We start from the raw sequence: 115,301 nt of genomic DNA, 5'->3' as shown, positions 1-115,301 counted from the left end.
CATCACCATGGTAAAAGATCATGTGACGTACCATGTGATGACCGGAGTGACATCATCAAAGGTCCTGTAACTGTATTTAATGCTCACCATAGGTCCTATTCAACAAAGGAGACACAAGGAGATGCCGGGCTACGCGATCAAGTGGACTAAGGCGAGTTAAATTATTTTTTCTTTTTTTTTAACCCCTCCAGCGCTATTTTACTTTGCATTCTGTATTTAAAATGCTATTATTTTCCCTTATAACCATGTTATAAGGGAAAATAATAATGATCGGGTCTCCATCCCGATAGTCTCCTAGCAACCGTGCGTGAAAAATCGCACCGCATCCACTTGCGATTTTCACGCAACCCCATTCACTTCTATGGGGCCTGCGTTGCGTGAAAAACGCAGACTATAGAGCATGCTGCGATTTTCACGCAACGCATAAGTAATGCGTGAAAATCACCGCTCATCTGAACAGCCCCATAGAAATGAATGGGTCGGTATTCAGTGCGGGTGCAATGCGTTCACCTTACGAATCGCATCCGCGCGGAATACTCGCCCGTGTGAAAGGGGCCTAAGGGTTTCTCCATGGACCAACGGTCTGCCGAAAAATAGGATTCATGTGCTGTACCTTGGAGAAGACGGACGTGAATAGGCTCTTAGTGACCTTTCTAGGCACACGAACTGCCTGGGTGCTGGGTTTCATCTTTCCCTGATGCACATGAAAGTGGTTTTGGTCTGCATCTGCATTTTTTGCGAGTCGGATGCGCAACCGGAGTAATCCAACCCCCCTAAAAAATTTGAGGCCTTCCGTTATGCAGAATGCACGCGGCCAGTATCCGTGTTTTGCGGACAGCAAGACATTCAACAGCCGTGTGCATGAGCCATAACAGTAAAAACATCAGCACCACTACAAAACGGACATCAGATCGAGATCAGTGGTGCATCACATCTACGGAAAGCGCTGAGGAACATAGCGCTGTATTAATTACTTAGTATACCAATAGCCTGAGTAATATCTGCTTTTCATCTCCTAAAATAACTTTGCCTCTATCATTCAGTTGCTCATCAGCCACCACATACCTTGGAGATGTGTGATCCCATCGGGTAGGTAGAGCCTGAGTCACTGCACACGGGGGGACAGACACACTAACATGGCACCTATTGGGATGCAGAAGGAGGGTTGAACTAGTGCAGGGTGTGTGGCCATCTGCATCCTTGAATTAGTGGATGCCAAGAGCGGCCAGAACCAGTACAATATTACGCTCCACCCACGTTCCTTTCCAGCTGGATGCCAGGCACAGTAGGCAGCCCTAACACTAAGCTCGGCTTCTGCCTGCTCTCAATTGGAAGCTCCTGAGCCCACCATTCATTCAATCACGTTCAGTCCAAGAAACGCTGTCGGGTTGGCCTCATAATCCCAAACCAACAGTGGCTCACCTGACTATATCATAGTTATTTATGATGCAATCATTTCCTATATGATTGCGGCTCTGTTGCACTGTACTGATATCAGAGTACAGTACAATAAACCCGTTATCAGATAGGAACTGACTGCATCATAAAACACTGACAGTCAGTTTGGGTCAAGGGAGCCATGGTCGGTCCAGGAGATGCGGCAACATACAGACCAGTCATTTGAATCAGCCTTTAGTCAGGGCATCACCCTAGATGAACTTGTTTAAAGGGTCTCTTTCATGATAGGTGCCCTTTATATGGTCACACATGTTTAAACACAGCAGATTTCCATGCAGCAAATCCGCACCATTTTACAGTTCCAGCAAAGGAAGTCTCATTAACATTAACATAAAAATAAATGAATCCCGTGTAAAACTGACAGATGTAGTTAAAAAAAAAAAAAAAAAACACTCAGTTGTGCACATTTGGCATCCATTTGTGCAATTTCAATCAGAGAGGCAGGACTTTTTTTCTGTCAGAAATAATGGATCTGTCTCAGAAATGGCTCAAACACATACCGGATGTGCATAACGGATGCACAGGATCCATTTTTTTCTTCTTCATTTGTCTGACTGCTAAAAAGTGATCTCTACAGAACAGGAAGTCACAACATATTAGGTTTAGGACTAATGCAAAAACGGCAGGATTTTATTTATTTTTTTAATATAGATATTGAGATGGAAAGAGAAAGGTCACAAAAAAAAAAACCTGAAATTTAAATTAAAAAAGGTAATTTTCTGAAGACACATTCCCTTTGAATGACATAATCCTGGCCACCTTCAGCCACCACTTGGGGGAGCTCACAGCATACAAATTTATACAGCTTCCATCGAAATAAAATATACATCCAAGTACAGTGAGGCTTTGCAGCCCTCTATCAGAAATGTTCTGACCTTATAATTTTATGTTATGAGGTCATCATGGAACCTGAAAGGGTGTTCCAAGACTTCAGATACTGGTGATCTGTCCTCTGGATAGGTCATCAGTATCTGATCGGTGGAGGTCCAACACCCGGGATTTCCGTTCCGCAAAAAAATAGAACATGTCCTATTATTGTTATAAGTATAGAACAGTTCTATTAGGGGCCAGCTGTTCCGTAAAATATGGAATGCGCACAGACATCATCCGTATTTTTTGCAGGCCGTATTTTTTGCAGACCGCATGAGGCCTAAACCTAAATGCCGTTTAGATTTGGAAGGTGGCAAAATGCATTGTGTACTGCTTAAGTGTGCACTAAACAGAAGCGAGGAAATCAGAGAAACTCCATGTTGAACATATATACTTTTACTTCAAACCATTGATATTTCATATCAATTTCCTTTTTAACACAATTTACTGCATGGTTAGATTCCAGAAAAAACTGAGACATCAGGAATGGCCACGGTAATCACAGGCCACGCCCACTGACACCTGTAAGGATGCTGAGAGTTGTAGTTCCAATAGCTGGGGTCACAAATAAGCCACTGGCTTTCTAGAGATAGTATGATAATGGCTTGAAATCAGACCTGTGTATATCCGTGACAGGTTCAGAACTCCGTGCCTGCACCAATGAAGCCGCTGTACACCAGCACCAATGTCCTATTACTCATTTTCTAGGGACAGTCACACGAAAAATTAAAAAGTGGACGTGTCAAAATTCCTTTTTTTTTTATAAAAAAGTACAAGGGATTTTTTTTTTCCCAATGGCACTTCTCTTTAGCAAATCTTTCAGTATCCTCGATCCAAAGAAGTCTACGTATACACTTAGTGACATGTATAAAATATGAATTTGTGACTCTCTCCCCCCCCCCCCCCCCCCTTTTGAATGGGAACTAAACCCATTTGCTGCCAAGTACCCTGCAATATGCTGAATCAACACACTGTGATCCATACGCTTTATTCTGAGAACCCTTTCATGAAGACGGCTTACACAAGACATCAAAATTCCTTGAGAGAACAAATGATTTTTTTTTAAAAACAAATAAAAAAGGAAAAAAAATTCCTCCCCAACTGAAAATAAATTATAGTGGAATGACTGGAAAATGTTGGCATTATTAAAAATTCAAAAGCATAGAGAGAAAAAAAATTACAAATCATTGGCTCTCTAGAAAGAGGCAGCAACTGGGGAGAAAAACTTAGACTTAAACCTAGTTGTAAACTGCGCAAAAAAAAAAATTGTTCATTTTTTTATAACTATTGAATGGAAACTGCGCTCTGGATCTAGTATACGTTTTATGTAAAAAAAAAAAAAAAATCTTTTTACATCAGAATAAAAAAACAAGGAAGGCAAGATGCATAAAACATAAATCAGCTGGTATCCGAGAGTCGTCAATGAAACCGCTTTGCTGTTGGAGGGGCTGGCGTCGTGATCTGTCCCGGGGGCCTCTCCGGCAGCAAATAGGGCAGTTCTGCATATAAAAAAGTAGTGTGTCTGACTCTGCTTCAGGCATCTTACACCTTCGCTCATAGTAAGGATTGTTCTGTCCAGACGGGTGGAGGACAGCAGCCGGTCCTGATCTTATGCTGGCAAACTCAACTTCTTTCCTTTTAGTACTGTACAGGGGAGGAAAGGACAAGAAGAATATGTAAGCAACACATCAACAAGGCAGGAAGCAATATAGAAAGAGGATTACAGGGGTATTCCCATCTGAGACAATGGGGGCATAACGCTAGGATATGCTCTCATTGTCTGATAGATGTGGGTCTAAGAGGTGGGACCGGCACCTATCTCGTAAACACAGCCAGCAAAGTCCCGGAGGGCGCACCGCCGAAAATAGCCAAGTGAATGGGAGCGGTGGCTGCACATGCCGATTAAAGAGATACCTTTCTTTTGTCTGCACGTTATACACGTTTCTTTATTTGACCAAGAATAGTCGTATGTGTACACTTATAATTATAGGGGGACCCGCGGATAATTATTCCTTTTCCTGGGTTTATCACCCCCCTTTTTCCTCACTTTAGATATTATTTTCATTATGGCCAACCTTTTCTAACATAGGTGCGCATTAAATTTATGTTCCTCTCTCCCCCATCTATATCATAGATTTCATTGTCGTTGGTGCAGGCATGTGGAACGCATGAGGCACCATACCAGTATCTGGCCTGTAAGCTTGCGTTCCACCTATGCGTCCGGATGGCGCGTTTCATTTGCCGAAAGTCGTCCGATTAACGCTCAGTCCGGAACTATAGCTCACCTATACTTCCACCCCAATCTGGTAGGTTGTTGTTCAGTCATAATGTTAACGCAATATATTAACTTAAAATCAAATACATCCAACGCATTTCCTTGAGTGGCAACATTTTATATCCTTGGAACGCGTTCCATTATACTGGAAATAAGGGGGAGCCATATCCCTTTCTAGCAAATTACACCCCTGAGAGCGGAAGCACCATTTTCAAACACCTATTATTCCAGGTATAAATAGGGGTGTTTTTGGACTTACTACTGCCCCACATCATCTTGGTTGCCAGTATCTCTACCTCATCTGATATTGCCTCTTGTCCCCTGATGAACCAAATGACCATCTTCAATGGGGAAACGCATTGGGACCTATTATGACCAGCTTTTTTTTAGGGCTTTCCAGGGCATTTTTCAGGGTTTAGCCACCGTTAAGTGAGTTCGCCCCATTCGGGGCGGGTGCTACGCTCTTAGGCAGGAACACCCAGGGACAGTTCATCTCCCGACAATATTGCTTATAGCGACAAACCCTGGCGGGCGTATTTCCAAAAATCACAGGAACCGTGAGTAAATCCACCAACGCAGCCCACATTGTTTTCACATGGTATTGTCTATGTATATTTGCTCAGGATATGCTCTAGTATATTTAGCCACACTATTTATTATTTCTATTATATTATTTATGTGGGGGTTTATATTATTAGCACCTTGGAGCACTGCTATGATTGACAGGGGACTGTGCAGAGCACAGGGGTGTTACAAAGGCAGTGCTCCAAGGATTCAGCCCCGCCCCCCTGGTGCTCATTTGCATATGAATAAAACAGATATTTCTGCAGTTGTTTAAACATACAGACCTAAGAAAGGTATCGTTTTAATCAGCATGATCAACCCTACCAGGCAGTATGCCTGGTTTAATAGGGTTGATCATGCTGACAGAGGCTCTTTAAAACAAGCCTTTATCGCAAGACACTGGCTATTAGCAAGAGCCTGCATAGTGTTAAAGCGGTCCTCTGAAATTTTGATAATGATGGTCTATCCTCAGGATAAGTCATCAATATCTGATCAGTAGGGGCCTGACTTTCGGCACCCCAGCCAATCAGCGGTTTGAAGAGACAGTGGCACTCCAGCCTCCTCACCGCTAACCAGGCAGTGCAGTCCACTGCATAACGGCTGTGCTTGGTATTGCAATCCAGGCCCATTCACTTGAATGGAAATGAGCTGTGCCTACAGCACTCACCGCAACCTCTTCAAACAGCAGATCGGTGGGGGTGCTGGGCGCCGGACCCCCACCTATGCTATCCGCAGTACCTTAGATGAAGGCCCTTTGTTGCCCGTGGCTACAGTGTGTAGACTCTGGATGGCAGATGCACTGTCCGTAGCGTTCAAGATAGCCAGAGTCATCTGATATAACCGCACAACCGCTTGTCCTTCTGGCCAAGCATTAAAACGTGCTCTGTGTGGAAAAGGACTCTGTGCAGGTGCTGAAAGCATAACGTGAGCTGTGGAGGTGGCCACCACCCTCTTGAGCGCTACAGATGAAGTGCTTCCACCGTCCAGTGCTTACACACCAGATTTACTGGAGGTAGTGGACCTTGAATTGAGGTTCTGCTGTGAGAAATGGGGGGGGGGAATTACAGTTTTCTCTGCAAACACACCAGTTTGCAGCATTCTATAAATCTCACCAAAGAGGTCGCTTTCAACCTACCCGCAATGGTGGCACCCAATGAATATAAGCAAAAAAAATAATAATATAAAAACACTCTAAAAACGGAAGCAGACAGGTTTTCAAGAGAACTGTTCTCACCTTTTGTAACATACAAGTAGAAGAAGTCGCAGTACAGGATGGTTTGCACCACACCGGCCACTATGGCAATCAGGTCAAAGAAGCCTTCAAAGGAGTAGCGCCAGATCCAGTTGAAGAGGTACAAGGCACGGTACAAGCCCAAGAAGAACAGGTAATGAGTGGTGATTGTCTCCGCTTCACCCGTCTTGCTGATCATGAAGAGCTGAGGCAAAATGGCCACGGACTCCAGATATATGGAGAAGGTCCACAGGATCTGCAAGACAACACAGCGCAGTTTTAGGATAGACTTAATATGCTGATCATCAATTTTTGCATGGTACTAAAAAAAAATTTTTTTTTAAAAATGTAAAAATAACATTTTTTTGGTGCAAAAGCAAGTCTATAACGATTCTTTGGTACTTGGATATTCATGGCCTGTTCTGAGGATAAGCCATTAATATAAGACAGCCACTGGTCGGACAATCTGCATCGAACCGATGTCGTGCAGTAGCTCTAGAACGACAGACGGTTCCGGTTTAGACAGTCAGTGGCGATGCAACTGGGTCCATGCCGCCAAAATGCCTGCTTGTTAGAAACAGGAACCATGGAGCACTGTATATTATACTGCCCCACCCTGTCCTGTTTATATTTTAAAAACAGATTTTTGGCCCAGGAAGGCGGCCATTATAATTAACAGTGAGTATCCCCCACCCCAAGATAAAAGGAACACTCACTGCCAATTAAAGGCATTTAAGGACTTACTTATGCTGCCATAGGTGTTTGTTTATTTTTTCTGTTTACAGAAAACCCCTTTAAAATCAGTACTGCGGCCATTTCATTCTAAGAATTGACAGGGGTACCTGTATTTGGCCCTCCAAATGCACCAATATGCCAACCATTGCTTCAGTGGGAAAAGGCCCTTTAAATACAGCAATAATTCACTTAGGTTTAGGGTTGTTGCAGGTATCGAAATATCGATACTTTTGTCCCGGTATTGGTTCGGCACCGGGATTTGCCTTTTATCAGAGTGCGCCATGTTCCCTCAGCAGCACAGGGGAGAAGGAGTCACTCTCTCCCTCCCCCGTGCCGCCGCTGCCAATGAGAGAGAGGCGGGCACACTGCGCCACCCATGAAAATTAACGTCTAATATAGATATAGGAGGCAGGTGCGGTGGCAGAATCAAATAGCCTGCACCCGACCTCTGTGACAGGGAGCTGGGTGCTGCACCTGAGGGGTTAACTGTCGCAGAGCCCTGTCAGAGGTTGGGTGTCAGCTATGTGATTCTGCCGCCGCACCGGCCTCCTGTATTACACGTTAATTAAACATTGGTTAACAATGGCGCAGTGCACCCTCTTGGTGTAATGGTAACGCCCCCGTTGCTCCTAGAGGCTCATTTGCATATAATATAACATCATTTTTCTCAGCCATGCAGGCACATATGAAGATGGGACCAACACAGATGCCTTCAGCTGCCAAGTGCACATGTAACAGGTCAGCCAGTGTCATGGGGACAGAAATTAACAATGGTAACAAAGATGTACCAACAGCAAGGAGTTAGTAATTCAGTTATAGTAATATGTCGGGGGGTATAGTATAAAAAAAATATCCTGCAAGTGCTACTGTCCATTTACCAAAGTGCTGCTCTTCCAGTATCTTGGAGTTTCTTTTCAGCATTTTTCATATCTCGGCTCTATATTTTACATGTCACTCCCTGCTGGTTCAGTGTCTGGACAGAGCATGCACTGAAGCACTTGCATTTCAAGCAAAAAAGCAGGATTTTGAAGAAACTACAAAAGTTATTATTAGAACAAGTAACTGCAAAAGAACAGATCGTTGTGATATAATGCATTTAAAAAGTGAACTCAATCTTTTCAAAAAGATACAAGAATCCTTTAGGAGGTTAAAACAACCGTAAACCTGTAGTGATGGCACAAACCATACAATACACTTCACTCACTGGACCATTCTACTATACACTGGTTGATGATCGGGCCGTTGCTAGTTCGGCGCTCGTGGATTTTTCACCCCGTTTAAATTAAGATCTGACTGCAAAAGTAAAAACGGACAGTACCTCCAGTGGCGAGAAATCGTGATTCACAAGGACCGACAATCCACCAACGGGAACAACAAGGAACTCCACTCGGAAGGTGTCGTGGTTCCCGTCATATGTAGCCTTGAATTTCATGTATACCAGATAGACTGTTGCATACGAGCAGGCAATATAGATGAGCTGAAAGAGAGCCAAATACGACATAAGACAATATACAATGCAGAGTTACATCAGACATCTATATAATACCTCTGCTGCCTGTAGAATACACTGGGAAGACCGAGATCTGCAACTCTCCTGAGCCGAAAATAGATGACCGGAGGATTTGATGGCGTAGTTATACTACATTTACCAAGGGACAGCCAATAATCAGGAGGCAGCCATTAACTTATGTTAAAGGGGTTTTCCAGGAGTTCAATATGGATGGCCTGGGGGGCATTTCGCTAGGATATGCCCCCATTGTCTGTGATGACCCCCTTTAAGTGAATCGACCTCGGTGCAATACCAAGCACACCCACTATCAAACATATGGCGCTGTGTTTTAGGTGCTGCACTGAAGCTCCACGGCCTCTTCAACAGCTGATCATTGGGGGTACCAGTAATCAGACCCCAGCAATCTGATATTGATGACCGATCCAGAGAACAGGCCATCGAAACCGAAGTCATGGACAGTCCATTTAATAGCATACAGCAGGAAAAATGAGTTACTTTTGTAATTTACTTGCTGTTAAAAAGATGCTCCAGTTGCAAGATATTCTCTTTACTTCATTATAATGGCGCCTCCCGGTGTTTAAAGAGGACCTGTCCCCTCTCCTGACATGTCTGGTTTAGTAACTACTTACATCCCCCATGTAATAACAATTCTGGAGCATCTATTCTTATGACTATGTAGTGCCAGTCCTTTATTATTCCTGCTAGAAGTCATGAATGAATTTTCAGCAACTTGCAGTAAAAGGTACAGATGGGTGTTACCAGACCGGGGGGAGGGGGGGTCCCTGCACAATGCGACATTAGCAGCACTGATCGGGCAGCTACTGGTAACACCCAGCAGTACCTTATCTACAGACTGCTGGCAATTTGTAAACTTCTAGCAGGAATAATACAGGAACGGCACAACATAGAGCCATAAGAATAGATGCTCCAGAATTGTTATTGCATTCCCCATGTAAGTAGTTACTAAAATAGAGACGTGAGGGACAGGTACGCTTTAATCTGTATAGTAATGGGCACGTTCCGTTCACCTACTGAGGTGGCCGTAGATGCTCAGTTCCATAATCCAACAGTTACCAGCCATACCTAATTTTAGAAGCTGTGACCATTACTGGGAGAGAGCGAGAGAAAAAAAAAAAAAAAAGAAAGAAAGAAAAAGCTACGAGAAAGGACACACCCCATGAGCTGTGCTAAAGAGAGAGAGCTCTACCAGAAAGGACATGCCCCCCGAGCGTCCAACCTGAAGAGCATCTATTCTAGAGCAATGAATGAGGGAAGCTCTGTACCCATATGAGATATAGGGCTGGTTCTAGCTTTTTTTTTTTTTTTTTTCTTCCTAGGGTACATTCCCACAACCATAATTTCAGTCTGTGTCCAATCCACATTTTTTGCAGATCACACGTGGACCCATTCATTTGCATGAGGCCGCTAAAAGCCATGCGGCCGGGCAGCAAATTATTGAACAAGAATAGGCATTTTTTTCAATGGGGTTTGCAAAAAGGGCGGACCGCAAAACGGAAACAGTCACCTGAATGCCCCTATAATCCGCCACATGGTTATAGCCTTTAAATCCACTGCCATCAATCACTAACAGCTTGAACGTCCCAGTGTCTGCACACCTCTTGCTTTGGCCATTTGTATTACGAGAGGCCCAAAAATCTGATAGGGAGGTAACAAAGTCTCCAAGAATGTAGGGCAGCACAAAGAACCGCTCTGTAGGAGCTCTACCTAGCTGTTAAAAGGTTCCCAGTGGCAACCAGAACTATGAATGCAGCTCTGGACTATAATTCAGGCTGTAATGGAGGATCACTGCGTAAATCAAAGTATTTGCAAAACTGCAAGATTTTTTTGAGCTGTAAAATAGTACACAAAAAAAAGGTGAACATCCATGAAAAGGACCGGAGAACAACAACTGGTATTTCTAAAACAGGGTTAAATGACCGGGATCAGAGCCCACTGGATCGAACCAGTGGTCACCCAGATGAAATAGAGCTCGATTTACTATGGGACTGATGGAGATAGACGAGCACAGTACTTGGCCGTCATCGTCCGCTCCATACAGATTGAATGGAGTGGCAATAAATGCACATGGGTGACCGGGACAAGGGTTGTGTCACTTCAGAAAGTGGCATTTATCATGTAGAGAAAGTTAATACAAGGCGCTTACTAATTATTGTTATTGTCCATATTGTCTCCTTTGCTGGCTGGATTCATTTTTTGAAGTACCCAAAATTTTGAACAATTCACAATTTTCAAAATTTGAATTTCTCTACTTTTAAGACAGGAAGTAATGCCTCAGAAAATAGTTATCAGTCATCATTTCCCATAAGTCTTCTTTATTTTGCAAATGTCATTTAGTTTTTTTAGGACGTCAGAAGACTTAGAAGAAATTTTTTAAAATTTTAAACAAAATTTCCAAAACCATTTTTCTAAGCACTAATTCAGTTATGAAGTAATTTTGAGGGGCTTACGTAATGAAAACCACTAACAAATGACCCCATTTTAGAGACTACACCCCTCAAATTATTCAAAACTTATGTTACAAACTTTGTTAATTCTTTAGGTGTTCCACAAGAATTAAAAGGAAAAAGGAGGCAACATTTTTTATGCAGATGTTAAAATAATTTTTTTCTTGCAACACAGCAAGGGTCAACAGCAAACTTAACCTCAATATACATTACTCTGATTCTGCAGTTTACAGAAATACCCCATATGTGGTGGTAAACTGCTCTATGGGCACGTGGCAGTGGTTAGAAAGAAAGGAGCGCCAAATGGATTTTGGACGCAGATTTTGCTAGAATGGTTTTTGGGCACCATTTTGTATTTGAAGAGACCCTAACGTGCCCCTACAGTGGAAACCCTCAAAAAGTTTTGGAAATTACACCTTTCAAAGAATATGTTAAGTGAGGTACTGAGCACTTCAATCCCCTAAGCGTTTTACGAAATTTCAAAACACTTGGCTATGAAAATGAAAAGTTTCATTTCTTCCAATAAAATGTTGCTTTAGCCCCAGTTTTTTTTTCATTTTCTAAAGGGGTAACAGGAGAAAAACACCCCATAATTTGTTACCAGTTTTCTCCTGAATACAGCAACAGCCCATATGTGGTGGTAAACTGCTGGGGGGGCTCATGGCAGGACTCAGAACGGAAGGAGCGCCATATGGCTTTTGCAGCACAGATTTTGATAGAGTTAATGGGCACCATTGGTTTTTATTTTTTGAGTTATTATATTATGCGGGGGCTCATTTTTTGAAGAATGAGGTGAACTTTTCATTGGTACCATTTTAGGGTACATAAGACTTTTTGATCGCTTGGTATTACACTTTTTTTTGAAGGTAAAAAAAAAAAAAAGGCTGTTTTGGAGTAGTTTTAATTATTTATTTTTTTACACAGTATTCACCTGAGGGGGCATATAATGTGATATTGTTATAGAGCAGGCTGTTACGGACGTGACAATACCTAATATGTCTATCATTTTTGCTAAGTTTTACACAGTAACTGAATTTTTGAACAGAATAAAATCTTATTTTTGTGTTGCCATTTTCTGAGCGCCCATTTATTTTTTGGGCGATTGTCTTAGGCTACTTCCACACTTGCGGCAGGACGGATCCGACAGGCTGTTCACCATGTTGGATCCGTCCTTCCGCTATTTCGCCGTGCCGCCGCTCAGTCCCCATTGACTATAATGGGGACGGGGGCAGAGCTCCGGCGCAGCACGGCGAAAGCCGCCGGACTAAAAAGTCCTGCATGTCCGACTTTTTAGTCTGGCGGCTTTCGCCGTGCACCGCCGTGCTGCGCTGGAGCTCCGCCCCCGTCCCTATTATAGTCAATGGGGACGGAGCGGCGGTCCGGCAGCACGGCAAAATAGCGGAAGGACGGATCCGACATGGTAAACAGCCTGTCGGATCCGTCCTGCCGCAAGTGTGAAAGTAGCCTTAGGTAGGGTCTCATTTTTTGCGGGATGAGATGATGGTTTGATTGGTACCATTTGGGCTAAATATGCTTTTTGATCGCTTGGTATTACACTTTTTGCGAGGGAAGGTTTTAGCACTGTTTTTTTTTTTTTTTTACTGCATTTACCTGACAGGGTGGATCATGTGATATTTTTATAGAGCCGGTCGATACATACGTGGCAATACCCAATATACATACTTTTCTATTTTTTTCCTATTTTTTATTAATTTGAAATTATTATTATTTTTTTATTATGCAAAACTTTATTTTAACTGTTTTCCCACAACTTTTGGGAGCCTGATCTGCTGTACAATGCATTACAATACTTATTATACTGTATTTTAATGCATTGGCTTTCCTGTCACAGGCTTACATGGGAGCAGCTCAGATGCCTGTGGGAGGCATCCCGCTGCCTTCCCTGCCATCGGGTCCCCGTCACAGCAGCGCGGGGACCCGATGCCATACACCACGCACATGCGCTGACCGCGGCATAGTGAGGGTTAATGCTCTGGCATCAATGTTTTCACCGGCGCATACAGCATGGGTTCGGCTAATGGGAACAGCTGGCCCCCTGCAGCTGATCAGGCAGGCGCAGCTCTTGCACCCGCCTGATCAGCGCGCCCTTACACTACGGCGCTGGTCGGGAAGTCACTTCCCGCAGCGCCGTACTATTAAGTTGCTGGTCAGGAAGGGGTTAAGGAACAAACCTGAAATGAATGTGCGCTCCCTTATTGTCATTCAGCCGGCTTTATATCATAAGCGCTTATTGAATAGCTATTGAGAGCAGGGAATGAGTAATGGCTGCAACATTTGTCAGAAGTGGCAAGTCTAGGCGAGACTGAAGTCTGATGCCGGGATCACATCTACACCATTACAAGTCTGGGAGGTGCGGTGCAGTAGGGAAAATTTTAAAGAACATCAACAACAAAAAAGCAAACGATGATCATACCCAACCCGATATGGAAGTGACACAACCCGATATGGACGTGACAACCCGATATGGACGTGACAACCCGATATGGACGTGACACAACCTTAGAGATCCGTGTACGATATACAAATTTATATCTAAAGCTGGAAAACCCCACAGCAAACAGCCAAAGTGCCGCCCTAACTTTTACTACTACCATCCATGCAAGTCGTCCCCTGGCGTGAAACAACACTTCTACAGTAAAGGCGCCATACACATTAGTGTAGCATTGGCCGAACCAGTTAGTCTGATGTGTGCCCGACTGATGATGTCGGTGGAGATGAGGAGCGGGTGGAGTGGATATTATCGCCTAATCCTTTTGTTCTGGCAGTGCTGTCAGACAGTGACTTTCTCTGTTCTCCCCATTGAATACGTACACTTGTGTATGGGGGAGTTGTACGAAATAGATGATGTCGCCTGAACGAACGTGTATGGTTGCCCTTAGGCCAGGGCTACACGGTGACTTTGACCAAGACAAGTCACGCATCCAAAGCTCAGTGTAGCAAAGCAGCATTACATCTCGAAAAAGTACAAGGGGTTGCGTTACGACCGGGCAATCATAAGTCCAAATCTTCTGGACTTCGTGCAACTGTCAGCTCATGGCGACGTGCGGGTTGAAATACGCCCCTATTCACTATGCTGGGATGTAGAGTACAGTAGCCCAAGGCTACAACCATATGCATGGTCTAGCAGCAGGTGGCTAAGTGGTTAGCACTGGTGTCTTGCAGCGCCGGAGTCCAAGATCCAAATCTGACCAAGGACACCATGCATGGAGTTTGCATGTTCTCCCCCACCATGTCCACAGATTTCCTCCTACGCTCCAAAGACATACTGATAGGGATCTTAGGCCTCATGCACACGACCATTGCCGCAAAAGATGCAGACAGTACTCCGTGTGCTGTCCGCATCCGTTGCTCCGTTATGTAGCCCCGCAAAAAAAATATAACATGTCCTATTCTTGTCCGTTTTGCGGACAAGAATAGGCATTTCTACAATGGGCGGCTTCCGGCAAATTGCGGAAGGCACATGGGCGGCTTCCGTTTTTTTGCGGATCCGCGGTTTGCGGACCGCAAAAAAACTGAACGGTCGTGTGCATGAGGCCTTAGATTGTGAGCTCCATTGGGGGCGGTAAATGATGATGAGGTTTGTAAAGTGCTGCACAATGTCAGTACTAGTTAAATAAAAATATATATAATGCCAGTTGCCACCACTTCTACTGTGCCAGGTGTTGCTGCCCTACAACTGCGGTCATTAAGGGGCACACTGAAAGCTTGCAAAATGCCACAAGAGTAGAAGTGCCAAGTGCACCGGGCATGGACAAGTTTGAGGGTAAACCAGTGCTCTCTGGTCACAGACTACAACTCTCTGTATATCTAGACTACCTGCAACTGAAGTCAAGCCGGGAGTTGTAGTTTTGCAACAGCCAAAGATCACCAGGTTGGAGGCCACCGAGGTAAACAAACGACCGGCTGCAGCACCTTGTAGCAGAGACATCTTTGAGGGCATCATCTTACCTTCATAGAAGTGTTGTACAATGAAATGAATGATGTAAAAAGATCCAGGTATCGCGTAGTGAACAACAAAGCAAAGAGGAGCTGACTCTTCCCAGAAATACCTGCAAATGACAAGACACCTTCATTAAAAAATATCCATAAAAAAAAAAAAACTGTCCCAAAGTAATAAAAGTTTGGCATCAATACTGCCATAAGACTGATGTGAGCATCAGGCAGCCCCCCCCCCAGAGCATCCTCAGGTTCTGACTCTATTAGGATCCTGCCACAAGAACCTTAGGGTCCACCAAAAGTCGAAACGCATAACCCATCAGTCCTGTGTTGTCCATGTTACAGCAGAGACACAAAAGGGTTATTCCCCCATCTGGACATTTATAGCATATCAATCGAATATGCCATAGTTGTCCAATAGCCGCAGGTCCCACCCATAGGACTCGCTCCTATCTTAAGAAGGGTGCTCTACTGTGAATGAAGAGCATGACATGCGTGCACAGCTTGCTCTCCATTCACATGCTTGCTTGGCTATTTTTAGTGAAGGGAAGTAGGGGCCACTGCATACAGTACTGGCAGAAGGGAGACACCCACTGCTTCTGAGAGAAATGCATCTAGCTGTGCAGCTGAAACAGGGAATAATATATCTTAAAGGGGTTCTGCAGTTCTTTTAAACTGATGATCTATCCTCTGGACCCCCGCCGATCAGCTGTTTGAAAAGGCAGCGGCGCTGGCAGTAGCCTTATCGCCGCTTACCGCAGGCCCAGTGACGTCACGACTAGTATCACTGGGCGGGGCCAAGCTCCATTCAAGTGAACAGAGCTTAGCTCCGCCCAGGCCAGGAAAAAAATAAATAAATCTGCATTTCCTGTGTGTCAAGAGAGAGCAGGAGGCCGGCCTTACTACAATCCCGACTGCTGCGGTCCCACAAACTAGGGACTGGGATACGATTGTGCTCGAGATGGTGTGCGGACAATAACCGCAAGTCACCCACTTCTTCCACAGCAGGTTCTCCCCCCCCCCCCCCCCCCCCGATATATAAAAGCCTAATGAAGGACTATTTTGGCAGTACACGAGTACAATTATCTCGCACATTCTCTGTAAATATGTAGCGTCGCTGCTGCCAACAAAAAACAGCAGTGTGGCAAGCTGCCCTGCCAGACAGTCTCTGAGCAAGAAACGAAAGGTATACAGTGCAGAGCAAATACAAAACGTGCACAAGGGAATCTGGCACTCAGCACTTCCCATATGGCTTATTCATCTTAATAGTGGGCAAGTACGTACGGACATCTTTCAATAGACACATCACCACTGACTGGCTGCAGCAGTCACATGGGGTGTACAGGTGCTTCAATGCTGTGGCAGAGTAAACAAATCCAGCAGGACAAACAGGAGTTATTTTTGTTTTTACACTGTACCATATTCCCTGCTGAGCCTAATTTTTTACATCCAGGGACAACCCCTTTAACACGTGTGAACGGAACAAAGCTGCGACACCCTGCACAGCCACTACTATGTAGACCAGTGTTTACCAACCAGTGTGCCTCCAGCTGTTGCAAAACTACAACTCCCAGCATGCCCGGACAAACCTTTGGCTGTGCGGGCATGCTGGGAGTTGTAGTTTTGCAACAGCTGGAGGCACACTGGTTGGGAAACACTGATGTAGACCATGGGCAGTGTAAGGAGTCCACAGCACTTGCTGGGTCCCCATCAAATAGCTCCTTGGCAAGGGTGCCGGGAGTTGGACTGCTGCTGGTGACCTATCCTAAGAATTGGCCGTCAATACTATGAACCTGGACAACCCCTTTAAAGAGGACCTGTCACCTCTGCCGACATCAGTTTAAGGCCTCATGCACACGACCGTTGTGTGCACCCGTGGCCGTTGTGCCGTTTTCCGTTTTTTCTCGCGGACCCATTGACTTTCAATGGGTCCGTGGAAAAATCGGAAAATGCACCGTTTGGCAGCCGCATCCGTGAGCCGTGTTTCCTGGCCGTGAAAAAAATATGACCTGTCCTATTTTTTTCACGGCCAACGGTTCACGGACCCATTCAAGTCAATGGGTCCGTGAAAGAACACGGATGCACACAAGATTGGCATCCGTGTCCGTGATCCGTGGCCGTAGGTTAGTTTTTATACAGACGGATCCGAAGATCCGTCTGCATAAAAGCTTTTTTCAAAGCTGAGTTTTCACTTCGTGAAAACTCAGAACCGACAGTATATTCTAATTTCTAACACAGAAGCGTCCCCATGGTGATGGGGACGCTTCTAGTTAGAATACACTACAAACTGTGTACAAGACTGCCCCCTGCTGCCTAGCAGCACCCGATTTCTTACAGGGGGCCGTGATCAGCACAATTAACCCCTTCAGGTGCGGCACCTGAAAGGGTTAATTGTACTATCATATCCCCCTGTAAGAGATCAGGGCTGCCAGGCAGCAGGGGGCAGACCCTCCCCCCCCCCCTCCCCAGTTTGAATATCATTGATGGCCAGTGCCCCCCTCCCTCCCTCTATTGTAATAATTCGTTGGTGGCACAGTGTGCGCCCCCCATCGGCCCCCCCTCCCTCTATAGCATTAACAACATTGGTGGCCAGTGTGCGGCCTCCCATCTCCCCCCCCCCCCCCCATCATTGGTGGCAGCGGAGTTCCGATCGGAGTCCCAGTTTAATCGCTGGGGCTCCGATCGGTAACCATGGCAACCGGGACGCTACTACAGTCCTGGTTGCCATGGTTACTTAGCAATAGTACAATAGTAGAAGATTCATACTTACCTGCTGCTGCGATGTTCGTGTCCGGCCGGGAGCTCCACCTACTGGTAAGTGACAGCCTCAGGTCTGTGCGGCGCATTGCTAAATGAACTGTCACTTACCAGTAGGAGGAGCTCCCGGCCGGACACGAACATCGCAGCTCACAGGTAAGTATGAATCTTCTACTATTGTACTATTGCTAGTAACCCGCTGCCACCAATGATCGGGGGGGGGGGGGGGGGGGGGTTATGGGAGGCCGCACACTGGCCACTAATGTTGTTAATGCTATAGAGGGAGGGGGGGCCGATGGGGGGCGCACACTGTGCCACCAACGATTCATTACAATAGAGGGAGGAAGGGGGGGGGGAGGCGCACACTGTGCCACCAACGAAATGGCACCATATTGTGTCAACGTCAAACGGATCCGTCCCCATTGACTTGCATTGTAATTCAGGACGGATCCGTTTGGCTCCGCACGGCCAGGCGGACACCAAAACGACTTTTTTTTCATGTCCGTGGATCCTCCAAAAATCAAGGAAGACCCACGGACGAAAAAACGGTCACGGATCACGGGAAAACGGAACCCCGTTTTGCGGACCGCAAAAAAATACGGTCGTGTGCATGAGGCCTTAGTAACTTGAATTCCTGTTGTAAAAAAATTATTCAGAACCATCACACTATCATGTGCCATTTCTTTATTATTCCTGCTAGAAGTTATGAATGAATTACTAGCAGGTTGCAGTGAAGGTCCAGATGGATGTCACTAGTTGAGGGGGGTCCCTACACAGTCTGACACTATCTAATCAATGCCGCCATTGTCGAACTGTGCAGGGACACACCCCCAACTGGTAACACCCAGCTAGACTTATAGCAATTCATTCCTAACTTCCAGTTTCTCGGTGCTAAATGGTAAATCTTCCCAATTACCCAGGTACAGGGGGGGGGGCGAGGAACAATTTGTCACACAATAAGGACTTGTTCTCCATGGACAAACATGTGTGAGCACGAGTCAGTAGAAATACAGGGACATGCACTACCGTGGTCTGACACTAAAAATGCCCATAGAAGTCAATGGGTCAGTGAAAACCAAAGACGGAACACAGGCGCCTTTTCTGAAAGCAGATGACGAGAGGGGGGCAAAGACATCAAACGGACATGGAGGTATGAATGGGACCTAAGGTTGAGAGAACCAGCTTGAAGTTATAACATCAGCAATACTGGTCTCCAACCCAGCTTTCCCAGGAACAGATATAATAAAAAAAAACATTTTATCAGAAGAGGAGAAGTCACGACTCATTTTCACTGGTAACTTATTTCACATTTTTACTAAAAAGTGAAATTCCCTATAAAGGGGGTTGTCCAATACAGGCGAGTTTGGGTTTTTCTTAAATACTACTACCGCCCTGCCAGTCCTGTGAAGGAAAGCATACTTACCTGCTCACTGGTCCCCTGCTATCTTCACTGTGTTCTGGTCCATTCATGTGAACTCCTGGCATGGACAAGGTCACATGCGCTGCTGCAGCCAATCACTGGCCCCAGCAGTGACGTGTCCCCAAGAAGCACATGAGATAACGCCTGGTTATACTTCACCGCTGAGGCCAGTCATTGGCGGCAGCGCACAGGACCCCCCATTCATGCCAAAACTTTTCACAAAGTGACCTGGGCGCAATGAAGACAGAGGTGGACCCACAAAGCCGAAACGGAGCAGGTAAGTGTGTGTCCCCTTCAGAGGTCTGACGGGGTAAGGGGAGGATTTATAAAGAACAGGTGCTGGAAAACCCCTTTAAGGATTCTTGCAAGGCAGAAGAAGAAATCCTGAACCTGCAAAAAGTATAAAAAATAAATAAATAAAAAAAACACGTGCAAAGCCACTTCCAGGAGGGGGAACAATTTACGGCATGTTCAGTCACCTCTATGCGGTACTTAATTTCCCCAAATCTCCACTTACTATTGAATTTACATACATTTTTATCTTCTATTTACTGGCTAACACTGTACAAATATACGGTATATTTTTTGGTGCAGTAAATCGCGGCAGTCCGTATCCCATGGCCACACAACAAAGCAGTGGTTGCACTGGATAACTGTAACCGGCGCTGTCTGACACTGCAGCAGGTAGGCAATCCGGGAGCCAATAACCGAGGCGATGATGTGGCCGCATCCTCATCCGTCTGCCCTACGGCTCAAAACTAACATTGTCGCTCTGATCTGGAAAGATTCCAAGTCCTGGGCAGTAATGGGACTCCCTCTACTATTAAAATGGGCTGCGGGGGGGGGGGGGGAAGGGGTTAAGAGCTGACATGTAATAACGGGACCTCTCGGCTTCTGCTCTCACCACGCCTCACAAGCCGGCTGCCACGTCAGATCCATCCACACACTCCGAGCGGCAGCCCATAATTTACAGCAGGCACCGATTCATTGCCTTCCAGCACATGCACCGAGGAACAGAAAGACAACCACTCATCCTGCTCAGGGTTCCCCCCCCCCCACCAATTTATTTGCAACTTTGTCGCCAGGGGCAGAATGGCATCTCCTGTGCCTACAGGACGGGGAATAGCCCCGGGCTAGGATTCCCAAGATGAAGAATCTGACGTTCTCATCTGATCTGTGCACGTGAAGGGGTCCGGAAGCGAAGACATCTTCACGATGAGGGGGTTCAACCGAAGTGAAGGGTTACCCCGTAAAGGAATGGGCGTGAGGGCTACACAGCACCCTACAGCCACAGGACCCACTGCAGTCGCCAAAAGCCACGGCAAGTGGTGCCAAGCTAATAGAAGCCGACAGTAGTAAAGCTTGTGAAGCTATCACATTTATTTTAACCTAAAAATAATTAAATTGGGATAAAAAGTGCATCGAGTGGTGCAACCCGCTGGCACTGAGCGTAATAGAGCAAAACCTGTTGGCACCGGGCATCACAGCGCACAAGTCACCCTGTAACCTTGGCCTATAATAAAAGCTGCACACAGACTCTGATCTGCTATGCCCAGGTCACTGACTATCCTTTCATTAGCTTTTCCTGCAGAGGCTGGCACTGGGCATCATAGAGCACAACCTGCTTGCATCGGGCATAATTCACCAGGTCCTATTATAAAAGCTGCACCCAGACTCAGTGATCGGCTACGCCCAGGTTGCAGATTAATGACTATCCCTTCATAAACTTTCCATGTAGAGGAGGGCACAGCTGGCACCACAGAGCACAACCCACTGGCACTGGGCATAACAGCACAAGTCACCCTGGCTTATAATAAAAGCTATCGGCTGATCCTCCTTTCTTGCCATTTCCACGGGACGCCGGCCCTAGGATACACGCACCGCCATTCCAAACTTACCGTTGTGCCAATCGATATATGGTACAGATAATAAAAGCTGCAACCAGACTCAGTGGGCGATTGGCTATGCCCAGATTGCAGATTACAGACTGTCCCTTCATAAACTTTCCCTGTAGAGGAGGGCACCCCTGGCACTGACATCATAGAGCACACCAGAAGATGTCACTCCATAAAAGCAGCACCCAGACTCAGTGACTGTCTATGCCAAGGTTGCACACTATCCCTTCATAAACTGTCCCTGTAGAGGAGGGCACAGCTGGCACCATAGAACACACCCTGATGGCACGGGCATCTCAGAGCACAAGCCACCCTGTACCCTTGGCCTATACACAGACTCAGTGATTGGCTATGCCCAGGTTGCAGAATACAGACTGTCCCTTAATAAACTTTCCCTGTAGAGGAGGGCACAGCTGGCACTGCCCTGGGCACACAGATACTAAGACTGCAGCCTGACTTCTGGAAAGCAAATAAGGAGGTTAAAAAGGAACGAGTTGCAACAAAAAAAGCATAAAAGCAAAAAGGTGCTGCCCAAACCCTGCAGCCCTGGCACAGTCCTAGTCTGCACCTCCTGCCTGGCACCAGCACCAACTCCTGGCATCACTTACCGGCACAGGACCGGGTCTTCCAAATCTTCAGCAGCAGGATGATGATGGCTGCCAAATGGGACAAGTCCCCGGTTAACCTGAAGATGTTCATTGTGCTACAGAAGAAGCGGGACAAGGGAGCTCCTGTGACCGGGACGGGGGGAGAAGAGAGGGCAAGAGGTGACCCGGGGACCGCGGAGACGAGCTGTGCCGCTGCAGCCGCTGACTTCAATCCGTTAAAATGGCGAGAGCCGAGCTACGTGGCCCGGGGACGTGGCCTAACTGCAGCGAGCGCAAAGCACGCTGGGAAACAGCGCTCAGGCAAGGGTGACGTGGTAGACTCCGCCCATGAACACACCCCTCCTATGGTGTTCCACGACAAAGCCACGCCCCTTAAAGGCAGACTGTCCTAGAATGTTCTCAATTTTATTTATTTATTTATTATTTTTTTTTCTTTTTTTTTCTTTTTTTTTGTATAAGCCCCTCACAGACCATTGCTCCCTTCAGGGTTTCTAGAAGCGTCCTTGGAATGTCTCACGCCTACCTGCTTGTCGTCCAAATCAGTTTCAATATATATATTTATGTACTTATGTGGAAAGTATACGCCTATAGAGCAGATATACAACTATGGGGGTAAATAGACTGGAAAAAATACCTTCCAAAACCAGTGAACAGCCAGAACAACTCACTCCAAAATTTTTACAATTTTTAAAAAAGTATTAAAATAATACAGAGCGAGAGTATGAAGCTTCAGCATGGGGAACACAATTGTCAGTCTCTGAGGACACCTCCATTTAGGCCCCATTCACGCAACCGTATTATTGCATTTTTTTTTTGCAGATCGGATGCGGACCCATTCATTTCAATGGGGCTGCATAAAATGCAGACAGCTGTCCGCATCCGCATGTCCGTTCCTCAGGCCCACAAAAAAGATAGAACACGTCCTATTCTTGTCTGTTTTGCAGCCAATAGGTATTGTTACAATGGGTTCTGAAAAAAAAAAAAACGGATGCAACACAGACGTCATACGCGTCTCCTACCAATGGTCCGTGAAAAACTACTGACAGAACACGGATGCTGGATTTAAAAAAAGTATGAAATACATTACATTTTTTAAAAAGTCCCCCAAAAAAGTGTCTGTGAAGGAAGCCTACGGGTATATACACAAAATGTGTATTAGGGTCCATTCACACGTGCGCAAGTGATGTCCGCATCTTTTGCGGCCCTATTGAAATGAATGGGTCCGCACCCGTTCCGCAAAATTGCAGAACGGATGCGGACCCATTCATGCGGACATGTGAATGGACCCTTATGTACGTTTTTTATGCACTTTTTTTTTTGTACAGAAAGTCTGCAGTGTAATAAAGTGCCAGCAACATTTTTGGAATCTTGGGGACATGGCTTAATATGGTGCATTATTGTCACCAGTGATTTGATCATATTTTAAGTTTGGTGATTTTTTTATTTTTTTTTTTTAAATGCAACTGATGTTTTCCAGTCATTTTTAAAATAAAATGTGGCCATAAATCCTGCCTTGGCCTCATGTGTGAACAGCGTAATGAATGAGCTCCTATAGAAAAGCAAAGAACCACAAAGCAAGATACAATCCATCCCCTCCACCTATTCCACTGCTGCCCCTGAAGCGTGCGGCCCTTTGCAGAAGCCCAGTTTGTCCTGGTTTCTCATACTGGTCTGTTTTGTGAAACGAATTAAAGGCGAAGTTTACGGTACAGTCGGTGAGTGAAAATGTCTATTCTGACGAAAACTTTGTCCTTCTCTAAGTAATCTACTAGCTATTCCTCTTTAGTTATAGTCGCCATTACTGCTGTATCTAACGGGTAGCGCTCCGCAGGGTTTACGCAAAGATCCAGTATGGACAGTTGGACTGGGGTAACATGGACATGGAGACTATACTGATGTCTGTTTGTTAAAGGGCTTCTGTCACCCCCCAACCCCCAATTTTCAGTTTTTTTACTTATTATTGTTAATGTAAGCAGATTCCATATATGCCCCTCTTACCTCGGGCTGTGCAGTAATTACAGTAAAAAACGTACTTTTATTATATGTAAATTTCTTCACTACCAGCAAGTTGGGCGGACTTGCTGGTAGCCGCCGCAACCTCTGTTTGAAAAAGGGCTGACGTCATCGGCGCAGGTGCACTGAGGAAGGAGCGGCCAAGCGAGCGTCCTTCTCTCAGAGCGCCTGCGCCGAATGACGACCGGTACGGCCAGGCACGGGATTTGAGGCTGCAGGCCGGGCCAGCGAGAGGAGGAGAGCGCTCGCTGGCCCTGTCAATCAAGTGGAGAAGGGAGCATTTTTTCAAACAGAGGATGCGGCGGCTACCAGCAAGTCCGCCCAACTTGCTGGTAGTGAAGAAATTTACATATAATAAAAGTACGTTTTTTACTGTAATTACTGCACAGCCCGAGGTAAGAGGGGCATATATGGAATCTGCTTACATTAACAAATATAATAAGTCAAAAACTGAAAATTGGGGGTTGGGGGGTGACAGAAGCCCTTTAAGTCTAATCTGCTGGTAAATGTCTGGATCTTGTAGCTGGAACCAAGGATTAGGAGACACCTGGGGAAGGTTTTTGAGCCTGAACAGTTCCTACACTGCAGTAAGCAGAGAGTCTGGTGTGCGTACAGGACAGAGAAGTAACAGAAACGGATGTGCCTGCAGACCTAGGTGGGGAAAGCTAGCCACCAAGTGTGTCCTGCTCAAACCAGAGAGCAAGAACAAGCAGAAAACTGCAAGCTGAGGTTACATTACAGAGCCAGGCAACAAGCCGTGTACCAGTCCCAAAACAGACAAGTGGACTGAAAAAAGGAAGCAGCGTGATATGAGTACAAGCACTCAGTTCAAACTCAAAATGAGTCCAAGTATTTAAGAGGGCACCTGGTGTAAGGACCTTAGAGCTGTATCCTATAAAAATAATATTGACTCTTTGCATTGCTGTGCTTGTCCAGACAACTGAATATCGTTTCTGGAGACTGTTCACACATAGCAGTTTAGGAGGCATTTAAGTTGTTTGCTGGTTGCATCTGTCACGTTATTAGTTGGATCATACAGTTATTCAGTAAAGAACTGCAGATTACATCACCTGCCTTAGTGATGTTGTTGCCATCCATCTGCAAAGTTACAAGACCATCAGAGGGCATGTATACTGTGAATGAGGGGGGGAGGATTACATGCACAAAAGTTCATATTAGTTTTCGCCCACATCTGTATTGGAGGATTCAGTCAAAAATATGGGGCGGAATAGCTCAACATGCTTCTTCTTGGTAAAATGTTAGGTTTTCGAATGAAAGTGCGGTCCATCAGGAGGTTATGGCAAATTTGTAATTTGTTTTGTGCCATTACAAATTTTTTGCAATTACTAAAACTATAAAATTATACTTGTACTTTTATAAAAAAAAAAAAAAGAAAACATACACCCATATATTACACTGATATATATATATATATATATATATATATATATATATATATGTATCTGTAAATACCAGTACATTGTGCATGGGAATACATTATATACAGGAAGATTACTATTGAGATTTTTAGTCAGAGAAAATCCTCCTATTAATAGCATTGGGCTCTGTGGCTCACTGCTTAGCGTGTTAATTCCTGACGCGGCAGTAACAATTCAAAAGTAGGAACAGAATCAAATCTAAATATTAAAAGAGTATCCCCGAGCATACTGACACTGCTTGGGGATACTCCCCCCTCCTCATCATAGCACTGACTCCATATGTGGATGCAGAGCAGGGACTACTAAGCAGCACAAGAAAAATACTTGCCCTTTAATGGGCCTAAATAAAATAAAAAATGACACCGGCCTAGTCCTGACACTAATACTGGCTAGACAGGTGGTTTACCGGTGGCAACCCTACCTGTAGTGTGAGTTCAGCACTGGTTTCCATAATATGTGAGTGTAATAGCCATAAGGAGAGTGCAAACTGCCGGCAGACAAATATCTCCAACTAATCAGCTGTTTGATTTATGGCACTTGGTCTATTCACACCCATACATGTGATTCAATCATCTTGTTACCATACAACCCTAATTTTCTATGGACGTTTATGGATTTTTTATGGATTCTTAATACACTATTTCGCTACTTTTTATTTTGATTCTTATTGCGAGGGCCTCACAAATTCATATCTTTTATTATGTTTTGATGTCTTTTACCAACTCTACTAGTCATATTATATAGTAACTCATTTGGGGAGATTTATCAAACTGGTGTAAAGTAGAACTGGCTTAGTTGCTCATTGCAACCAATCAGATTTCACCTTTCATGTTCCACAGCTCCTTTGCAAAATAAAAGGTGGAATCTGATTGGTTGCTATGGACAACTAAGCCAGTTCTACTTTACACCAGTTTGATAAATCTCCCCCATTGAGTTTTTTATATGTATCAGTGATTTTATTATTGGTTTTCAATTTCCTACTATTTGATTAATAAACACTACTACTAATATACACAATATACTTTTTTGTTTTTCTGACCAGATTAGTGTGTGTGCCAGTCATCTTGGCGTTTGAGAATCCTTCGAATCCACTTGGATCAGTACTTACCTGACAGATTCAGTGCCACAGTTCTCCCGGGATAGGCTCTTTCCCCTATCGTCCTCCGGCAGCACAGCATGGGTTAATAGTGTGACATCTTTTTTCTAGGACCGCCCACCTAGTAAAACAAGTAATCAATTAATTAAATTAATAGCCTCCCCTATAAGGGTCACCTCCCAGAATGCCTCGGCGTGTTTTTTTTTTGTCCTCTTCTACATAGGATGTAGCCCACCTATAGGAAGACTTCTGTGGCCGCAATACCTTGACACGGTTATGGCCGTGGGAGTGGGAATAGCCATGGTGTCCCCTGGCTCCACTCCCGACCGCTCTAGCGCCATCCCCGAAGCCCCTGGTTCTTCGGCAGCAGGTCCCGGTTCTCCGGATTGCAGCGCGACCGGAAGTCAAGATCCGAACTTCCGGTTTTTGCGGTGGAACGCATCGTGACACGCAGGCGCTTCCGGATGACGTCACAGGCGCGCCCGGCCCTGTTTGAGCGCCAAATTCAAATCTTGTAAGGTATTTAAAGCGGTTTTTAGCTGGAGCTCGGTGCCCTTGTACCAGGCAGCAGAGCTCCAGCATTTCAGAGGTATATGTGGATCTTTTCACTCTGTCAGGAGAAAGATTAATTTCTCTTTTACCTCTATAATTTATTTGTCCTCCCTTGAATTGCAGATGTCCACCGCATCAAGCAGGGGGGTAAAGAGAGCCAGAAAGAGCAGACACAGGATGTGTCAGGCCTGTGAACAGCCGCTCCCTGATCATTTCCCGCAGGATCTATGTGTCAGGTGTCACCGCGATACGCAAGATTCCTCGCCATCCAAAAAGAAACAGAGGTTGCAGTCGTCTCTCTGTATTTCGTGTCTTCACCAGTTACCCGCGGATCATTCCTCCAATATTTGTGAGAGTTGTACTCAGCCAGATAATCCGTCAGATGCCGAAACAGAAAAAATTATGTCTCTGTTCAAAGAGTTCCTTATACAATCTAAAAAGAAGAGATCAAAGAAGCCATGTTTATCCCCATCATCTTCTGAGGAGTCTCTTCGTTCGGAAGGCGAGATTTCTACCGACTCAGATTCGCACTTCATTGAAGATAATTTTTTGTTTAATAAAAAGGATGCGAACCGTTTAATAAAAGAAGTTAAAAATATCATGGAAGCCAGTAAGGAGAAATCCGGTGCTCGTGAGGAGGATGATCTCTTCTATTTCCCTAAAAATCAGGCTCCCGTGTTTCCCAGCCACCCGGTCCTAGATGCAATAATGCATAAAGAATGGGAGCAACCAGTAGGCAGAATTAATCTAGGATCTAGATTCAAGAATATCTATAAGACTGATCCTGCGTAATCCACAAGCTGGGAGTCTCCTGCCAGAGTAGATTCAGCAGTAACCAGATTAACAAGAAAATCTTTCTTCCCTTCAGATGATTCAGCATTGTTAAAAGACCCTATGGAGAAAAAGGCGGATGCTCTGCTTAAGAGATTACATACATATCTCGCTTCTATGAATAAAGCAGCTATGGCCACGGTACCTGTAGCCCGTGCTCTGAGGGTTTGGCTCAGCCAGTTAGGCAGAGACATTGAAGATGGCGTCTCCAGGGAAGATCTACTCCGGCAACTACCGTCTTTGAAACTGGCGGCAGAATTTCTTTGCGACTTTCCAGTTGACTCCTTAAGGCTTATTGCTAAAAACATGGCACTTGCTAATTCTGTTAGAAGAGCCATATGGCTAAAACTCTGGTCTGGAGACCCCTCTTCAAAGAGTAACCTGTGTTCCCTTCCCTTCGAACCTGGCAAATTATTCGGCTCTCATCTCGATAAACTTCTTGAGGCCAATATGGAAGATAAAGCATTAAGTTTTCCTCAGCCTAAACGCAGAGAGAAAAGATTTTTTCGTCCCTACAGGGGTTAAGATTCCAGAAGATCTACCTTTAGAGGCCGGTCCAGTCGTGGAAGATCTGACCGTAGAACCTGGGTTCCTACGGAGAAGTCTAGAAAGAAAACCGACGATAACAGATCTACCAAACCTGAATTCTGACGCCAGAGGTCAGAAAGTGGGAGGACGCCTGGCATTCTTCTACCCCAAATGGCAGCAGATTACCCCAGATTGTTGGGCGCTGAATGTGGTTCACAATGGCTATGCCCTAGAGTTCAACCATCTACCAAGAGACAGGTTTCTTCTCAACGATGGAAGAGACCTAAAGATCATCCAGCTTTTAAAAGAATTCGTGGAAAAAGGAGCCTTAGAACCTGTTCCAGTTCATCAAGAATATACAGGCGTCTACTCCAGAGTCTTTCGTGTTCCCAAACCCGACGGAAAAAGCCGCTTAATTATAGATCTCCGCTATGTGAACCATTGCATGAAAAAGATCCATTTCAAAATGGAAACAATAAGGTCCATTACTGCGGTCCTCAGGAAGAATCAGTTTATGTCCTCTCTGGACTTAAAGGACGCATACCTCCACATTCCGATCCAGTTGCAGTCAAGAAAATACTTGAGAGTCATCATCAGGATGGGGAAGAGAACGCTGCATTTCCAATTCAAGGCCCTCCCGTTCGGCTTGTGTTCTGCCCCAAGGATCTTCACAAAGATTGCTGTCATTGTTGTTGTGGAGCTTCGTCTTCAGGGTTTCAGATCTTCCCTTATTTGGACGACTGGCTTGTCGTTGCAGAGTCAGAGAGTCGTCTGCAGCATCATCTAGAAGAGACCATAAAACTTCTCCAGTCTGTAGGTTTCCTGTTAAACTGGAGAAAATCCGATCTGATTCCTTCCACTTCCAAGATTTTTCTCGGCTTCCTGATAGACACAGTCTCCATGAAATTATACCTTCCTCTACCAAAGATGGAATTATTAAAAAAGGAAGTAAAGACACTAATATCTCTGCCGTCACCGTCCGTCCACAGAGTTATGAAAACACTGGGACATCTGACAGCTGTTGCGGATGCAGTGCCTTGGGCGAATATCCACACCCGAGATCTTCAGCAGAATTTACTCCAGGCTTGGCGGCTCAGTCGTTACCAGTTGGGGGCGAAGGTGAAGTTATCTTCCTCCACAGTACAGAGCCTGAAATGGTGGCTTCACTCAAGCAATCTGATCAAAGGGAAGAAATTCCAGTTTCTCTCTTCAGTAACCATCACGACGGATGCATCTGGCCAGGGCTGGGGAGCGCACCTCCAGAACAAATGGGTGTCTTCAAATTACAAAGAATTGAAAGCTGTAATATTAGCACTGTACAAGTTCAAGACCGAGGTGTCAGGGAAGTCAGTGCTGATCCGTTCAGACAATCTTGTCACGGTATTCTATTTGAACAAGCAAGGGGGCACGAGAAGCAGGCCCCTGCTGCAGTTATGCAAGAAGATTTTCAGCTGGGCAGAATCACATCTTGCAGAGTTGAAAGCGCTGCATATCAGGGGCTCCTCGAATACTCAAGCGGATCTTCTGAGCAGGAAAATAGTCAACCAAGCGGATTGGGAACTAAATCCTATTGTCTTCCAAAGCATTGTAGCCAAGTGGGGTTGTCCGTCCTGGGATCTGATGGCATCTGCAACGAACAAGAAGTTAAGCAGGTTCTGTTCTCTGAAGATCTCCGACAATCCTGCAGTGGTAGATGCTTTCTCAATGAATTGGAAGAACCTTTCCGCCTACGTTTTTCCCCCACTTCCTCTCATTCCGAAGACATTACGGAAAATAGTAGAAGAGAAGCCTCTATTTGTAATAATGATAACCCCCTTCTGGCCAAGGAGGTCATGGTTCCCGCTCCTTCTTCATCTGTCCAGGGGAGAATTCTGGAAGCTCCCTCCACGTCCGGATCTGCTTCTCCAGAACGGCCTATATCATCAGAGTCTAGACCGTCTACATCTTACCGCCTGGAAGTTGAAAGATCTAAGTTAGAAGCAGAAGGTCTCTCACAGTCTGTCATTAATACTCTGCTTGCCTCTCGCAAAGACTCGACTAACAGGAAATATTCTAAAATATGGAGGAAATTTGTTTCCTGGAGTTCTGATTCTGGCCACAATGACCTTGACGTCTCTTCAGTGCTGCAATTTCTACAAGATGGTTTTCAGAAAGGTCTCAAACCAAATACTTTGAGAGCCCATATGACTGCCATTAACTCTATGACAGAAAATAGATTCCTTCATCACCCTCTAATCCTCAGGTTCTTCAAGGCAGTTAGAAGACTGCAACCGGTACATAGGGACCCTACACCTATCTGGGACCTTTCCTTAGTCCTAAAGAGACTTACCTCAGCACCTTTTGAGCCTTTACAAGATGTAGATCTCAAATGGCTTTCTTATAAGGCTTTATTTCTGACGGCCGTCACTTCCGCTAAGAGGCTCGGAGAACTACAAGCCTTGTCGTCCAGATCTCCCTATGTACGCTTTTTACCAGATGGAGTCCTACTGCGTACAATTCCGACTTTCCTGCCGAAAGTGCCTTCTTCAGCTAACAAGAATAGGGAATCATTTCTCCCGGTATTCTTTCCTGATCCGATTAACGAACAACAGATACTTCTGAATACTCTAGATGTTAAGAGAACATTACAGATCTACCTCCAAAGAACTAAAGACTTCAGGAAAACCGAAAATCTTTTTGTTCTCTTCGCTGGTCCAAGAAAGGGACAACTGCCTTCTAAGGACTCTCTTGCGAGGTGGATAAAATCCACAATTATGGAAGCCTATTCTCTTGAAGCCCTTCCTCCACCCTTTCCAATCAGGGCCCATTCCACCAGAGCTGCAGCGACCTCCTGGGCAGAAATGGCGCAAGTTCCCATTGAAGATATTTGCAATGCCGCATCATGGTCCTCGTCTTTGACGTTTGCTAAGCACTATCGTCTGGACATCAATGCTAGGAGCTCAGCCTTTGGTACTGGGGTTTTGTCAGCAGCCGTGGATGAAAATCCCTCCCTATGAGATCTATAAAAATCCCATGCTGTGCTGCCGGAGGACGATAGGGGAAAGGAAAAATTCGTACCTGGGATTTTACTTTCCTTGAGTCCGGAGGCAGCACAAGTATACCCTCCCTAATAAATTGTTTTTTGTGCATATGTTTGTCTGAGTCTATTTTTTTTTAACACGCCGAGGCATTCTGGGAGGTGACCCTTATAGGGGAGGCTATTAATTTAATTAATTTATTACTTGTTTTACTAGGTGGGCGGTCCTAGAAAGAAGATGTCACACTATTAACCCATGCTGTGCTGCCTCCGGACTCAAGGAAAGTAAAATCCCAGGTACGAATTTTTCCTATTTCCCCAGCTGCAGTGATGACGTCACATCAACAACATGTAACCACTACAGCCAATCACTGCCCTCAGTAATGCCCCGGCCAAGGCCAGTGATTGGCTGCAGCAATCATGTGCTGTCGATGTGACGTCACCGCTGCAGCCGTGAAAATAGAGCCTAGCCTGGGAGAACTGTGGCCCTGAATCTGTCAGGTAAGGCTACTTTCACACTAGCGGCAGCGCTCAGCGAGAGGCTGCCGGAATAAATGTCGGACATGTCATAGTTTTATTCCGGCAGCCTCTCGCCATGCGCTGCTGTGCCTCCGCCGGAACTCCGCCCCCGCCCCCATTATTAGTCAATGGGGATGGAGCGGCAGAGAGGAGTTTGCCTGCCACAGTTAATGCCAAAGCCTGCTGGAACCAAGACAAAGCCTGAGTCTGTTTGGAGAAACGTTTATTCAAGTGCTGTTATCAACTTCATCGCAAGGTCTGGGCTCGATTTATTTCTTCATCCCCTTCATCACCTACCCCCTTGCTCTGCTTCGGACTTTGGACAGCGTATCCAGGTAGGAGCACTGTGACACGTGCACCAACATTAGGTAAAATTATAGGCCATCCTATACCACTCTGGCATTCCTACACCTGGGTACCATCTACAGTATTACTAAAAAGGGTGCCAAAACCCCCCACCAAAAACTGTAGTGCTATTTAACCAATTCAAGACCAGACATTTACCCCCATATTTACCAGGAACATTTTTCATTTTTTCAGTGCATTCAGTAAATGTAGAAGTGAATAATGTCCACGTCACCGTAAGACCTAGTCTATTAACAGAGGCGTAGCTAAAGGCTCATGGGCCCTGGTGCAAGAGTTCAGCTTGGCCCTCCTACCCTTAGTGCTTTTTGCTCAAATTGCTATTAAAGACATACTTGGAAAACATTATATACAGCGCTACAAAACATACAGGGTAATACAGCACCACATACCTTTTACATCCATCGTCATCTCTTCTGATGCAGACATTCTCTTTCCTCATGTTCTCTATTCGGACCAGACCGCCATGATGATTTATTTCAGCCATCTCTTGTCTCTGCAGAGTTTGACAGACAGACATCTTAGTTTCCTATTTTTCCATCCTCCTCCCCACATTCTGATCACCCCATCCTGCCACTCCCAATAATGTGCCAGCTGTGCTCCCCAATACTTTACTACAGAAACAGGCCACTTGAAAATACTAATACCACGGAGATAGTGCCCCCTTTAATAGTTATTGGCACACAGTGCCCTAAAAAATAACTGCGCCCCCGAGATAGTGTCCCTGACACTAATAGTGTAAACATAATGCCCCCCAGAAATAATTGTTCTAAGCTGATACTGTGCCAGGGTGCCCCCACAATAATAGTGTTCCCGAAAGTCTCACCAATAGAAACAATTATCTCTTAGGGTGCATTTGGTGTTAACAGTGCCCCAATAGCAATAACGCCCGTATTTTGTCCCAGAAGTACTAATGCCCCCACAGTGCCCATACTAGTAATCATGTTCCGCATAGTCCTTATAATAATCCTCCTTATAATGTGTGCCAGTAGAAAAATTTTCCTTACTGTGTGCCAGTCAAAAAATACCCCTTATAATGTGTGTCAGTACAAAAATACCCTCTTATAATGTGTGTCAGTGCAAAGATACCCCTTATAATGTGCGTCAGTGCAAAAAATACCCCCTTATAATGTGTGCCAGTGCAAAAATACCCCCTTTACAATGTGCTATAGTACAAAAAATACTTGTTCCCGATAATCTGCCGTTGTATAGGTTATAGACCTGGGTCAGCCAGGGCACCATAGTAGTTGCACAGTTTGCCTCCAATAATGGTATGCCACTGCTACACACTGATCTAAGCAGCTCCCTGGTGGATTCACTATGAAGGGGAAACAATAGTTTGCAGATGCGCTGAAAGTGAAAGCTGTTGAAAACATTTGATAAAAAAATGCTTGTCATTCCTGCCTCACTCCAGTGATTACTTCAAAGGAGACCCCTGACCTTTGGACTGTTTACTGGATTGCCTGTTCACTGCTGCCCTGACCTCGGCTTGTTTCCTGACTACAATTGTGGGTGGCCCCACTCTATGAAGTTTATAGGGCGTATTGATAGATGTTGTCCTGATCATAGCACTGTCCAGAAAGCAGACCTCTTATAATTGTGACGATTTACATCTTGACTATAAATTTTCTATGCTGCGCTGTTATTCATACATCGCTGCGCAGTGCGCACGCTACTAGTAACCTCTGTAGAAATGATACGTTTGTGCATAGCATATTATTTGTCTGCCTTTTTGTGCTTTTGAGTAGTTTTTCTTAACACCCTCTCCCACAAACATCTGAACTGACATTTTATGTGCTAGTAATTGTATATGCAAAGCAAATAAAAATGAAAATCTTCATTTAATTGGCAGAACGGCAACGACATTCACTCATAACACGATAAAAGGAGTTGTCATGGTAACTGCCAATTACACTATAATCAGAAGGAGAGAAAAATAGCAAAATAATGTACAGTGAAGGAAATAAGAGTTACGAATGAGCGGGGTGTAGTTTATGTTGTGTTACATTGATGATCTATGGATGACTGACCACATGTCAAATGTAACGATGTCTTGTTTAATGTACATCCAGTATGTTCAGAAAGACTTGTAGACACAGGGGTTTTGCTATGATACGAACTTTCCTGTATTACAATTTTGTTAGTTACAATTAGTATTGAGCGAACTTGTTTTTTAAGTTCGGCGTCTAAAGTTCGGGTTCGGGTTATCGAAGAATCCCGTTATGGATTCTAAATTCGGTTATGGTCCGTGGTAGCGGAATCCATAACGGGATTATTTGAAAACCCGAACCCGAACTTTAGACTCAGAACTTAAAACACAAGTTCGCTCAACACTAATTACAATGTATTGATGGGATGTTGCCTAGTCTATCATCTAGTCATTATATTATGTATGTCTTAAAGGGCAGCAGATTCGTTCCTATGAAACTGGCTGACCTGTTAGGCTACTTTCACACTGGCGTATTGGCGTTCCGTTTGTGAGATCCGTTCAGGAGAGGGCTTTCTCTTTAATTATTACAGTCGGGGATTGCATAATCGAGATTTCTCAAGCCTGATGCTTTCAGCAGAAATGTCCCTTTCACTGTCAGGAGTGATCCGATATAACACTGCAGGGGTTGATGTAATTCAGGTTCCACATTATTGCGTTGCATTCGCGACATTCGGTGTCTTACAGCCAGTGTTTGTCAATGCCCTCCTGATAGCGGATGGTTTGCTGCCTGCCGGAGACTGCTGACACTGCCTGCAGGGAAGCGGAGGGGAATTTGATCTCTTGGCAGCCTTGTGGGTATATTGTTGGAATGACTGCCATTTGTAAAGGAAGCTATTGAAATGATTGCATTACATTAGGGAAATGCTTATAATGCAATTCCATAAAATATTATGCCTTCAGGCATAAAACTACACTGTGGGTGTAAATGATCCTTCCTACACACTTTTTTTTTTAGGCATTAGCCATGTGTTTCGTTTTGTTTTTTTTGTACTATTAAAGGGGTTCTGCAGTTTGTTTAAACTGATGATCTATCCTCTGGATAGATCATCAGTATCTGATCGGCGGGAGTCTGACAGCCGGGACCCCCGCCGATCAGCTGTTTGAGAAGGCAGTGGCGCTCCAGCAGCGCCGCGGCCTTCTCACTGTTTACCGCTGGCCCAGTGACGTCACGACTAGTATCACTGGCCTGGGCGGGGCTAAGCTCTGTTCACTTGAATGGAGCTTAGCCTCGCCCAGGCCAGTTGATGACAAGTCGTGACGTCACTGAGCCTGCGGTAAACAAGGAGAAGGCTGCGGCGCTGCTGCCAGTGCCGCTGCCTTTTCAAACAGCTGATCGGCGGGGGTCCCGGCTGTCGGACCCCCGCCGATCAGATGCTGATGATCTATCCAGAGGATAGATCATCAGTTTAAACAAACTGCAGAACCCCTTTAATATTTATTATAAGCAAAAGCAAAAAGGATCTGTCTTATGATTCCTTAAGGACAGATCTTTTTTGGCAAGTTTTTCTAGTAATTTAATGACGTCCTATGGAGAGACTTATGGAAAAAAATGCCATTAGGGTGGGGGTCACACGTACCGTATTTTTCTACCTATAAGACGCACCTCTGTTTTCTAAAATAACAGGAAAGAGATACTTTGTAACAATTACCTCAATTAACCAAATAATCACTGCTCAAAGGTCTTGTAATAGCATTGGTTAGGCTATATTAAGATAATTATCCATCCTTATCTGTTTAAACACCCCCTCCCCCTTCTCTTATTAACCCTTTCAACATTCAACCAATTTTACCTGCATACAGAATAATGTTTCTCATTTTCCTATCACCAATACCTTATTCTGCCTATACTCTTTCCTATAACGTAAGATGTTTCTTCCATGCCGTTGCTCTTCCCCATAATCTCTCATTGTTTCCCGGCAGCAAGATCTGCCACTCGGAAACAATGATCTTTTGAGATACAATTACCAGTGCACCGGTGCCCATGTATCGCGGATCCGCTGTATGCGGTCACGCAATACGGCAACGGACGTGTGCATGAGCCCTAAGACAAATATACAATCTATCAAAAGTCAGTTTCATTTTATCAGATTCCAAATGATCAGACACTCCATATTCACGCTTCACAAGTAAGCAGGCTGGATTAGGAATACCCCTTTAAGGTAAGCAAGAAGCCATAGCCTAGGAGGCCCCCTCGGCCTGTAGAGCGGTGTATCCCTATCTGTTAGTCCATGGTTGAGAAGCTGAACTTGTAGACATTACATGGTCTTCCTATATTCCTATCGTGAAGACCAGCATCTGCGCAGACTAGGTGTGATGACTCAGGTAAGTCTGTAATGAATGGGTAGTCACTTGCTTAGACGCCACCCATTCCACATGGCTGGTCATCTACTCCTATGTAAGCGTTATTAAGATGATGTGTCCTTAAGAACTTCACAGTCACAATGTTGATTTAGCTGACATGGAATAGTCCCTGGGTGAGGCCGTACTGCAAACACCTGATTACACACACTGGAGCCAGTCCGGAACGCCCCATCCGTGCTGCCCAAATCTCAGTGCTTAGATTGAGGCCTCTTGCACACGAAAACGTTGTGCATCCGTTCCGTGCATTGGGGGGACCCCAATTTGCGGTCCCCAATGCATGGGCAACGTCCGTGCGGCGGCCGGGACCGATCGAGACCCATTCAACTTGAATGTGTCTGTGATCCGTCCGCACCGCAAAAAAATAGAACAAGTTCAATTTTTTTTGCGGTGCGGAGGCACGGACAGAAACACCACGGAAGCACGCCATAGTGCTTCCGTCGGGTTCCGATCTGTGCTTCCGTCCCGCATCTCCGTGATTGAGGACCAATTCATATGCGGGCCGCAATACGGCCACGGGCACACAACGTTCGTGTGCAAGAGGCCTGATTAGTATGTGTGGGCTAATTCAAGATAACCACTAGTAGGAACCACCAAAATCTCATGGACTAGCAACTAGTCCTTGAATTTCTTTATTTGCCCCAATGTTTCAAAAAAATTTTTGATTATTTTATTTATTTATTTATTTTACTGATGTAATGTTTTTGACAGGAAAAAAAACACAAAATGACCGCAATATAAACCCTAATGGGGGTAATTTATTAAGACCGGCGTTTTAAACCACGCGTGGGTGGTGTGCCGAAAATCCACATGAAATCTGCGCCAAAAGAGCCCTAAAAACATCTGCACTATTTATTGTGGTTTTGTTACATTTTTTTGTGCAGTTTTTGGTGCAGATTTGATGTGGATTTTCTGCCTATCTCATCCTTCCATTGGAAGTGGGGATTACTTGCTGTAAGTAACAGACTTTCACTATGTTTGCTTTTAGGAAGGCGACACAACCGTCTTCCAAGATCCCCGGAGTGATTAGTAATTGTAGGTTCCACACTTCAAGAACTGACTTGAAATTCCAGTTTTTGTGACTTGCTCTTTAAATCACCTGTTCGCCTCAAATCCCTCGTCTGCCGGATACATATCCTGCGAGATCTTCATGCACCTAGCAACAACCCAGCCTCACTGGTTCTCAGATTTCTACCCTAAACGAGTTTTTCGTTCCGTCTGAGTCCCCAAGATGAGAGATCTCATTTACTGCTCGGCTTCTACAACTGCACCTGCAGACGAACTCACACAATCCACTTGACGTATTTAGGGTACGTTCACACGAGGGAAGACGAGTGTCAGGTCCTGGTTTTTGGGGGTGGAAAATTTACAGTGGTGCCGACAAAGTGGACGAGATTTTGACACACTGCTGGAAAAATCTATGCAGAGTCCACATAATAAACTGCTTTGGGCAATGCACAGCTTCCTTGGCCATTGGACATCTCTGGCTGACGCTGCATCCCCTTCTGTTGCTTGCAGATTTTGCAGGGGGGTGCACCGAAACACTGTTTTCACATTGCATGGTTGTTTTGGACCGCCCTATCTGATGCCACATCTACCGCCACCAATTGCAAATTATGGCGGAGTTAGGCCCACTAGACAGTGCTACCACAGTGCCTGCAGAAAGTGCTCCTGACGTCTTCTGTAGGACCTTGGACCTGGTTGTAAGTGCCACCTCTGCCCTAGGCCACTGGCTAGAATACTAGAAGACAGCCATTGGACCTATTGCCTTTAGCACAGTTGCCAACAGTACCACATTTTCAAGGACTGTCCCTAATTTTCACAGACAGTCCCGGCAAATTTGTGTTGTCCCGGGCTGAAAATGGATGGGACTGATCCCCATAAGCAGGAGGTCCTGGTGGGTTAGGGGTAGAGCTTACCTGCCCTGATTTACCAAATACAATGTTGGTAAGTATGCTATAGCCATAATACATTGTAGTCTATAGGCTGGGGACTATACAATGCCACCTCTTCTGATAGATGGAGAACAGAGCAGCCATAGCGCAGTCAGCTATCTTGCTCATGTTTTGGATATAAATCTCTATTCATTGTGCAACGAGCCCTTGAGGACCCGGAGTGGAGAATGGGAGTGGTAGTGGCTCTGACTATAGGATGTGTCACATTGGTTCTCTAGGGCATTTGCTTCCTAGGGAAAGTGCAGTGAATGTAAAGCGCACCCTTTCTTCCCTTGGGTCACTCCCTGTAGTTGGGGCTCCTGCCTGATGGTAGTTTGGGGTCCTCGTGATGTTGGTGGTTGTATGGGTGCCTGACTAGAGGTGTAGTAGTGCAGTGGCCAGCGTATGATGTAGTAGGAGTCAGAAAACCAGGCCAGTGGTAGAAGAATAAATACCTCTTTTTACTTGAGTGTAAAATAGGAGTTGTAGTACATACAACAATAATCTGTACACAGTGCAAATCTCTCCCAGATAGGGAGGTATGGAGGCTGGCAAAGTGGTAAATAATGGCCCTCTTGGTACGCTAATTTTCTAAAATATCTCTCTCTCTAGAATCTCTGGCTAGCAACGGTAATCTGGCAATCATGGCTGTAGTGTCCACTGCGGGTCACAGGTTGTTTTAGAGGCACGTCTGGCCAGGACGTGGTAAAGTGTAATGGGTGTCTTAACTGTAATCCCTCACAAGCAGCAATGTCTGGTAGTCACAGGTTACCTTGCTGACCCCTATGCTTGGCCATGCAGATTCTATGTTCCTCTCTTTCTTGCTGTAGGAGAAGCAGTAACTTTCACAGAGATCTGTTAGTCTTTGTATCCTGAGGCCCAAAGAGAAGGAGCACAAGGACTTTCTTCCTCCCTCTTCACTCACTACACTAGAACTCCTCCTCTAACCAGGAAGTTGGACCAGCCCACTCCTGCCAAGAGGGGGAAGAATATTAACCCTGTCCCTTCCAACCATACCAGGTCATGCTGGGCGTAAAGATAACAGTACATAACTTTACATTGCAAACCATTTGCAGATATCCCCTGGACTGGGGTACTGCACATGTCATAGTGAAAGATATAAACGATATAAACATGGTAATTATGAGGCATCAACGTGAGAACACCTTGTTATGAAGAAAGCAGCGCCCCCAAAGGTATTATCCATCTGATACAACTGCGTCCCTTGGGCACAGCTACCTTCTACGAAAAAACACAGATGCAAGATCATCCTGTAATCATCTGTTCAGTGCTGTAGTTCGTATTGTATTCACTTACGCATGGGAAATAATAATGATGAGCGTATCCTTCATGACCACAAAAGTCTTTTCATCTCCCAGAATCATTTACAGAATGCGGGCAGCAAGAAAGTCTTGTAGAACACATTGACCTCGTGTGTGAAAACGACAAGAAGACAAGAAGGTGAGAATTTAAGCACAATTTTAATCAGATTTAAAGGGGTTGTCTCATCAAGGACAATGGGGGCATATCGCTAGGATATGCCCCCATTGTCTTATAGGATATGCCTCCATTGTTCAACGGAGCCCCGCAAGTGAAGGAGGGCGCACTGTGCATGCGCAGCTGCCCTCCATTCATTTTCTATGGGGCCGGCGATAATAGCCGAGCACTGGCTCGGCTATTTCCGTTGGCCCCATAGAAATGAATGGGAGCGGGGGCCGTGCATGCGCGGTCTGCTGCCATTCACATTTTATGGGGAGCCGGCTTGGTGGTGGCCGGACCGAAGTCCTCCAGCCACCACCTTGCGAGGCTCCGTTCTCGATATAGGTGCGGGTCCCAGCGGTGGGATCCACACCTATAAGACAATGGGGGCATATCCTAGTGATATGCCCCCATTGTCTATGATGAGACAACCCCTTTAAAGGGATTCTGTCATGAGATTTTACCCCTATAACCTATACATATGCCCATGTCCGTACTAATAACATGAATCCTAAGCTGGCCTTATTAAACCTGCTTGTGGCTCTATTAGCCCAAAAAACAGGTTTTTATAACCAGTCAATCACCTACCTAAGGTGCCCAAGGGGACGTCCATTAATACAGGGTGCCCTGCCGCTCCCATCGCCGTCTGGTGCCCAGCGCTGCCTTCCCATGTCTTAATCGCCGCCCTCCCTGTCTACAGTGCCGCCTTCCTCACCTCAGCGCCGCCTCCGCAATCCTCCCGTCCCTCTGCCAGATCCCACGCGTGCGGCTTCGTTGAGCGATTTAATAAGCATTTCTTGGCTATACGCCTGAAGCGTCTCCTTAATCTTAAATGTGGGTGTTCGTCACGGACTCATCCTGCTAATAATTGTACAAATTCCTCAAAGGAACAAAGTTGGAGGGGCTAGGAGCGACCTTAAAGTCACAGTAATCTTACACAGAGAAATTCACAGTTTATATCATAGATTCTACACACAAAGGTTTAAGGCTTATAACACAAGATGGTTGTACAAGGCACAACATGGAGTCTCAACCCTCACAATTCCCCCATTTTGAGATATTCACTCATCGCGGGTGACAGATACACATACTTCAGCTGGACATTCCCATTAATGCTGGTTTCCCCATATTCTGCATATCTGTATCTGCGTGAGAAATCATCTCAACATGTCTCATAGTCTCTTCTACTTATGTTCTTGTTACACACTCTGTTTAAGCACATCAATGTGGCTTAAAGGGGTATTATCAACACGCCGTTTCATACTTACCTGCTCCCGGCGCGCTGTCCACTTCCTGATTTCGGCACTCGGCAGGGGACGGGCTCTATCTTGATTGAAGTCTTCTCCCGGCCGGGCTGCGCGCTGGACTGAACGCGCACGCCGAGGCCGCGCATGCGCCCTGGTGACTTCTTCCTGGCAATTATACTATACTGGCCAGGAAGAAATTACCATAGTGCATGCGCGGCCTCGGCGTGCGCTTTCGGGACTGTGCGCGCGGCCGGCCGGGAGAAGAGAAGAAGTTGTCTGCACAAGCGCGGCCACCGCGATTCCTGAGAAGAGCGGTGGCCGTAACCAGGGGAGACGGAAGACAACAGTCAGGTAAGTATAGGTTTATTTTCTTCTAAGGGGTGGGAATTAGTTAATTAAATATATTTAGAAAAATGATCACTGTTAAATCATTTACAGATTTAACAGTGATCATTAAGATGAGAATACCCCTTTAACTACAATGTAGATGAGCGCAATAATCAACAAAATCTGTATTATTCCCTGCATTATGCCCATGAGCCACCCACCGACATTTTTAAACCAGCTCGCTGGGTTCAAGAAAGAAAAAGTATCTGACCACCAAGAATCTTTATCCGCGCTATGCTCATTCAGCCACTTATCTCTCATCTCTTTCATTTTTCCAATACCTGTCCTTATTTGTAGGTTACCCTGTGGATCTTTGTAATGACAGCAGGTTGATCCTATCACTTGACACAGTCCTCCCTCCCGGGCAGTGAGATAATCCAGAACTAGAGTAACTATGATTAACTGAGGTTGTACATCATTAGTTTGGTTTACAAGGCCTAACACATCCCATATTGGTCCTCTAGGTAGTCAGTGGCTGCCACTAACTTATTCCACATCTGCATTAACATTGGGTAAATAAACAGAGCACTAAAAATCTTGTTTGAAATACTCATCTCTACTACATGAGGTTTTCCGTGAGGTCTGGGATTGTTGTCTGCAGCCCTTCTATATAATGTATGTTTAGGCGCAGCATTTATGTTAAGCTTATCGTGTGACAGTATAAATGTGGCTGGAGTCAGCCGGACAAGAGTACAGGTTCCAGAAGCTCCAGGTGGAATCCACTTATATGCTGCCACTCCGCAGGCAAAATAAAGATTACCAGGAAGAGTATGGTTATAAGTTAAATGATAGAGGAGAATATAGTCGGCCGCGGTGACCGCTACTCTTTCATTGTACAAACACCATATTTGACCTTCGTTATTGCTGCTACCTATCTTTCCTCCCAAACCACAAGAGTAACTATCATTGGTCTCGGGGGTGATTACAGCCCCAGTGTTGTTCCTACAATCTTCACTATCCTTTATTGCATGTTTAAACTTATTATTATGCTCCTATGATGTATTATGAAGGGTCCTCTGTACTCCTGTTATCATGGGGACATTGTTCATATCCTTTAGCTAGGGCAAACACTGGAAAGTCAACGTTTCCCAAATAAAACCTCAACACTCTCTTTTTGTCCCACTTTTGCCCATCAAAGTCCCATACTCGAACAGTCTTATTTTCCTGGGCAGTGATATTGGCTTGCCACCAGGGGGCCTCAACCCACCCTGCAATAACATAGTAACATAGTACATAAGGCCAAAAAAAGACATTTGTCCATCCAGTTCGGCCTGTTGAGGTAGAAGCCAATTTTACCCACTTTAGGGGAATAAAAAATTCCTTCCCAACTCCAATCAGGCAATCAGAATAACTCCCTGGATCAACGACCCCTCTCTAGTAGCTATAGCCTGTAATATTATTACGCTCCAGAAATACATCCAGGCCCCTCTTGAATTCCTTTATTGTACTCACCATCACCACCTCCTCAGGCAGAGAGTTCCATAGTCTCACTGCTCTTACCGTAAAGAATCCTTTTCTTTTTTTTTTGGAAAATTTATTTTATTCGTTCCACCATAAGATAAAAGTATAGACATTGGGTACAAGTTCAGTCAATAGGTGTTACAACTTTTCATTTTCCATACAAACAGTGAAAAAAGAATACATCCCCCCCAATGCCCCCTCCCCCCCTCCCTCCCAATAACGTCACCACACCAATAGTCACCATTATTATTTAGTACACAAGATAAAATGAACAGTTTGATTTAGCGCCAGCATATATTGCATTATCCTTCAATTTCCCTGACCATCCCGATTTTCGAGAGACAATCTCCCCAACGTCCCTTTAAGAGCTTCTAAGCTATACCACTCCGTATATCTGAACGTTTGCATGAACCTCGCTATCTCCTCCTGGACAAAGCTATTTGCAATAAAAGTCTTCCATCTCCCAAAAAAACATTTAGTTTTCTTGTCTTTGTTCAGTTCTGCCTCTGACTTATCCAAATACATGAAATGTGTCATCTGTGTTTTCACCTCTTGCAACTGAGGTACCTCTGATTTCAACCACTCCCGCATCAAGCATCGCAAGGATACCACCAATGCTGCATCCACTAAGGTGTGAGGATGAGAGCTCGCATCTCCATGGTCATGAAACAGAAGAACCTCAGGGGCCATTCGTAGGGTATAACCCAGTTTGTCTTTAATCCAACACCTGACCTGTTCCCAAAATCTTTGCACATGAGGACATAACCAGACGCAGTGTACAAGGTCAGCTTTGTCTAACCCACATTTCGGACAAGCTACTAAAAAAGCTGAGTCTTCAGACCTCCTAGTAAATGTAAAGGCATAAATGGCCGAGTGCATCAATCTAAAGTGCGTTTCCCTCCATATTTCACACGGCACCGCCTTGCATACTCTAGCCCATCCCTGTAAGACTTGCTCAGCCGTTACCGTGATATTGAGATTTTTTTCCCATTTTCTGAAAAGGGCTTGCGCGGAGGCTTTGTTACTTGATTCTCGCAATTCCTGGTATATACGAGAAATGGAAAGTCTGGAGTTTCCACTTCCCAATGTAAACACCAGAGAATCACCTATACATTCACCGGATACATCTCTCAGTCTATCTCTACAAAAGAGGAACATTTGTTGGAAGGGGAGAGCATGTGAACTGCCTAGGTCATACTTCTGACAGAGTTCCTCAAAAGTAAGATATATTTTCTCAGGGATGTGAACAATGTCTAGTAAGGTCTTGATGCCTTTTGCTTTACACACCCCAAACATCTTGTTCATGTCCCCTTGTGGGAATTCCGGATGTCTCCACAGGTGCATAACCCTGGAAGCCAGGAACGTTTTTTTTCGCTAACTTACGCACCTCCTTCCATGCTACCACTGTATCGCGGATGATAGTGGAATGTTTGAGGTTCCTTGCCATAAATTGCCTCCTCGTATGGAGTATATTGACTAACGGCCATGGGCTGGCTAAATGGGTCTCCAGATCAAAGTTAGAGAAGTGGTTAGTCCCATGTATCCAGTCCAAACAATGTCTGAAGAGACACGCCAGGTTGTACATTCTGATATTCGGCACATTCAACCCACCTTTATCCCTTGGTAGCATAAACTTCGTCAGTGCAATACGAGGCTTCTTCCCCGACCACAGAAACCTGGTGAAGACTGAGTCAAGACCCTGGACATCAGAATGACGTAAAAGTACAGGAACCGTCTGAAGAGGGTACAGCAGCCTAGGGAAGCACATCATTTTCAATACATGGCTCCTGCCCGTCAAGGAGAGTGGGAGACCTCTCCACCTGTTAAGGTCATCAGCAATACTTTTAATAACGGAGGATAATTCAGACTATAGAGGGACGAAGGGGATTTCCCAATTTTGATGCCCAGGTAAGTGATGTGGGTATTGCTCACCGATATGTTCCTGCAAGAATCTGGAAGCATTTCCTTCAATCTTATAGATGTTAGCGGTAATATCACCGATTTGTCTAGATTAATTTTGAAACCCGAAACTGGCTCAAAAGAATCCAGGAGCTGCAGAACCTTCTCTAGATCATCAACGCCATGAATAATAATATATCATCTGCAAAAGAATCCTTTTCTATGTTTGTGTACAAACCTTCTTTCCTCCAGACGCAGAGGATGTCCCCTCGTCACAGTCACAGTCCTGGGGATAAATAGATGATGGGATAGATCTCTGTACTGACCTTTGATATATTTATACATATTAATTAGATCTCCCCTCAGTCGTCTTTTTTCTAAAGTGAATAACCCTAATTTTGATAATCTTTCAGGGTACTGTAGTTGCCCCATTCCAGTTATTACTTTAGTTGCCCTCCTCTGGACCCTCTCCAGCTCTGCTATGTCTGCCTTGTTTACAAGAGCCCAGAACTGTACACAGTACTCCATGTGTGGTCTGACTAGCGATTTGTAAAGTGGTAGGACTATGTTCTTATCACTGGCATCTATGCCCCTTTTGATGCAACCCATTATCTTATTGGCCTTGGCAGCAGCTGCCTGACATTGGTTTTTGCAGCTTAGTTTGCTGTTTATTAAAATTCCTAGATCCTTTTCCATGTCAGTGTTACCGAGTGTTTTACCATTTAGTATGTACGGGTGACTTGCATTATTCCTTCCCATGTGCATAACCTTACATTTGTCAGTGTTAAACTGCCACTTATCTGCCCAAGCCTCCAATCTATCCAGATCCCTCTGTAGCAGTATATTATACTCTGTAGTATATATATATATATATATATACAGTATACTGTCCTCTTCAGTGTTAATTACTTTACACAGTTTAGTGTCATCTGCGAAAATTGATACTTTACTATGCAAGCCTTCTACAAGATCATTAATAATATATTGAAGAGGATAGGGCCCAATACTGACCCCTGACGTACCCCACTAGTGACAGTGACCCAATCTGAGTGTGTACCGTTAATAACCACCCTCTGTTTTCTATCACTGAGCCAGTTACTTACCCACATACAGACGTTTTCTCCCAGTCCAAGCATTCTCATTTTATATACTAACCTTTTATGTGGTACAGTGTCAAATGCTTTGGAGAAGTCCAGATATACGACATCCATTGATTCGCCACTGTCAAGTCTAGAACTTACCTCCTCATAGAAACTGATTAAATTAGTTTGGCATGACCGATCCCTCATGAAGTCATGCTGATATGGCGTTATTTGCTTATTTCCGTTGAGATGCTCTAAGATAGCATTTTTCAGAAAACCTTCAAACAGTTTACCCACAACAGATGTTAAACTTACCGGCCTATAGTTTCCAGGCTCTGTTTTTGGACCCTTTTTGAATATTGGCACCACATTTGCCATGCGCCAATCCTGTGGAACACTCCCTGTCAGTATAGAGTCCGCAAATATCAGAAATAAGGGTCTGGCTATGACATTACTTAATTCCCTTAGGATACAGTGGTGTATGCCATCTGGTCCTGGCGATTTGTCTATTTTAATCTTTTTAAGTTGCTGCTGTAGGGGGACTGCTGTAGAATTGAAGTTAAGGCTATCATCTCCTGGCCTCCTGATCGATAGGAAGTCTTTGCAGTTCATATTAGTCAATTTTGACCATGGTACTGGAATGGCCAGATAAGGCATAGTCTTTGAACTCACAGGACAGTGAGTGCAGATCCAACAGTTCTTGTAATTGTCCGCATTTGTCATATTCCTTAGCATGACCTGATGATGCCTAATAAAGAAATTGTCCCAGTCACTTTTCAGGTTCACATACAGAGCGTGAATGTTCAGGGCCAGGGTTAGCAGTACAAGAATCCTCATCCTTAGGCTCCATAGGCATTTTGCGGAACGGAATTGCGGACCCATTCACTTCTATGGTCTACATTTCCGTTCCCCCCAAAAATAGAACATGCCCTATTCTTGTCTGCAATTGCGGACAAGAATAGGCATATTCTATTAGTGCTGGCGATTAGTGCCGGTGTCCGTGTTTTGTGGATCCACGGATCCGCAAAACACACACGGACGTGTGAATGGACCCTTAGGTAGTCGAGGACTATCTCAGATGCTTTTTCCACCATGAGCTGGGCAGCCGCCACAGCTCTTACACATGAAAGAGCTCCTCGGGACACAGGATCTAGTCTGGCAGAGAAGTATGCTACTGGTCTCTGCCTATCTCCATGTTTCTGGGTTAATACTGCTGTGCTGTGTCCCTGGAGTTCTGAACAAAACAGATTAAACGGTTAATCATAGTCTCGGATTCCTAATGCTGGTGCAGACAATATTGCCAGTTTCAGAGTAAAAAAAGACTCAATTGCATGTTCCGTCAGACAAAAAGGTTCTGATGACAGGCAATCATACAAAGGCTGCATACGCCTTATCCAGTGTCTGCAGTACGAGACCAGACCCAAAAACATCCTGAGGGGTTTTGGCCTCTGAGGGAGTTTTATGTCTTTCACCGCTTGTTTTCTCTCCTCAGTAAGGTGCCTTGCACCCTCTGAGATACAATGTTCCAGAAATGTGACCCTTGACTGGCAGTATTGCAGTTTGTCTCGGGAGGCTTTGCAACCACTTTCTGCAAGAAATATCAACAATGACAGCGTGGCTTCCCTACAGATTTTCCGGTTTTCTGCACATAGGAGTAGATTATCAACATATTGAAGTAATACAACATCATCGGGGATTAACCAACCAGTGACTGAAGGGCTTACGTATACATAGTAGGCAAATTCTGTGCTCCCTGGGGTAAAACTGTCCAGGCATATTGATTACCTTTAAATGTAAATGCAAACAAATGTTGACAATCAACATGTAGGGGAACACTGAAAAATGCATTTGTTAGGTCTATCACAGTGAAATGTGTGGCAGTTGGTGGCACCTGGGACAACAAAGTGTGCGGGTTTGGCACAATGGGATTCTGCAGCATCGTGACCTTATTGACCTCCCTAAGATCATGAACCATCCTATATGTTACTGGTTGTCCTTTTACTGGCTTCTTCTTAACTGGGAACAGGGGTCTGTTCGCTGGTGAACTGGTCCTTACTAAGACCCCTATTCTCTCATATTGCTTCACCTGTAAGGGTACTGACTGCTCCTGGGCATGGCTCAAGGGTTACTGCTTAACAAGGGGTGGTTGGCAACCTGGTTTGAGATGAACCATGAAAGGGGTAACATTAAGCTTCCCAATGTCCAACTTTGCAGATGCCCACAACTTGCTCGGCACCACCTGTAACTCCTCACAATCCTTGTAATGTAGCTGGCATCCTGTCTCGGGCTCTAGGTACAAAGCCATAACTTGACACAGAACCACATCCGAGGCTCCTATATCTACCCGTGTGGTACCGTCCTCATTGAAAGGTATATGTGCCCCTAGGGCTTGCAACACATCAGTGCCCAACAAATTATAGGGGATATTTTCTTTAACTAACAATTGTGTTACAACTGTGCTATCTTTAATTCTCAATTTTAATGGCACGGTACATAATCTCCACTCATCTGATTTAACATGTTTTGAATTTATCACTGTTTTGGCTGCCCCCCGTGTCCACCAAGAAAGGAACTTGTTTATTGCCCACTTGTACTGGTATTTGAATTTGACACCCTTGTTTAGTTATACTCATGGCAGATAAGGACACGAGGTTGCCGGCCCCCTATTGTGAATCAGCAGAGACAGGGGTGGTATTTGGGGTCCCCTGATTCTGTTGATCTTCCTGTTTCTGGGGAGAGGCACGGCAGTTTCTCCTAATGTGTCCTAGCTTTTCACAGTTGTAACATTTAAAGTCATTCCTCCCCTGCCTTCCTTGTCCCTGAGGGCCTGACCATGGTCTCTGTTGGCCTTGGACCATGTTTACTTTGGCAGGTTTGGAGCTAGACATGTCCAATTCCAGACCCTTGGTAGCAGCAACAAGTTGAGGTAGTGGTGTCACCCTCCATTCAGGTTTTACAGGCTTTGAGTTTAGCCTGTAAAGCTGGTTTCAATCCTTCCATGAAGGCAGACATGAGAATTTTTTCTTCCATCTGCCCTGCGGTATCCCACCCCATGTCAGTCCAGACAGTTCTTAGTCTTGACTCAAAAGAGATTACATCTTCTTTAGCCTCTTGCACTACGTCCTTCAGGCTCCGTGAACTCTCATCTTCCTTTGTCCTTGCCCATCTGTCAAAAGTCCTGCAGTACTCTGTCCCTGACTGTTCTGTCTTCTCCCAATCCCTCCAGGCCACATTTGGGTAATTTTTCACTCTGTTGCCCTCTAGGGTATTCTTAACCAGGTTATACTGTGATTCCCCTAACTTTAGGGCTACCAGGTAATTTAAGTCTGCCGATGTTGCTCTGTAAGTGGCCTGTATCTGTTGTAACATTCTGGATGCGGGCCTGGGTCGCGTCAGTGGGTCAGGTATCCTCGACAATAGTCCCAGTTGGTCCTTAGGACTCCATAGAACATACTGTATGAGGTGTTGTTGGAGGTAATGGGGAGCCTGAGGAGGTTGTGCTGCTTGTTGGCTGTCTTGGCCATCTCCACCACCAGCTCCATCGGGGGCGGCAGGCGCCTGAGGGACCTGTGGTATCATCCCTGTTCTCAATAGTACTGGATATAATCCAGCATGGTATCTAGGGGCACCACACGTTCTGCAGGTTTCAGTCCAATCTAGATTCTGATTCCCGCAGGTTCTGCATACCCATCCCTCCAGTCCCTGTACAGGGGCCGTGGGAGAGGCATGTGCCCTTGGAGGATTATTTGGTGGTGGACCTCCAGATTTAACCTTTTCAGTTTCCTCTTCAGGGTGTTTGTAGTACAACTTTCCCCTGAAAACTTGTGGCTTCCAACCTTCAGTTTCTATCTCTCTCGCTACCTTAATCCAGATGCTAACTACATCTTCACATGCATGATCCTTGATCCACCCATTGTGGGTGTGCTTGAACCTTTCCCAAACCTCTAAATGCTTCATACCTGCTTTTTTTCAACTTTCTTTAACCCATCTTTGCCACCTCTCTTTTCTACCAGTTGTTTAGCTGTCTCGTAAGCTTTGGGAACGCTGTTCTGGTTAACCATTGCCTATTCCTGAATCTGTGCTTACTATGGGGAACCTAGAAGTCTATTTTCTCCACAAAAGCTTCCCCACCCTATCCTCAGGTGTACTTTTGTGCTACATTAAAGCCAACGCCTCTCTGAGCTTCTGGCCCCTTCCCCTAGCTTTCTGCCAGATTCTACACACACAATAAACAATGACAAATACGTAGATAGTTACTCCCAGAACAATCCCAGGCAATTCACAGCTAAAATCCTGGTTTAAATCCATCCATCACTCATGCGTTCGTCTGCTAGCCCTTTACCAGGGTCGCAGATCCTTAAACATAAACTAGGCACGACTGTGAAGTTACCTTATACTCTGCTAGACCCTCGAACAAGACAAATGCCAGACAGGGAAGTACAGACTACTTGTAAGAAAAAGCTCTTACCTCAGCGCTGATTTTCGTCTGTTTGTCCCGGTGTGGCACGTCCAGGGTCTCAGCAGGAAGGACTTAGTCATGACCCACGTATTGGGCGCAAAGTTTCTGTTAGGGCAAAAAACCCAATGCCGGATGGGCGGTGGACTCCAAATTAGAAGTTATGAGTACTCAGAGAAATTGATAACAGGCGCAGTGCTGTGTATCAAGTGTTCCAACTTTATTGAAGGTAAGCAGAGATTATATACCGTTTTTCTGGATCATTTCCAAAGTGGGAGACATAATTAAGCATTTACATCCTAACTCATTAAATCACAATCTGAAATAAGCATTTCTTGGCTATATGCCTGAAGCGTCTGCTTAATCTTAAATGTGGGTGTTCGTCATGGACTCGTCCTGCTAATAATTGTACAAATTCCTCAAAGGGACAAAGTTGGAGGGGCTAGGCGTGACCTTGAAGTCACAGTAATCTTACACAGAGAAATTCACAGTTTATATCATAGATTCTACACACAAAGGTTAAAGGTTTATAACATAAAATGGCTGTACAAGGCACAACATGGAGTCTCAACCTTCACAAGTGTGCAAGCACAGCCACTGCTGCTGGATTGCAGGGTGGTCGTAACCATGGAAAAAGAAGTGTATAATGTGATAGAAAAATGAGGACGCAAAATGGACAATTACAATACATTAGTAAGTGCCTTGTATTAACTTTCTCTACATAATAAATGCTACTTGCTAAAGTTGGACAACCCCTTTAAGGTTTTACACAAATTGCAGTAAAACCACTTTTTAATAGAGGCAGGCCAGGCAACTCACTATGTTGCTAGCCTAACAGGAATCTGCCTAGGATGCCCGTTGGCAATTATGATTGTGGTTATGCTGTGAGAACTGTATTATGGGTCTGTATAACATCTGAAATATGGCCATGTGTATGAGATAGTAGGTGGACTTCTCTGGTGGTCATTTCCATACATTCATTTTTAAATTGGTGAATGTCCTTGTATTGGTAAGCAAAGTCAATTGTGCTTTCTAACACCCGTGCATACTGACCAGGATACCCTTTTGGCATATATTTAGTCCATAGGCTATGCCAGGGATCAGCAACCTCCTCCAGCGCTCCAGCTGTGGTGAAACTACGACTCCCAGCATGCTTGGCTGTTCTCAGAATTTCTATAGAAGTGAATGGGGCAAGCTGGGTGTTGTAGTCTCACAACTGCTGGAGGTTGCCGACCCCTGGACTAGGCATATGTGTGGTGTATATTTGATGTGATCCTAGCCTTATGTTGTTCCAGTTCACAAGTAAAACAACTACTGGACCACATAAAAATATTTTATTTTGCTCACAGATATTTTTTAGTGTTATTGTAAAATAAGAAACTGATGGATTTGGGGAGAATTTGTTACGCCCAATATGGGTGAATAAAGACACAGTCCCAATAAATGGGTGAGGAAGGGGCACAGGGTTGGCACAATACACAATTAAGAATAGTAAGACGTTACTGATGTCCAAGTCATGGATAAAGCAAACACAAGGCAATAATCAGCTGTCACTGTGACACCTGGAAGAGAAAAGAAGATGGAAAATTATTCCTATATATAGAGATTTATTTCTTTTTTTTATGAAAAAAATGCTACAAATACAAAAAACAGGCCATATGACATCACAATATAATTGGCCTTGTTTGCCCACTGTGCCCCGTTCTTTCTTCGGAACCCTACAGCAGCGCTACATCCGTACATGAAATGCGCCACATGAGTACTGCCCAGAGTGCTTTGTACAGTGATAAAAAGAGGAGGCGCAATGATCCAAATTTATTATAACATTACATTGGCACGTTAGCTAATTTTCACATTTGAAGACGTAAGCCTCATTCACACGTCAGTGTTCCACGTACGTGTGCTGTCCCTGTGCTCCACGGACAGCACAAGTCCCCATTCATTTTAATGTGTGCATTCCATGTTTTTAGCACGGATGCATGCTCTATTTTGTCCGTGTTCATGGATCCATCACGCCCATTATAGTCTATGGGTCTGTGAACACGGATCATTAGGAAGAGATGCTTTGAAATCTTTTTTTTTTTAGCTGTGCAGGGTCAGTGAAACACGGATGGCACAGGGACAGCAAAAAATAGACACACGGATCCTTCACGGACAGCTTCACGGATGCATCACTGACCACCTTCTTTAATGGATTTGAGCACCGACACTGACGTGTGAATGAGGCTTTACATTGATTTAATTCTGAACAACCTGGGTTATTGCACAATGATAATTATTGGCAATTCTTTTTTATGGTTTTGTCTAATTTAGGGTACTTTCACACTTGCGGCAGGACGGATCCGACATGCTGTTCACCATGTCGGATCCGTCCTGCGGCTATTTCGCCGTCCCGCCGGACCGCCGCTCCGTCCCCATTGACTATAATGGGGACGGGGGCGGAGCTCCGGCGCAGCACGGCGGAATAGACGCAGGACGGATCCGACATGGTGAACAGCATGTTGGATCCGTCCTGCCGCAAGTGTGAAAGTAGCCTTAGGAAACCAGGTTATAAAAATCATTTTCATGTACCCTACCTGAAAGTAACAGGTCAGTTTTACTGCATAGGGAATGCCATAAAAACCCATAAAGCTGTTGCAGAATTTCATTCTTCTTTTTTTTTTTTCCAGTTACACCCCATTTGGATTTTTTTTCCAGCTCCCGACTACATTGTATGCAATTTTAAATGGTGCCATTAGAAAGTACAACTTGTCCCGCAAAAAAGAAACCCCCCATATGTCTAATTTGAACAGAAAAATAAAAAAGTTATGGCCCCAGAAAGGCAGTAGTGAAAAACAAAAAGCAAAGCAAAAAAACCTTCCGGGGCTGAAAGGGTTAATAGCTAAATATTTTACAATTATATTATAAAATGTTTTCTTCTTTTTTCATGTTTTATAAGTTTGGAGGATTTTGGAGATGTCATATAACCTTTATGCCCATAAGATACATAGTGACGGAGGGTACTGCACACGGCTGACTACTGACTACTTACTCTTGGATACAGGGGGAGTGGTTGCTGTGGTGGTTGAGCGGGTTGTCACTAGTACCGAGGTGTTAGTGCTTGCTCTCCTGCCCTCTAGTGCCTGCTTTAGGCTCTGCAGTTGTACGCTGTTCAGCAGCGCACGCTGGGATCCTGTAACCATTGCTCCATTCTCAGGGCCAAGGTTTGTGATGTGCTCAGGTGACAGCTCCTTAGGAAAGAAAATTATTAGCCTGTCTGTGTGTTTTTTTTAATTACTACACCTAGTAAGGGCTCATTCGCACGACTGTATGAACGAGTCCGCATCTGTTCCACAATTTTGCGTAACGGTTGCGGACCCATTCATTTCAATGGGGCCGCAAAAGATGTGGACAGTACACCGTGTGCTGTCCGCATCCGTAGTTCTGTTACGCGGCCCCACAAAAACAGATAGAGCATGTCCTATTCTTGTCAGCAATCGCGGACAAGAATATGCATTTCTATAATGGGCCGCCCATTCCGTTCTGCAATTTGCGGACCGCAAAACACGGCGCGCTCATGTGAATGTGCCCTTATACTGTATACACCATAAATCTCTTCAATTCTCTTAAAATTTTAAATTGTTATGAATTATGAGTTGTGTACATTTATATACGCTATATGGCCAAAAGTATGTGGACACCTGACCATCACACCTACATGCGCTTGTTGAATCTCCCATTCTAAAACCATAGGTGGTTATAGGGATTTGGGCCCTCTACTCTTCTGAGAAGGCTTTCCACAAGATTTTGGAACGTGTGAGAATTAGAGCTCATTCAGCCAAAAGAGCATTTGCGAGGTCAAGCAATTTTGGATGAGAAGGTCTGTCTCACAGACGATGTTCTAATATATCGCTAAGATGTTTAAAGGGGCTCTCTCACTTCAGTAAATGGTATTTGTCACGTAGAGAAATTTAATACGAGGCACTTACTAATGTATTGTGATTGTCCATATTGCCTACTTTTCTGGCTAGATTCATTTTTCCATCACATTATACACTGCTCGTTTCCATGGTTACGACCACCCTTCAAACCTGCGTCGGTGGCTGTGCTTGCACACTATAGGAAAAAGTGGCGGCCTATGTGTTCTCCTATAGTCCTGGCCACTAGAGAGGCTGGTGCTTTTTTCTAGTGTGCAAGCACGACCACTACTGATGGATTGCAGGGTGGTCGTAACCATGGAAACGAGCAGTGTATAATGTGATGTAAAAATGGATCAAGCCAGCAAAGGAAGCAATATGGACAATCACAATACTTTAGTAAGTGCCTTGTATTAACTCTCTACATGATAAATGCCACTTGCTAAAGTGAGACAACCCCTTTAAGGGGCTCACTTTGCTTTAGCATTAACTATATCCTTCACTGGAAATACCAGACCCAGAGGATGACCCCTCCTTCACCAAAGTTTACTTAGGCACTCACACAGCTGAGCAGGTTAAAGGGGTTCTGCCGTTCCCGACACCCGGAACCCCCGCCGATCAGCTGTTTGAGAAGGCAGCGGAGCTCCAGGAGTGCCGCGGCCTTCTCACTGTGTACCGCAGGGCCAGTGACGTCACGACTAGTATGAACTTGCCTGGGCACGGCTAAGCTCCATTCAAGTGAACAGAGCTTAGCCCCAGCCAGGCCATTGATACTAGTCTTGACGTCAGTGGGCCGGCGGTAAACAGTGAGAAGGCCGCTGCGCTGCTGGAGCGCCACTGCCTTCTCAAACAGCTGATCGGCGGGGGTCCCGGGTGTCGGACCCCCGCCGATCAGATGCTGATGATTGGCAGGGGTCCCGGGTGTCGGACCCCCGCCGATCAGATGCTGATGATCTATCCAGAGGATAGATCATCAGTTTAAACAAAGTGCAGAACCCCTTTAAATATAGGAATTGACTTGGTATAGATGGCATCTCATGACGGTGTTTAAGGGGGTTTTCTGAGATTATCATATTGATGGCCTATTTTCAAGATAAGCCATCAATACCTGATTGGTGAGGGTCTGACTTCCAGCACCCATGCCAATCTTCCTAGGCTGGTGACGTCATGTTCATCAGTCCATGGCCTAGGCGCAGCTCATTTAAGTGAATGGGCAGGGTCTGCAATACCAAGCACAGCCACTATACAATGGACAGTTGCAAGGAGGCAGCGGTGTCCACCGGACAACCATAGCCTCCCCAAACAACTGATCGGCGGGGGTATCCCACCAATCTGATACTGATGACCTATCCTAAGAATAGGTGATCAATATTAAAAATTCGGAAAACCTCTTAAGGGCTCATGCACAGGACCGTATGTATTTTGTTGTCCCAAAAAACGGATCCGCAAAAAAAAAAAAAAATGACGTCCGTGTGCATTCAGTTTTTTTCAGAACGCAACAGCTGGCCCCTAATAGAACAGCACTATCCTTGTCTGTAATGCGGACAATAAGGCCTCTTGCACACGACCGTATGGCTTTTTCAGTATTTTGCAGTCCGTTTTTAAACAGATCCGTTTTTCCGTTCTATTTTTCTGTTTGGTTTCCGTTTGTGATCAGTTTTTTGCGGATCGCAAATGGAAACGGAAGCATACAATAATGTTTAAACAGTAAGTACATAAAAAAATTGGGCTGGGAATAAAATTTTAAATAGATGGTTCCACAAAAACGAAAACGGATACGGAAGAAATTTTTGGGCGGAACCATTGACTTGAATGGAGCCACGGAATGAGATTTGCGGGCAAAAAATAGGACATATTCTATCTTTGAACGGAACGGAAATACGGAAACGAAATGCATACAAGTACCTTCCGTTGTTTTTGCGGACCCATAGAAATGAATGATTCCGCATACCGAAAAACGAAAAAATAGGACATGCCTAATAGGACATGTTCTATTTTTTTGCGGAATGGGAATACAGACATGCACACAGAGTAACTTCCGTTTTTTTTGCGGACCCATTGAAATGAATAGTTCCGCATACGGTCCGCAAAAAAATGGAACGGACATGGAAAGAAAATGCGGTAGTGTGAATGAGCCCTTAAAGTCACTGAGCTTTTCTGTACAACCCTGGCTACTACCAGTGTTTGTTCATGGCGTTTGCATGACTGTGTAATTGGTTTATACACACATTTGAAATGGTTGTGGCAAAAATGCGTGAACTCCGCAATTAAGAGGAGTGTCCACATACTTTCGGCTATATATATTTAATTTAATAAATGTACCGTAATTACCTTAAATATCTCCTCAGGTATAAGTTTAATGGCGGAAGGCTGAATATAGGACATAAGTCTTGGATCCAGAGCCTTGAAATCTTCTTTACTGAAACCAGCTTAAAAAAAAAGACCACGTATCAAGAATATTGGTCAGTACATACTGTTACCAGTGCAACCTCAATTGGTTCAGAGAGTTAAAGGGATTGTCTAGAAAGGGTTAAATAAAAACTAAAATAAAAAGCAATACTTACCTCACTGATCCCACTACCGGTATAATTTCAACCCACTTACCGTGTTCCCCTCTGGTCTCCTCTTCCTGATCCAGTCTTGACACAGAGGGAATGCCCACCCGAGCAATTACTGGCTGAGGCGGGTCACTGCTGCTGCCAATGACTGGCTGAGCGGAAAAGCAGTGGAACGATGAGATCAGTAATGTTTTGCTTTGTTTTATTTATTTATTAATTTTTTTGCCCCTTATCTAAAACTTTTTAGCCCACTGGACAACTGTAATGTACGGGGACTGTAATTCCCGTCACTACAAAAGTGTCACTTGGTGTGCTGTCGTCCCTCCTTAATTATGGGGAAGTTGGTATATGTCATCTTTATAAATTGTCATGTAATGTAATGCTATGTATTTCCCTGTTACTGTGAAACTTGCATGTACAGGCCTGCTAGGGGTGTCATTCCAGCTCTTAGTCACTAGAGGGAGCTAGGGAGCCCTAGTTTATATAAGGCCCAGACAGGGAAAGGAAGGGCAGTTGAGTCTAAAGTTGAGTCTAAAGTTGAGTCTAAAGTTGAGTCTAAAGTTGAGTCTAAAGTTGAGTCTAGAGTTGTGGTTGGAGACTAGACCATGTCAGAGACAAGTCCAGGCCTGAAGCCTGCGGTCCAGGAGAGGGTTTTGCAGTCCCTGTAACCGGGTTCCAGATTCAAGGAGAAGGTTCCCCTCCTGAATTCCCATATGCCGAAACAGGAATACCTCAGTTAAAGAGCCTGAGGAAGCTGAGAGGGAGACAGAGGCAAAGCGCAGAAAAGCAAGAGGTACTCAAGATAACAGAGGAGGTACTTTATAAAGAGAGAACCAAGGATATACGCCAGAGTTAAGGTATTGGGCCTTGGAGAAGATTTTCTATGTCCCAGGATCAGTCAGGAATAGAGTGCAAGCTCCTGTACTGCAAGTCCTGTGTTTCACACTCTGAAGTCACCTTGCTTAATCTGTATTGCCTGCATCGACCGTATTGAAAAATCAACTGTATGCAAAGGAACTGTGCTTCCGTTAATGTCTCTATATGGAAACTACTAAAGTTGGAGTTTGGTTTTAACATCACGTGGTTCCTCAGTTATTCCTGCTATCAGCAAACGGCGTGCCACCGTTTAATTGGCACTGGCGTCACGAACATTTTCCTACCATCACCTGCCTATGCAGAGAGTCAGCCGTCTCAGGTTAGTGTCTATTGCACTACTACACCCAGGAACACATTTCTACACACAACTTGAGTACGCTGCACCTCTCTTTTGGCGTCACGAACAGGATACGCACGCTTTCTAGTGCAAGAAGTGTGAACTTTGTGCCTTATACAGTTGCCCTGTGACCAAAGTGACAAATTGCCTGTTTATTTAAAATGGACTTTGTGGACTGAAAATCATACCAAAAGTGTTCCTAAAACCTCTAAAAAGCGCGGTGCAGTGTTGCGCTATCAAGAGGAAAGAAATCGCCACACCGGAGTGTGGTTTTATGGACTTTTTATCATCCTGCTTGCTGTCAGTGAATAGACAGCGTTTCTTGCTAAAGATGGCCGCTGAGGCTACTGAAATAACTGCTGCGTCATCTTCATCCCGAAAAGGCGGGAAAAATTGGCGCCTTTCTGAGGAAATAGCGGGAAGGAGTTCAAGGTCAGGCGCCACTGCTTATCTGGACATTTGCATGTCTGCCAGCATGAACACCGCCTTCCATATACTGGAATACCTGGGGGGCGGCCTCCCAGTGCAATGGGAGGAGCTGGCTGATTTAATTGACGCGACCCTATCGCTCTCCGGAGAAGGATCGAGCATGTTGGAAAGTGAACAGAGCGTTGCTGCAACGTCCACACCTGAGATTTCAAAAATGAGTGCTATTGGTGTAGAGCCAGAGGAGGCTCCACCGGCCTACTCTCCGGGACCGGAGAAACCCGCCTGCCCGCCACGGGAGAAAGAACCAGAGCCCTGCTATGGCTCTTGGAGAGACTTCTTTCAACCCTCTTTCAAGTGGTCGTCACTTATGGCAGAAATCCGGGAGGCCGCTATAAAGCGGAATACAAAGACCAAGATCTATTATGAAGAGTTGACCAAGACAATCCATGAAAGACACACCAACACCCAACCCCGCCTGGAAAGGAGAAAGGGAGTGGTGGTGTCCTTTGACAAAACCCGTGGCTACGGGTTCATACAAGATTACCTGACTGGCAGAGACTTATATGTTAATAGAAGGTCTGTCAAGAGAGACTACCTCCCTTCCTATCAGCACAGCCTCCGCGAGGGAGAGGAAGTGGAGTTCACCCCTGCCGAGAGCCTGAGAGGCCCTTATGCCACTGCCGTGACCTGTCCCAAGCGAGAACCTGAAGACTGGGAGGCAGAAGAAGAAGACTACTCTGGCTGCGAGCGGGAACCGGAACGCTCTCCAGAGCCGGCCCATCACGCCTTCCAGGAGCGGAGCTCCTTTATTGGGCCTAACGTCTTCTGGCAGCCAACCGTGTTGGAAAAATGGGTGAGCCCTTACCCTTCCCCCGAGCTGCCTCGTCGGGAGAAGACCATGCAAGAGATGGAAAATCTAAAGGGACTTCGAAATACCTTTGAGAACATCCGGAGGGGTCGGAGACCCGATGCATCACCAGAACCTGCAGAGGCCGAGTCCGTGCCATCGGTGACAGTACCTGCGCCGGCGGCGCCAACAGATGACCGCTACTCTGACACGGAGAGCATCGGTGAGCAGATTGTCCGGCTGGAGGAGAAGTTGCGGGAGCTGCGCAAGATCGCGACCGCCAGGATCCAGACGCCGCCGAAGAAGGACGAGGTAAGGGTGCCTGTCACCACCCGTAGACTACCTTCTGCTGCCACCGCTCCGCTAGTGCCCCAAAGAAGACCCCCTGTTGCTGTGAATTGCTGCACAGAGCCCACCGGACCGCTTGCGGCGGCGGTATCCACTCCACTTCATCCCACAATTATCATGCCGGGACCGGTACGGTCCACCCAAGGGTTTACCCCTAGGCCCATGGGGCCAATACCTATTAGGGGTCCCTTCACGTTGCAGCTTCCCCCTAACACTGTTATGTGGGCACATCCTCCTGTAGAGGACTACTACAGGCCGTACTTGCCAGCAGAGCCGGGTAATGATGACATACCCTTGTGAATCAGCCTGCTAGGCCTTTGATTTATTGCACCAACGAAAAATGCTGTTAACCCTTCCAGGACAGGAGTCCTATGTTCCCTGGTCGTTTGTTGCTGCTGCCAGTTTATCCACAGCTCAGTGGTGGGTGTTGACCACTGAAGTATTAAAGTCAACAAAGCCAAGTTTGTTTCCAGGACCTCCTGCCTGCTTTTGCTATCCCACGCCAAGTTGTGCCTGTTCCTGAGTTGCACCTTTTACCCTTAACCCCCTTTTCAGGTTGATCAGGGGTATTACAGCACTTGTCTTTGCTGTTATTTTATTGTGCAACTTGATACTAAGGAACCGTGCCCGGAGACAGACTCAAAAGAACCTGAGCCTCTGAGATTTTTGCTCTTTTAAAAGGAAATGTGCCCAGAGATGGACTCCACCGCACGAGAGCCTCTGTGATTTATTAGGAAAATAACCTGGGTACGGACTCATGTTTGTTCTTTGAGCCTCCAAGAACTTTTATACTGTTTTATCTATTTTGCTGTTCTATTATGGACTTATTCATTGTCATGGACTATCCTGGTTATAATGTTACGCTGTGCCAGGTCAGCGCCCCAGTTCCATTCACTATCCTGAGGAGAAGAGAACGACGCCCCTTGTCACCACCCTTCACCTTTGCCAATTGGACCTGATATGAATGTAAATGCAGATGAATTACATGTATGTATGCCTGCATGTCTCTATTTTCTGTTTCAGGTAGAGATTCCAGTTGGGCGAGCCCTGATGGAGTACGAGGTCGTACTCAGCTTAAAGCAGTGGGGTATGTAGTGTACGGGGACTGTAATGCCCGTCACTACAAAAGTGTCACTTGGTGTGCTGTCGTCCCTCCTTAATTATGGGGAAGTTGGTATATGTCATCTTTATAAATTGTCATGTAATGTAATGCTATGTATTTCCCTGTTACTGTGAAACTTGCATGTACAGGCCTGCTAGGGGTGTCATTCCAGCTCTTAGTCACTAGAGGGAGCTAGGGAGCCCTAGTTTATATAAGGCCCAGACAGGGAAAGGAAGGGCAGTTGAGTCTAAAGTTGAGTCTAAAGTTGAGTCTAAAGTTGAGTCTAGAGTTGTGGTTGGAGACTAGACCATGTCAGAGACAAGTCCAGGCCTGAAGCCTGCGGTCCAGGAGAGGGTTTTGCAGTCCCTGTAACCGGGTTCCAGATTCAAGGAGAAGGTTCCCCTCCTGAATTCCCATATGCCGAAACAGGAATACCTCAGTTAAAGAGCCTGAGGAAGCTGAGAGGGAGACAGAGGCAAAGCGCAGAAAAGCAAGAGGTACTCAAGATAACAGAGGAGGTACTTTATAAAGAGAGAACCAAGGATATACGCCAGAGTTAAGGTATTGGGCCTTGGAGAAGATTTTCTATGTCCCAGGATCAGTCAGGAATAGAGTGCAAGCTCCTGTACTGCAAGTCCTGTGTTTCACACTCTGAAGTCACCTTGCTTAATCTGTATTGCCTGCATCGACCGTATTGAAAAATCAACTGTATGCAAAGGAACTGTGCTTCCGTTAATGTCTCTATATGGAAACTACTAAAGTTGGAGTTTGGTTTTAACATCACGTGGTTCCTCAGTTATTCCTGCTATCAGCAAACGGCGTGCCACCGTTTAATTGGCACTGGCGTCACGAACATTTTCCTACCATCACCTGCCTATGCAGAGAGTCAGCCGTCTCAGGTTAGTGTCTATTGCACTACTACACCCAGGAACACATTTCTACACACAACTTGAGTACGCTGCACCTCTCTTTTGGCGTCACGAACAGGATACGCACGCTTTCTAGTGCAAGAAGTGTGAACTTTGTGCCTTATACAGTTGCCCTGTGACCAAAGTGACAAATTGCCTGTTTATTTAAAATGGACTTTGTGGACTGAAAATCATACCAAAAGTGTTCCTAAAACCTCTAAAAAGCGCGGTGCAGTGTTGCGCTATCAAGAGGAAAGAAATCGCCACACCGGAGTGTGGTTTTATGGACTTTTTATCATCCTGCTTGCTGTCAGTGAATAGACAGCGTTTCTTGCTAAAGATGGCCGCTGAGGCTACTGAAATAACTGCTGCGTCATCTTCATCCCGAAAAGGCGGGAAAAATTGGCGCCTTTCTGAGGAAATAGCGGGAAGGAGTTCAAGGTCAGGCGCCACTGCTTATCTGGACATTTGCATGTCTGCCAGCATGAACACCGCCTTCCATATACTGGAATACCTGGGGGGCGGCCTCCCAGTGCAATGGGAGGAGCTGGCTGATTTAATTGACGCGACCCTATCGCTCTCCGGAGAAGGATCGAGCATGTTGGAAAGTGAACAGAGCGTTGCTGCAACGTCCACACCTGAGATTTCAAAAATGAGTGCTATTGGTGTAGAGCCAGAGGAGGCTCCACCGGCCTACTCTCCGGGACCGGAGAAACCCGCCTGCCCGCCACGGGAGAAAGAACCAGAGCCCTGCTATGGCTCTTGGAGAGACTTCTTTCAACCCTCTTTCAAGTGGTCGTCACTTATGGCAGAGATCCGGGAGGCCGCTATAAAGCGGAATACAAAGACCAAGATCTATTATGAAGAGTTGACCAAGACAATCCATGAAAGACACACCAACACCCAACCCCGCCTGGAAAGGAGAAAGGGAGTGGTGGTGTCCTTTGACAAAACCCGTGGCTACGGGTTCATACAAGATTACCTGACTGGCAGAAAGTTATATGTTAATAGAAGGTCTGTCAAGAGAGACTACCTCCCTTCCTATCAGCACAGCCTCCGCGAGGGAGAGGAAGTGGAGTTCACCCCTGCCGAGAGCCTGAGAGGCCCTTATGCCACTGCCGTGACCTGTCCCAAGCGAGAACCTGAAGACTGGGAGGCAGAAGAAGAAGACTACTCTGGCTGCGAGCGGGAACCGGAACGCTCTCCAGAGCCGGCCCATCACGCCTTCCAGGAGCGGAGCTCCTTCATTGGGCCTAACGTCTTCTGGCAGCCAACCGTGTTGGAAAAATGGGTGAGCCCTTACCCTTCCCCCGAGCTGCCTCGTCGGGAGAAGACCATGCAAGAGATGGAAAATCTAAAGGGACTTCGAAATACCTTTGAGAACATCCGGAGGGGTCGGAGACCCGATGCATCACCAGAACCTGCAGAGGCCGAGTCCGTGCCATCGGTGACAGTACCTGCGCCGGCAGCGCCAACAGATGACCGCGACTCTGACACGGAGAGCATCGGTGAGCAGATTGTCCGGCTGGAGGAGAAGTTGCGGGAGCTGCGCAAGATCGCGACCGCCAGGATCCAGACGCCGCCGAAGAAGGACGAGGTAAGGGTGCCTGTCACCACCCGTAGACTACCTTCTGCTGCCACCGCTCCGCTAGTGCCCCAAAGAAGACCCCCTGTTGCTGTGAATTGCTGCACAGAGCCCACCGGACCGCTTGCGGCGGCGGTATCCACTCCACTTCATCCCACAATTATCATGCCGGGACCGGTACGGTCCACCCAAGGGTTTACCCCTAGGCCCATGGGGCCAATACCTATTAGGGGTCCCTTCACGTTGCAGCTTCCCCCTAACACTGTTATGTGGGCACATTCTCCTGTAGAGGACTACTACAGGCCGTACTTGCCAGCAGAGCCGGGTAATGATGACATACCCTTGTGAATCAGCCTGCTAGGCCTTTGATTTATTGCACCAACGAAAAATGCTGTTAACCCTTCCAGGACAGGAGTCCTATGTTCCCTGGTCGTTTGTTGCTGCTGCCAGTTTATCCACAGCTCAGTGGTGGGTGTTGACCACTGAAGTATTAAAGTCAACAAAGCCAAGTTTGTTTCCAGGACCTCCTGCCTGCTTTTGCTATCCCACGCCAAGTTGTGCCTGTTCCTGAGTTGCACCTTTTACCCTTAACCCCCTTTTCAGGTTGATCAGGGGTATTACAGCACTTGTCTTTGCTGTTATTTTATTGTGCAACTTGATACTAAGGAACCGTGCCCGGAGACAGACTCAAAAGAACCTGAGCCTCTGAGATTTTTGCTCTTTTAAAAGGAAATGTGCCCAGAGATGGACTCCACCGCACGAGAGCCTCTGTGATTTATTAGGAAAATAACCTGGGTACGGACTCATGTTTGTTCTTTGAGCCTCCAAGAACTTTTATACTGTTTTATCTATTTTGCTGTTCTATTATGGACTTATTCATTGTCATGGACTATCCTGGTTATAATGTTACGCTGTGCCAGGTCAGCGCCCCAGTTCCATTCACTATCCTGAGGAGAAGAGAACGACGCCCCTTGTCACCACCCTTCACCTTTGCCAATTGGACCTGATATGAATGTAAATGCAGATGAATTACATGTATGTATGCCTGCATGTCTCTATTTTCTGTTTCAGGTAGAGATTCCAGTTGGGCGAGCCCTGATGGAGTACGAGGTCGTACTCAGCTTAAAGCAGTGGGGTATGTAGTGTACGGGGACTGTAATGCCCGTCACTACAAAAGTGTCACTTGGTGTGCTGTCGTCCCTCCTTAATTATGGGGAAGTTGGTATATGTCATCTTTATAATCATGTAATGTAATGCTATGTATTTCCCTGTTACTGTGAAACTTGCATGTACAGGCCTGCTAGGGGTGTCATTCCAGCTCTTAGTCACTAGAGGGAGCTAGGGAGCCCTAGTTTATATAAGGCCCAGACAGGGAAAGGAAGGGCAGTTGAGTCTAAAGTTGAGTCTAAAGTTGAGTCTAAAGTTGAGTCTAGAGTTGTGGTTGGAGACTAGACCATGTCAGAGACAAGTCCAGGCCTGAAGCCTGCGGTCCAGGAGAGGGTTTTGCAGTCCCTGTAACCGGGTTCCAGATTCAAGGAGAAGGTTCCCCTCCTGAATTCCCATATGCCGAAACAGGAATACCTCAGTTAAAGAGCCTGAGGAAGCTGAGAGGGAGACAGAGGCAAAGCGCAGAAAAGCAAGAGGTACTCAAGATAACAGAGGAGGTACTTTATAAAGAGAGAACCAAGGATATACGCCAGAGTTAAGGTATTGGGCCTTGGAGAAGATTTTCTATGTCCCAGGATCAGTCAGGAATAGAGTGCAAGCTCCTGTACTGCAAGTCCTGTGTTTCACACTCTGAAGTCACCTTGCCTAATCTGTATTGCCTGCATCGACCGTATTGAAAAATCAACTGTATGCAAAGGAACTGTGCTTCCGTTAATGTCTCTATATGGAAACTACTAAAGTTGGAGTTTGGTTTTAACATCACGTGGTTCCTCAGTTATTCCTGCTATCAGCAAACGGCGTGCCACCGTTTAATTGGCACTGGCGTCACGAACATTTTCCTACCATCACCTGCCTATGCAGAGAGTCAGCCGTCTCAGGTTAGTGTCTATTGCACTACTACACCCAGGAACACATTTCTACACACAACTTGAGTACGCTGCACAACTCTTATAAAGGGGTCGTGCCATGAAGACAACTTATCTCCTTATCACAGCATCGAAGTGTCTGATTGGCAGAGGTCCAAATACTGGGGCTCCCACTTATCACGAGAAGAGGGACCCATGCTCCATGTTTTTGAATGGAGCGGCAGACAAGCATTCATGTCTGCCGCTCCATTTAACCCTATGGGACTGCTGGAGATAGCTGAGTACAAGTGCTCGGCCATGTCTGGTAGCCCCATAGAACTGAATGCACTGGCAGTGCACATTTGTGACCACCACTCCATTCACACGAGGAAGAATGGGCTGCGGGGCACCAGTGGTTTGAGCCCTGCTGATCAGACACTTATGCCCTATCCTGTGGATAAGAGATAAATTGTCCTGATGGGACAACTTCTTTAAATATCTTCAATCCAGCAGTATAGGGGTTTCTGGACTACTGGACAGTCATAAAAAAGTATGCTGTGCATCAGGGATGCCCAACCTGCGGCCCTCCAGCTGTTTCAAATCTACAACTCCCAGCATGCCAGGACAGCCTACAGCTATTAGGGCACGATGGGAGTATTCGTTTTGCAATACCTGGAAGGCTACAGGTTGCTCATCCCTACTGTCATAATTTACTTCTACAGATAGATCTTAAACGCTACACAAGATATGTCACCATTTATAATAAGTTGGCATCTCAGCTCCATCTTTTGGTTCTGGAATTTGGGGAATTACATATTATCATGACGTTCTGTGTTGGACACATCTGCCGGAACATCCAAATTTTAGGATTATTGGCAGCTGGATTAATGGAATTTCTCCGTATACCAATTTTTAAGAAAGCCTAGAAGAGTGTAATGTCATCTACCTTGGGTTTACCTGTTATGTAGCCAACATCATTCAAAATGAAATGGCTCCACTTTTCAGTTTTTCCCAAAATTTTCTCAGTCTTATTTTTAAAAGCTTGCAGGATTCTTGGACTACAAGGGAAAGATCCAATTCTGGAAATAATAGAGCTTGAAAAAAAAAAAAGAAAAGATCACAAAGCAGTTTACAACATGACTTAACATGTTAAAGGAGTTGCTCCCCGAAGACAACATCTATCCATATGCTCTTTTAGAGCATATGGACATCATGGAAAGGATCCCTTGCCTTAGAATCCCTTCAATGAGCCAGAAAGGAGAGATGCCATATACAAGCAACTTCCGTTCTGATGTAATCAGAGCAGCCCATGTATTACAAAGATGGCCGTTCTGAAAGGGGTTGACTCTGATGAGACAGGACCTCTGAAGTTTATTCCATTTATACAGTGAAAACAGGAAGCTATGAAGGTCATACATATGTAGTGTCCCACATATTTGTGTATGGTCCACTCCAAATTGTTATATATAGTATGATGTCATTTTGAACTATTCCTTTGTCTATGCTGCTGAATCCATATTACAGGCTGGTAACATGCATTACATACTTTCACCACTAGAGATCACACCATCACACCATTTATATAGTGCAGCCACAGGAACTTAGAGGGAGATTAGGAGTTGGGAGTTAGGAGAAAGGAGAGGAGACAGTCCTGTCTTTGTTCTCCCTGGCCTAGCCCGGGGAACCAATTTACCTCAACCTTTGAGTCCAAGATTAGGACTATCTGATCCTACACTGTAGATTACCCTTTCGGGGTATAAAGTGAATTATCACTTTGAGGACCGCAACCTTTTAAAATAATGAAGCAGAGAGTTTGTCTGCCTTGAGGGAGATCGCCCTTGGGTTGCTGGATTACTGAACTATAGACTATTGGCAAAGGAAGATAACTGCCATTTATCAGGTTTTAGTCACCTTTGCATTAGGTGGAGAGTTTCTAAGCTACAGGCTGCCCACCGTAACCAAGGAAAGAAAGGCCATCTGTCGGAATACTTACTTACAGAGGATCTAAACTACTAATGAAAGGCTGAGTAACAAAAGCAAGATCAGGAACCAAGTACAAGTAAGAACATCACCTCTACTAAAGTGAGCTGGAGCTAACCGCTGCACTTCACCTCAAGGAGCCTGCTAATTTGGATTTGCAGCTTTATCTATTTTTGCCATCTGTATGCAAGACAAAGTGATGATATTGGATGCCTTACTACATCTGACAAGTAAAGTTCCTGTTTGGTTTAACTACTGCCTTATTCCTCATTCTTCTGCTCCATCTCTTAATTGCACCTTACGGTGCTAGCATCACGCACACAGGGGCCCAGCCGCCAAAGCACCCTTAGCATCCACATTGCCATCAAGGGTACCTCAACTTCCATCTGGCGGGTGTTCCCTGCAACCGAGAGTGCCCCGGAGGATTTAGTGCTGTCTTCCCATCCACTGCACGCCAGCCTCAGGAGACAACTGAACTGTGAGTACTACGATCCTCGGCACCTCATCACTAGTACACTCACCACACATCACCCATAGGGTGCCCGGTGCGTTGCACATAGGTAGACATTTAGCCGCTTTGTTCATGGCCATCTGAATGGTTAGGAAACAAGCAAGGAGATACTTGATCAAACCAAGCCTAACCCTCTACTCGACTCAAAAATAATCAGACTGAAGAGATTTTGGACGTATCATGACGAGAGAGACAGCTAAAAAAATATGGCTGAAAGTATTGAGTGAAAAGTGAACATACTACTGAAAAGCCTGAAGATTTTTCTGGAAAAGAAAATTATGGCAGGAGTCTGGTTATAATGGGTGAAGAAACAGTTGTCGCACCTGGGCCTTGGTGCCTGAGACTTGGCCCCCGACCAATATAATATTAATTGTCTATCTTAAGGATAGGCCATCAATTTTGTAGATGCCTTTGAACACGCATGCTGAATAGAATGATAAATGAGAATATACAGATCAGTCAAATTATACAAATTTCAAGAATTCTGTATGTACATGGAAAGACCATAGTATGATCTTCAATTTATAATAATTCAGGAACACATACCGAAACTCCAAAGTGTTGATGTCATCTATCTGCTTGACATCAGCAGCACATACACTGTTTCCCAACCCGGCTAGTTCAAAGCTCTTCAAATCTTTTATTGATTTTCCAGAATCGTTTAGGAAACTATGAAGTATGGCCTTTAACTGTGAAGAAGCAGGAAAATCAGCTGTGTTTATCTAGATAGATTTAAAGTAAAGCATTGTGATTTTAAAGAATTAGACATTTACAATAGTTCCTCTGATACAAGGCAATAGAATAGCCCACAAAACCTGTGCACTGGACCTGAGAGGTGGATAAAGGGAGGTGGAAACAGATGGTCCTGGTCAGTATTTCTAATTTTACATTCCAAGCATTCAAAATATTCCCTATATTCACTGTTTTTTCTTTTATCAGGGGTAGTGTGAATATACACATTTTTTCTGCCAGGTTCTGCTCCTGCAAGTGCCCAGGAATTGACGCTTCACTGTAAAGTGCTCCCTGCTTTGAGCTGTTTCACAGCTCATCCTCTCTGCTCTGAGTGACCGCTGTAGCATCCAACCAGGAGGCCGTTACCGTTGTAATCCAGAGCAATGGGGATGGGCTGTGAAGCAGTTCAATACAGGGAGGACTTCATGATGAAACTCCACTTTCAGGACACTTGCAGGAGCGGAACCTAGCAGAATAAAAGTTCATTTCACTCTACTCTAAATGTCTGCAAAAGGTATGTTTGTCCTGATCTCCCTAGCCTCTACTTCATGGGCAAAAACTGCAAATAGACTGTTTAATAAAAAAAAAATTGGAAATGAAAAACATAAAAGTGATATATAGTGTGTATCAAGTCCTAGGTTGCATGCTCATAGTGAACCCAAGAAATACAAAATCTGTGCCTATACCATAGTGTATTCTGTACCTGCCACCTTGCAACCTAATGGTTTATATACTGCCACATGCTCTTATTGAATCAACTTGTATGTATCATAACCAATCCATAGTGAAATGCTGATGTATACACTGATATAGCAATTTATTAGCTGCATCTAAAAGCAGGTTATATCCTAGGGAATAAATGGCGACCTGCAGGAAAATACGGAATACTTAGAAAACTCATGACTACCAGTACAGACAATGTCGGACTGGAGTTCCTTGGACCCACCGGAGGAAATTATTCTCGAGGCAGGTTTTGATTCAAAGAAATAGACCCTAAGCTCAAGTTATTGTCTCCAAAGGCAGCTCCAAATATTTTTTGTCTGGACCCTTGGGGCCTACTGTGGTATCAGAGCCTTGCCCCACCTGAGGATCCTCTGGTACTCTGGTGGGCCAGTCCAATGCTGAGTGCAGAAAATATGTAATAACTTTCCAACTATGTAAATGTCTACTACTTAATAACTACAGCCCACTCTTCAAAATATTTTTTTTTTTAAGCGCCCATAGCTATAAAACAGCACAAAAACCCTACACAGCACTCACCTGAGGAGAAGTCCATTCTGTCTGCTGGGTAAGGGCAGACACCATATCTATACAATCTAGGTATAGGTCATTCAACTCACGGACACTCAGCGTGGTGGCTATACGTCCCAATGCTGTAATGTGATAACTGTTCCATTCTGACAATGGGCCCCAAACCTTTTGAAGTAAGATTTGAACATATTCAAAAGTGCAGAACAGTGGCACCCCTTATCGCCCCAAGCGTTACCCACACAAAGCATCATACTATACCATTTTTGCCTTTTCTTTCAAAATATATAACTGAGATTGATTGAAACGTCTTAGAACACAAAGGACTTGAATACATTTGGCAAAGGTGTCTAGTGTCATGCACTGCAGCTCCTCCGAAGTCCAGAATGCATTGGCTTCACCCAGTATCATCACTGTTCCAGCAGATGGCGCTCTAATGCCTATACACTCTATATATAAAACATCAACATGTTGGATCGCATGAGTGTTACTTAGGTAGTCACTGGCAGATCATATAATGTATCAATGGACACTCCTGGATATATGGTGGTAATTAACAGTATAGGCTACAGTCCTGGCAAAAGTGGAATTTTTCTTAAAGCCATACAACACCAAATTTTTCCGACTTATCAGTGGGAATCATATAGGTAAGGGGACACACCTCCATGATAAAGGTGCACATACACAGTAGATGAACGTCAGCTGAACCCACCAATTTCTTCAGGACTGAATATCGAATGTGCGCCCTGCCTCTCCCCTGACAGTAGATGTTGGAGGAAGAAGGATCAAGTGTGACCAACCATGATCAGCATGACCCACCTTGTGTTCTTATGGAGGTGTCTTCTAGAATCCACTTTATTCTCTATTCCCCATTGAGAACAGAGGTATGTGTATGGTCTGAGGTCAGGTCTGGTAGCAGAGAGTCACAATCCAGGAAACAGGCAGAAAGGCAGTACACAGGCAGACAACAGAACAGACACCTTTGCAGGATACTAGCATGCTAGAAAACCTAATGCTCAAGAACCCTCCCACAGGGGAAAGTGCCAGACATTGTCTGGTAAAAAATTAAGGTCTGTGTAGGGTCAGAGCAGGTCTGGTGGCTGAACCTGCAAGGAAGGAGACAGCGGGAGTTGGGTCCAGACCACTGGGAGAGGTGAGCAAAGCAGCAGCTGCTACGGCCACCACGGTGACATCAAGTTTGGCTGACAGCAATATGGCCTGAGGTCAGGTCTGGCAGTGGAGGGCCACAATCAGTAAACAGGCAGAGAGGCGGTACACAGGCAGACACCTTTGCAGGATACTAGTATGCTAGAAAACCTATTGCTCAAGAACCCTCCCACAGGGGAAAGTGCCTTAAGCACCCGAGGGTTGACAGACATTGGCTGGTGAAAATTAAGGTGCGTGTAAGGTCAAAGCAAGCCTGGCGACAGCGGGAGCTGGGTTCGGACCACTGGAAGAGGTGAGCAAAGCAGCAGCTGCCACGGGCCGCCGCTTTAACATTAAGTTTGGCCGACAGCTGTATGGCCTCATTAACAAACTGGTCAAGAAACAGAGAGGAACTCACCGATCACTGTTGGACTGCAAAGGGCCCTCTAGGCCTAAAAGAGTGACTCTACCTACACAATGATGCAGTTTGCAAAATGTTGACATTTGATGTAATCAGATGTCAATTGAAAAAAATATAAAAATAGCAAAAATTCTAAAAAAAAGGAGAAAAATTCACAAATTTTCTTTGTATAGAAAGTTGATTTTGATCTTGATTATTTTTTTATTAGGTCTTAATATAACAGGCTATTCAATACCTGAAAAGACATTTGTTTGGTGGCTGGCGAACAATGAGCCTATTGAATACTATAGAGAAGAGTTGGGAATGGCATCCTAATGACGCCTGCAGAATGTGACGAAGCAGCTTTACCTGCCGTCTGGTCAGGCTCAGATATGTTGGCACCACGTAAGTGAATGGCATGGAATAATCCTGATAGCATCTCATCGCTCTGGGGTATGGCGGCTTCTCCTGATACAATCTCTGAGACCAGCTTCTGGAACTGAACACAAGTTAGGAGAAAACTGTACACAGATGAAATGCTTTATACACATAAAGGAAACTTGCATTCATTTTCGTGACCGAGTCATGACATTTCAAAGGCTTCTCAAGTTTAATTTTGGAACATTTTGTCACCACCTCCCAAGTATGTGCCGAGAATCTGAGGAAACTGAGGAACGCAGAAAATGCAGAACACCTTCAGCAGCAAATTGCTGACCAATTAACATACTAAAAAGATCACTCTTCTCTAAATACTGTCATTCCCTCGCTGCTTAATTGGTTGCTTCATCTGCTCTTTTTAAAGAATAGTTGTGCAGATAATTTAAATGAGAGGGTAATGATATCCATCATATAAGAATATTGCTTCATAGGCAGACCTATCATAGCCGGGCGGTGTATGCCTCGTCATAAATGAGTCTGTGCACCTGAACGAAATTCTGACCCTCACCACGACCCCTTTTTTGGGAAGGCGGAGAGGCTGGCGGAATAACGGCAAAAGTTTTTGTGCAAATGCCGTTTGCAACTTTTTGCAACTTTTTCACACGCAGTTTGCAACTTTTTCATGCAACAAGTGGCATATTTTATTAATTAATTTGTCCCATACAGTTTAATTTTCTTACAACCACCCCTGTGTTCTAAAAAAAAAGACTGGAAGGTTGTCACAGCCCCACAATAACATGTTGTTTAAAGGTAATCTGTACTCAGCGACCTCCCTATCCAACAGTTTGCACAGACAAATAGCTGTGGTTCACCTGATTAAAACGCTGGCTATCTTTAGTTAATCCGAGGCTCCTTGCCCGAGTTATCACACTTTTTCGTAATATGCTAATTAGGCCTTTAGTGCAATGAGGGTGTCACCAGTGCTCTTGTTGCACCCAAGCTCCACTCATTTCTGTGGCCAGCCTCTCCCTGGCTCCTTTGATTGACAGGGCCAGGCAGTGGCACAGGAGTGAGGGAGGTGCTGACCACAGAAAGAAGGGGAGCTCAGTTGCTGTACACCTTCTATCCACTTTATAGTTTTGGGCGCTAGCACTTTCCCAAAACAGCTGATTAGAGGGGGTGCCAAGTGTCGGACCCTCACCTATCTGATATTGATGACCTGTCCTGAGCATAGGTCATCAATATTTAAGTCCCGGAAAACGTCTTTAACCACTTCAGCCCCCAGTGCTTAAACACCCTGAAAGACCAGGCCACTTTTTACACTTCTGACCTACACTACTTTCACCGTTTATTGCTCGGTCATGCAACTTACCACCCAAATGAATTTTACCTCCTTTTCTTCTCACTAATAGAGCTTTCATTTGGTGGTATTTCATTGCTGCTGACATTTTTACTTTTTTTGTTATTAATCGAAATTTAACGATTTTTTTTGCAAAAAAATGACATTTTTCACTTTCAGTTGTAAAATTTTGCAAAAAAAACGAGATCCATATAGAAATTTTGCTCTAAATTTATAGTTCTACATGTGTTTGATAAAAAAAAAATGTTTGGGTAAAAAAAAAATGGTTTGGGTAAAAGTTATAGCGTTTACAAACTATGGTACAAAAATGTGAATTTCCGCTTTTTGAAGCAGCTCTGACTTTCTGAGCGCCTGTCATGTTTCCTGAGGTTCTACAATGGCCAGACAGTACAAACACCCCACAAATGACCCCATTTCGGAAAGTACACACCCTAAGGTATTCGCTGATGGGCATAGTGAGTTCATAGAACTTTTTATTTTTTGTCACAAGTTAGCGGAAAATGATGATTTCTTTTTTTTTTTTTTTTTTTCTTACAAAGTCTCATATTCCACTAACTTGTGACAAAAAATAAAAACTTCTATGAACTCACTATGCCCATCACGAAATACCTTGGGGTCTCTGCTTTCCAAAATGGGGTCACTTGTGGGGTAGTTATACTGCCCTGGCATTCTAGGGGCCCAAATGTGTGGTAAGGAGTTTGAAATCAAATTCTGTAAAAAATGACCTGTGAAATCCGAAAGGTGCTCTTTGGAATATGGGCCCCTTTGCCCACCTAGGCTGCAAAAAAGTGTCACACATCTGGTATCTCCGTACTCAGGAGAAGGTGGGGAATGTGTTTTGGGGTGTCTTTTTACATATACCCATGCTGGGTGAGATAAATATCTTGGTCAAATGCCAACTTTGTATAAAAAAATGGGAAAAGTTGTCTTTTGCCAAGATATTTCTCTCACCCAGCATGGGTATATGTAAAATGACACCCCAAAACACATTCCCCACCTTCTCCTGAGTACGGAGATACCAGATGTGTGACACTTTTTTGCAGCCTAGGTGGGCAAAGGGGCCCATATTCCAAAGAGCACCTTTCGGATTTCACAGGTCATTTTTTACAGAATTTGATTTCAAACTCCTTACCACACATTTGGGCCCCTAGAATGCCAGGGCAGTATAACTACCCCACAAGTGACCCCATTTTGGAAAGAAGACACCCCAAGGTATTCCGTGAGGGGCATGGCAAGTTCCTAGAATTTTTTATTTTTTGTCACAAGTTAGTGGAAAATGATGATTTTTTTTTTTTTTCATACAAAGTCTCATATTCCACTAACTTGTGACAAAAAATAAAAACTTCCATGAACTCACTATGCCCATCAGCGAATACCTTGGGGTCTCTTCTTTCCAAAATGGGGTCACTTGTGGGGTAGTTATACTGCCCTGGCATTCTAGGGGCCCAAATGTGTGGTAAGGAGTTTGAAATCAAATTCTGTAAAAAATGACCTGTGAAATCCGAAAGGTGCTCTTTGGAATATGGGCCCCTTTGCCCACCTAGGCTGCAAAAAAGTGTCACACATCTGGTATTGCCGTACTCAGGAGAAGGTGGGGAATGTGTTTTGGGGTGTCATTTTACATATACCCATGCTGGGTGAGATAAATATCTTGGTCAAATGCCAACTTTGTATAAAAAAATGGGAAAAGTTGTCTTTTGCCAAGATATTTCTCTCACCCAGCATGGGTATATGTAAAATGACACCCCAAAACACATTCCCCAACTTCTCCTGAGTACGGCGATACCAGATGTGTGACACTTTTTTGCAGCCTAGGTGGGCAAAGGGGCCCATATTCCAAAGAGCACCTTTCGGATTTCACAGGTCATTTTTTACAGAATTTGATTTCAAACTCCTTACCACACATTTGGGCCCCTAGAATGCCAGGGCAGTATAACTACCCCACAAGTGACCCCATTTTGGAAAGAAGAGACCCCAAGGTATTCGCTGATGGGCATAGTGAGTTTATGGAAGTTTTTATTTTTTGTCACAAGTTAGTGGAATATGAGACTTTGTATGAAAAAAAAAAAAAAAAAAAAAAATCATCATTTTCCACTAACTTGTGACAAAAAATAAAAAATTCTAGGAACTCGCCATGCCCCTCACGGAATACCTTGGGGTGTCTTCTTTCCAAAATGGGGTCACTTGTGGGGTAGTTATACTGCCCTGGCATTTTCCAGGGGCCCTAATGTGTGGTAAGTAGGTAAATGACCTGTGAAATCCTAAAGGTGCTCTTTGGAATATGGGCCCCTTTGCCCACCTAGGCTGCAAAAAAGTGTCACACATGTGGTATCGCCGTATTCAGGAGAAGTTGGGGAATGTGTTTTGGGGTGTCATTTTACATATACCCTTGCTGGGTGAGAGAAATATCTTGGCAAAAGACAACTTTTCCCATTTTGTTTATACAAAGTTGGCATTTGACCAAGATATTTCTCTCACCCAGCATGGGTATATGTAAAATGACACCCCAAAACACATTCCCCAACTTCTCCTGAGTACGGCGATACCAGATGTGTGACACTTTTTTGCAGCCTAGATGCGCAAAGGTGCCCAAATTCCTTTTAGGAGGGCATTTTTAGACATTTGGATACCAGACTTCTTCTCACGCTTTGGGGCCCCTAGAATGCCAGGGCAGTATAAATACCCCACATGTGACCCCATTTTGGAAATAAGACACCCCAAGGTATTCAATGAGGGGCATGGCGAGTTCATAGAATTTTTTTTTTGGCACAAGTTAGCGGAAATTGATATTTTAAATTTTTTTCTCACAAAGTCTCCCGTTCCGCTAACTTGGGACAAAAATTTCAATCTTTCATGGACTCAATATGCCCCTCACGGAATACCTGGGGGTGTCTTCTTTCCGAAATGGGGTCACATGTGGGGTATTTATACTGCCCTGGCATTCTAGGGGCCCTAAAGCGTGAGAAGAAGTCTGGAATATAAATGTCTAAAAAATTTTACGCATTTGGATTCCGTGAGGGGTATGGTGAGTTCATGTGAGATTTTATTTTTTGACACAAGTTAGTGGAATATGAGACTTTGTAAGAAAAAAAAAAAAAAATTCCGCTAACTTGGGCCAAAAAAATGTCTGAATGGAGCCTTACAGAGGGGTGATCAATGACAGGGGGTGATCAATGACAGGGGGGTGATCAGGGAGTCTATATGGGGTGATCACCACAGTCATTGATCACCCCCCCTGGAAGGCTTCATTCAGACGTCCGTATGCGTTTTGCGGATCCGATCCATCTATCAGTGGATCCGTAAAAATCATGCGGACATCTGAATGGAGCTTTACAGGGGGGTAATCAATGACAAGGGTGTAATCAATGACAGGGGGGTGATCAGGGAGTCTATATGGGGTGATCACCACAGTCATTGATCATGCCCCTGTAAGGCTTCATTCAGACGTCCGGATGCGTTTTGCGGATCCGATCCATCTATCAGTGGATCCGTAAAAATCATGCAAACATCTGAATGGAGCTTTACAGGGGGGTGATCAATGACAGGGGGGTAATCAATGACAGGGGGGTGATCAGGGAGTCTATATGGGGTGATCACCACAGTCATTGATCACGCCCCTGTAAGGCTTCATTCAGACGTCCGGATGCATTTTGCGGATCCGATCCATCTATCAGTGCATCCGTAAAAATCATGCGGACATCTGAATGGAGCTTTACAGGGGGGTAATCAATGACAGGGGGGTGATCACCACAGTCATTGATCATGCCCCTGTAAGGCTTCATTCAGACGTCCGGATGCGTTTTGCGGATCGGATCCATCTATCAGTGCATCCGTAAAAATCATGCGGACATCTGAATGGAGCTTTACAGGGGGGTGATCAGGGAGTCTATATGGGGTGATCACCACAGTCATTGATCATGCCCCTGTAAGGCTTCATTCAGACGTCCGGATGCGTTTTGCGGATCGGATCCATCTATCAGTGCATCCGTAAAAATCATGCGGACATCTGAATGGAGCTTTACAGGGGGGTGATCAGGGAGTCTATATGGGGTGATCACCACAGTCATTGATCATGCCCCTGTAAGGCTTCATTCAGACGTCCTGATGCGTTTTGCGGATCGGATCCATCTATCAGTGCATCCGTAAAAATCATGCGGACATCTGAATGGAGCTTTACAGGGGGGTAATCAATGACAGGGGGGTGATTACCACAGTCATTGATCATGCCCCTGTAAGGCTTCATTCAGACGTCCGGATGCATTTTGCGGATCGGATCCATCTATCAGTGCATCCGTAAAAATCATGCGGACATCTGAATGGAGCTTTACAGGGGGGTGGCCAGGGAGTCTATATGGGGTGATCACCACAGTCATTGATCATGCCCCTGTAAGGCTTCATTCAGACGTCCGGATGCGTTTTGCGGATCAGTTCCATCTATCAGTGCATCCGTAAAAATCATGCGGACATCTGAATGGAGCTTTACAGGGGGGTAATCAATAAAAGGGGGGTAATCAATGACAGGGGGGTGATCAGGGAGTCTATATGGGGTGATCACCACAGTCATTGATCACGCCCCTGTAAGGCTTCATTCAGACGTCCGGATGCGTTTTGCGGATCCGATCCATCTATCAGTGGATCCGTAAAAATCATGCGGACGTCTGAATGGAGCTTTACAGGGGGTTGATCAATGACAGGGGGGGTAATCAATGACAGGGGGGTGATCAGGGAGTCTATATGGGGTGATCAGGGGCTAATAAGGGGTTAATAAGTGACGGGGGGGGGTGTAGTGTAGTGGTGCTTGGTGCTACTTTACTGAGCTACCTGTGTCCTCTGGTGGTCGATCCAAACAAAGGGGACCACCAGAGGACCAGGTAGCAGGTATATTAGACGCTGTTATCAAAACAGCGTCTAATATACCTGTTAGGGGTTAAAAAAAACACATCTCCAGCCTGCCAGCGAACGATCGCCGCTGGCAGGCTGGAGATCAACTCTCTTACCTTCCGTTCCTGTGAGCGCGCGCGCCTGTGTGCGCGCGTTCACAGGAAATCTCGGCCATCGCGAGATGACGCATATATGCGTGACTCTGCGCAGGGCTGCCACCTCCGGAACGCGATCCTGCGTTAGGCGGTCCGGAGGTGGTTAACAATACTACCCACCTTGAAGAGGTGAAGTTAGTGACACAAGTTTATCATAGACACTGCACCTAACTTGAACCCTACATAGCTAAATGTTTAAAGGGGTTTTGCCATCTCAGACAATGGGGGCATATCGCTAGGATATGCCCCAATTGTCTGATAGGTGCGGGTACCACCTCTGGGACCCGCATCTACAATAAGAAAGGAGCAGGGAAATGAACGGAGGGCGCACTGCGCATGCGCAGCCGCCCTCCATTCATTTCTACGGGGCCGCCGAAAATAGCCAAGCACTGGCTCGGCTATTTCTGTCTTCCCCATAGAAATGAAGCAGGGGCCGCGCGTGTTTAGTCTCTCAGGAGATACGAGGTTTAGTCCCCAATAGGAATACATGCATGCTCAGTTCAGCCAAGTATGCATGTGAATGGGAAAGTAGGAATAGATATCTGCCAGCCGACAGCTGTCTGAATGTTTTTTGCTAGCCTTTAGACAATATGTCTGGAATCATAGTATACATGGACTGGAAGACCACACATTCCTGCTACTTTCAGTAATTCAAGGAGAACCCCAAAATGTGATATAATAGTGATACCTTTTCTGTTATAATCATCATCTCTTCTTTTGACAAAAGATTCCAGAAAGCCGCCATATCTTGCACTGTTTCCGACGACCAGTTTAATGGGTTTCTACGCAGAACAGATATACTGATAATACATTGAGACAACGCTTCTTATCAGCGGACACAATGCTAACCTATAGATCCTTGCTTACCCGTAATGTTCCCAAATTCTGTGTTTAATTGCTTCACTTTGTTCTCGGCTGAGATTTGTGCAGGCCTTCATCTGATTTAACGCTGCCTCCATTACAGTGGAGGGTATACCGGTCTCTATGATGCCTGGAGACAGGTGACAAATGAGATCCCCAAGTATATCGACCTGATACACATCGGCAACGGAATTGTTCTGAAAGACGGAGGGAACGGTTATATTTGTTTGCAGTTGATCAGTGGTTTATATATATGTTTTTATATATATATATATATATATATATATATATAATTTTTGGACTATAAGACGCACTGTTTTTAGCCCAAAAGTGAGGGAAAATGTCAGTGCGTCTTATAGTCTGAATGTTAATGACCACTTCCATTATGAAAGCGGTCATCAGCATGTGGGAGGCGCAGGGAGGGAAGCACTACGTAGGCTGTATTCACCTTCCCTGGTTTTCCGGGTCCCGCCCTGCACAGTGTCCTGACTGCGTACAGAGTCAGGATGCAGTGCACGTAGGTGCGTACTATGACAGTGCAGTGCAGGAAGGAAGAAGACGAGGGAGCTGTGAGCGCAGGATCTACAGAGGGGCAGGGACATCCGGAGCAAGCGAGGTAAGGTTTTTATTTAATTATTTTTTAAATGTCTTATATGAGGTCTAATGGGGTCTGATCTGAAGCCTAATGGGGACCGATACGAGGCTGATGGGGTCTGATCTGAGGATGATGGGGTCCAATCTGAGGCTGATGCAGGTCTGATCTAAGGCTGATGGGGGTCTGATCTGAGGCTGATGGGGCTCTGATCTGAGGCTGATGGGGGTCTGATCTGAGGCTAATGGGGCTCTGATCTGAGGCTGATGGGGCTCTGATCTGAGGCTGATGGGGCTCTGATCTGAGGCTGATGGGGCTCTGATCTGAGGCTGATGGGGGGTCTCATCTGAGGCTGATGGGGGTCTGATCTGAGGCTGATGGGGCTCTGATCTGAGGCTGATGGGGGGTCTCATCTGAGGCTGATGGGGGGTCTGATCTGAGGCTGATGGGGGGTCTGATCTGAGGCTGATGGGGCTCTGATCTGAGGCTGATGGGGCTCTGATCTGAGGCTGATGGGGGGTCTGATCTGAGGCTGATGGGGGTCTAATCTGAGGCTGATGGGGGTCTAATCTGAGGCTGATGGAAAATATCAATTTTTCTTATTTTCCTTCTTTAAATCTGAAATAAATCCAGACTGTTCTCTGAGACATCTATCCAAAAAGTACTCACGTATTAGACTGTGAAACTGCAGTGCAGAAACTCTTACCAGGCACTGATTCACTTTGCTAATTACGAAATCCTTCTTGCTTGCTTGTAACAGCAAATAGTTAAGATCAATCTTCCTTAGACCAATTAACATCTGTTTGCAGAGAAGGTGAGAAGCAAAATATTCTGTCCTGAAAGGGAAAAGGATGATTAACAGTTAGCAAAGTAAATCAATCCACGTAGGCAGTGTGACAAACGTGTTGCTATGATTCACCTAGGATGCGAGGATGCAAGGGAGAGAGAAGGAAAAAAGAAATGATATATATATAATTCCTTTTGCCTGGGTTAATGGAGGTGGGTTAGAGCTGGCAAATGTACCTGTGATATAGTTATATTTAATCTAAATTGGTGCAATTTTTTTTTATAAAGGTAAGAGCCTGACAATTCTGATTGTCTGCAGCCACCACTAGGGGGAGCTCACTACTTAGGGATTTATACAGCTGCTATTAACCATATGCAGTGAATTTCTGCTAGTGGCGAAAAATGCTTTTTTTAAAAAACAGATTTAAGGGGTTTAAAAAATAACCAACTTTTCACCAGTCATGCCTCCTAATGCAGAGACCCCCATTGATCCCAGGCAAAGTAGTGATTATCATTGAAGTGCTTTAATCATTTGGAGGTTTTCAATAAATCCCATTTATTTAAATGAAAAGTCATGGTGCCGTTGGACACACTGATGGTCGGACAGACTTCTAGACTTTTTTTTTCCAGGAGCCAAATTTCATAAAATCAGATCTTTATGAATTATCAGGACAACATCTACTGTATATAGGGGCATTCCAGTAATTTCAAGTTGTGGATAGTGGATACCTATTAGATTGGTGGGGGTCCTAACAAGGGGACCCCATACTCCACAGAGCCCCCTGAAATGAATGGAGGAGTAGGTTTACCCATGTGCACTGAAGCTCCACTCATCTCTGTGGGACCTGTTGGAAAGCGTTGTACTCAACTATCTACAGCAGTCCCATACAGATGGGGTTGGATAGGGGATAACTTGAAATTACCAAATTATCCCTTTAAGGTCCAGCTCTACGTGAATGTAATTTTTTTCCCAATAGTCCAGAGTTAAAAGGGGTTTGCCTATCGAAGATATTGGGGCATATGTAGAGGACTGTACCGCTGTGACCCCCGCAATCAGTAGAACGAAGTGCCAGTGGCGCTAGGAACCCAGCATCCCATTATGTCAGCTCCCCCTAGTTTTTTTTCCATGAGGTGCCATTTTAGCCAACTCAGGAGTGGATACTCAATCTGCATGCCAAACTTCATCAAAGTGAAAAATGTGTCTGTCCTCCATTAAGTTCTGAAATTCTATTCATGACCCTGAAAGAGCAGGATGAACAGCTACTTGCCACCACTAGACTGGAGACAGTAGTGCATGAAGGAGGACAAGTAACTATGAAATACATTTATTTCAAATTATTTCTATCATTGATACATTTTTGTTTTTTTGGTATTTATGATCTTTTTTTGCTTTCTGCTCATTACTTTAGCTATTGACTGTAATATAATGTTATATATAGTTATTTTTTTTAGCAGAAAACGTGGTCTTGTGATACAAGAAATCTTGCAGTGAAATACCTCATCCTGAGTACACAAGAAGCCTCATCGTCTGATATTCTCCACTTGCACTTGTGGCATCGCTGCGGGGGATGATGGGACTGAATGACCCAGGTGATAGGATATAATTCATTTCTCATCACGGCATTAATGATCAAAGCAGGACGGTCCTTGCCTTGGGAAGAACTAAGCGATGCTTCCTCTCCCCTCATTTACATAAGCTACAGTATACATTACAGATTCCCCCCCCAAAATCCTTTGAAGTTGTTAACTTACGGAAGCACGGCCAGCAGGAATGGAGGGATGGTTGCACGGGAAACTCTCCAATATTTCCATGCCAGGCAATGGATCTTAACATGTAAAATTAATAAAAAACATGCAATATAAGTATAACAATATATATAATATTAGTAACAGTTCATGATACAAGTCGTCACACACAACCGATATCAACCAGCATTCTCTGTCCGTACCTTCCTTATTCTGATGCTAAATATTGGTGGTGGCATACATGCCTCCATCCTGGCCTCCATATATTTCAGTGATAAGCTGGGTTCTATATGCACATAGGTTAAGCTGTGTTCACACCAGCGCTAGTAAGTCCCTCCATTAGAGGAGCAGAAGAACTGAAATAGCGAAAATGCTGCATTCGGCCAAACAGACTTTTCTGACTATAATGTGGTCAATTAGTTTTTTTATTTTTTGACATTTCTGCGTGCAAAATTTCTTTGTCTGCTTTTTTTTTTTTGTTGAATTTGCAATGGAGGCCTGAACGAAGCCATCAAAACAGATGTGAACTTACACTTACATGGTATTATTTAATTAAAGGGAACCTGTCACCGGGATTTTGGGTATAGAGCTGAGGACATGGGTTGCTAGATGGCCGCTAGCACATCCGCAATATCCAGTCCCCATAGCTCTGTGTGCTTTTATTGTGTCAAAAAAAACGATTTGATACATATGCAAATTAACATAAAAGAGTCATATCTTACTTGTGTGACCAGAGAAGAGTCATATTTTCAAGCTCTGACTCATCTCAGGTTAATTTGCATATGTATCAAATTGTTTTTTTTACACAATAAAAGCACACAGAGCTATGGGGACTGGGTATTGCGGATGTGCTAGCGGCCATCTAGCAACCCATGTCCTCAGCTCTATACACAAAATCCCGGTGACAGGTTCCCTTTAAAGGGGTTTTCAGGATTTTTAAAAAAAAATCCACCCCCCACCAGTGGTACCTGTAAAGAGATCTGTACTTTCCTGCTCCCTGACTGCTCCATTGTTCCTGCAGATCGCCAGGGAGCCACAGAGCCAGTATGGAGTGGTGGGGAGCAGATCAGTATTGATTTCTTCACAGGTTCTGGCGCTGGAGGGAAGAAATAAAAAAAAAATGATGGACAACTCCTATGACTATACAATGGCATACATCAGACGGATCCATTGGAGGTGTACAGTCGTGGCCAAAAGTTTTGAGAATGACACAAATATTAGTTTTCCCAAAGTTTGCTGCTAAACTGCTTTTAGATCTTTGTTTCAGTTGTTTCTGTGATGTAGTGAAATAGAATTACACGCACTTCATACGTTTCAAAGGCTTTTATCGACAATTACATGACATTTATGCAAAGAGTCAGTATTTGCAGTGTTGGCCCTTCTTTTTCAGGACCTCCGCAATTCGACTGGGCATGCTCTCAATAAACTTCTGGGCCAATTCCTGACTGATAGCAACCCATTCTTTCATAATCACTTCTCGGAGTTTGTCAGAATTAGTGGGTTTTTGTTTGTCCACCCGCCTCTTGAGGATTGACCACAAGTGCTCAATGGGATTAAGATCTGGGGAGTTTCCAGGCCATGGACCCAAAATGTCAACGTTTTGGTCCCCGAGCCACTTAGTTATCACTTTTGCCTTATGGCACGGTGCTCCATCGTGCTGGAAAATGCATTGTTCTTCACCAAACTGTTGTTGGATTGTTGGAAGAAGTTGCTGTTGGAGGGTGTTTTGGTACCATTCTTTATTCATGGCTGTGTTTTTGGCCAAAATTGTGAGTGAGCCCACTCCCTTGGATGAGAAGCAATCCCACACATGAATGGTCTCAGGATGCTTTACTGTTGGCATGACACAGGACTGATGGTAGCGCTCACCTTTTCTTCTCCGGACAAGCCTTTTTCCAGATGCCCCAAACAATCGGAAAGAGGCTTCATCGGAGAATATGACTTTGCCCCAGTCCTCAGCAGTCCATTCACCATACTTTCTGCAGAAGATCAATCTGTCCCTAATGTTTTTTTTGGAGAGAAGTGGCTTCTTTGCTGCCCTTCTTGACACCAGGCCATCTTCCAAAAGTCTTCGCCTCACTGTGCGTGCAGATGCGCTCACACCTGCCTGCTGCCATTCCTGAGCAAGCTCTGCACTGGTGGCACTCCGATCCCGCAGCTGAATCCTCTTTAGGAGACGATCCTGGCGCTTGCTGGACTTTCTTGGACGCCCTGAAGCCTTCTTAACAAGAATTGAACCTCTTTCCTTGAAGTTCTTGATGAGCCTATAAATTATTGATTGAGGTGCAATCTTAGTAGCCACAATATCCTTGCCTGTGAAGCCATTTTTATGCAACGCAATGATGGCTGCACGCGTTTCTTTGCAGGTCACCATGGTTAACAATGGAAGAACAATGATTTCAAGCATCACCCTCCTTTTAACATGTCAAGTCTGCCATTTTAACCCAATCAGCCTGACATAATGATCTCCGGCCTTGTGCTCGTCAACATTCTCACCTGAGTTAACAAGACGATTACTGAAATGATCTCAGCAGGTCCTTTAATGACAGCAATGAAATGCAGTGGAGATTAAGTTAATTTTCATGGCAAAGAAGGACTATGCAATTCATCTGATCACTCTTCATAACATTCTGGAGTATAAACAAATTGCTATTATAAAAACTTAAGCAGCAACTTTTCCAATTTCCAATATTTATGTAATTCTCAAAACTTTTGGCCACGACTGTACATTGGGAAATCCTCCCGAAGATACCTCCGGTGTACATTGCAAATGCAAATTAACAGAACCTTACTCTCTGTAATACAGATATTATTAGTGCAGTGCACCAGAGGAAGACTGCAAGGGGTTATTTACTGGTAAGCGGGTTAATTTGATGTCATCAATTTAAATGTTGTGATTTCATTGTTAAAGCTCTAACTTCCATATGCACTGTGTATCCCTAATAGCAATGTATGGGCAATATATGGTTAATATTGGAAGACTGTTTAGGTTATTAGGGTGATGGACTGAGTCCGCCCCCTGGCTAATTCATGTGGAATCTGGCCTGAGCAGAGCTACAGGAAGAATGTGTATGAGTGAGAGTTCCTGCAGAACAAGCCAAGTCCAGAGAACCTTTGTCTGCCAAACAACCTACTCTTCTAACAGAGGACCCCTGAGAGAAAGAGACCAGACATCTATAGAAGGTCCAGAACTATCCACGCCGTTCAGGACTCCACAGCACAGTATTCGCTAGTTTATGGCATTGAGTCTTTGCTGCTGTAAAAAGAGCATATTGCCTTTGGCACCCACCACACTTTGAGATAGACTGGCCATCCAGATCTAAATTGTGCACCCCTCAGCCCGGAAATTGCAGAAAGGGTTAACAAGAACAGAATAGCACGTCTGTGGTTAGTTGGAAAGACTGTAAAGTGTCCTTAGAAGGACAGTCAAGAAGTACTACTATTACCATCATTGTTGCTGCCTATACACAGTGATTGGGAGGATACTATACTGTCATATACTTTGGAACTGTGCCTTTTACTGCTACATGTACTACTACTCCCATCATCGATTTAATAAAGACTTTATTTATTGCAACCAACAGGCCTGATTATTGACTCCACCATCCATCTGCCTCTGCATCTGCACTCCTGCCTTGCCCCCAGCCAAATTGTTCACCATCAAGGGTACCCCAACTACCACCAAGCAGGAACCCCAACCCCATAGTGTGCCCCAAGGGAAGAAAGGGTGCGCCTTCCGTTCACTGTGTATGGCCCAGGGAGAGCCAGGATGAAGATTGCCACAATAATGACTATTACCACTCCTCACCTTCCCTTTGGGTCGTTGCCTTAGCAAATGTTTATTCATTGTATAATTTCTATAATGTTCCTGTATACTTTCTACATCTATTTATTACAGTTTTCAAGATCTCTGCTTTCAGTCTTTAGATAGAAACCTTCCTTGCTTACTACCTGATGTGGAGAAAGTAAGGGCAGATTCCTCTCTATGAGCTTGTAGTGGTTCAGGAAGGTCGGCTTGCTCATCTTGTCTACGTATTCGCAGGTCATTCCTTTCACCAGTTGTCCTGTACTAGAAAATATAAGGGGTAAAAACAGGCTGTGAAGAGTCTGGGGGGCCCCAAACAATATGGAGGAAATGTAAGGCAGCAGGAGGTGGGCTTTATTCAGGTTGGTGAATTTACATGCATGTAGGTGGCAGTGGGCACATGGTGCCCTGTGTGGGTGCTCTATGTGTAGGTTACCGCAACCTGCTCCTAAAATCCTGCGTATACCATAGGTGAGATGTCCTACATTTTAACAACTGATCGTCCTGTGAGGTGGGTTTGATCCGTCATGAAAATCCAATATGGCTGATCTCATTCCCATAAGAGTGGACACCCAGAAATCAGAGAGCATCACGAATATCACACTACTACATTTGATGGCCTATGATCACAACACTACGCAAAAAAAACACCACTTCATAATAAAAATACTGAATGTTCCTAGAGTATTATTACACTTTACCTAAGAAGATTCACCAGTGGTACATTTGGAGACAGTAGGTCAAACAAAAGAAGGGCCTGAAATAGAAAATATATAAAGTACATGGTTAATTACAGAAGACATCCCTGAAAATATAAGTGAAGTCATACTCTCACCGCTCCCATTATGATACTTCACACTGTCCCGCCACTGCCGCAAACCACCACTAACCTGTTATCAGTTATGGCGACAGACGTAATGATAAGCTTCTTTCTATTAAGCCCCATGCACACAACTTGTTTTTGGTCTGCATCCAATCCGCATTTTTTTGCAGATCGGATGCTGACCGGTTAATTTCAATGGCACCGCTAAAACGCGGTATGCCTGTTCCACTCTCCAGCAAAACAGATAAAACATGTTCTATTCTTGTCCATTTTGAGAACAAGAATCTGCATTTTTAATATCGGGTCTGACATGTGGAACAGGAAAATGCAGGACACACATGGCCGGTATCCGTGTTTTACAGACCAGCATTTGGGGAACGCAAAAAGGATACGGCCGTGTGAATGAGGCCTAATAGAGAAAAGGAGCTTTGATGGATAGCAGTGTGTGATAGACTTGCCTTCAACTGCACACTTCATAGGCGCTGAATGCCACTTAAATTCCCCCCCCCCCCCCCCCCCGCTCTGAAGGATGTCAATGAAGTCAGGAAGGAGGACCACCTAGCATGACTCCTTGGGAGAGTGGCTCCACCCCCATGACTCCTTGCTGCCATAAGCATGCATCCGTCAAAGCTCTTTTTCTCTCTAATATTATACTTATAAACCTGTCACTATGACGGATAACAGGTTAGTGGTGGTTTGGGGGGCTAAATCCAGGTGACAGGTTCCCTTTAATAAATGTTGTTAAGTTACTCTTTGTCGTGGGGTGACTGCTGCCTCCGGCAATTTCTTGAAGGAAACTACAGACCCCTTCCTGAGAAATGTTTTTATAAAAACTACATTAGTAAACCCTCTTACAGAAGAGAATAATGGCTGCAGCTATAAGTGACCGTTACTTCCGAGCTACTAGTCAATTAGTGGTGTAACCAGAACTAACTGGGCCCACAGCAAATTTTTGAATCCCCCCATTCCTCTTAATGCAGACCTCAGACCGGACCAAAAAAAATAAAAATACTCACCTCACTTCAGTGTGAGTTTTCGATGTTTCTGCAGCACTCTGTTTAGGCACGCGCTACACTGTGACCTGACATTGCACAGCGTTAGGTCATAGTGTGCTACTATGCAAACTGCGTCCCATCCTGAAGCTGTGCACTGCCAAGCGCCTGGAGAAGAAGAACAGGGAGCGGAGAGTAATACCAGTGCTAGACTAGGAGCACCATACTCACTGCTCCCTGAGCACTGAAAATAAATCCATTTGTCCTCCTCTCGGGTCCCTTCATGCAGAAGAAGAACAGGGAGCGGAGAGTAATACCAGTGCTAGACTAGGAGCACCATACTCACTGCTCCCTGGGCACTAAAAATTGTCCCCCTCTCGGGCCCCTTCCTGAGTTTGGGCCCTGTAGTAGCCGCTTCCCCTGCTTCCATCTACGCCCTTGCAGTCAACACTGCCCCTCCGATTCTACTGGCAGCTTGAATGGATCCTCAGGGCATTTGGGTTAAAGCTACAATTACCTGACTCCTTCTCAGCTCTTTGTCACTTAGTTCTGTTACGTCCACGTTCCCTTGTGCGAGCAGTTGTGAGAGAGACACGTGTTTAAAGAAGGCTCCATTCATGTCTGACAGGACGGTCTGAAATTCTCCAGAAGACATCAGCTAATGAGAAGAAGCAAAGTAAGGAGATACGACTGGTGAGATTGTGTTATTTTATGGTGTTCTTCTAAATGGAAGGGAACAATATGACTATTTTACAAGGTTGAGTCTGTTAACTGGCGTCATGATCCTAGATGATGTGAGGGCGCTACCTGTTATGCTGTAACCATTGTCATGTCTGCATTGTATGAGAATACCTTAATATACAGATACCATTGCCTTTATATCAGCATATAACTACTGGTAAAGTTACAATAATAAATTTAGAAGAAGTTTGAGGGAGCAGTTTTGGATAGTATGGCCACATGTATCAAAAATCTGCACAGGAATCGCGCAGGGCAAAGGAATTTTTTTGAGATCCGGTGACGTACCAGGCTCTCCATAGGGACTGCTAGGCAGAAGCTTCCGCCCAGCAGTGAGCCCGGTGACATCACAGGCACTAATGGGTGGGCTTTAGCGCTGCCCTAGTGTCACAGTCATTACCTTTGACTGTGACCTTCCGTTCTTGCTCATTCGGCGCTCCTCGCTGAAGTTCTGTTCCTGTGTGTTATTTGTGGTTCTGTATGGGTTAACTCCCCTGTATTCCTATTAGGAGTTAATCCTCTGTCTACTCCATGGGTGTGGTCTCTCTGCTGCACCCATGGAACCTGTATATAAGGCTGAGGTTTCCTCAGTTCTGTTTCAGCTCTCCTGGTGTGTGTTGTCTTGTCCTGCTCCTGGTTTGTACTCTCTCTCCCATGCTGCTGACCCATGGGATCCGTGTCTGTCTGTGCTCTGTGGGTTTCCCTACTTGTTCATTGCGTCCTCTTTCCCGTCCATTTTGATGTCTTCCTTCCTGTCTTTCTGTTATCTGTTCTGTCAGTTATGTTTTAGTTACTTTGTGTTTATTCTGATGTCTGTGTTCAGCAAGCCTTTGCAGTAGAGTGGTATGACAAGGCCATGCAGTTTACTACTGGTGGAGCAAGTCCTTCTCTGCTCATTGCCACTCCTGCTCCCTTGCGTGAACTCCTGCTTGTATTATTAGTTGCTCTGTTTTGTATTCATATGTCTGTGTTCAGCAAGCCTTTGCAGTAGAGTGGCATGACAAGGCCATGCAGTTTACTACTGGTGGAGCAAGTCCTTCTCTGCTCATTGCCACTCCTGCTCCCTTGCATGAACTCCTGCTTGTGTTATTATTTGCCCTGTTTTGTATTTACCTGTCTGTTATGTTTGCCTATGTGCCGTCGGTACCTTCTGGTACCTGTTGTCCATTCGCTCCTGCTGTCACTGTCTAGGTCACGCTCCAGAGTGGACCCTGGCAACTTCCTGTGGCTAAGTCTAACCCTACCATCTAGGGCTCTAGTGAAAACCAGGAGTTGCTTAGTTACGCCCCTCTGGAGTATTACTAGACAGTGGCGCAGTGGGGGTTTTCTCCCACTGTGCTGACGGTACATAGAGCTCATGTTTTATCTGTGCTGCTTTCCATGTTTCTGTTTGTGCAATAAACTCTTATGTGTCTGTACCTGATTTCCGTTTATTGCTTGACGACACGGTGGTCTCTCCTGGGACCTCCAACTCGTGACACCTAGCCTGTAAAATGGCTAGGGCAGTGCTAAAGCCCGCCCATCAGAGCCGGTGATGTCACCGAACACACTGCTGGGTGGAAGCCTCTGCCCAGCAGTGTGTTATTATACACGAAAAAGCTCTTGCCCTGCGCGATCCAGCCTTGCCACCCTCTCCAATCTTAAAAATGGGGCTCCATCTCCAGCTGACATAAATGCAGAGGAGGTCACACGTGCTTGGAGCTATTCTCCATCATGGAGGCGCCATGGGTGGTACGCAGTGTGTAATATGGACCCATAGGTACTCTGTGCCACAAATACAGGGTCCATGAATTGTTCACCTTTCCAGTTGAAATTCCAACAGGGACTGAGAACTGAGACCATAACCATACAGAATTATTCCTAATTTTTTTAAGATAGCAAGGTTAAGCCAGTGCATTAGACCTAATGATAAGCAAACCTCTGGTTACCTTACTTAGGAAGCTCTCTTGTTGTGCTGGGGTGAAATATGCTACATGCTGGGAGAGTCCACTCTTCATAGCCATAAAAAAATCCCGGGGATTCATCTCATAAAAGGACTCTGCACTGACTCCTGACACCAGTTCTCCCAGTTGACTTACGTTGGAATATGTTAGAACCTAATATGGAAAATCATATATATACCAAATGTTATCATGGTGACCCCAAAATACAGTGAATGTTTCTAGATCCACTATGGCCAAATGGGTTGGACTCGCTCACCAGAGTACCCGAGGATCCTCCAATGGGTCCAGGCCCACATACAATAGTTGGCACCAAAAAGAAAAAAAGGTCCAGGAGAAAAAAAAAACATTTGGAACCCCAAACAAGGAACCCCAGTAAAACACAGGGCCAAAGTCACCTTTAGCACAGTTTATCAATCTCATACATTTATGCTTCCGCATGGCTTATTTTTTTTGCCTTTGTCATCTACGTCTTCTATTAATGCACACTACACCCTCAGACATTAAAAGGGCATCCTGATGGGATACGCCATTAATGTGAGATTGGAGTGGGTCATGCCTATGGGACCTGCTCCTATCTAGAGAACTGAGTCCCTGAAGTGAAGGAGAGCACGAAGTGCTGTGAGAGTTCTGAAAATTTTAAAAGTCCAAAAATTTTCAGAAGTCCATCTGCGTTGAATGGAGAGCACATCACCTAAACATGGCCATCTTTCGAATCTCCTCCATGGGACTGCTGGAAATGGCCAAGCTCCCACTCAGCTATTTTTGGAACACCCATAGAGGTGACCGGAGGGTGGCAGCGCATGTGTGGCTGCTCTCTGTTCACTTCAGGGGTCCTATTCTGGAGATAGGAGCAGGTCTCCTATCTGACATTGATGGTGTTTCCTAGTGATAGGTGATGTCCTAGATAGGAATACCCCTTTAACGTCAGCTGGAAAACCTTTCTAGCCATAATTTAATGTTTTTCTACATACACATCACCTTCTCAAAGTGGAGAAACTTCCTTGTAAGGACCATAATCTGGCTCTTAGTCCACCCCGAGACTTGCTGGAGTGTTAGGATAGCGCTCTGCACAGCTTCTGGAGATAAGGATTCCAGCTGGGATATGGTCAGTCCAACCACGGCATCTGAGAGAGAGCCCAGGCTTTCATTTAAGGTCTGGTTTAAGACAGCTATTTGAAGGAACTGAGACTTTAGCTGTAAAAAAAGAATATCATTTTATGTATTTATATCCATTTCTATTCCTGTAATTAAAGGGATTGTGCTAAGATCTTAATTTATCCCATATCCTCAGGTTAGCAGAGGGTCGGGTCTGATCTCTGGGATCTCCACCCATCACGAGTAGGGGAGTCTCGTGCATCCATAGGTCAAGCATGCACGCTACCGCTCCATTCATTCTCTATGGGACTTAGCAGAGTGCTTTTGTTGGCAGTCAGTGAATGAGTGGTGGTCACGCTCGCTCACACAGTGGACTTACACTGCGGATAGGAGATAAATGTCCATGGGACAACCCCTTTAATACTTCACATGGACAAATGTCTAGCTTCTTACTATAAATAAGAATGGTACAATTCACTAACAACAAATAAGATCTTGAAAATTGTGCAAAATTGAAACACAAATTATATGTAACAAACCAGCCTTCATCCCTCTCCCCCCAAAAAACCCTCTCTTCACCACTGTTCTCACTCATAGCCTCGATGAAATATCATATTTTCTGTATATTTAATTCAGTTGTTATTAACCTATATTCCCTGAGTGAACGGTTAGATTTTTACTGTGGAAAATGAAGAATATTGTGGTTCCCTAAGGCAGTTCTGAAGGCTTTTTGATGCTGATATATTACGTGCATGGCATGAGGACAAATGTAGTGCCCAAGGTCTGCGCAGGTGTTCGGCTGTGTCCGTCAATCAGCAAAATACCTCTGGAAGATGGGTTATAACGCTGACGGCTGTGAACTGGAAATGGAAAGTAACTCATGTCCTTGGGTCGTAGGACAATCTATCCTCTCCAGACCGTAAAACTGACCGTGGCTTTTCAGAGAGTCTGGTAAGACAAGCTGCCTGTAGACTCGATTTCCAATTTCTGCCGTGTAAATGAATATTAAAAATCGTTGTAATAAAGAATTTTCCAAAATCTAAAAGAAAAATTATAGGCACAAAAAGAGTCGCTGGTGAATGAGCGGGAAAACAAGGAAAGCAATAAGGAAAAACACCTGGAATTACAAGATCATGAGCTTTGTAGTTCAGGACTCAGTGAGGGGACAAGAGGTTTGGCCGGCACACGCTGAGGTGCTCGCCGCATGGGATAGGATAATGACCACGTGTGATGAAAAGAAAGATCCCAGCAGACGAGTCTTCAATGCTTGCAAAGTTTTATTGCCTGTAACAATAGTCCATCAAAGGGACGCGTTTCGGCTCAACGCGAAACGCGTCCCTTTGATGGACTATTGTTACAGGCAATAAAACTTTGCAAGCATTGAAGACTCGTCTGCTGGGATCTTTCTTTTCATCAGTGAGGGGACACACGGAATATGTCCCTTGTAGATAGGGGTTTACACAGATCTCATAGGGCCCCACAGCCAAACTTAGTATGGGCCCCCTGCTCCACCCAGTTTCCCAGTACTCGCACGTCAGTCGCTGTCAAGCCATGGAGAATGCAAAGCGTGAGGCCCCAGATTTACGTTTTTTTTATGGTATTATTATCTAGGCATTGTATGTAAACTGTATACGGTATTATTAGTAATGTTACATTGACTGTAGGTACAATATGGTACAATTATGTAGACACTATATGGTACCATTACTATGGTTGTTCCTTTTGCTGTAGGCAGCCTATGGTACAATTATGTAAGCTCTCCATGTAAAGACTATATGATACTATTAGTATTATTGTTACTTTTACTGTAGGCCCACTAAGGTACAATTATGTAGATGCTATATGGTACTATTGTTACTTTGACTGTTGGAACACTATGGTACAATTCTGTAATCTCCATGTATACACTATATGGTACTATTGGTATTGTTGTTACGTTTACTGTAGATACATTATGGTACAATTATGCAGGCACTATATGGTGCCATTACTATGGTTGTTACTTTTGCTTTAGGCAGCCTATGGTACAATTAGGTAAGCTCTCCATGTAAAGACTATATGGTACTATCAGGGCCGGCCTTTGGGGTGTGCGAGCTGTGCGGCCGCACAGGGCGCCATGGCAACCGGGGCGCCCGGCGGCCGACGCAGCTCGCAGTCGGTCTCTTACAGCAGGCCGGCCCGAGATTGTGTGAGGCAAGCCTGGTGAGCTGAGCCGCTGCAGCTGCCAGGTCAGGTTCCGGAGCGTGGAGGAGGAGCTTAGGGGCGCAGCGTCCAAGTGCTGCGCCTTCACAGAGAGCCGCGGAAGGATCCGCTCAATGTGTGAGGGCGACGGCCGGTGCTCTGCAGACAGGGAGGGAGCAGAAGACTTCAAATAGTGAGTACCTGTTCTTATTGTTTGTTTTTTTTTACCAAATATCTTTCATTAAATGGGGGCAGGGGACTGGATAAGGGTGACACTGGGTATGATTAAGGGGCAGGGGACTGGCTTTGGTTGACACTGGGTATGATTAAGGAGGGCAGGGGACTGGGTAAAGGTGACAGGGTATGATTAAGGGGGGCAGGGGATTGGCTCTGGGTGACACTGGGCATGATTAAGGGGGGCAGGGGAATGGCTATAGGTGACACTGGGTATGATTAAGGGGGGCAGGGGACTGGGTAAGGGTGACACTAGGTATGATTAAGGGGGGCAGGGGACTGGGTAAGGGTGACACTGGGTATGATTAAGGGGGGCAGGGGACTGGCTCTGGGTGACACTGGGCATGATTAAGGGGGGCAGGGGAATGGCTATGGGTGACACTGGGTATGATTAAGGGGGACAGGGGACTGGGTAAGGGTGACACTGGGTATGATTAAGAGGGGCAGCGTCTAATTGAGGGGGCAGGGGACTGGGTAAGAGTGACACTGGGTATGATTAAGAAGGGCAGGGTACTGGGTAAAGGTGACAGGGTATGATTAAGGGGGCCGGAGACAGGCTATGGGTGACACTGGGTATGATTGTACTTGTTTGCACTTGCACTTAAATTATCTGTAATTAAAAAAAACTTTTGTTACAAAGATTGTTTTTCTCTTTGTGTATGTTTAGGTGAACCGGGGGGGGGGGGGGGGGGGGGGGGACGACAAGATTAGCTTGAACACCTGAACACCTAAGGCCAGCCCTGGGTAATATTAGTATTATTGTTACTTTGAATGTAGGCAAACTATGGTACAATTATGTAGACACTATATGGTACTATTACTACTGTTACTTTGACTGTAGGCACTGTAAGATGGTACAAGGAATCATCGTGGATGATAGGTACGTGTCACCGAGGTTCCTGGCCTCGGTGGAGTAAGAGCCGGTTTTTATGTGTCAGCAGCAGTTGCTGTTTGACACCTTAATACTTAGTATGGCTGTATAGCTGATCCGGAACGGCTCTTACTGGGAGTAGTCAAAGTGCTGGGTGGGTGGCTACTCCCCATGTTCCAGGCCGGGTTTTGTCAGGCCTAAAAACCAGCCAGCACTGCCAGGTGAGGAGGATTACCTCAGTCTGACAATGGAGCTCAGGAGGTGTGTGTGCTGGGATCTGAGGCTTGGGCCGTGCTGGAGGGCTGAGACCCGTCTGTAAGGGAAACAGGCCCCTTAAAAGCCTGCTATGGACTGCTGGAGGCAGAACTGCCAACAAGGTGATTTTTGCTTTGTGGACTTTCCATTGTGTGTGAACTAACACCAAGACTGCAAAGTGACGTTTTGTTTTTGCTTTATGTGTGACTAAACAAGGACGTTTGATTTAAGAACTGGTAATTTGCTTCTGTACTGCGTCCGCACACCCTGTCTACCAGAGCGAATCCCCACAACTGTAAAATCTTTTCAAAAGACCATGTCTTTGAGAAGACCACCCACTTAGCCAGACCAGTTTTCTTGCAAGTGATTTTTAGTTACACCCATTATGCAAACTGGCCATCTTCTATGAGAAGACCCCCCTTTATAGAAAACTGATTTTTAATGCAATTTTGGGTGGTAGACATTTCAAGGTATTAATATTGTTGATACTTTTACTGTTAGCATCGTGTTATCTTGCAGACACACTATGGCACTATTATTAAAGTATTATTAGAGTATTATTACTCTCCATGCCTCCAAAAAAGAGGTTGCATCCTCTCCAAAACACAGCTCCTAAGAGCACAGGGCTCTAATGTCACATGACCCTCCAAGGACCGGGAGTACATGTATACTATAAGGGCCAGGTTAAAGGGGTTCTCCGGGCTTTTAATATTGATGACCTATCCTCAGGATAGGTCATCAATATCAGATCGGCGGGGGTACGACACCTGGCCACCCCACCAATCAGCTGTATGAGTGCATGCAGTGAGCACGTGCCATCTCCCTTTTCTCTACTTGCTGCTATGTCTATGTCAAAGTAGCACCGAACAGGAAGAGAGACGGGAGACGGCACGTGCACACTGTGTGCACCTGATCAGTGGAGGCTCCGGGTGTGCGGACCCCCTACGATCTGCTATTGATGACCTATCCTGAGGATAGGTCATCAATATTAAAAGCCCAGAGAACCCCTTTAAACCAGAGATCAGGGCCGATCCTAGGGTCACAGGCGCCTGGGTGCAGAAATATTTCTGGCGCCCCCACATGGGCGTGGTTATCTTACTAACTCCTCCCCTTTACAATGTTTCTATGGCAACAACTTCAGCCCCCAACTTCAGCCCCACCAATTTGCTTTGACAATAACTTAGTCAACGGCTTTGACAAGTCAAAATAAATGTCATGTGCCAGTAGCCAGAGCCCCCCCATATCATGTGCCAGTAGCCAGAGCCCCCCATATCATGTGCCAGTAGCCAGAGCTTCCCATATCATGTGCCAGTAGCCCCCCTTATGTGCCAGTAGCCCCCCTATGTGCCAGTAGCCCCCCTTATCATGTGCCAGTAGACCCCCTTATCATGTGCCAGTAGCCCCCTTATCATGTGCCAGTAGCCCCCCTTATCATGTGCCAGTAGCCCCCCATATCATGTGCCCGTAGCCAGAGCCCCCCCCTTATCATGTGCCAGTAGCCAGAGCCCCCCCCCATATCATGTGCCAGTAGCCAGATCCCCCCCCCATTATCATGTGCCAGTAGCCAGAGTGCCCCCATATCATGTGCCAGTAGCCAGAGTGCCCCCATATCATGTGCCAGTAGCCCCCCATATCATGTGCCAGTAGCCCCCCTTATCATGTGCCAGCCCAGTAGTCCCCCCTTATCATGTGCCAGCCCAGTAGTCCCCCCTTATCATGTGCCAGCCCAGTAGTCCCCCCTTATCATGTGCCAGCCCAGTAGCCCCCCTTATCATGTGCCAGCCCAGCCCAGTAGTCCCCCCTTATGTGCCAGCCCAGTAGCCCCCCCTTATGTGCCAGCCCAGTAGCCCCCCTTATCATGTGCCAGCCCAGTATTGTACCTATATAAAAAAATTAAAAAAAATAATACACTTATACTTACCTCCAGCAATGCGATGCGATGCAGGCCGCCTCTTCCGTCTGTGTCCCTCGCTATACGGCTCAGGCGACGCGATGACGTCATCGCGCCGCCTGCACCGGCCTCTGATAGGCTGCCAGCACTAAGCCGGCAGCCTATCAGAGGAACAGGAGGGGACACACCTCTCCCTCCTCTGCCGCAGCACAGGCATCTGTATTGCCGTCCTGAGGACGGCAATACAGATGACTATGGAGATGAGCGCTTCCGCAATGGAGGCGCTCATCTCCTGCTCTGCCCTGTCGCCGGCCGCGGCCGCCCCCACTTGTCACCAGGGCCGCGGCCTTGCGGCACTCAGGCTTGCCGGCCCACCGGGAAATTTCCCGCTATCCCGGCAGGCCAGTCCGGCCCTGCGCTCGGCGCCTTTCGGGTGACAGCGCTGGGGTGCGGGGCACCCACTGCACCCCGTGTAGGATCGGCCCTGCCAGAGATAATAACATGCACACACATTTATCATCCCTTCAAACTGTGCAGATGACACACATAACCTAATCCAGTATCTACTCCATTTTTGTTTGGATTTGCCCACCTTTTGTACATCGGCCTGGAAGCCCCTCAGCTGGTTGCACTTAATCATTTGATGTAACACAGCTTTTGCCATCCCAGGATCAAGATCTTGCATATCATCGTAGAAGCAGATGAGTAACCCCAGTCTAAAATGCACAAAGGAGCCAAAGTTACCACTGTGTTCATACAGATAGACCGCGCTAAGCTCTGCACCCCACAACCGTGTTCAATGATAGTCATGTCGCTTGCCGGACAACAAGGCTGTACAATCTTTCTCTTCCACATTACACTGTGTGCAGAATTATTAGTCAAATGAGTATTTTGACCACATCATCCTCTTTATGCATGTTGTCTTACTCCAAGCTGTATAGGCTCGAAAGCCTACTACCAATTAAGCATATTAGGTGATGTGCATCTCTGTAATGAGAAGGGGTGTGGTCTAATGTAATCAACACCCTATATCAGGTGTGCATAATTATTAGGCAACTTCCTTTCCTTTGGCAAAATGGGTCAAAAGAAGGACTTGACAGGCTCAGAAAAGTCAAAAATAGTGAGATATCTTGCAGAGGGATGCAGCACTCTTAAAATTGCAAAGCTTCTGAAGCGTGATCATCGAACAATCAAGCGTTTCATTCAAAATAGTCAACAGGGTCGCAAGAAGCGTGTGGAAAAACCAAGGAGCAAAATAACTGCCCATGAACTGAGAAAAGTCAAGCGTGCAGCTGCCAAGATGCCACTTGCCACCAGTTTGGCCATATTTCAGAGCTGCAACATCACTGGAGTGCCCAAAAGCACAAGGTGTGCAATACTCAGAGACATGGCCAAGGTAAGAAAGGCTGAAAGACGACCACCACTGAACAAGACACACAAGCTGAAACGTCAAGACTGGGCCAAGAAATATCTCAAGACTGATTTTTCTAAGGTTTTATGGACTGATGAAATGAGAGTGAGTCTTGATGGGCCAGATGGATGGACCCGTGGCTGGATTGGTAAAGGGCAGAGAGCTCCAGTCCGACTCAGATGCCAGCAAGGTGGAGGTGGAGTACTGGTTTGGGCTGGTATCATCAAAGATGAGCTTGTGGGGCCTTTTCGGGTTGAGGATGGAGTCAAGCTCAACTCCCAGTCCTACTGCCAGTTTCTGGAAGACACCTTCTTCAAGCAGTGGTACAGGAAGAAGTCTGCATCCTTCAAGAAAAACATGATTTTCATGCAGGACAATGCTCCATCACACGCGTCCAAGTACTCCACAGCGTGGCTGGCAAGAAAGGGTATAAAAGAAGAAAATCTAATGACATGGCCTCCTTGTTCACCTGATCTGAACCCCATTGAGAACCTGTGGTCCATCATCAAATGTGAGATTTACAAGGAGGGAAAACAGTACACCTCTCTGAACAGTGTCTGGGAGGCTGTGGTTGCTGCTGCACGCAATGTTGATGGTGAACAGATCAAAACACTGACAGAATCCATGGATGGCAGGCTTTTGAGTGTCCTTGCAAAGAAAGGTGGCTATATTGGTCACTGATTTGTTTTTGTTTTGTTTTTGAATGTCAGAAATGTATATTTGTGAATGTTGAGATGTTATATTGGTTTCACTGGTAAAAATAAATAATTGAAATGGGTATATATTTGTTTTTTGTTAAGTTGCCTAATAATTATGCACAGTAATAGTTACCTGCACACACAGATATCCCCCTAAAATAGCTAAAACTAAAAACAAACTAAAAACTACTTCCAAAAATATTCAGCTTTGATATTAATGAGTTTTTTGGGTTCATTGAGAACATGGTTGTTGTTCAATAATAAAATTAATCCTCAAAAATACAACTTGCCTAATAATTCTGCACTCCCTGTACAGAGAAAAAGTAATGCTTGATCACCTTCTGTGTGGTAGAGCCGCTCATCTTTTTGGCTTACAAATACTAATGCAGAATACTGACCAAATATGGACCATGTGAAACCCTGATTATTTGAGAAAATTACCTATTTTTGGATTATTTTACATGACACTATTTTTAGAAAAAATATAAATAAAATCATGCCATATTCACATTGTATGTTAAAAGGGTTTTCCAAGAGTTTTTTTTTTTTATCCAGAGGATAGGTCATCAGTATCTGATTCGTGGGGGTCCGACACTCAGGAATCCCGCCAATCACCCGTTTGAGAAAGCAGCGCCGCTCGCAGTAGCACCATGGCCTTCTCCAGTTTTTCCCTAGGCCAGTGACGTCACAATTATCGGTCACATCGTCTAGGCACAGCTCAGCCCCATAGAAGTGAATAGGACTGGGTTGTGATACCAAGCACAGCCGCTATACAATGTACCACACTTTGCTTGGTGAGCAGAGAGAAGGCCCTGGCAGTGCTGCGAGTGCCAATGCCTTCTCAAACAGCTGATCGGAGGGGGTCCTGGATGTCAGACCCCCACCAATAAGATAATAGTGACAGATCATCAGTAAAAAAAACACTTGGAAAACCTCTTTAAGACTTCTTATTCTTTAAGAGCAGCCACCATGAGCTATAGACACAATGGCCTGGACGGGACCTCACTGACTTCTATGGGAGAGTTTTCTGGGCATGCTCTGTGACCTGTGCAGAGGTCAGGAGGGAGTAGATAAGCTGCAATATCACATATTGTGAATGGTGGATCCTGTGTTACCTATACGGAGGGGATATCTTTATTGTAATCCCATCTGCGATGATAATGAGATGGCTACTGAAAAATTACTTGTACAAAACATGAAGTCTTGACATATTATTAGGCCTAGCAGCCAGTGTGAAAACGACATGATTTTATTTTATTTTTTTCTAAATAGACATAATGACATGGAAAAGTAAAACAAAATTCAAAATATATATATTTAACATAAAAATTTTACATAAAAGATTTAACATAAAAATGTGATTATTGGTCATTTTCAGATAACACATTCCCTTTAAGCACAGCACAGGTGTAAATTGCAAAAGGCCCCCCATCTGCCATGTGTTATATACTACCCTTTATTTGCAAATTTTTCATAAATTCCACCCCTTTTAGAGTTCAATTTGCAGAACAAACGTCCCAAAAATGGGACTGTTGACAGGTATACTTACCTATACAGAGTGGATATATTTCTCATATCAAACCCGGCAGAGTTTATTAGCTCCAGGAATGCTTTTGCCAGATCTTGTGTAATATCATATACCGTATCCAGCTGCTTTGTGGCATTGTCATAGCTTATAAAAATCCGAATCTGGGGGGACCGAAAACATCCACATTCAAATTCCAGTTAGAATATTCAGGAACTCCATCACAACTACATCGTATTTAACTTCGGAGGACCGACATATCCATGTATTACACACAGCAAACTCATTTCAATGACAAATGTGTAATACTTCATTTCCCCTGTGGCGGCGCTGTGGTGAAAATTAAAAACTCACTAATGGTTATGGTAAAGTTTACAACTGATCACTAGGGGGCACCTTGTTGGTAGCGTTTTTGGACCTTCCTGAAAAAAAAGAGGAATGGTCCAAAGCAGACAACCCCTTCCATTTGAAAGGTGACTACCAATATGTCTGTGCTTCCTGTTGTCACTTTTGCAAAAATGCCTGTTGCAGTGAATCAGGAGCTGATTTGCAAAAACTAATCAGATATTTGATAATAATAATAATAATAATAATAATAATAATAATAATAATAGTGATGATATAAATATAAATTACTTACTTCACTGACACTGATTTTCCTGATTTCAACCAGTGGTAGATGTACCATGAAACGGCCTAAGATCCACAGGCTTTCAGCAGTCACCCATGATATTGATGCATTGGCCTCTGTGCACATGTAATATAGATTTATGGATGGCATATGATATAAGGAAACATTTCTAAATGCTATATAATAGGTCAGAAGAAGGTTTGGTGCTGAGGAAAGGCCTGAGTTATCTGTCCCTCTCTCTCAGAAGGCTGGTATCCTGGCCAAAAGGCTGGTGGCCCAGGGTCTGCAGCTCAGTCGTTGGGCAGGATATCTCCGCCTCAGCGTCTTCTTCTGGTCACTCGTGCAGTTTGGAACTAGTCTCTCCTGCTAAACACTGGTCCCTATCTGCAGACCTCTAGGGGGAGCTGATTTCTTTACTTTAATACAGTTTATAACTGATCCAGAACCACCTTCTAGTGGGAGGGGTGAAGCACAACCTAACAGAAACAATGATGCAGTTCATCGCTGCCATAGACATGTATTGTGCCTCAATACAAGTCAATGGGAAAGGCTCAGCATTTTCTAGAAGTAAACAACTTGCTCTACTTTAATACAGTTTCTAACTGATCCAGAACCTTCTGTGGGAGGGGTGAAGCTAGAGAAGCACAACCTAACAGAAACAATGATGCAGTTCACGTCTGCCATAGACTTGTATTGTGCCTCAAGTCAATGGGAATGTCTAAGCAGGTTCTAGAAGTAAACAACTGTCTAAGAGATCTAAATAAGATGGTCTAAAGTTCATTGTGTCTGTTTTTTTCCCTCCAAAGCTTAGCTCTTCATAGTCCCTTATGACAGCAATGGAAAATGACTAGCATCTCAGTGTACAGACTGGAAAGTCCCAAAGTCTCTCAGTATTAGCTGGTTGTGCATTAACCCTTTCCACAGTGCAGTAGTGCATATTTATTGGAGGGAGCCAGCTGTATAATACAGCCGGCACTCGGCAGCAATAATAACGTGTCACTCGTTCACTCGTTATCTGCGGCACCTTTAGACAGGCAGATTATCAGAAACAAGCATTCTCAAGAACTTTCATTCAAAATAATCAGCCTGAATATTGGGCAGCGTAAATCCCGCATTAGGTATCATCTACATTTACAAAGACCTATGCAACTCCATGACATACACTGGAAATTGGATTGTAAGTGTACTCCTGATGTCTTTGGGCAAACACTGAACACAGTGGCTCAGTGGTTAGCACTGGTGTCTTACAGCGCTGAATCCAACCAAGGACAACATCTGCATGGAGTTTGTATGTTCTCCCTGTGTTTGCGGGGGTGTTCTCTGGTTTCCTCCCACACTGATAGGGACCTTAGATTGTGAGCCTCATTGGGGACAGTGTGATGCTAATGTCCGTGGATTACGTCAGTGCTATATAAGTGAGTATAATAAATACTAATTATTGCAGAAATAAATTATTGCTAAACCTCTACAAATCCTCAGTGATAAAGTCAATTACCGACAGGAATCCCAGTTTTCATCCCATATTAGGCTACTTTCACACTAGCGGCAGGACGGATCTGACAGGCTGTTCACCCTGTCGGATCCGTCCTGCCGCTATTTCGCCGTGCCGCCGGACTGCCGCTCTGTCCCCATTGACTATAATGGGGACAAGGGCGGAGCTGCGGCGCAGCACGGCAGTGCACGGCGAGAGGCCGTCAGACATGCAGTACTTTTAGTCCGGCGGCCTCTCTTCGTGCACTGCCGTGCTGCGCCAGGGCTTCACCCTTGTCCCCATTATAGTCAATGGGGACGGAGCAGCGGCACGGCGAAATAGCGGCAGGACGGATCCGACAGGGAGAACAGCCTGTCGGATCCGTCCTGCCGCTAGTGTGAAAGTACCCTTAGAAACTAATCAGAGCCAGGTAGCAAAAATGATTCAGTCTGAAGTATCATTTGTTGATACAAAATAATAAGGTACATTTTGCTTAGGGGGCGCAGATTTTTGGGGTTACAATGGAGCACTCCCGGTCCCATCACTGTCTTTGTTTTAGGCCATTGTCCCAGCCAAGGGGACAAAAAATAGAAAAGCCGGAGGATGTGTCCCTCCTTCCCATCTGATGTAACTGCATCCTCCTGGTCATGTATTGCACATTGTACGCAGAATACGCTTGTCCTGAGATTGTCTTTCTTATGTGCCCTAAATCTCCAACATGACTTGCTCCACTGATTTTGGCTTCATATTCACAGACTATCCAATTACCAGCTCATTGTCGGCCATGCCGGCTGGTGGCTGTCGAAATGCACATGCTCTTGTCTGTGACATTAGTCATACAATAGGACTTACCGTGGACTGCATAGGATTCCTGCAGAACTTGAGTCATCCATTCATATAGAGCTCTCCGGTCACGGGCCTTTAGCTTATCATACAGGTCCCTAAATACAGATGAACTACAAAAGGAGAAGGGTGAATTATTACCATCCGTTACCATTTCCTTCTCCGCAGCTCTTGACAATTATATGGTATTTCTTATATGCAGACATTTGACTCAATGCAATAGTCAGATAAAAAACAACAACAACAGATAGATAGATAGACGTGGTGAGGAAGGGTGGGTCTGCCCTATTAAAATAAGCTTGCATGCTCTTCGAAGCCGAGTATGGTTTTTAAGATGACTCAGATGAACGAGAGTGTCTATGGCCTCCTTAAAGGGGTTATGCCATGATTGATATAAAAAATGAAAATCAGCTTGGTGGCTCAGTGGTTAGCACTGGTGCCTTGCAGCGCTGGTGTCTTAGGTTCCAATCCAACCAAGGACAACATCTGCATGGAGATTGTATGTTCTCCCCGTGTTTGTGTGGGTTTCCTCCAGGTTCTCCGGTTTCCTTCCACACTCCAAAGACATACTGATAGGGACCTTAGATTGTGAGCCCCATTGGTGAAATAAAGTAGCCCTATATAACTTCAAAAATAAATATAGTACATGACAATACCTTTCGATTTCTAACACAGCTAGAGCCAGCCCTATACCACACATGGATCCAGAGATCTCCACTTTCACTACTTTGATTGCTCTTCTAGATTATCTTCAGCCTGCCAACTCAGAGGGCGTGTCCTCTCTGCTGCAGCTCTCTCCCTGTAGCTGCCACAGCTTCTAACAGTACATATGGCTGGTGGCAGTTGAAGATTTAAAGGGCTTTTTTCACCCCACCAAAGTCATTTTTTTATTTTTGGCTACTTAAATTAATTGCATGTCATTAAACATTTAGTATAGCCACTGAGCTTTCAATAAAATGTATCTGTATAATAGCACCACCTGCTGTTTGTTCCTTTCATTATTTTTTTGTCCGTCTCGCTGAGCTGGTCGAGCATGCTCAGTTTAACTTCTGTCACCCCACTAAAGTCATTATTTTTTTTGTTGGCTACTTAAATTCCTTATACTGCGATATGTCAATATATAATGCTCTTACTCATTTTCGTTCAGTAGTTTCTTCAAAAAATTGACTTTTATAATATGTAAATTACCTCTCTACCAGCAAGTAGGGCGGCTACTTGCTGGTAGCAGCCGCATCCTCCTTTCATAAAGACGCCCCCTCCTCATGTTGATTGACAGGGCCAGCGAACGCGCTCGTCCTCTGATTGGCCCTGTCTGCGTTCAAAATCTCGCTCCTGCGCCATACCGGTCTTCAGTCGGCGCAGGCACACTGAGAGGAGGACACTCACTCGGCCGCTCCATCCTCAATCCACGTCAAATCTACACCCGGCGCAGGCGCACCGAGGAAGGAGCGGCCAAGCGAGCGTCCTCCTATTAGTGCACCTGCGCCGACTGAAGACAGGTACGGCGCAGGCGCGAGATTTAAAACGCAGACAGGGCCAGTCAGAGGACGAGCGCGTTCGCTGGCCCTGTCAATCAACATGAGGAGGGGGCGTCAGTATGAATGGAGGATGCGGCTGCTACCAGCAAGTAGCCGCCCTACTTGCTGGTAGAGAGGTAATTTACATATTATAAAAGTCAGTTTTGTTAAGAAACTACTGAACGAAAAAGAGTAAGAGCATTATATATTGACATATCGCAGTATAAGGAATTTAAGTAGCCAACAAAAAAAATAATGACTTTAGTGGGGTGACAGAAGTTAAACTGAGCATGCTCGACCAGCTCAGCGAGACGGACAATAAAATAATGAAAGGAACAAACAGCAGGTGGTGCTATTATACAGATACATTTTATTGAATAGCTCAGTGGCTATACTAAATGTTTAATGACATTCAATTACAAACGTATTCAGATCCAGGTGATGGTTTGAGAAATATAGAATATGCTTTGTGACGCAACCCCTTTGAAGCGGTTATCTGGGAGTACAATATTGATGACCTGTCCTGAGGATAGGTCATCAATATCTGATTGGTGGGGATCCAACTCCCGGCACCCCCTGCCGGAGCTCCACGTCCTGTACAAACAGGTGATCAGCAGGGGTGTCAGACCCCACCGATCAGACATTGATTACCTATCCCAAGGATATAAGTCATCAATATTATACTCCTGGATAACCCCTTTACGACGTCCTCTGGGTACATGATGGGAGAAAATAATATTATGTCTGAACAGCCCTTGGCTTTTACAAGGATTATACTTACAGGTTTCTGAATGGGTCATCTGGTATCTCAGTTGGCAATCTCGCTATCACGTCACTTTGCAGGTAAGTCCCGCCATACATACGTGTGACCTGACCCAGTGCTTTCACGCATTCACCCGAATACATTGCTGGAAGGCATTTCTCGAGGGTGATGTTAAATAAAGTGCGATTTCCTACCGGAGACTGGAAGATTTCATCCCGTATGGTCTCAAAGTCCACATCTATTCCAGCCATTCCCTTGGCATAAGACATAATTAAAAAGATGTAGTTAAAAAAGGGCAAAAATAAAAAGAAAATACTACTTTTTCCTGTGACAGGATGCCTAAGGGTATGTTCACATAGGACAGACACGCAGCAAATTTTCTGCCGCAGATTCATGGGTAGATAATATGCCGTGTTTACAGTAGCAGCAAAGTGAATGGGATTTTATGAAATTTCATCCACATGCTGCAGAAAAAACAATCCACGTGGATTTATGCTGTTGATTTCCACCATGAATTTCACCCTTTGAATTTTGATTTATTATGACCCAAAGCACCTCTCACTATGTTGGACTTAAGAAAACGTGCACTTTTCTCCTGTTGTGGCTCTTCAGGGTTATTAAATACTTGCTGCGGAGTTCCTCTTTAGGCCTTTTGCAGACGACCGTGAGCGGATTAGGTCCGGATGCGTTCAGTTTTGTCTGCGATCGCGTTCAGTTTTTATCGCGCGGGTGCAATGCGATGTAATGCGTTTTGCACGCGCGTGATATAAAAAACGGAATGTTTACAAACGACATCTCTTAGCAACCATCAGTGAAAAACACATCGCATCCGCACTTGCTTGTGGATGCGATGCGATTTTCACACAGCCCCATTCACTTCTATGGGGCCAGAATATAGAACACGCTGCGATTTTCATGCAATGCACAAGTGATGCGTGATAACCAACGCTCACGTACACAGACCCATTGAAATGAATGGGTCCGGATTGATACTCGCTCGTGTGAAAGGGGCCTTAGATTACAGCAAATCAATTCGGGTCACAGAAGTGGGACTGTGATCAGCTTATTGTCAGTTGATAGACCAAAGAGGACAACCACTATAAAGTCTATGTTCACTTTTTTCTAATATAATTGAGAAATGTTAGAAGATGAGGATCCATGAATGCTGCAGCCTCGAGACTCTAGTGATGTGAGAGTCTCATTTTACACCCCCCCCCACCAATGCTATCTCCGAAACAATAGATATTCTAGTGGTCAAAATGTATCAAACAAGAATTTTCCACTTAGAACAAAGCAAGAATACCAGGGGATACTTTGTTTGGCCAAGAAGGTCCAGTAGAAGACAACCCCATTTGGATCTCCCACTTTCTACTAGGGTCTGTTTCTTATGGGTTGACTCACAAATAACTGATTGTGGGTATTCATACCCATTGGTCAAGAAAGGCGCCTAACACCATGACTTACAAATTTTTCCTTCTTCCCGCTGAAAAGATACTCCATGGCTCTTGCAAATAACTGATGATCAAGTCGTTCTAATTCAGACAACACAAACTCTGGGTCCTCACCAATATTTGACAGGTATCTTTTCACTGATATCTTTGAAAAACAAAGGTTAAAAGCTTAGCACTCCCTACAATATGGATCATGTATGAAATGGTAACAATACAACTATGGATAATTTCATAATTATCTGTGATATAATTGGTTTGAAAGGGCATTCCAATCTGGGACATTGATGGCATATCCTTTGGGTCCTGCTTCTTTCTCTAGAACGTAACCCCTGAAGTGAACAGAGAGCTGCCACACATGCAGGGTCAGCCTCTGTTCACCACTATGGGAGTTCCGAAAATAGACGAGTGCTGGCCCCACTATTCCCAGCAGTCCCATAGCAGTGAACAGAGAGGTTGACTGCGCTTGAGCAGTGTACTGTCCATTGACTGCTGTGGGGCTTTCAAAAATAGACGAATGGAGAGCAAGCTGCTTTTGCACGGTGTGCTCTCCTTTACTTTGGGGGCCCTGTTCTGGAGACTGCAGCAGGTCCCAGAGGTGGGACCAGCACCTATCTGACATTCATGGAATATCCTAGCCATCTGGCATGAATGTCCCAGATGGGCCGACTTTAATTTTACAAAGTTAATGTGTTTTTTGTACCTGGAGGCTGAATATATAAGAAGGATTTGGAGTGGAGAGGTAGTGCAGAATTTTCTCTTCTAAATCTGGAGTCCATTGGTTCAAACTACAAAGTAAAATAATATCAAATTGGATGACACTGTCTCGGCACTGAACATACAGTTGTGTTCAAAATTATTCAACCCCCAATGCTGTAAAGGGTTTTAGGGAATTTAGTGTACATTTGTAATTGTGTTCAGAATGAAATCTTACAAGGACTTTTTAAAGAACCAAATGCAACTAAAATTACATCAATTGTTTTTGTAATACAGTATTAAATGTTTTTTTTTGTGATTTCTTCATTGACACAATTATTCAACCCCTTAAAGACTACCACTCTTAAGAACAGAGGTTCATTCAAGTGTTTTCGATCAGGTATTGAAAACACCTGTGGATGTCAAGGAGCAGCAATCAAGCATAATAAGCACCAATTAGGCAGATTTAAAAGGACTGTGATACTCAGCTCCTTCTAGACATTTACTGGTGTGTTTACAAACATGGTGAAGTCAAGAGAATGGTCCAGGAAGACAAGAGAAGAGGTGATTTCTCTTCATAGGAAGGGCAATGGCTATAAGAAGATTGCAAAGATGTTAAACATACCAAGAGACACCATAGGAAGCATCATTCGCAAATTCAAGGCAAAGGGCACTGTTGAAACGCTACCTGGTCGTGGCAGAAAGAAGATGCTGACTTCGACTGCTGTGCGCTACCTGAAGCGTAAAGTGGAGAAAAGTCCCTGTGTGACTGCTGAGGAACTGAAAAAAGATTTGTCAGATGTGGGTACTGAAGTTTCAGCTCAGACAATAAGGCGCACACTGCGTAATGAAGGCCTCCATGCCAGAACTCCCAGGCGCACCCCCTTGCTGTCTCCAAAGAATAAGAAGAGTCGACTGCAGTATGCCAAAGGTCATGTGGACAAACCACAAAAGTTTTGGGACAGTGTTCTGTGGACTGATGAAACAAAATTAGAACTGTTTGGGCCCATGGATCAACGCTATGTTTGGAGGAGGAAGAACAAGGCCTATGAAGAAAAGAACACCTCGCCTACTGTGAAGCATGGCGGGGGGGGGGGGGGGGGTCAATCACGCTTTGGGGCTGTTTTGCTTCTACAGGTACAGGGAAGCTTCAGCGTGTGCAAGGTACCATGAATTCTCTTCAGTACCAGGAGATATTGGATGAAAATGTGATGCAGTCCATCACAAACCTGAGGCTTGGGAGACGTTGGACCTTTCAACAGGACAATGATCCCAAGCATACCTCCAAGTCCACTAGAGCATGGTTGCAGATTAAAGGCTGGAACATTTTGAAGTGGCCATCGCAGTCACCAGACTTAAATCCGATTGAGAACCTCTGGTGGGACTTAAAGAAAGCAGTTGCAGCGCGCAAGCCTAAGAATGTGACTATGAAGAATGGGCGAAGATACCCGTAGATCGCTGCAAGACACTTGTGTCAAGCTATGCTTCACGTTTAAAAGCTGTTATAACTGGAAAAGGATGTTGTACTAAGTACTAAGATTGAATGTCACTTGAGGGTTGAATAAAACTGATAATGATGTGAGCACAGAAAAGACATTTGTGGTTATTTCATAATAAATGTTATGTTATATTTGTCTGACTTACAAGTGCCTCTTTGATTTAATTGTAAACAAGATGACTGAAATGATCAAAATCAATGTCAAACTAGCCAAAACACAAAATTTCAGTGGGGGTTGAATAATTTTGAACACAACTGTACATGCACCCTAATTTGAAGATGGCCACCTAGGTGTCATCACGTGACAAGTCTTCTCTGTTTTAGGTAACAATGTTCAAATTACCTTTGAAACTGCATGATCTCAAGGAGACCTGGAAAAAACAAAGTATCTTTACTTCTGTGACGACATCAAGCACCAGCCAGATGAGGCGTTATCTAACAAAAATCACCACTTAAGGTTATGCTGGGAAACTTCACGTGGACATTGGGTCAGTTTAAGTTTAAAATCTGTAACACACATTCAGGGAACTGCAACAGCCACACTCTCCACTTTGACTGACAGGGCCAGGCAGTAAAAACATCATCACACCAACCTGGCCTTGTCAATCAAAGTGCAGAGAGAGCAGAGCTTCTAGGTGTAATGGTAACGCCCCCGTTGCTCCTAGAGGCTCATTTGCATATATTAAAACATCATTTTTCTCAGAAATGCAGGCACATATGAACATGGGACCAACACAGATGCCTTCAGCTGCCAAGCGCACATGTAACAGGTCAGCCAGTGTCATAGGGACAAATCTGCTGAGAGATGCCCCAGGGACTGCACATGTCTGTGATTCACTGATATGTGAAAGAGGCCTTAGGCCTCTTTCACACGGGCGAGATTTCCGCGCGGGTGCAATGCGTGAGGTGAACGCATTGCACCCGCACTGAATCCGGACCCATTAATTTCTATAGAAAACACTGTGGAGCCTCATTTAAGAGTCTCGACACAGCAGTCCAAAGTGCAAAGCTCCCTGGGAAACAGTGATATGCAAAATAACCGTGGAGCCCCAGTTATGGGTCTTCAACACAGTGAAAGGCAGATATCCCTCAAAGGAAGGAAAACTGAGCAAAGGGGTGTCCCCATTACAGAGATCACCAAATCCACCATATTAAGTAGCCCCTATGTCAAGATCCCGCTCTTTTACAAGCTTTAAGGATGTGAAGGGGAAAACCTAAGCCAGTTATCCATCCACAAACAGCTGTCGGTGGATGGATAACTGGCTTAGGTCTTCCCCGTCACATCCTTAAAGCTTGTAAAAGAGCGGGATCTTGACATAGGGGCCACTTAATATGGTGGATTTGGTGATCTCTGTAATGGGGACACCCCTTTGCTCAGTTTTCCTTCCTTTGAGAGATATCTGGCTTTCACTGTGTTGAAGACCCATAACTGGGGCTCCACAGTTATTTTGCATACCATTCATTTCTATGGGGCTGTGCACATGAGTGGTGATTTTCACGCATCACTTGTGCGTTGCGTGAAAATCGCAGCATGCTTTATATTGTGCGTTTTTCACACAAAGCAGGCCCCATAGAAGTGAATGGGGCTGCATGAAAATCGCAAGCATCCGCAAGCAAGTGCGGATGCGGTGCGATTTTCACACATGGTTGCTAGGAGATGATCAGGATGGGGACCCGATCATTATTATTTTCCCTTATAACATGGTTATAAGGGAAAATAATAGCATTCTGAATACAGAATGCAAAGTAAAATAGGGATGGAGATGTTAAAAAAACCAAAAAATAATTTAACTCACCTCATCCACTTGTTCGCGCAGCCCGGCTTCTCTTCTGTCTTCTTCTTCGATGCCCAGGAGGAAAAGGACCTGTGGTGTCGTCACTGCGCTCACCACATGGTCCGTCACATATGATCCATCACCATGGTGATGGATCATGTGATGGACCATGTGATGAGCGCAGTGATGTCATCAAAGGTCCTTTACCCAGGTCCTGAAGAAAGAAGAGGAGATCCGCTATGCGACCAAGTGGATGGGGTGAGTTAAATTTGTTTATTATTTTTAACGCCTGAATGGACATTTTACTTAGCATTCTGTATGCTATTATTTTCCCTTATAACCATGTTATAAGGGAAAATAATAAAATCTACACTACACCTAACCCAAACCCGAACTTCTGTGAAGAAGTCCGGGTTCGGGTCTGGGTACCAAATATGGCGATTTTTCTCACGTGCGTGCAAAACATATTAGAACGCTTTGCATTCGCGGCGAAAAATCGCGCATTTTCCCGCAACGCACCCGCATCTTTTCCCGCACATCACCCACAACGCCCGTGTGAACCCAGCCTTAGTATGCAATTTTGCTGTGTTTTTCCCATTCCTGTGCATGTGTGGCTCTCGGGGTTCTGCAAATCTGACAATGCAAGCAGAATTTTTAACATAAATTAGAAAAATGTGTATAATGCTGCTAGAATCACATTACCATTTAAATACTTCCCAGATATTAATTCATTCTGCAAAATAAAGAAATAAATGATTTCACAAAACTTGTGTTATACCAGCGACCGTCCTTTACAACAAGACCAGAAATGTAATAAACCGTACTGACCAGTCCTCTAATCAGTTGTTCTGGCAAATCTGTAATAGAGAAGACAAATATAATGTCACAAAAAGATGTGATACAACAGGAGTAGATTTGACACTGTGTGGCCTTCTGGTAAAACTATAGATTACAGAGATATAGCCGACTGTTATTTTTAATATGCGACTTGCTATGGCACCTAATAAGCAACAGTAAGAATTATCTGCATTAACCTTGTGTCATCCATTGTACCTTATTGCTACCATAGATATGCAAATCATAAAAAGTCTAGAACTAAATCAACAGATGAGGAAAAGTGGACAACTGATAATAAATTTCCTTAGGTACCAACTGATAGTAAATTTACTTAGGTACCTGAAAATGAAGGACTCTGTGAGGCTACCATGCTTTCGTGACTATAGATCGCCATGAACAAGCAAAGCTTCATTCCAATGTGCATCCTACAAAAAATAAAAAGAGCAGAGCAATATAATAGATGTCCTTACATTCACACGACTGTATTTTCAGTCCGCTTCCTATCGCATTTTTTGTGGATCCCATTCAGACTCATTCATTTCTACAAGGCCACAATCAATGTGCACAGCACACAGATGTGATCTGTGTGCTGCCCGCATCCATGCTGCCGTGCTGCAAATTATATAACATGTCCAATGTTTTGCGGACAAGAATAAGCCTTTTTACAATGGGGCCCGCGAAAAGTGTGGGATGCACACTGACAGCATCCGTATTTTGCGGATCCGATTTTCAGACTGCAAAATAGATACAGTCAAGTGAATTTAGCCTAAAAAACAGAACAAAAGCTTCAATAGCAAAAAAACACTTCTGTGTCCTGTCTTTCTCATTTCCCATAAACCTTCAGTTAACATGTTGAGCTGGTGTTTTTTTCTGCAAATAACGCTCAAAAAAAGGTGATAAAAACACAAAAAAAACCTGCAAAAGTGCAGGAAAAAATGCCAGCAAAAGCTATGTGTGATCCGACTCTGAAAACATTGATTTTTGCCCTTGGTGTGTCATCTGTATTCCATTGACATTGCTAGGCTGAAAATTGGTTTCCAGAGCATCTTCTAGCAATAATCCGTAAAAAAACACGGACCAAACATGGATGGTGTTTGTGTTGTGCACATGATTTTCATGGACCCATAGACTATAATACAGTCCTGATCAAAAGTTTAAGACCACTTGAAAAATGGCAAAAAATCATATTTTACATTGTTGGATCTTAACAAGGTTCCAAGTAGAGCTTCAACATGCAACAAGAAGATGGGAGTGAGAGAAAACATTTTTTGAGCATTTAATTAATTGAAAATAACGATTAAACTGAAACAGGCTGTTTTTCAGCTGATCCAAATTTTAGGACCACATGCCTTTAAAAGGCCAAATCTGTGCAAAGATGTGGATTCATTGTCATTTTCTGTCAGGTAGTCACACGTTGTGATGGCAAAGGCAAAAAAACCTCTCCCTTTTTGAACGTGGTCGGGTTGTTGAACTGCATAAGCAGGGTCTCTCACAGCGCGCCATAGCTGCTGAGGTGGGACGCAGTAAGACAGTCATTTGGAATTTCTTAAATGATCCTGAGGAACAAAAAAGTCAAGTGGAAGACCCAAAAAAATTTCATCAGCACTGAGCCGGAGGATCCAATTGGCTGTCTGTCAAGACACTGGACGATCCTCGACCCAAATTAAGGCCCTTACTGGTGCTGACTGCAGCCCCATAACCATCAGACGGCATCTGAGACTGAGGGGCTTCAAAAACAAAAAACGTCTTCAAAGACCTCGTCTCCTTGAACGCCACAGAACTGCTCGTTTGGACTTTGCAAGAGAGCACCAAACATGGGACATTCAAAGGTGGAAGAAAGTATTATTCTCTGATGAGAATTTTTTTTACCTTGATAGTCCTGATGGTTTCCAACATTACTGGCATGACAAGCAGATCCCACCTGAGATGTTTTCTACGCGCCACAGTGGAGGGGGCGCCATAATGGTCTGGGGGGCTTTTTCCTTCAGTGGAACAATGGAGCTTCAGGAAGTGCAGGGGCGTCAAACGGCCGCTGGCTATGTCCAGATGTTGCAGAGAGCATTCCTCATGACTGAGGGCCCTCGTCTGTGTGGTAACGACTGGGTTTTTCACCAGGACAACGCTACAGTACACAATGCCCGCAGGACAAGGGACTTCTTCCAGGAGAATAACATCACTCTTTTGGCCAATCCTGCGTGTTCCACTGATCTAAATCCAATTGAGAACCTTTGGGGATGGATGGCAAGGGAAGTTTACAAAAATTGACAACAGTTCCAGACAGTAGATGGCCTTCGTGCGGCCGTCTTCACCACTTGGAGAAATGTTCCCACTCACCTCATGGAAACGCTTGCATCAAGCATGCCGAAACTAATTTTTGAAGTGATCAACAATAACGGCGGAGCTACTCATTACTGAGTTCATGTTTGGAAGTTGGATTTCGGTTTTGGGGGGGTTTAGTTTTTTTTTGCAGGTGTGGTCCTAAACTTTTGATCAGCTGAAAAACAGCCTGTTTCAGTTTATTCATTGTTTTCAATAAATTGAATGCTCCAAAAATGTTTTGTCTCACTCCCATTTCTTCTTGTTGCATGTTGAAGCTCTACTTGGAACCTTGTTAAGATCCAGCCATGCTAAATATGATTTTTTGCCATTTTTCAAGTGGTCTTAATCTTTTGATCAGGACTGTATGTGTCAGGGATCTGTAATCATGGACAAAAATAGGGCGTGCTTCCATGGTGTGGAAAACACACATTAAAGTCAATGGTCACGTGAGTGGTCCGTGAAGACCATGGAAAGCACATTTCTGTGATTTACTGACATGTTAAAGAGGCCTTACATAGATTCAAAAACGCTGCATCACTCCCCACAGCTATAGTGTTAAAGGGGTTGTCCAGCCTTGCAGGAAATTTAAAGAAGCACTCCCACAACAATTTTTATTATCTGACCTGTTAGAAAGGTACATGATGTCAACTGTAGTGAAGGTAATCTTCTTACCAGTGTCTGTATTTGCTAGGTATCCCCTCCCTTCTGATGCTCAGCTGTGTCATGTGACCAGCACTCTAATCAACTGACACAGGACAGGAAGTCAGTTACTCCTCTATTCATTCCTGTGAGACTAACATGGAGACTGACCGCTATTAAGACATTATAAAATAATTCTGCAAACAATTTAGAAAGCAGTTACATAACAAAATCTATAAATGGTGTTCAAATATGGACATTCTATTTAATAAAATAAAATCCGACTAGCGCTACAGAGAATGTGCATGACATGGGCTGATTCCTTTGTATATG

The 115,301-nt window shown here is 44.9% G+C and overlaps 2 protein-coding genes across 2 annotated transcripts; both read right to left on the bottom strand.

Moving 5' to 3' along the window:
* Nucleotides 1–3,092: 3,092 nt before the first annotated feature.
* KDELR2 (KDEL endoplasmic reticulum protein retention receptor 2) lies at nucleotides 3,093–22,018 on the bottom strand. The gene is made up of 5 exons (XM_040440323.1): nucleotides 21,746–22,018; nucleotides 15,078–15,178; nucleotides 8,452–8,610; nucleotides 6,402–6,654; nucleotides 3,093–3,972 (listed from the first exon to the last, which is right to left on the bottom strand). Exons 1-5 carry the CDS (start codon nucleotides 21,834–21,836, stop codon nucleotides 3,938–3,940), a joined length of 639 nt encoding a protein of 212 aa, XP_040296257.1. The 5' UTR covers nucleotides 21,837–22,018; the 3' UTR covers nucleotides 3,093–3,937.
* A 29,838-nt stretch (nucleotides 22,019–51,856) lies between these two features.
* OTOA (otoancorin) lies at nucleotides 51,857–112,380 on the bottom strand. Its single transcript, XM_040441435.1, has 28 exons — nucleotides 112,350–112,380; nucleotides 112,002–112,030; nucleotides 111,876–111,939; nucleotides 109,742–109,769; nucleotides 107,908–107,992; nucleotides 107,221–107,352; nucleotides 105,775–106,010; nucleotides 103,486–103,589; nucleotides 101,172–101,278; nucleotides 100,556–100,695; nucleotides 97,490–97,613; nucleotides 91,349–91,564; nucleotides 90,356–90,523; nucleotides 88,207–88,347; nucleotides 86,576–86,631; nucleotides 86,021–86,138; nucleotides 82,076–82,149; nucleotides 80,244–80,373; nucleotides 78,952–79,142; nucleotides 78,773–78,866; nucleotides 71,680–71,809; nucleotides 70,026–70,213; nucleotides 69,777–69,932; nucleotides 68,331–68,473; nucleotides 66,251–66,387; nucleotides 56,623–56,720; nucleotides 53,427–53,625; nucleotides 51,857–51,957 (listed from the first exon to the last, which is right to left on the bottom strand). Exons 1-28 carry the CDS (start codon nucleotides 112,378–112,380, stop codon nucleotides 51,878–51,880), a joined length of 3,399 nt encoding a protein of 1,132 aa, XP_040297369.1. The 3' UTR covers nucleotides 51,857–51,877.
* Between the last annotated feature and the right edge of the window lie 2,921 nt (nucleotides 112,381–115,301).

This window comes from Bufo bufo, chromosome 7 (assembly GCF_905171765.1).
Source record: "Bufo bufo chromosome 7, aBufBuf1.1, whole genome shotgun sequence".
NCBI classification, from domain to species: Eukaryota; Metazoa; Chordata; class Amphibia; order Anura; family Bufonidae; genus Bufo; species Bufo bufo.
This window is presented reverse-complemented; position numbering and strand designations above follow the sequence as displayed.

What these genes read in the sequence shown, in the direction of transcription:
- KDELR2 (XM_040440323.1), bottom strand. Translation starts at nt 21,836, where the DNA reads ATGAACATCTTCAGGTTAACCGGGGACTTGTCCCATTTGGCAGCCATC. An exon ending in TGTACAACACTTCTATGAAG is followed by an intron (nt 8,611 to 15,077) that starts GTAAGATGATGC and finishes GCTCTCTTTCAG; the next exon opens with CTCATCTATATTGCCTGCTC. An exon ending in ACGATTTCTCGCCACTGGAG is followed by an intron (nt 6,655 to 8,451) that starts GTACTGTCCGTT and finishes GTTGTCTTGCAG; the next exon opens with ATCCTGTGGACCTTCTCCAT.
- OTOA (XM_040441435.1), bottom strand. Translation starts at nt 112,380, where the DNA reads ATGGTAGCCTCACAGAGTCCTTCATTTTCAG. An exon ending in CTTATATATTCAGCCTCCAG is followed by an intron (nt 107,353 to 107,907) that starts GTACAAAAAACA and finishes TGTTTTTCAAAG; the next exon opens with ATATCAGTGAAAAGATACCT. An exon ending in GCGGGAAGAAGGAAAAATTT is followed by an intron (nt 106,011 to 107,220) that starts GTAAGTCATGGT and finishes TCTTATGCCAAG; the next exon opens with GGAATGGCTGGAATAGATGT.